The sequence below is a fragment of the Notechis scutatus genome, chromosome 11 (assembly GCF_049901735.1).
Source record: "Notechis scutatus isolate UNSWTSFEM ecotype Mainland chromosome 11, rNotScu1.2, whole genome shotgun sequence".
NCBI lineage: Eukaryota > Metazoa > Chordata > Lepidosauria > Squamata > Elapidae > Notechis > Notechis scutatus.
In genome coordinates, this window is record NC_142019.1 from 8,444,489 (window position 1) to 8,546,189 (window position 101,701).

A 101,701-nucleotide genomic window follows, 5' to 3' on the forward strand; every position below is an offset into this window, starting at 1 on the left:
TTCTGACCCCTTAAACAATAGATTATATACATATAATTTATACACTATAATTTTGAAACTTCTTGAAAACCCAAGTTTTTCGCACCCCTTGGAATATCATCTCGCACTCCTCGGTTGGGAACCCCCCTGGTCTAATGCAACATTTCCAGAGGAACTCGAGAGTAAACCCTTTGTAAGTTTCCCATTTCCCGGTTCAATTGGTCATTATCTAGTTGTTAGTTTTGCACCTGTCTAAAAGAATGCAATTTCCCTTCAATTCGTATTTAGCTGAGGTTTAAATGCCTTGCAGTTATCTAGCAAGTAAAGGGCAGAAAACGGGTTGGGGAAGTGGGCTATGATAAGACCCCCCCTCCTAATCGCCCAAATAGCCTGTAATATGAGCTTTGTGTATTGCACTAAACGGGGCCGCGGGGTTTATTTGGGAATCGAAACTACCTGTAGGCGGGTAACCAGTTCATTCATCCCCAGTGTTTTCATTCAGCAAACCAGGGTTTCATTAAGCCACGACTTGGAAGAAGGACGTACCCCCGCCTCCCGCTTCTTCCAGAAATTCTTGTAAAACAAAGACACAAAAAAACCTTATTTTTTGTATTTTTTTAAATTCGCAAATCGCATTTTTTATATATGTATACACACACACACACACACACATATATATACATATATATGTATGTATATGTAATTTATATATTGGCGATTTATATGCATATATAAATGTGTATGTGTGCGCGCGCGATTTAGGAATTTTAAAAAATATAAAATAAAACAAATGAATATTTATTTATTTAAACAGCGAGTTTGCTGGCTCCTGAGAAAAACCCCGCCATCGCTTCCCAAAGTGAACCTTTGCACGATTCTTTTCTTTAACCCACGGCGGTTTGCAAAAAACGCGGCGATCAGACCTTCCATCCATAAATCTTCCCGACTTTTTCTTTCTTTCCTTTCCTTCTTCCTTTCCTTTCCCTTCCTTTCCTTTCCTTCTTTCTTTCCTTTCCTTCTTTCCTTTCTCTTTCTTGCTTTCCTCTTTTTAAAAGTTTGCTCGGCAAAAATGAACGCCCCGCTTTGCAACCTAGCCATTCTATATAGACCCCGCTGCAACCCGGCGGAGGCTCCCTCCGGCGCTCGGTGGTTCCAATCCCAATCCTGCCCCGGGTGCACGTGCTGCGAAGCCTCCCTCCTTTTCCTCGGGCCTGGGTGCGGGGGTGGGCTGGGGGTGCAAAAGGTGGAGGAGGAGGAGGAAACCGCCCCGGGAAGCGCTTGCAAAGGCCGGCGAGCGCGCAAGGCAGCCAGCCAGCGGGGGTTCCTGGGCGGGTCGCGCGCGGGCGTGGTGGGGCCTTTTGCGCCTGGAGTTGCGCCCGCCCCCAGGGCTATAAGTCTCCCGCGTCCGGCGCTCGTGCGGGATTTCCGCAGCGTTTCAGTCGACATGGCTTTCCCGCCCCCGGTGAGTCGTCGAGGCGAGGGAACCGCCGGCGCCGCGCAGGTGGGAAGGCGGCGCCGGCGGGCATGTGCCTCTCTCTTGCTCGGGGTTTAGGCTTCCTTCCCCTTTCCCGACCGAGGCTGCTTTGCAGGCTGACGGGTGTCTCTCCCCCTCTCGAGGCTCCCTCCTTTGGCGGTGGCTTCTCACGACTCTCAGCAGACACGCGTGTCTTTTCTCCCTTTCCCCCTTTTCTTGCTCTTTGCGCTCTTTCCCGGGAAGAGTCGGCGGCGGTGGAGAAGAAGAAGACGGCGACGGAGGAGGAGAGTTTCTTGCAAAGGTTCCTCCAGGGTTGGCCCTTCACGGGTTTGTGTCCCTTCCCGACACGTGTCAAGGAACTCCGGGGACTCCTTTCGGCTGCCCGTTTGCCTGCCTGCCTGCCTGGCCTCGAAGCCCTGGGGCTCTGGGGGGGGGGTCCTCCTGCTTGAGCAAGGGCTGGACTAGAAGACCTCCAAGGGTCCCTTCCAACTCCTGCTAAGCCGAGATTGACGATTTTTTGTTTTGTTTTAAACAAAACCGTGTTCGCTTCAAGCGCGGCTTGGTTTCCCCCTTTGGGGAATGCTGGGTTTGCGGGCTGCATTTTGGTTACTATGCATTCACAGGGAGTCACACACGCCTAAAATATATATGTGCCTGCATGGTTTTTCCCCCTTCTTATTTTCCCCTATATATCTGGGTTTCCACATGGCTGCCTTTGTTTCCTCCCCTTTTCTTAACAGGTTGATTCATAATATTATTTTTTCCTGCCATTTTCATTCTCTTTTCTAAAGGAGAAATTTGGGGTGGGGTTTCTTTTTTTTTTTTTGGCTTTAGCCTCAGCCAAAAGAGTTTGTTTCCTAGAACTTCCCTTGTTGAGTCCACCATTTGCTGTGGTGAAAGTCTTCCTCCACTTATTTTGGGGGTGCAGAGGCCTTCCAAAGCTGCCCTTGTGGGGGACCCCAAGCCCCCCCCCCAAGCTGGAAATACAGGATAATTACCCTGGGAGTAAATAGGCTCCGTTTTTACAAACTTAGGCTGGACCTTTTAAAGCAGGGCTCCCCAAACTTGGCAGCTTTTAAGACTTGTGGACTTCAACTCCCAGAATTCCCCAATCAGTATGTGGACTTACTGGGGAAGCATGGCTGACTGGGGAATTCTGGGAGTTGGAAGTCCACAAGTCTTAAAAGTTGCCAAGTTTGTTTTAGAGGTTGGTTGTGATGGGTAGCGGAAAGCTTGAAGCGGGTAAGGGGTGTATCTTTGCTTACAGCGAGGGGTTCCCCCAACCTTGGCTGCTTTTAAGACTTGTGGACCTCAACTCCCAGAACCAGGGCTAGTTCATTTGGAACCAATGGTAGATAAAGTTGGGAGCTGACCCGTCGGTTTCTCCTGGTTGCAGAGAGAGAGCAAACTTCCAACTCAATATTAATGGTGCAGGGTTAGCAGTGGTGAGGGATAAATTCATGCCATTTTGGGGGGGGGGGAAATAAGCTGTAAAGCAGGAGTGGCTCAACCTTGGCCACTTTTAAGGCTTGCTGACTTCAACTCCCAGAGTTCCCCATGAAATCCACATTGGGGAATTCTGGGAGTTGAAGTCCACAAGCTTTCAAAGTGGCCAAGGTTGGCCACTCCTGCTTTACAGCTTATTTTCCCCTCAAAATGGCATGAATTTATTCCTCACCACTGCTAACCCTTTACCATTAATATTGAGTTGGAAGTTCTCCCTCTGTCCCCCTCCCCACCTCTCTTTGCAACCAGGAGAAACCCAGAGAATCTTGTTGATTTTTTTACAGCTGAATCTGTTTCTCTCTCCTTCCCCCTTTCTTTCTTTCTTTCTTTCTTTCTTTCTTTCTTTCTTTCTTTCTTTCTTTCTTTCTTTCTTTCTTTCTTTTTCTTTCTTTCTTTCTTTCTTTCTTTCTTTCTCTTTCTTTCTTTCTTTCTTTCTTTCTTTCTTTCTTTCTTTCTTTCTTTCTTTCTTTCTTTCTTTCTTTCCTTCCTTCCTTCCTTCCTTCCTTCCTTCCTTCCTTCCTTCCTTCTCTCTTTTCTTCCTTGTCTATCCTTTCTTCTCTCCTCTCTCCCTTGTCTATCCTTCCTTCCCTCCATCTTTTCTCTCTCTCTCTCTCTCTCTCTCTCTCTCTCTCTCTCTCTCTCTCTCCAGCCCACTTCCCCCCTCTACAACCAGGGAGAACCAACATGTCAGCTCTTATCTACCGTTAACTATCACCTGTTCCAGGCTTGAAGCCAAGGCATACGGCTGATTTTTGCCACCAGTGCAAACAAACAGCTTGCCCCAAATTTTATTCTTCCAACTTAATTCCCTCTCTTAATTTGGGCCTTTTGTAATTTATTTATTTAAAAAAAAAAAAAAAGCGAGTGTGAAAGATAAAAGAATCTGCATTTTACACTCCTTTGCACGCGAAGCCTATGTGAGGTTGAGATAGCCTTAAAAATGGGAGCTGTCCCAGGAACAATCCTTATGCCCAAAATATCCTTGAAGGCCTTTACAAGATTTAGAAGGGGAAGGAGGGAGGGAGCCAGATTTTCTGTTAAGAACAGCTGCTGCCTTTTAAATGTAGATGTCGGGAAAGTAGCAGAATAATCTGGCATCAATTTTTGTGATAGGTTGCAGCTAAGCCATATGGGAAAATGCATATCTGCAAACAATATTACATTTGTTTTCCGTGAAGCCCAAGCCTGTTTCAGAGTTAATTGCAGGCTTCTGCAATCTATTTTACTTTCTCTGTTTGAGCAGGTTTTAGTAGCTGCGTGAGAAATTCCTTGAGCCACTACTACAGCTTTAAAAAGAATGGGAGGAGATAACAATTTTTAAACTAGATCTGTATCTAGGGGACTGTCAGGGAAAGACTAACAGCGTATGTACCTTTGAGATCTATACTAGGGAGTAAGGACTATAAAGTTATTACTGAGTTGGATTTCATGTAGTACAACTGGTTTCATCTGATATAGGGACTTTATCCCAGAAAAGGAGAATAAATGAATATATATATAAGAAAACGAACACACACGTATGTGTATGTATGTATGTATGTATGTATGTATGTAATCCTCACTCACTGACTGCCTCTTTTAGTAACCATTTGCAATTGCAAGGATGAAAAAATAATTTTATCACCTTTGCAGCTCTGCAACGCGAAAGGAAGCTGAAATAAGCTGTGGTTCCACTTAGTGACTGCTTCACTTAACAACCAAGTGGCTTGGATTGAATTGGAGAAGATTTTTAAATTCCAAAATCTTGACTGCCCATTTCGTAGTTGGGAAAATTAAGGTTAAATGGCTTGGCCAGTATTTCTCCCCCCCCCCCCCTCCAATCATTATGTTATTAATGGCACGGACATTAGTGATGATTCAGAAGGTGCATTGAGTATAATTGTGTGTCTTGCTATAAACAGGGAAAGTATTGCTGTAATAATTTCCTGCTCTCCCCTCTTGCTAAGTAATTTAGCCTCCTAAGGACAGAAAATCATGGTGACTCAGTCCTAAGATTTCAAGGCTCAGAAACCTTGCAAAAAACCTTGAAGTGCAGTGTATTAACTTAATAGCTGCACTAATTCGGGTGGTTTTTTTTTTTTTTTCAACCTAACTTCTGTCTTCTTATACTCTTGTTAAAGAGGGGAGGGAAGGAACACAACCTTGCTGGTTTGAGTAGTGGATACCAAGATAATTTGATCATGGATGGGAAAATGCTAAACTGATATTAATAATCAATTCAGTTTCTATTCCAGGTGGTAAAATTTGCAGTCACTCCAGACTCTAGGACAGTATTTCTCAACCTTGGCAACTTTTAAGATGTGTGGACTTCAAAACACAACCAGCATGGCCGGCTGGGGCATTCTGGGAGTTGAAGTCCACACATTTTAAAAGTTGCCAAGGTTGAGATAACACTTCCATAGGATGATTAGAACTCAAGTGTGTAATTCTTGATTGCTGCTATAATAAAGACCTGGCAGTACTAGCTAAGTTATTACTTTGGGTTCTTTTAAATCGGTGCTGACACTGTCTGGATGGGTCCCTGCAGTTTTCTTGGCAAAGTTTGCCATTGCCTTCTTCTGGCCCAAGGTCACCAGTTGGCCTTGTACCTAAGGCAGGACTAGAACTCTGTCTCCTGGTTTCTAACCTAATACTCTAACCCCTACACTAAACTAGCTAAAGAGCATAGTAGATAATTGGTTTGTTGCTTAATGGAACTTGTGCTTGAAGACAGTGTCACTGTGTGCACAAGGAAGGGAGCAACAGGGAATGCACCAAGTAGAGTGGAATTATTGTGCCTGGAACAGAAATGGAAAACTACAATAGACAACAGTGCACAGAATTTGGAAAGGGCAGTGCAAATTCTTGCTCTTGAGCAGGCCATTGAGAAATCAATGAATAGGAAGAAAGTAATTGATTTAGATAATGCAGATGAAAGTATGCAGGGTTTATGGAATAAGTTGCGTGAATATGGAATTGCAAGATTGCCTGCTTAATGAAAGTGTTACATGGTGGCTGTAAAACCGGTGAGATTAAATGGACAGTAAATGGTGAAGTCCCCTCGGTTGCTTAATGCAGTTATTAATAAATGTATAAGGAAGGAGTGCTTGTAATGTTGTTGAAGGCTTGTTGGTTGTGGAGCTAGTTGTAGGTTGCTAATTTATTTATTGCAAATGCTTATATTAGTCATATGACTTGGTTGCTTAAGGCATAACATCCAGTACATATACATTACAATAAACGAACATTTATTATTTGGTGATATGAGTACCATTTAACTTAGTTTCATTGTAATTTTACTAGTACCATAAAACCTTAACTGCGAGCAGCAGATGGTGCTAAAGTGTTAACTGTGGATGTGAGTGATTTGCAGTACATGTTGGGTGGATTATATGATGTAACCATGGATGTGAGCGTAGGAATGACTTTGGAGACCCAGGAAAGCATAATGTTAGCCCTAGAACATTAATTAAATTTTATTCATCTAATTGTAGCCTATATATGTGTGTGTACAGAAACTTTTATTCAAGTTGGATGCAACCCTTTGTATTTCAGGTGCTTTCAGAGTTAAGCTTAAAAAGTTTGTGGCTTAAATCTTATTTTTCTGTCTTTTTCTCCTAGAAGGAAGGTGTTGCAAGGATCAACAGGGATTGCTGGAATAATTCTGATGTTCCAGCTCTCAGTACATGCAGCAATGCTGACATTTTTCGACGAATAAACGCCATGCTCGATAATTCACTTGACTTCAGTGGGGTCTGTACAACACCCGCCACAAAGGAGAGGAGAGAGCTACTACCAGGTGACTTAATGAGTAAATATCATTCTACATTCACATCTTACGTTAGTAGACATGACTTTGTGATTTCCAAAATGGTTCAGATGGCTTTTATCATGTTTCCCGCCCCCCGCCCCCCCATCTCTTTTCATTTCTGTTGAGTTTCACCTCCCATAATCACTAAGTGATATGCCTTGGAGGCTGGGGATTATGGGGTTGAAGTCCAGCAAATCTGGCAGAAGATTCTCAGGGTGGAGAGGCAACCCCCTTGATAAGGTGGGGTTATCTTCAATATCTTCCTCGCAGCTATCTACTATTGGGCAGGAAGGGGGAAGAAGACAAATATTTTTTTTTATCATCTCAAACCCATAACTTTTGATTAAACAGCGTCATTACCCTTCACCAAAACCAGAATTGGGACAGTCTTCAATTCTGATCCAACCACTGCAGTTTTAGCATTAAATGACCTTGAACTTTGCAAGGTAGCCCTGCAGCAGTTGGATCACAGCAGGCTTCTCAAGGAAGTAAAGAAGTAAGTCCTTTCTTAATTGGCAGGTAAGCTGATATTGTAGTAAGAGTAAGCAAAACAACACAGTAGACAGATTGATAATCTTTAAATTGATTCCAGATTTCTCTGTAATCATTTCATATACACACATACACACATACATACATATAATTAAATAATAAATAAATATTTTTTTTAAAAAGGGAACTAAAAAGACTAAATTAGCTTCAAAGGCATACTTGTGCTAGCTTGTTTAAACTAGGATTGTTGCAAAGCAACCCATGTAAAATTCCAGGGATCTTTATTTAGGTTTCTCTTTGACAATAAAGTAGTAGTAGATTTATTGACAGATTTGAGACAGGGAACCCAAATTCTACGCTTTGGGTATAGGTTCCCCCCCCCCCCCATTGCAGTTTTTCTTCACCTACCAAAAGTTCATAACTTCTTAAGACTTCAGAAGCGCCTTGGCTCTTTAAAAGATAAGCCAGCCTGTATTTAAGCAGTTCTGAGAGGACCATTAAGGGTATCTCTGTTCCATTAACCCTCTTCTGGCCAACACCCAATTGTTAAAATACAATCCAATTTTAGAAAAGGGCTAGCGGTGCAGGGAAGGGATTTCCAGCTAATTGCTCAAAGAAGCTGAGGAAGGATGGAGTGTGTTACAGGAGGGCGGCTCCTCTGTCTTGTAGGGCAGTGGACTCTAGAAGACCATCACTGCAATGTTCAAAGCAAGATGGAGCATAATCTTAGGGCAGGTGGGCAACTCTGGCCCCTTTAGGACCTGTGGACTTCAACTCCCACAATTCCTGAGCCAACATGGAGTAGAAGTCCACAGGTCACAAACGGGCTATAGTTGCACACTTCTGTCGTAGGAGAACATTCTCCATTGTGTCGCAGATGCTGCCTTCAACATCGAATGGGCTGGGTGTCCACTCCAGTTGTGGGAACATCGGCAACCCAGAATTAGCCACACAAAGAACCTGAGACCCAATATGTCTAGTGTGTATGTGTGCGAGCAAGTATGAGCATGTTGAGTCCGTGTTGACTCTTCAGGCTTTTGAGTCCGTGTTGACTCCTGGTATAAGCTGGTCTTCAACTTACTGGCCGTAATTGAGACTGGAATTGAAGTTGTAAGTCATTGCAGTCAAGTTGAGGCATCATGAGCAGGTCCTTTGCGTGGGCGTGTGTGTGTTGTGAGCATGTGCTTTTGAGTCAGTGTTGATTCTTGGTAAGTCCCAGCAGATGGCTTGGCAAGGTTTCAGGCCTATGTTGCCATTCTCTCTAGGGCTGAGGGAGTGAATGGCCCAAGGTAGCTTTATGCCTAAGGTGGGAGTAGAACTCCCAATCTCCCAGTCTCTAGCCTTGCCCATTACATCAAACTGGTTGAGACCCCTGCGGTACCAATACAGGTAAGTCCTCAGCTTACGCCCACAGGTGAGCCCCAGATTTCTATTGCTAAGGGAGATGTTCGTTAAGTGAGCCTTGCCTCGTTTTATGACCGACCTTGCCACAGTCGTTGAGTGAATCACCATTGTTGTTAAGTGAATCTGGCTTTGCTTGTCAGGAAGTCTCAAAAGGGGATCCGGGGAATATTGCAACCGTCATAAATATGTCTGAATTGTGCCAAGTGTCTGAATTTTTTTTTTTTAATAAAGATTTTATTGGTTTTTAAAAACAAACATAAACAAACAAAACATAAAAACATCAAGCTGTCTTCCATAGGTGTACATACAGTGTGCCGGTTGGTTTACACATTGTTTTTTGCTTCCATTTCGTAGTCTTCAGTTACAATTACATTACATATAATCTCATATTGTCAATCAAAAACTAAATACCTTAATATCATTATTAACCAATCATTTGACTATACTTTTATTCATTCATGTTTTACAAGATAACCATAATTTACTTAATTTATTGTATAACAGTTCAAATTATCATCCCAAATCTATCCTAAAATCATTTTGTAGTTTAATAGGAAAAAGTACATCTTTATATATTTATTATTTTCTAAAAATCTACATATTTCATTACTGTACTTTGTTATCTAACCATTGATAGAAAAGATCCCAAATTTTATAAAATTGTTTATCCTCTTGTTCTCTAATTTCAAATGTCAATCTACTCATTTCAGCACATTCCAATATTTTCTTAATAATTTCCTCCTGACAAGTGTCTGAATTTTGATGACGGGGATGCCGTAATGGTCTTCAGCGTGGAAAAGTCTACTACAGGTAGTCAGTCCTCAACTTACAACCATTCATTTAGGGTCTGTCCAAAGTTACAGCAGCACTGATAACAAGGACTTACGACATTTTTTCACACTTAACAATCCTGGCGACATCCCCCAGGGTCCATGGTGGGCCTAAGTTGAGGACTTACCTATCTCCCACGAGATACCCTGCAATTTCTTCCCTGGAATTTCTTCCCTAGAGATAACAGTGTTCGAGCCCCACCAGAGTCTCTCTCTTAATTTCCGCAGAGGCTGCCCACACAAACATATCTTAGCAACCGTGAGGTTCCTTAATGAGAAAGCGGATATTAGGAAGCTTGCTCCGTGCTCTCCATTTTCTTGTGATTAAAAACTTGCATGGATTTTGCTTTTGTGTGGAATGGAAGCAGGAAAGAGGCCACGGATGACAGGGAGCCCTGGAGTTAAACAATAGTTCATTTAGTGACCGTTCAAAGTTTAACAATGGCACTGAAAAAAAAAAAAGGAAATTGGGAGCGTTTTTCAAACTTGGCAACCATTGCAAGCATCCCCAGGGTCACCGTGATCAAAATCCAGGCGTTTGGCAAATGACTCGTATTTATGACGGTGGCAGCATCCTGGGGTCACGTGATCGATCCCCTTTTGTGACTACCTGACAAGCAGAGTCAATGGGGGAATATTCTATATTCACTTAACAACCAGATGACTAACTTAATTGCAGTGATTCACTTAACCATGGCAAGGAAGATCATAAAATGGGGCAAAATTCACTTAGCAAATGTCTCGCTTAGCAACATACATTTTTGGCTCAATTGTGGTCGTAAGTCGAGACTTCCCCCTTGAAGTACTGGCCCATCCAGTATTCTTCTCAGTATTCATCCTATTATTAGGACGAGATTTGCTCCTGTCCAGTAAAAAGGAAACATTGCTGGCCACTTTCTGATTGAACCACTGATACATTTTTTAAAAGTCTAAAATGGAAATCTGGTTCAAATGTCACTGTTGGGAATAATTCCTGCCAAGTTATGCTGGAGGGAATTGCATGACTAAACATTTTGCTATATTTTCCTAATCTAATACACCCTTTCTTTCCCTGGAAGCATCGGCTGTTTTCACTAGAAGAAGCCCCCATAAACCATCAGCCACAATAGGAGAATGGCTGGTAAAGATGATAGAACTGGCCGAGATGGCAAAAGTGATTTCTGTAATCCGAGAAAAGATTATGTTGCTGATTGGAAACCCCCGTTAATAAGTCTTCCTTACTCCAGCTAGCAAAATAATGTTATCTTCACATCTAGCTAGTGTTTTATCCTCCCGCTTTAATTCTATCTGGCTCAGACAGAATGGGCTAGATTTATACAACACCATACCAGCAAAGCACATGGTGGCTTCGTATAATGCAGAGGCCCCCAAATTTGCCAACTTTAAGACTTGTGGACTTCAACTCCCAGAATTCTGGGAGTTGAAGTCCACAAGTCTTAAAGTTGCCAAGTTTGGAGACCTCTGGTATAACGCGTGAAGCCAGCTTATATTTTAGTTATTGATTTCAAAGTGATAAACAGCCTAAAATAACATTTTAATTGCAACTTTTAAAAAAAGAGAGTTGAAACTTAAGCTTTGCAACTTTAGCTAACGGATGAGAATATCATTGGGATAATATCAGAAGTTTTCTTTTATTTTCTATTTGCATAATCAGAAGTGCTAATAGAAAAATTTGCAGAAAAAAAAATATTTAGCAAAGTTTGCATAAAGCAAGCCACCTTGCAAGGATAACAAACTATGTTAGTTTAAAGATTTAAGGCCAAAACTTCGCTCGCTTTCTAAAGGCAAGAAGATCTATTTGGCATTAATGGTTGTGACAGCTAAGAACTAAGCCCTGAATCAACCCAGCTTCTCCATTGAGGCATCCTAGGTTTTAAGCAGTATTTACTTACCTAAAATCCGAAAGTTAGATAACTGATAATCATGGACTTGCCCTTATTTGCAATATGCTGACTTTCACATCCTGCTAGTTTTGCATTGGCTGTTCTTCCTAAAAATGTAAACTAATCCTGGAAGGAGATTTTCTTGAGACCAGGCCCAGACCTAGGAAAACAAGTCCGTTTACTTAGCAGGCCCAGAGGATGGCATAAGAAATTGGTCTCGGTGCGATAAGGATGCTGTAGAAAGAAGGAAAATGGAGTTTGCAGTGGAGATAACCTCCCCGTGGCCCAGTTCCCACCCCTATCTCTGCATTATGCTGGACTTGGGAAAAAATAACGCTGCCTTTCCCCCCTTATAAACATGTTTTGGGTGAAGTCACAAGCAGAGAGCGATGAAGCCTCCGTAAGAAACCTGTGACTACGGCCGTTGGAGAAGAAAAGGATGTTTTAGGGTGCTGGATGCTTCCTTTTTATGACCCTCTATATTGGGCATTGCGCTCTTTTCAAGTCTGTAGGCAAATTTCTAGCTGAGTCTCCCCCGCCCCACCCCCCTTTTTAAAGGCTACCCATAGTCATAAACGATGCAGAGAGACAGCGAAACCGATTGCCAAGTTTAAAGCAAAGAGATGATGCTAGCAGAATTGTGAAGCTTTGCATTTTTCCCTGCCTTGGAGGGCTTGTGCCGGCAGCTGGAAGCTTTCCGGGGGTGGGAGATTTTGGGGGTGGGTATGGGCGGGGCCAGAAGGAAGCACCAAGCGGACAGTGTGATCTCTCTTCTCTCTTTTGCGCTCTCTCTCTCTCTCCCTCCCTCCCTCCCTCTCCCCCTCTCTCTCGGTGGCTGCCACTCAGCTACAGTTGTTGCTGGAGGGTTGGCTGACTGTAGCCACCTCCCTGCATTGCTGCTAGCTAAACCCCGGCTCGTCTCGTCTCGTGTCTCTCTCGCTCGCTCGCTCTCTCTCTCTGCTGTAAGAGAGACGTTCCTGGGGCTGGCTGGTGGCGGCTGCACCTCCTGCATGCTGCCTAGACTCCCATGGGCAGGTTTGCTCTCCACCTCTCTCCTCTAAGCGAAGATGTGCCTGTGTTGCATGGCCGAGTGACGTCTATGGCACACGGTAAGTATCAGCAGTTCGGTCACATGCTGGGCCAGTCGGTAGTGCAAGCGGGATAGGAAGGTGGAAGGTAGAGGCAGCTCTGTTTACAGGCCATATGGTACTTTCAGTCCGGCTGGATGTGAGAAGTCGCTGCCTACGGAAGCGTTGTGAGATCGGACCGGTCGGGGAACTCGCCTACACCTGTGCGGGTCCGGTGTGGCTTTTCATTGTGTGTGTCTGTGTGTGTCCCCCCTTTCCTGTTTGAGCAGAGTTTCCAGACTCCGAGGGAGCAGGGACCGCCAGCAGGATGCTCTTCCCCGCTTCTGTCCAGGAGTCTCCGCGTGGTTTGCCCGACACCAGCGACCTGTGCCTTGGATTGCAGTCCCTCAGCCTGCCAGGGTGGGATAGGCCGTGGAGCACCCAGGACACAGATGCTGCAGCCCAGTCAAGCACGCAGTCTGGTAAGGGAATCTGCTGACGCACAGCAACAGTTGCTGGATTGCCTTTTGCAGCTCTCTGTCACTGGTCTTGGTGAAAGATCAGATCCCTGGCCCTTCCCTCCCTCCCTCCCTCCCTCCCTCCTTCCCTCCTTCCTCCCTCCCTCCCTTCCTTCCTTCCTTCCTTCCTTCCTTCCTTCCTTCCTTCCTTCCTTCCTTCCTTCCTTCCTTCCTTCCTTCCTAACCCACCCATATGGAGTCACAACTTTCTAAGTTTGAAGCACTACAGAGAATATGTGGGTTAATATTTGGAAGCAAGTTTTTTTTTCCCAACCACATTTTTGGGGATGGTGCTGCTGCAGGCACATGGATGGTATGCAGACTGTTGTGACGGAGTCGATGGAAATGGGTTGGCGTTTATTTATCCAGCCCTGAACTCCCCAGTGATTCCAGGATGATTTTAGACTGGTTACTCCTGTAGTAAGAGTAGTGTTGTGTGTGTGTTCAGACGGTGGGGGGATATTTTCAGCTGCTTACTGGATGCTCCAGAGCCAAACATTAAAGGGATGAGTGACAATGCTTCTTTAGATCTGGGGTTAGGACTCTTCCTTTTGTGTGCTGTTTGTTTATTATTATTATTTTATGTACTTGTACTTTTAATCTTTGAGAAGATTGTGCTCAATTTTTCCTTAAACCTAAGCTGCCCCTAAAATATGGAACGCTTATACCTGTTCCATACAGGATTAACTTCTCACGTTTGCTAATGCGATGTTTCAAGAAGATGCAACCTTCTTGGTCAAAAGGACTAGGCACCTATTGTGGTGAATGAGTGTGTTGTGCATTAATACCAGATTTTCCAGGATCCGCGATAAAGGTTTGGAACCTATAGTCTTATGGAGGACCTCTCCACATATACATATTGGTAGGATTTTTAATGGCTAGGTCATTACAAGCCCTTATGGCATCCACCTACGAATCCAAATAGGTTTTGAGTGGCTTTGGAGGGGCTAATTAAAACAAACAAACAAACCCCCACTTGTCTGCCTCTTAGATTGCTGAAGCTTCTTGGTATTCATCTGTTGTAACTGGAGTTAAGATTGTCCATCCATTGTAACTGGACTTAAGATCAACTCTTTCATGCTGCCATAGTCTTCCTGCAGCTGTGCAAGGCCATCAAGGATTACATATACGGACAGCTCAAAAGCCAGTAGGGAAGAACCACACCTCATTGTACTTCCTTGTTGCCATTGCTGGCATTAGCCGTCTGGCATTGGCAAATTAAACCGCAGCCTTTCGTCAGATGGCCTCAGGTTGTGGCTGGTGAGGCTCTGAATGACAGTGGCCGGTCTGTAGAAGGCTTTATATAATAGGGCTGCTCTTAGCCGTTCTTGGCATCTCCCGGTTGTTTCAGAAGTATTAGCCTTCCAGTTGTAATCTTTAACTCATTGTCTTGCTGTAGGGTATGCTCATCACACAGGGCTTGGTCCTTCAGACATTTTGAGGTGGGGCAAAACTGGAACTTGCCAACCGTGGGAAGGTATAAAACAATAGGTGATTTTGGAGAGGAGAATAAAAGTTAGTGGTGTTTGGTCAGCAGGATCAAAATGGGATCCTTAACACCATGTCCCATGTGGGTCGAAGAGTTCTTACAGTAGGGAATGGGAAAAACAACAACTCCTAAATAGCATGTAGACAGCACTGAAGGGTTTTTCCAAGAAGAGGAAAAATTCCCAACCCTGTCTGGGGGAAGTTCAGAATAATTTTCTCAGGTTTTCTGTAAGCTTCAGTGCTGGGTGGTGAGCAGGACTTGCGATTTATCCAATTGTCATTTTTGTCTTTGAAGGGGACTTGCTCTGACATCAAATGGACAAATTCCACAGTTGCAGCTGATGGAAAAATAAATTTTATTTTCTGGTTTAAAGGCGTTCATTGTCTGAGACTGTGCTCCAGAGGCATGCTTGCGCTGCAGAAATAGTTGAATGTTCTCTTTCTGTTCCTTTGGCATTTGAATTCTATTATTCCAGCACCATGGCGTGATCTGTATAGTGACCCTGATACTAAATATACTTCCGTGTGAAGAATTATTGGGCACAGGGAATTAATTAACCCTTCACTGCCCCCATTTTTTAGCTCAACCCAACACTTAACATCCTACTCGCTTTAAGAGAAACTAGGCAGACAATTGGGTTAGGAGTAGCACCAGATTTTTCTATTCCATGCTCTTTAAAAACAATACGGAGTCTGGTGGCAAACTCAGAAGCTGAGTTTATATTTGTTCATTCAACTTTATGCTGCATTGTAAGACTGCAGCTTTTGTAGAAACCTCACCCTGATAAGAAAAAAAGTAGGGCTCAGGCATCGAAAGTCCCTGGACAGGATGTGGGAACAAGAGATGTCCAATTCCAACTCTAAATTTTACACTTGGGAATTAGTAGTGGGCTTGTATGGCGTGTGCCAGGTTCTAATTCTGTGTAGATCTGTTTATTTTTCTCCTCCAGCCCCACCCCCATGCAATGACTTTGCAACGGGGTGGGGGTGCAGATGCAATATTTAGGTGGGAACTATCATCCACGGGGAAGAGAGGTTCCTGTGTATTATTGGGCAGAGGGAGAATTCTCTTGGAGAAGGTCGCTCTTCTGGCCAGAAGTCTAGGATGCTGTGTCTGGAGCTAGATTTCAGCAGGCAGCTTCCTTGCTGGGTTTTGATGCAGCAGCTGGCAGAGTGTCTGGCACGAGAACTGCAGCATTGCCTGAGTTTGCTGAGATCCCAGCCCATGGGGGGTAGGGACGACCGCCCTTGCCAAGGAGGGAAAACAGCATCTTCTGACTCTGGGCAATTCGGAAGCTTCTACAATGACTCAGCTGTACCCAGGCCGGAGGGATCTGGCTGGCGAGTGCAAAAAGTTTTGCAGCCGGGTTAAAAATACGATTGCTGATTTGATTGCTGATTTGCACTCTTGGGCTTTTGACTTCGGATGTGCTTGGAATCCAGACAGGCTGTTGTGACTCTTCTAAATCCGAATATGCCTCTCTTGGGTGGGGCTAGCAGGGATTTAAAGATGGAGTTCAAAGGGGGGGGGCTTAAATCTGGGCATATGTAGCCTTGCTGTTTCTCTTGGAGCCCAGTGTTGTGAAAGGGCGCTGGCAGATATCCTGTGGCAGACTGGCAAAGGAGCCCCTTCCCCTGTAAGGCTCTGCAGAAAAGGTGCTCAAAGCGGGCAGCCTGGCACCCACCTGCCAGGGGAGGCTGGTCACCTCAGGAGCAATTTGCATATGCCTCCAACCCTGTCTGGGGGAAGTTCAAAATAATTTTGCCACTGGCTGCAGAAGGTCAAAGGCGGAGACTGATGGAGCAGATTAAAAGCCCCACCCCTCCCCTTTTGGACTAGTAGTGAAGGCACCTGGGTATTGGCAGGGTGATCGTGAGTTCTAGTTCTGCTGTAGGCATGAAATCCAGCTGGGTGACTTTGGGCCAGTCCCTCTCTCTTTCTCTGTCAAACCCACCTTGCATGGTGGTTGTGGGGAAAATAGGAGGGAAGGAGCATTCGATACGTTATCCCTCTTTTGAGTTACTTATAAAAATAATAAATAAATGCAGGATGTAAATAAACAAACATCGTCTCCTGGTTTTACTGTATTGGAAATGATTGCAGGTTGGGCTGTCCACTTCCCACTTCAACGGCTTCTTAAGGATACGGCAAACAATTTGTTCCCAATTTTGTGTTTTCAGTCTGTCTCCTCTACCCCGTGGCAATCTCGTCTCCAGCCAGAAATGTTTAGACAGAAATAATTTCAGATAGAACCACTCTCCTGAGTCAACACATCATAGACGTTTGAAAGCAGACGCTCCTATTTTTGCGGGGAGTATATGTTGTTATATTTTTATACAGATACTCCTTGACTCCTGATTTCACTTTGGATTGGAATTGGGGTCTCTTAAGTGATGAATTTGTTAAACAAGTCATCATATCACTGGACCTGGTTGTGCAGTCATTAGGTGACTCCTGATTCTGCCATTGACCTTAACTTGTTAAAAGCTGGCTGGGATGGCCTCAAATGGTGATCCAGTAATCCCAGGACACTGCAGCCATTATAAATACAGGCCGGTTGCCAAGTGCTCAAATTTTGATCACGTGGCCCTGGGGATAACTGCAACTGTCGGTAAGGATAAGGACCTCAGGTGAAAAAAGCCATACTTTTCAGTGCCATTTTCAAATGGTTGCTAGATTGTAAGTCAAGAACTAAGTGTAGTTAGTATGTGTATGTGTATATCTATCTCTATATCTATCTATCTATATCTATCTATCTATATCTATCTATCTATCATCTATCTATCTATCTATCTATCATATAGATAGATAGATAGATAGATAGATAGATAGATAGATAGATAGATGTCCCCACTTTCTCCTCCTCTTTTCTATTTTATACGTACAAAAATATTAGATGCAGAATTTATCACTAAATAAAATAAGGAGTCCTTTATTTGTAATATATAGTTTGAGCAAGTTGGAAATCCAATCCAGGCTCGTAAATATGCATCGGTGCCAGTCAAAAATTGTGAACCATGCTAATGTGGCATTATTCGCAGAGTTACATTCTTTTCCCAAACTGTCATTTAGTGGAGGGTTGCATCCCTTTTGAAGCTAGGGATGGGATAGATATAGGACAGGCTTTTTTTTAAAACAACAACAACAACTTCTACCTCCTCAATGAGAGACTGAGAGAGACAGTAATTCTCATCTCTGTCAAAACGATTGTTTTTAATTTACTACTTGATTCTGGCATTTCTATGCTGCCACATCTCTCCCAAAGTGACCTCTGGTGAACATTTTGAGTGCTCCTCCGCTTAAAATGATCGTTTGCTTTCTAGTAAGGGGGAAACCCCCCTTTTCTCCCCCCCCCCCTCTTTTTTCTTTTTTGCAATCTGTAGTTCAAAGTACAATGCTCTTGCAAAGGGTGAGGTCCGGGGAGATTAATTGTTATCAGCGGGGATCCCTTCAAGTTCGCTACTGGGTTAACAGACTTAGAAAAACCAATGCAGTTCGTGAATTTCTGCAGTTGGTTACCCTACAGGGAGTTACATTTTCCATTTTCTCCTCCTTTTGACTGCCAGATTTACTCCACGGAGGAGATTTCAGGAGAAGAGCTGAGTCACGAGTGTTAATATATGGGCAATTGGCCTTGGGAGTGGCAGACAGACAAAGCAACAGAAATAAATCAGAAGATAAAAAGACCTGCTTAATTTTATTCCTGGGAGAGGCTGTTCCAGGGTGAACATACTGAAGTGGTAACCCTTGAGACCTCTTCCCGTAATACCGTTTTTGGAAAATCTCCGTTTAAGAGGATTGCTTTGTGTTTCCTTGCAGGTTCATTCTGAAGGATGCCCTGAGTGTTTTCTTAAAAATATTGATTTAAGGGGTCTTCCAAAAACTCTGGCTGTTTAAGGGCTGGACTCCTGGTTGATCTTTGCTTTGTGTGTGGCTGGTCTTCCAGGATATGAAACTGTTTGCTTTTCTGCACCGAGAAATAATTGTTGAATTAATTGCAAGCTGCACTTTGCCCTTGGAGACAAAGAAAACTTTCTTAGGATGCCTTTAAGAGTGGAGATGGAAGGAGTGAAAGGAAGTTAATTTCAAAGCTGTCAGAGAGTTTGCTATGTTGACACAGGGATATACGCCACCTTGCAAGACTTCCCTATCTCTTAGTCCAGTAGAAAGTTCTTTTTTTAACCTGTCTGGGTTTGTTTAGCTCTTCTGTGGCTGGTCATTTGTGCTATAGATGCTTGATATAGGGGCTTCATCACTGGAGGTTTTTAAGAACAGACTATTGAGCAAGGGGATTGGACTAGAAAACCTCCAAGGTCCCTTCCAGTTTTATTCTGATGGAGGTTGCTGATTTCTTCGGGAACCTTTGATTTCAGACTGACTGTAGAGAGTTGTGAATGCAATAAGAAGAATCGGGAAAGACTGTTTCCCTAGGATCAGCATTAAGCAATTCCCTTCTGGAATAAATCAGCTGGCTTATATTAGAGATGCTGTGTTGGGCACTGGCATTCTAGTAATCCTTCCCTGAAGTCGTCTACACAACTCAACTCAGAAAGTCCTGATGCAAAATGTAGTTGGTGCTGCAGAATTCAAAGAATTGGGGATGTGGAATTCTGGGAAAACAAATTTGTATTCTTGGTATCTTTTTTGCAGTAGGATCGCACACACACACCAACACACACCAACCATGGTAACAGGAAAAAAAATAGCCACATTTATATTGGAAAAGATCAGAGTAATTTTAATCTGGAGTGTAAGGTACAGGGTTTGCAAAGAAGGGCAGTTAGAGTGCTATTTCATTTCACCCCCTGCAACGGTTTAGATGCACATTTTAAATTTTCTGATTTAAAAAGCATTAGATTGCTTTTTTATTACCTTGTGGTTTTAAGAGTATAGTTCTTTTTTACAGACTTATCCTTTTTATTATTTTGTTATTGCCAAGTGTCCCAGGAATGTAGTGGAAGAAGGACACTGTAAAATATTACTGTGCAACCAACATGATGGTGAATTTCTGTTCCTAAAACCTAATTTGCCTTTTTTTAAAAAAAAACTTTTTTGATACTTTGGGTGTGTTTTGCCGTTTTTCTTTTGCAACCGGCAAGTACAGTTTTACAATTAATTCAACAACAACAAAAATTAAATCTATGTTTGTTAGATAACAACACACACAAGGGGCGAGGGATCACTGGAAGGATCATATTTCTTTGCAATCATCTGGTCATTAGCACTCTCCCTGAGACCTTGAGGTCACTTGGAGGTTTATTTGTGCCCTCAAGGTCCCTTGAATAGCAGCAAATGGGCGTGGATCCTTCTTGGAACTGCTGAGTCTGTTGTAGACTGGAAATTAGGTGGTATCTTATCCCTTGCTTCTGTGGATCCCTCTTTCATACCAGCTGTCCTCCCTGGCTGCTGCATCCATTCAATGATATAAGGCAGGGGTCTCCAAACTTGGCAACTGTGGACTAAAAAAAAGGGCCCGGATTTAGCTTCTGGATTTATTTTGAAAACATGATTATAAAAGCTACAGGGCCTCTCTTCGTGAAGGCGTTCCACATTTCCATTCTCATAGCAAATCAGAGAGGGATGTCGATAGAAATTCTCCATCATCCAGGTCATGGTTGTCCCAAAGGGGCTTTTTCAAAAGGCAACTGGGCTTTCCTTTGTTTTGTTTTTTTCCTTGAAGACGTTTTGCTTCTCATCCAAGAAGCTTCTTCAGTTCAGTGTCAGAATTCTGGGAGTTGAAGTCCACAGGTCTTAAAAGTCACCAAGATTGGACATCTCTGATCCTAAATTATGACACACAAGTTATGTTGCCCAAGGAAATATTTCAATCGTGGTCAAAAATCTATCCCGGGCAGTTAAAACAAGGGACTTGCAACTTTAAGACACATGGACTTCAACTCCCAGAGTTCTCCAGCCTGCATGGAATTCTGGGAGTTGACATCCATTAAAGTTGCCAAGTTTGGAGACCTCTGATACAAGGTCTCCTTCTATAAGGACTATAAAAGCACCAAGGACTCCTGCTGTGAGCAGGGGGTTGGACTAGAAGACCTCCAAGGTCCCTCCCAGGTCAAGGATTCTACCTTTCCCTAGATGTAGCCTGCAGTTTCTTTAGCTTTAGATCTTAAAGCGCAGCATGTTTCATTAACATCTAAAAATAAACAAACTGCTAATATAGCAGTTGCACAGTAACTTGTCTCCGAAGAATTATTTATCCAAGCCCCTCTCGGGCGCACAGTGTTCCAGCAATCTTTGCACATCTCCTGGGATTCCTGCTGTTTACAGTTGGCTTTCTCTGACCTCAAATACCTGGAAGGGAAATAAATATATATATTGAAAGTTATTCCCTGGGGTCAGTTCAGATTTGTTTGCCACCGTGATCTTAGGCGGCTTCAGAAGTCGGGCAGTTATGAAATAACAGGTCGTCTTCGATCATAATTGAGCACCAGATCTTCGTTGCTAAGCGAAATATTTGTTCAGTGAATTTTGCCTCGTTTTACGACCTTTGGTGCCACCGTTGTAAAGTGAATCGTGGCAGTTGTTAAGCTGGTTAACCCAGTTGTTCAGTGAATCTGGCTTCCCAGTTGACTTGGCTTGTTTGGAAGTCACAAAAGGGGATCGCATGACATCCGGGAACAAGGCAACCGTCATAAATACCAGTCGGTGGCCAATTGTCTGAATGTGGACCCTGGAAATCCTGCAGAGATCATCATTGTGAAAAGCGGTCATAAATCACATTTTTTCCCCAGTGCCGTTGTAACTTTGAACGCTCACGAAATGAACCGCTGTAAGTTGAAGACTTAATCTGGGCCTGAAATCAATTCTCATAGCGATGGCTTAAGAAGAACTCAACCGCTGACATCCTTAATCCATGCTTTGATTCCAGAATAAATAAGAAAAGATGCCCTTGTTTTTTACTGCATGTTGTGTCAAACAGCTTCTGGTCGGCTTGGATCTTTGTCATCTGTTGTCAGCCAAGATCCAAGATCTTCAGCTGGGTGTTTATGAAGACGGTCTCAAATACGAGAAACGCCCGTCGGAAATCTTGAGGGCTAGAAACTTGTCTTTTTTTTTTTTTTTAACAAAACCCTCTGACTCTGTAGAACAGGGTGGCATCTCCTCTCTTCTTTAAGCCCAGCAGGGTGCAAATAATTATGTGTATTATTTGTGTCCTGGAGTATTTTGTGTGTGTGTGTGTCAATGCAACACGCCTGTGTCAACCTTTTTGTTAGAGAAACAGGGATGGGAAATGCCAGCCTCTGTGTGTGTGTGTGTGTGTGTGTGTGTGTTCTCAAGCAAAGCTGCACAAGCGGGCTGTGATACACAGCCTTTAGTGTATGTCTGGTGATTGGTCCATGTGATTGTAGAAAAGGCAGTGGTGTGTAGGAGGGAATGTGTGAGGTGGTTGTTTTTTTTCCCCCAAGAGTGGGAGGGCCGGCTGTAAAAGAGATTTTATGCTTCCAAAGATTTTTTAAGCTGAAGTCGAATAATTCAGGATGGCGGCTTGCGTGTTACAGTGTTACGGGTGACTGCTGAAACCAGTGGTTTGCAATAACTAGGTTTAGACTAACAAGTAAGGAAAATGTAAGATACCAGTGACAGGCCAGACAGGGTGGTGGATGGATATCCTGGGGTTATTAAGACACATACAGATATTCCTTAACTAGAACGCCACTTATCCGAAATAGTATAGATTCTCCAGTTTGAGCAGGAGGCTGGACTAGAAGACCTCAAGGTCCCTTCCAGCTCCTATTCCTATTCTTATTCCTTATTCCTTATTCTCTACTCTATTCTTATTCCTTATTCTATTCTATTCTATTCTGCTCTTATTCCTTATTCTCTACTCTATTCTTCCCTATTCTATTCTACTCTATTCTTATTCCTATTCCTATTCTTATTCCTTATTCTCTACTCTATTCTTATTCCTTATTCTATTCTATTCTATTCTGTTCTGTTCTATATTCTCTTCTCTATTTTCTTCTATTTCTATTTATTTCTACTTCTATTCTATTTTAATTAATTCTATTCTATCTCATCCCCTATTCTCTTCTCTTCTCTTCTCTATTTTCTACTTCTATTCTATTTATTTCTTCTTCTATTCTTTCTCTCTCTTCTCTATTCTCTTCTTTCTATTCTATTCTATTCTGCTCTTATTCCTTATTCTCTACTCTATTCTTCCCTATTCTATTCTACTCTATTCTTATTCCTATTCTTATTCCTTATTCTCTACTCTATTCTTATTCCTTATTCTATTCTATTCTGTTCTATATTCTCTTCTCTATTCTCTTCTATTTCTCTTCTATTTCTATTTATTTCTACTTCTATTCTATTCTAATTAATTCTATTCTATTCTATCCCATCCCCTAATTCTATTCTATTCTATTCTATTCTATTCTATTCTATTCTATTCTATTCTATTCTATTCTATTCTATTCTATTCTATTCTATTCTGCTCTGATTCCTTATTCTCTACTCTATTCTTCCCTATTCTATTCTACGCTATTCTTATTCCTTATTCTATTCTACTGTGCTCTTATTCCTTATTCTCTGTTCTATTCTATATTTCTATATTTTCTATTTCTATTCTATCGACAACCACAGTTGAGCCAAACATATCCATTGCTGAGCAAGGCAGTTGTAAAATCAGTTCTGCCCCATTTTATGACATTTTTTTTGCCACTGTTGCTAAGCAAATCACTGCAGTTTTGCTAAGCGATCCTGGCTTCCCCCATTGATGGAAGTCAGCCAGGAAGGTTGCAGATAGCGATCACGTGATCGCGGAACAGAGCATCCATCATAAATACCTGTCAGGTGCCTGGGTTTTGATCATGTGACCTTGGAGATGCAGCAACCGTCACAAGAATGAAAAACGGCCATAAGTCGCTTTTTCAGTGTCATAACTTGAACGGCCATTAAACAAAGACTTGTAAAGTGAAGGATTTCTTGCATACCCGCGTTTGCATTTTTAGCATTTTGAGAACCGGCTTAGAGGGCTGATGAAATTCAACCAGCCAAAATGGAGGCAAGTTTAAGGCGATGAAAAATGAAGATTTTTTTTTTTTTTAACTTCTCCAAGAATGGTGATGGGCCTGTGAATTTGTTTAGAGGGAAGACACCTGACTGGGGAATTCTGGGAGTTGAAGTCCAGATGTCTGAAAGCTGCCAAGGTTTGAAAATTAAATATTGGCAGTCCCAAAGGTGCTTTTTTTTTTTTTTTTCAAGAGGCAACTGGACTTTCTGGTTTTTCTCTGAAGGCATTTCGCTTCTCATCCAGGAAGCTTCTTCAACTCTGGCTGGATGGTGGGGAATGGAAGGATTTCCTCAGGTTGACACAGATAAAAAAAACCACCTCCGAGTGGCCTCAACGGCTCTCTAAAAGAACGCAAATAACCAGCTGTCTGCAAGGAATATAAATCCTTCCATTCCCCACCATCCAATCAGAACTGAAGAAGCTTCTTGGATGAGAAGCGAAACGTCTTCAAAGAAAAAGAAGAAAACCCAACTACCTATTGGGGGAAAACAGCACCTTTGTGACAACCATGACCTGGAGGACTGAGAATCTCCCTAGATAAAATATTGGAAGCACTTCTGCTTCCTAGCACTGGTGGATGCAGCCCCCATAATGGATTTCTTCCTTTGGATTCTTCTTTCTCCCCCCCCCCCCAAAACACACACACACACACACACACACACACACACAAAAGACGACTGAGTTTGAAGGAAGCTGACATTAGGTGCCGCTCTAGGAACTCTTCGCTCACCACCTTTTCTGTCCTGCTTTGCAGTTCTCAACATGCTCAGCCATCCTTTCGGGAAGCCGTCGCTGGGCTTCCTGCCACTCAATCCCATCGGCTCAGAGCTGAGCGAGAACCTTGCGACTCCCACCTTGAGGGCCTCCCGCTTGGACAGCAGCCGTTCCCTTCTCTATTCTCGTTCCAGCAGCCCCTCCGACTCCGACACCAGTGGATTCAGCTCTGGATCTGACCACCTTTCAGATCTGATCGTAAGAAATCGTGGATGTTCTTTTTTCTCGTGTGGTTTTGGAGATGGGAAGGAAGTTAGAACTTCTCGAGTTGCGCTTAAACCTGCTTTAATTAATTAAGTAAATGTAAAAAACTGTATAGGGCCGCCCAACTCACTCATAGGGACACTGGGCGGCTTGCAGAAGTAAAAAACCCAAATGTAAAACCTGACAAACCCCCATCCCTCTGGTGACCACAATCATACATACCGCTTGATGGGCTCCATATCAAAACCAGGTCTTCAGGCCTTTCCAAAGAGTGTCAAGGTCTTACCTCTGTAGGGATGATGTTCCACAGGTGGGACCATGGAGAAGGCCCGTCTTCTTGCTCCCACTAGATGGACCTCCATTCTGGTGGGTTGGATAGATGTAACCCAGAAGGATAGTCCTTTAAATCCAACCTCCAATCCTCTCCAACCTTGGCCACTTTAAGACTTGTGGACTTCTGGCTGGCTGAGGAACTCTGGGAGTTGAAGTCCACAAGTCTTAAAAGTTGGCAAGGTTGGAGACCCCCTGCTTTAAACAACCTGACCCCAAGCTGTGTTTTAAAGGTGACAACCAGCATTTCGCATTGGACCTGGAAGTAAATCAACAATCCGTGTAGGAGAGGTGTCACACATACACATCCAGACCGCACAAAAACCATGTGAGCCACACGTCACACCTTGGACCCATTGAAGACTGAATGTAGCGGGAGTTTAATTCTTGCATTGGTGTGAGGCTGGGCGTGTGGTTGCCTTTCCAGTATCTTCCCAAATGTGAATTATTAAATTTTTTTCACGGTACGTCTTTTGGCAGTCAAGTCTCCGTATCTCACCTCTGCCGTTCCTGCCTGTCGGCGGCATCACCAGAGATTCCTTGAATGGAGCAGGATCTCACCTGGATCAAGAGCAGGCTGCCTTGGCTGCTCTTACCTCCTCCACCCCAGCCACCTTGTCCAAGCAGTGGCCTAGGGCCACTTCCTGGCCATCCTGGAACATCACCGATTCTCCAGACGACCCCTTCAGCATCGAAAGAGAAGCCAGGCTCCACAAGCAAGCCGCAGGTGAGCCCAACCTGGTCTGTGTGAGGGTAACCAGAGAGGCCAGGTAAGAATTCCACCACTGTCCCATATCCCACCTCATAGGTGAAACTTCTTTGTGGCTTTTGTCTTCAGCTATGAACGAAGCAACCTGCACTTGGAGTGGGCAGCTCCCACCTCGAAACTACAAAAACCCCGTTTACTCCTGCAAGGTGTTTTTAGGAGGTGTTCCCTGGGACATCACAGAAGGTGAGTTCCTGATGACTCTTGCACGCGCCTTTCTTTAAAAAAAAAAAAAAAAACCTATTCGGGTGTGGTGTCAAAGACATGCAATGATATAGTTCTTGACTTTTGGCTTTTCCAAGATGAGGCAGGTGCCCGAATGTTTCTCAGTGGCCAAGAAGTAGCATTCTCAACATTGAGAATGTCTCATGCTGCAGTATTGCAAACCTGGCCATTTTTAAAAAGTGGAGATGCTTTCGTGGTTTTTAAATTTAGCAAACGCACTTGGACTTATATACCGCTTCCCAGGGCTTTTACAGCCTTCTCTAAGCGGTTTACAGAGTCAGCCTGTTGCCCCCAACAGTCTGGGTCCTCATTTTACCCACCTTGGAAGGATGGAAGGCCGAGTCAACCTTGAGCCGGTGAGAATTGAACTCACGGCAGTGGGCAGAGTGAGCCTGCAATATTGCATTCTAACTACTGGGAGAGAGGGAGGGTGAAAGGAAGGGAAGGAAGGAAGGAAGATAGCAATAGCCTTTAGATTGCTATACTGCTTCACAGTGTTTTTACAGCCCTCTCTAACCAGTTTACAGAGTCAGCCTCTTGCCCCCCAACAATCTGGGTCCTCCTTTTACCCACCTCAGTAAAGGATAGAAGGCGGAGTCAACCTTTAGCCTGGTGGGATTGGAAACTGCCAAATTGCAGGCAGCTGGCAGTCAGCAGAAGTCGCCTGCAGTACTGCACTTTAACCACTGCACCACCGTGGCTCTTTTTAATTAAAAGACCAGTGAGGGTCACCGAACCCTCAGGAGTTAAGACCTTGAAGCAGGGGTCTCCAAACCTTTGGCAACTTTAGAGCTGGAAACGACTAGCACGCCTGGGCGAGTGGAAGCTTTACCTTTGCTTTCCTGTATTAGCTACCTGCCGTCGCTGGGGCAAGGGGGTAGAAGCGGCCTTCCCCTAGCCTACCTCACGGGTTAGAGGGGGGCAGACGGAGTTGTGTTGGTGTCCCTCCTCTCTTAACAAAGCCCGTCTCTTCTTTGCAGCGGGTCTGATCAGCAGCTTCCGCGTGTTTGGCTCGCTGAGAGTGGAGTGGCCTGGTAAGGATAGCAAGCATCCCCGCTGCCCTCCGAAAGGTAATATGCCTAAAGGTAATATAGACATGGTAGGAATTCTTTTTATCCATGCTTCGTATAGACCACTGAGGGCTCCTGGGCATGAGTGCATGCTGGTGACGGACAAGGACAACACCCGTAAGTGGGTGGCTGCCTCGTGGTGCACAGGTGCTTCCTTTTCACCCTCTTCTCCACCTTTGCCAGGGGAAAACTGCACACCTGAAGCTATTCAGGGCTGAGGACAGCAGGACTTTGGGGCTGGGAGAGAGGGACCCCAGGTGCCCTCAATAGTTGTCCCCTTTACCTGCATCAGGGCCACGTTATCCTAGAATCCTAGGTTGGAAGGCACCTTGGTGGCTTCCTGGTCCGGCTCCCAAGGACTATAGAAGAACTGAGCTTGGAGAAGGAAGAAGGAGAGGGTAGGGCTTGTAGAAAAAAGAAGCAGGCAGCCCCGAGAAAGAAGTGTGAGGAGGAAACTCAAGTCCCCATGTCTTAATTCTATTCAGTATAGCAACAACAAGAGTAATAGCACTTATACCACTTCGTAGCGCTTCACAGGCCTCTCTCTTAAGCAGTTTACAGAGCACCTTGGAAGGATGGAAGGCTGAGTCAACCTTTGAGCCAGTCAGGATTGAACTCCTGGCAGCGAGCCGAATTGGCCTGCCTTCTTAACCACTGCGCCGCCACAATTCATGGTATAAAATGGGACGGAGAGAAAGAAACTTGGAGAGGCTTTCGGGATTCCATTTTTCTAGTCAAGAATACTCCTGGGAATCCTGTTGCTTGACCTGGCTTGCTTTTGGAAGGGTTCTTCACATCCACTTTGAAAGCCTGTTCAAGTTTCCCTCTGTCCTGTCTTGAGCCCTGAACAAAAAAAAAAACCAAGGTGTGGTGGTCAATTGCTTTCCCACACTTCTCTCCATCACAGGATCTTTTCGGTAACTCCCTTCTTTACCTGTTCATACCTTCCTTCTACACTGCTTTGCAAACCCTCCTGTCCAGAGCAAGAATCCCGAGACCATTCCAGACAGATAGCCAGTCTTGACTTGGAAAACCTCCAGTGATGCATCTGGGACAGTTCCATAAAAAAAATCTTTTCTTTTGTCAAAAGGGTCCGCCCCCCCCCTGCTCCCCTTGGTTTTACTCAAGCTACAAAGAGACACCTTAGTATGGTATAGATCAGTATTTCTCAACCAACCTTGGCAGGACTAAAACTCACGGTCTTCTGGTTTTCTACCCTGGTGCCTTAACCACTCGACTAAGTAGAATATGCTTGTTAATATTGTGCTTCCTCCTATTATTGGATGTGAGAGTTGTTACTGAATATTCCCCAAAGAGTTGAAGTGGTTGGGTCTCTCCGATACAACAAAGCACTTCTTAATATTAATTAATCTTACGATGTGTTGGAAGAGAACACGTGTGTTCTGCAGTCTTTAAGGTCTTAATTCTCTCTCTCTCTCTCTCTCAACCGTAGGTTATGCCTACCTGGTGTTTGAATCTGAGAAGTCTGTACGTGCCTTGCTCCAAAATTGCTCCCGAGATATGCTGAGCCCCAATGGCCTAAGTGAATACTACTTCAAGATGTCCAGCCGTAGAATGAGGTGCAAGGAGGTGAGTGGAACCGCCTGGCCTCTACTCCAAGGTGCACATGAACGTAGCAGGTTAAAAGTCCATTGCAAAGGTTGCACACGAACACATCCGCAACAACGCACATGGCTCGTTCTCATTTAGTGGCTGCCTCATTTAACAACCTTTCACAGTTACAAAAGTGATGAAAAAGTGACTTTACTACCAATCTTCGTACTGGTAGTCCTTGACTTACAACGCTTCATTTCATGACTGTTCAAAGTTACAATGGGACTGAAAAAAGGGACTATGACCTTGTTTTGTTTGCACTTAATGACCGCTTGTAGCATCCCTGTGGTCACCTGATTAAAATTCAGGCAATTGGCAACTGGAATGTCCTTACGACAGTTGCAGTGTCCCAAGGTCATATAATCCCCTTGTGCAACCTTTTTGAATTCGAATTCTTTATTGTCATTGTACGTATATACACAGTATACATACACCGAAATTCACATAACACCCAGAGACCAGACTCAACATGCACGCACACATGATAATCCCCAAACACACACACACACCCGCCAAAATTCCCCGCCTCCTAAAAACACACACACATCCACACTACAGACCAAGTAGTACTGCCCAACAGCTCACTGATGGTGGCCCTTAAGTTCATTGTCAAGTGCAATTATAGCTCTGGGATAAAAACTGTTCAGGAAACGTGTGGTAAAAATTTTAATTGTTCTGCATTTTCTGCCACAAGGCAACAGTTCACAAAGATTGTGAGCAGGATGGGAAGAGTCTCTGAGAATGTGGTGCAACTTCCTCAAACAGTGAGATGTGAAGATGTCGTCCAGGGCTGGTAGCTGGAGCCTGATGATATTCCAGGCAGATTTAAATGATTTTGACAAGCAAAGTCAATGGGGAAACCAGATTTCATTGAACAACTGTGCTACTAACTTAACAACTATTGCAATTTGCTTAACAGCTGCAGGAAGACAAGTCGTAAAATGGGGCAAAACTCATTTAACAGAAATTTTGGGCTCATTTCTGATCGTAAGTTGAGGACTACCTGCAATTATGACATTTGCAAGTCTGCAAAGCAGAGGGGGAAGTTGAAGTGAAATTGTGAAATCCTGAGCTTCGCTTTGTTGCATGCTTTAAACATGGAACTCTGCCTCTTGCGAGTATTCTTTGGTGTTTAAAACCTGGGCAGATACAAGTACTGATGCCAAGCAGTGTCTGCAGACAAAGAGGCATTATTTGTGCCCACAGGGACTGGTCAAGCCTCAGATGGCATTTATAGGGGTCAAGTCTAGCAGACAACAGGATATTCGGGATTAGTTTTTGCAGCTCAAATGAGGACGGAGTTACAGGGGAAAGATGCTGGCTGGGGAATTCTGGGAATTGAAGTCGAGAGCTACCTCGACGCTTGGTGTGTAAAGGACAGGGTGGGATTTGTGCAGATGTCTTGAACGGCACTAACCATTGGGCCTGCAGGTGCAAGTGATCCCCTGGGTCTTGGCCGATAGCAACTTCGTGCGCAGCCCAACTCAGAGGCTGGACCCTGGGAAGACGGTCTTCGTGGGAGCCCTTCACGGGATGATGAATGCAGAGGCCCTGGCGGGAATCCTTAACGATCTGTTTGGCGGGGTTGTCTATGCAGGTATTGACACAGACAAGCACAAGTATCCCATTGGTAAGTAAAAGCCGGTCCTCGGGGCCTTCGGTGGGGGTGGCATCTGGGGCTTTGTGGAACACCAGTGGCATTCCCCACATAGGAAGTCGAGGGAAGAAGAAGTAGAGACTCTGATGGCCTTGATTTCACTGTTGGGCTGTGGTGAGCCACGGGTGGGAGAGAAGGGGCTGCCTAGAGGTCACTTTAATTGAACTGAAGCTGGATGAGTTTGCTAAGAACCGTGGTTGCACAGCCGTCAGAATGTGGTGTCGCAGGTTAATTCTGCAGATTGCCAGCAGTTCAATCCAGAGTGTCTGTCTGTCTGTCTGTCTATCTATCTATATCTATCTATCTATCTATCACTTCCCCCAACGCCCGGCCCCCCCCCCCCCCCCCCCCCCCCCCCCCCCCCCCCCCCCCCCCCCCCCCCCCCCCCCCCCCCCCCCCCCCCCCCCCCCCCCCCCCCCCCCCCCCCCCCCCCCTCTTTTATTTTATCATTTTCTATTTCTGTCTATTCTCTCTCTGTCTCTGTCTCTATTATCTATATCAGCTGTGGTCGCGCAGTGGTTAGAATGTAGCATTGCAGGCTAATTTTGTTGATTACCAGTAGTTCGATCCTGACCGGCTCAAGGTTGGCTCAGCCTTCCATCCTTCCGAGGTCGATAAAATGAGGACCCAGATTGTTGAGGGTGATAGGCTGACTCTGTAAACCGAGTGCTGTAAAGCATTATGTAGCAGTATGTAAGTCTGTGCTATCGCTATTTTCTAGTTGATCTTTGCCAATTCTTGGCAACTGGGAAGAATTAAAAACTGGTTTTCCTCCCCGTCCCCGGTACATGTTGCACTGGACATTTTGAATGTTATTAAAAATGGACAAAATCTGTTTTCAGTTCAGGTTGACTTGGCAATATTTTTACCTATACATCTGTTGTCTTCCTGAATTAATCCTTGGTTATTAAGATCAAAATGTATTTCAACAGGACCAAAAAGAGCCAGCTGAGAAGTGTGAAATTTTATTAATGTTCAAGTTCCAATCTAAATCTTAATCTCAGAGGTGCAATAAGGACATTTCGTACAGAAATAAGCAACGGTTCAGGTTCCTGAAACAAACATTTTTTTTTTTGTATTGTCATTCTGTCCAATCTGGGTTGAGACCGATACTGCTCAGAATAATCCCACTCTTCCTTCTCTCGCCCCAGTAGGGTAGACCTTGTAGTAAGTCACGTGCATGCTTGACTCATAAAGCTTTGTTATTGATCTGGTGCTCAGTCTTATTGTACTGATCAACTGATTTATTTGCAGGGTCTGGACGTGTCACCTTTAACAACCAGCGTAGCTATCTGAAAGCAGTCAGTGCTGCATTTGTGGAGATCAAAACAACAAAGTTTACAAAAAAGGTATTGAGCCTCCAAGTCATATGCTTCGTAGTGCAGAGACGCCCAAATTTGCATCGTGGCAAGTCCCTCTGTAAAGTCAAGAGTAGAGATTCTGGTTGGAATAAAAGATTTATTGGTTTAGTTTCTATAAGCCGCCCACCTCAAACAAGAGACACTCCGGGTGTTGAAACCAAACAATTACAAACAGTTACAAAATTAATGCAAGACACACGGAGACTGTGGGTACTAAAACTTGTCAGACTTTGCATTCCCCAAGTACCAAAAGAAACAATCAGCAACAAGAATGCATGATCTACTCTGAATGTTTCATAGGGAGTTCTGGGCGAAGGGACCATTTGTGGTTTTCCCCTTGGGGCGATTTTGCAGATCATTTCCCAAAGCAGCAGTCGAAGCATCCCTTATTTTGTTGAATTAACCAACCGGGGTGGGGTGGGGAACATGGGCCGGTCCTGGAGGCTGAGGAAGGCTCGGACGAGGACTCTGAGATGGGGCCAGGGCAGGCTGGCAGTTGTCAGCTGCCTTCGGAGTTAGACAGCAGTAAGGTGGGGGAGCAGCTGGAGGTGGTTCCCAGCCTGCGCATAGCTGCCAAAAGAAAAGAACAATTACGAACTAAGGGTCGTCATGCAAGTAAAGCCACAGGTGGACGGTGAATGGCCCCTCCCATAGGGATTAAAAGAGGAGGGGGCTTTTGCAGGAAACAATATTCACTGCAGCAGTGTCTTGTCTGTGCCTCTCAGAGACTCTGCTGAGTCCTTCCTTGTCAGCACTGTGTTTGGAAATACTTACTTGGCAGCTCTCCGAGCTAGAATAAGGTCTGTGGTCCTTATTACACCCTTGAATGACTGTTTGCCAGGCCTTTGGCTGAAAGTGAATGCAAGAAATTCACCTTTGTTTAATAAAAGGGGTTTTTCCAGGGACAAAGAGTCTGCTTAGTGCTTTTTGGAGAAGCCTCGTAGGTCAGAACGCTTACACCCAAAGGGATGAATTTCCTTTTCTCTCTCTACAGGTTCAGATTGATCCGTATCTAGAAGATGCCATGTGTCAGATTTGCGGATCTCAGCCAGGTCCTTTCTTCTGTAGAGATCAGGTATTCGCTCCTATTTTCATCCTTGGTCTTTTTATTGTTGTTCTGCTACAGCAGGGGTAGGGAAACTTGGCTCTTTTATCACTTACGGACTTCAACTCCCAGAATTCCTGAGTGATGAGTCATAAAAGGTTCCCCATCCCTGGCCTAGTGGTTTTTCAGTTGTGGGGAAAATCAATTTTTGACTCGAATGGGACTGTTTAATATTATATATGTCCTACATTTGTATATTAAACAGTCCCATTCGAGTCAAAAATTGATTTCCCCCACAACTGAAAAACCACTAGGCCAGGGATGGGGAAACATATATTGTCAGCGCGTTGTTGTATTAAAGAGTCTGGCATGTTATCTGCTTTCAGCATAAGAGTAGGGCTTTAGTTACAAGGTGGCTTACAGACCTTCTCGTGATCTTCTCGGTCCCACCTAGATGTGCTTCAAATACTTCTGTCGCACTTGCTGGCACTTGAAGCATTCCATGGAAATCCTACACCACCACCGTCCATTGATGCGTAACCAGAAGAACCGTGACGCCAGCTAGAGCAGCGCCAGCGAGCTGCTCCTCCTCTTCCCTTGACTTAAGAGGAGAGAGAGAGAGACCAACCGATCCTAGTTGGTGCCACACCCAGGCTGAGGGAGATGCCCGTCGGAAGGACTTAACGGGGAAACCTTTGCCTTCACATTTGCACTTGCTGGTCTTTCTTTGTTTCTGCACTAATGCACAGTGAAGTTCTCTCTTTTTATTTATTTTTTTGGTCGGGGGTTTGTTTGAGGGTTTTTTTTTTTTTTGAGAGGGGAGGCCCCCTCAAAACAATTCTGCAGTTCCCAGACTTTGGTCCCTTGCTTGCTGAGGGGAAAAGCACCAAGGGACCATAGGTTGAGAAGGTATTGAACGCAGATGCCTTCAGATTTCTTATTTATCAAGGGCCCTTTTTTACATTTCTTGCAATACTGATGGTGGAATGCATAATAATGCAGTTCTCATTGGCTCCAGTTTGTTTGCAGTTGCCATACAGTGCCTTTCCATTCGTTTAACCTTCCCTCCCTCCCTCCCTTCCCTCCCTCCCTCCTTCCCCATCTGAACGGAATAAACTGGATGTTCAGCTGGTGTTTTTTACTGTAACAACAAGGAGACTGTTCTTCTTCACTTGAAACCAAAATCATATTTCATATTTTATGCGCCAGGATTTTTACCAGTTCCTTTTTACACTCTTGAAAATGGTTTTTAAGCCGTTTGAGACGAGATTTTTTTCTTTCCTGGCAGCTTTTAACATCCTTGCAACTTATTTCTGGGAGCTGTTAGTTTAAAAAAAAAAAAAAGAAGAAAAAAATAATAATAATAATAATAATTCCCAGTTGTGAATAGCAGTATTTGCAACCCAAGAAAGGAGGACAGGATAATTTGGATTTTGAAACCGGACCGGATAAATGGATCTTTGATCTGCTGTATATAGTTCGTTGCACTTTTAAGTTGCACTTATAAAAGGGGGCTTGACAAAAGGTTTTTAATCACAAAAGTCACAAAGGCTTCAATTTTCTTTCCTTTTTAATATCTGAGCAGAGGTAAGGGCTGCGCTGGGTCGGGCCAGCAAAGGTTTTACAAGGACCCCTTTTCTGTTTTAGAGGGACGGGAGGCCCCCTCCGGAGCAGCCCCCCTGATTGCGCTGGGAATTGAAGTTTAGATTTTGTTTCATTTTTGGTCCTTTTTCCCCCCGTCTCTTGGAAAGCTGTGTGCCAAAGAACGAATGTTCTAAGTTCTCCCTTTTTCCTGCTGAGCTCATGTTGCATAATTCCAGCTGCTCTTTGTGGGGTTGTTGTGAAGCAGTATGTGAAGTCTACCTCATTGTAGCATATGCGGGCAAGACTGCATTCTCCTACAATTGTGTGGAGTAAGCTGTGATGTAGTTCTTGGCACATAATAAAAACACGTTGCAGCAGAACCTCAGGCTTGTGGTGTGTTTTTTTTTCAGAGCTGGGGGGCTGAAAGACTGGGGAATCTGAAGGTTGCCGTCTGTGTACAGATTATCCTCAATTGACGACTGTAATCGAACCCAAAATCTCTGTTGCTGAGACACAAAAGGCGCCTTTTCAGGAGGCAACTGGATTTTCTCATTTTTCTTTTTCTTTTGAAGACATTTCACTTCTCATCCAAGAAGCTTCTTCAGCTCTGACAGGATGGTGGGGAAGGGAAGGATTCATGTTCCTGGCAGACAACTGGTCATTTGCATCCTTTTAGAGGGTTGTTGAGGCCACTTGGAGATTTATCTGTGTTCTCAGGATTACCAGCAAATGACCAGCTGTATAGACAATATAGAGAGGGAAAGAAACACTGGATTGCTGAAGGCACAGGTCTGCCAAAGATTCCAAATTTGGTTTGTTGAAATACCATAAAATATAGGGAGTTTACTGTCACCGTGGCCTTGCTGGTACAAACAAAACACACAAGTCAAAATGCATACACACACCAGTTGTATCATCCAATTACTTTTTCCTCTATTCGGACACAATTGGGAATGGGTCCTGTTTTCTGTGGGATCATTTCATTTAAAAGCGGATGGGAATGGTGAAAGGAACCAGTTGGGCCTTTGTGGGGATAAATTTAGAGCTAAAAAGCAAAGAACTTTACAAGCAGGCAGCCGAGTTTGCCCACAGCGGAATGCGGATATCTCGGACTGGAATGGAGTTACCTTAAGAGGTGAGTGGCTGGCACGCTCCACTCAAACATCTGCAGAGGAACCTTGTATAATTTTGCTCGTGGTGAAAATCAAATTGCAATAACAGTTCCTGAAGCAGAATTAGGTTAAGAAATATGAAATATAAATTAATTTCCACATCCAGCCCACTTGGCTTCTCTTACTATCTTTGTCCTGTCTGTCTAGCCACAATTAGAATTCCCATTTCTAAGCAAGGAGATTTAAGTGAAGCTCGTCCCATTTTATGACCCCTTTTGCCCTGATTGGTAAGCAAATCACGTCATTAAGCAAATCCAGCTTCCCCTGAATGCTTTTGTCAAACCAATGGGGAAGTTTGCAAATTGCAATCACGTGACTCCAGGGCTCTGCAATTGTCTTAAATGACAGTTGCCAAGCACCCAAATCTTGACATGACTAGGAATTGTAAGTGCAAAGACTGGTTGTAAGTAACTTTTTCTGTGCTGTTGTAACTTTGGTCATTAAACACATGATTGTAAGTTGACTAGCTGTATTAAGGCAGATGTCTGTTTTTCAGATTTTTTTTCAACATGGTCTGAAAAGGAATAGAATAGAACAAGAGAATAGAATAGAAGTTGGAAGGGACCTTGGAGGTCTTCTAGTCCAACCTGCTTAGGCAGCAAACCCTATACCATTTCAGACAAATGATTCTCTTAAAAACTTAGTGTTGGAACATCCACAACTTCTGGAGGCAAGTTATTCCACTGATTGTTCTAACTCAGAAAAAGTCACTGTGAGTTGGGCAGCCAAATAAATTTGTTTAATAAAACCAAATCATCTGGTGGCAAAAAAGTGTCCTCGTTAGTACGCCTAAACCTTTCTCAGAAGGCCATGCAAACTCAAAATGGCAGCTTTTTTAAAAAAATGCAATTATCTACTTTTTTTGAAGAGGTATCGCTACATTTCCATCAGAAGAACAGGTAAGTCATGGATGAAATCACCTAACACCAGAATCCCACAATAAGGAACCTAGAGATAATTCCAATGGAAATAGTATGGAGGTTATGAGTGCTCAAATCCGGGGTCTCCAACCTTGGCGACTTGTGGACTTCAACTCCCAGAATTCCTCAGCCAGCTTTGCTTTGCTGGCTGTGGAATTCTGGGAGTTGAAGTCCACAAATTGCCAAGGTTGGAGACCCCTGGCCTAAACCATAATTCCAAGGATCCAGTGATTTTCCCGGAAGAGTTATTTTCTTTGAGACTTTCCCTGATCCATTTTGTCAAGAGAGCTGTGAAAACCTGGCTCTGGACCAGGGTGTTAGGAAAGCCCTTGTGTTTACTAATTACATATAGCCCTTGGCCTAAGACCACAGTTGAGCCTAAAATATCTTGTTGACATTTGTTAAGTGAATTTTGCCCCATTGTATGACTTCTTGGCTGTTAAGTGAATCACTGCAGTTAATTAATCAGTAATCCAGGTTGGGGATGTTGGAAAGGTCATAACCGAAAAACTATCAAGTCACATTTTTCAGGGCTGTTGTAACTAGTCAGTAAACAAACTGTTTGTAAGTTGATTACTTGCATTAATATTTTTCACGCTTGTAAGCTGCCCAAAGTGGTGCATAAATCTGTGGCCATAAACAAACAAAAAAAATCAAAATTATAAGTAAATAATCGGTTCGCCCATTATTTCAACATTCCAATTAGAGCATTTAATGCACCTTTCAAATTTGAATGAACTAAATATAGTCTATATATATATATATATATAAAATATTTTAAGGTATCTTTGATTTTGGGGTGAATTAAATACAATTTGGCTTTATGGCTAAACAGAACAGCCTATAGCCTGTGCATGAAAATGATCTGGGTGTTTAGACTTCACTTGCGATAATAGTTTGAAAGCGCCCCCAGGGGAATATCCTTTATTTCTGTGGCATCGGTATATATCTTTTTCTCAAACCAAATTGCTGTCCTCTTGATGCAGTTCGATCGATACATTCGCTCAGCCTTTGGTTAAGATCAAATGTCGAGAGCAGAGCAGTGTTTATTGTGTTGACACACAGGCAAGGCTAATGCAATTGGCTGTAATTGTGTTTTTTTTCAGCCTAAGCACGAGTTGCATTGTCACTTCTTGGCTGTGGGAAATCCTGTTCATTTCAAGACTTCCATAACTGCATAACTTTCACAGCTTTGCAGAAATGTCAGTTTAAAAAAAATGAGCTCTTCATAGATTTCACATAATATTAAAGTCTCATTTTCTTCCTGCAAATTTATTTATTAATCAAATTTATATAGTGGCCCATCTCCCCCTCAATGGGGACTCTGGATGGTGGACAACAATAAATAAAACAGTTGATATAAAACAAGCAAAAACCTTTAAAATCACAATAATTCCTTTTCTTTCCTGAGCTCAATGGGAAAAAATGTAGAAGAAATATTTTTATAGATTTAAATTTCTCCTATCTGTATCGTTCTTCCATTAAAGAAAAGGCTGTCACAGGGAAAACATTATAAATTATTTGGGGAAGGAACTCCAATATTGAGGGGAAAATATTAAAAAAAAAATGAGTTGGAGAACTGAACCAGACATAATTTTTAAAAAAGCAGGATACATTTTCTTTAGTAACCCAACACAGTCGTATTTCTGGACTGTTGTCACACTTGGATATTCTATTTTTACTAACAATAATCGTGTTAAGTTTTTCTTGTCTAAAACTTCTTCACCATGAAAATATATCTTACATACAGATGAAAGAAGATTCTATCTGACATACATATAATTGATGATTTGCTAAATGTTTTTGTATAGTTTCTCCACAAATTTCTCTCCAGATCCTATGCATTTCTGGGATGGCACTGGAAATTTGGCATCCCACTTAGTACCTGACTTGTTTGAAGCTTATCAGTAGATTGCTTAGTAAGGCTGTTAATATTAATTCATTTTTAATGATGAATTTTGTAATATGTAGCCCATAAACTCCTGTGTTAAACTGTAGAAAAAGCATTGCACAGCCTCATTATTCCTCCTCTTTCACCCCTCCAAAAAAAGGAAAATGTTACTACATTCCTTATCCTGAGCTCATAAAATATTGTGTTTCTGCACTGAAATTCTTCCATCAAGGGACACTAGGATGAACATGGTTGGGTTTTATGCCCACACTGGTGATATTCCTTGGAAAACAATAAGGTAAGATAACCCTTTTATTTTACTTATTCTTTTATTTGTCTTTCCTTTCAGGAAGCATTCTCTGCCCCTTTCCTGAATTCTAGAAGCCCGTCAGTGCTGCCTTTCTATCCAAAAATCAAAATAACAGCGAAAAGTTTATCTATTACTTTTACTATCCTTCCTTTCACCCATCTCCTCCCACTTATGACTGTATGACCATAACCTTGTTGCTGTACCCTAACAATTTTTATTGACCGTTTCCTAGTATGATTTGATTGCTTATTGTACCCTATGACTATCATTCAGTGTTGTAACTGATGATTCTTGACTCTGGATGAATGTCTCTTTTCTTTTATGTACACTGAGAGCATTTGCACCAAGACAAATTCCTTGTGTGTCCAAGCACACTTGGACACCAATAAAGAATTCTACTCTATTCTATTCCTTATTCTATTCTATTCTGTTCTATTCTATTCTATTCTAATTTCTATTTCTGTTCTATCCCACTCAATCCCATCCCATCCCATTCTATTTAAATTCTATTCCTATATCCTTCTATTCTATTCTATCCTTATTGTACCCTATGGCTATCATTAAGTGTTGTACCTGATGATTCTTGACTCTTGACGAAAGTATCTTTTCTCTTATGTACACTGAGAGCATTTGCACCAAGACAAATTCTTTGTGTGTCCAATCACACTTGGCCAATAAAGAATTCTATTCTATTCCATTCTATTCCATTCTATTCCATTCTATTCTATTCTATTCCATTCCATTCCATTCTATTCCATTCCATTCCATTCCATTCCATTCCATTCCATTCTATTCCATTCCATTCCATTCTACTCTACTCTCTATTCTCTATTCCAGAGGTCTCCAAACTTGGCAACTTTAAGACAAGTCTTAAACTTGCCAAGTTTAGGGCTCGCTGTATTCTGTTCTGTTCTGTTCTGTTCTGTTCTATTCTATTCCATATTCTATTATTAAAACAAAACAAAACTCATCGGACTCGGTGCTTGTGCAGCGATCCTCCAGGCCGCCAGGGGCCGCCACCAGAGGCGCGATTCCGGCCTCGCTCTCTCGCTTTGCTCTCCCAGACCGACCTTTCTAGTTCCTTTCCCAAGATCCTTTGCTCCCTTTTCCGGCCGGGAGCTGCTAAGATGGTGAGCGAGGGGACGGAGCAATCCGGGGCCATCCGTGGCGGTGGCGGCGCTGGGAGGGAAATGCGGGGCGCCCGGGGGAGGCGTCGGTAGGCCTGTCGGTAGAATCGTCCCTAACGGGCGGCCTGGCCTGTTCCATGGGGATGAGGAGGGTGCCCCATGTTTTTTTTCCCCGCCGCAGTAATGGCTGCGGTCGTGCAGGCTGCGGGGAATAGCTAGGCCGGACGGGCTCTGGGGGCTTTAAGGGGGTCCGATCTGGGACTGTGAGGGGCGGGGGTCCTCCCCCCGTTTGGGGGGGGGAGGAAAAGAGGCATGCGCAGTAGCGCGCCTACCGTCCCTATCCTATTCCCATTTATTCGTACTCATCGTTTATTACCTTTTAGTACACATATAAATACCCGTTTATACTCCTATGTTTATATGTTATGTTCCTACTTATACTTGTTTTCTCATACATGCTTGACAAACTAAAATAAATAAATAAAGTAAAATGGTTTGGGGCCCGCCTGCCTTCTCCAAACCCCCCCCCCCCACTTTTGCTACCTGGCAGGCAGAGATCCAACAGGTAGAGAGATTCCTTCCCATCGAACTGATGCGCCCGCCTGGGAGGATGACCAGCTAGCTCTGAATCTTTGCCGTGGGATGAAACGGTAAATTGGAATGAGAGTCGAGCTGGAGGGGGCCTTGGAGGTCTTCTAGTCCAACCCTCCCCCCTCCCTTGTCAAGCAGGAAACCCTGTAACATTTCAAATAGACTGGCTGTCCAGTCTCGTCTTAAAAACCTCCACTGATCAATCAGAATAGAGCTGGAAAGGACCTTGGAGGTCTTCTAGTCCACCCCACCTCCCTGCTCAAGCAAGAGACCCTATACCAGGGGTGGGCAAACTACGGCCCGCGGGCCACATCCGGCCCGTTGGTCTTTTTAATCCGGCCCGCCGAAGATTGGTACAGAATTAAGGTTTGATGTGAATGATTGAATGATTGCATTCATTTGATTTTGACTTGTAATGACAGGCATTTCGACACCAGGTAGCGCATTAGGCGCAGTGACTTGATTTTGAGGAGATTTTGCAGTTTTTTATATGTATCGTATCTTGTGCTGACCCGGCCCGTCTGTCAAATTTTAAAAGTCAATGAGGCCCCCGAGCCAAAAAGTTTGCCCACCCCTGCCCTATACCACTTAAGACAAGTGACTTTCCAGTCTTTTCTTAAAAACCTCTAGTAATGAAGCACATACAGTGTCTGAAGGCAAACTATTTTACTGGTTAATTAATAATCCTTTCATGGTTTTTGGACTTAACACATCTGCCTTTTTCTAGCCTGGCTTGCCACTGTGTGTGAATGGTAATGTGGGGGATAAAAGCAGAATTTTTAACTTGTTTCTTGCTCAACTTTCCCTGCCATACACTTTGGGATCAGGTGTTGTATTCAGCCTTAAAAACTGTAGTTTGTAGCCAAAAGCAATCCAATCCTATCGCGATTTAGTGCAACGTGTGAACTCCGTCATCAGGTACATCAAAACCATAAACACTTAGAAAAAATTAAAACGGTTCGTCCCATTTAATAATTTAAATAATACAGCCAAAAGATGAACAGGTAGATGCAAGCATTTCGTATTGACTCATGAGGACTTTAGATATTTTTTCTTCTAAAAATTAGTTTACTTTCTTGTCATTGCACCTCATACAACGAAATCAAACACCACCTTCAGTGCACATCATGACCATGAAAATAAACACAAACACACATCCTTCACCCTCCACACATTGAACTGAAAACCCCGACACTGCACCAATACTGCATTATATAGTAGAATTCAAAAGAGCTACTGCCCTGGGATAGAAGCTGTTTTTCAGTCTATTTGTCCTTGTTTTTATTATTCTGTACTGTCTGCCAGATGATAATAGTTCAAAAAAAGGGTTCCCAGGATAAGATGGATCTTTGAAAATGTTTTGAACTTTCTTAAGGCAGCAGGAGCTATAAAGCTCTTCCAAAGAGGGGAGAGGGCAACCAATGATCTTCTGGGCAATGACATTCACCCTCTGGAGTGCTTTCCTATCTGCCCCTGTGCAATTGGCAAACCATACAGAGGTGCAGTAAGTTAAGATACTCTCTATGGTGCAGCGAGTAAAAGGTCACCAGCAGTTTTTCATTCAGGTTGTTTTCTGAGAAAGCCTCAGGTAGTCTAATCTCTGCTGGGCCCTTTTGACCAGGACTGCAATATGGGCACTCCAAGCCAGGTCCTCTTTTAGGGTAACACCCAGAAACTTAAAACTGGCCACTTGCTCAACTCGGTCTCCATGGATAAGCAAGGGCTGAAAATTACAGACTTTCTTAGGAAAGAAACTATATTCCAACTTGTCATCCACAAAAGCAGAATTTCTGAGGATTTTTTTACTCCCAAGTACATACTTTTCAAGGAGAGACGCAGCTTAGAGGTCACTGGTTAGGTCGTCTCTGGTTTTCAAATTTCTCAGGGGTTTGCAAAATTCGAAAGTCTTTATTCATTCCTTGAGTGCTGATGTATTGGTCTCTTTGGCTCCCCCCTTAGGGACGCGTCCGTACCAAGACGGTGAAAAAAGCGGCACGGGTGATCATTGAAAAATACTACACTCGCCTTGGAAATGACTTCCACACAAACAAGCGCGTGTGTGAGGAGATCGCCATCATCCCTAGCAAGAAACTGCGGAACAAAATCGCTGGGTAGGAATCGTTGCCCGGTGGGGCTTCGTGCCGAGTTCTCACACGCGGCCATTCGAAATCTGGATTCTGCTCCTTGGCAGAACCTGCACCGAAAGTGATTTTGGTCTTATTTGTGGCCTGGTCATTGATAATGCAGGAAAAACATCCTTGAGAGCATTTCCCGTGTTTGGAGAATTCCTTTATTGCCTACCAAACCCTGAGCTTCTCAGACATTACTGAACACTGTGTAGTTTGAACAGATGTATGATAACTTTGTTCCAGTTTGGCATTTCCCTATACTTTAAACTTTTAAGGCTAAGCTTTGTTGAGTCAGTTCAGTCAGTTACTGAGATTTTTGCTTGAATGCCTGGTTGTTTGTAGGGGGTAGGGAATCACAGTGAAATATACTAACACACACACACCCGGCCGGCCGCCCCCCGTTCTTCTCCACAGGTATGTCACCCATCTGATGAAACGCATTCAAAGAGGGCCAGTCAGAGGTATCTCTATCAAACTACAAGAAGAGGAAAGAGAAAGAAGGGATAACTATGTCCCAGAGGTAAGTTTTATGTTTCGGATGAGTTTCATAGAGGTTTCATGTCTTAAATTTTAAAAAAAGCATTTCGGGCCTAGTCAATTTTGCATGGCAAGAAAAGCCTCTCTGAAATATGTGAAGTCATCTTAGCAAAACGTAGTTCCTGGGTTGTCTGTAATCTTTCCTGATAAAACTTTTTTTTTCTGGTCAATAAATTGGGATTCAAATCATGACTGCGAATGAATAAAACCTATGGTGGATTTAGGAGTAACATGTTCAGTTTAGGATCAGTCTGGGCTCAGAATCACTCAGCTGGCTTGAAGCCATACTTTTCTTGCCATCTGTAATGGGAAGGAGTGAATTTAAATCAGGGGGTCCCCAAACTTGGCCCCTTTTAAGACTTGTGGACCTCAATTCCCTATGCTGGCTGGAGAATTCTGTGAGTTGAAGTCTACAAGTCTTTAAAGTGGCCAAGTTTGGGGACCCCCTGATTTAAAGCGTCAGAAGAACGCTATATGAACCAAGTCAGTTTTAGGAACTTGTTCACGGAGGAGTGTTAACTGTGGTTGCCTGTGTGAATGGGGCCCAGCATTAGGTCAGGGAATACAGGTAGTCCTTGACTTAATGGCAGCTTGTTTAGCGACCATTCAAAGTTAACACCAGCATGCCAAAGGGACTTTTATCACTGTTTTTCCACACTTACGACCGTTACACCATCCCCGTGGTTATGTGATCAAAATTTCAGCCACTTGGCAACTGACTCCTATTTACGACGGTTGCAGCATCCTGGGGTCACTTGATTCCCTTTTGTGACCTTCTGACAAGCAAAGTCAATGGGGAAACCAGATTCATAGGACCACCGTGTCACTAACTTAACTGTGGTGATTCACTTAACTGTGGCAAGAAAGGTTGTAAAATGTGGCAAAATTCACTGAACAGAAATTTGAGGCTCCATCGTGGTTTCAAGTCGAGAATGCAGAGGTTGGGTTTTTGTTTTTGTTTTGTCCTGCCTATCTGTCTCCAGGAGGGAAGATGAACTGAGCCTGCATTGGAAAGGGAGGGAGGCCTTCACCTGTGGCCTTTGTCATTGATAGTGCAGGCAGAGAGGATGCCTGGAAGCATTTCCCATGTTTGTGGAGCCTTTTGCCATGTCCTTCGAACACTGAGCTTTCCGGACAGTTTTCATTTAGCCCGATAGCCCCCGGTACTTCCTTCGTACTTGGTTTTGGAAGTCATAGTTTTGATTGCTGTTTTCCTCATTAACGTTAAGGGCATTCTTGCTGTACTATATTCTGTTGTGTTCCAAAACAATCCACTTGTCTTTCTGCATGGCTTATCTCTTGACAGAAAGACGTGTAAAATATTGTTCTTGATTTCTTTCTGTTCTGATGGTCTACAAAGTAATAGGCTTGATCTGGAAGGACCCTGACTATTTCAAGCTGTAGTTGTTTAGCCCTATAGAAAAATAGCTAAGCTGGGTAAAATTTCTCTGGTTTTGTTAAGATTAAAATTAGGATAATGAACAAAAAAGACAGGAAATAAAAAAAACCCAAAATGTATAATAATTCAGATCAATACATAATTTTATTTTTCAATAAAATAATTTTAAAAGAGTAAAGTTAGGAGGTATTTTCTGGGGCCCGGAAGATATTTTGGATTACTTATCTACTTGAATACAGTGCTGTCCTCATACAATTCCTTGGATATATTTAGGAAATGGTCTAACTCAGTGATCCCCAACCTTTTTTACGCCGCAGCCGGTACCGGCATCAGCTGGGCGCCGCCATCTGGGCATCTTTTTGATGAAAACGTGCTTCCGGTGAGCTTTCTACCCGGAAAAGCTCACCGGAAGCGGAGCTTTTCATCCACAAAAGATGGCGGCGCCAGCAAACCAGCGGCCCGGTAGGACTTGTTCCGCGGACCGGTACCGGTCCGCGGACCGGTGGTTGGGGACCCCTGGTCTAACTGAAATGTCTATTTTTTTATCTGGAAGCTTGTTTTTTTTTCTTTTGTTGTTCCTGAGTGACTAAAAGTTGGAGGTCATTTTCCCCCCCTGTAATAATATTTTAAGTGGGAGAAGAGCCATAATGCTTTCTGTTTGCAACCTAGTTTGGCAAATGTGGGCAGAAAACTTCCTTTTGAGCACGAGGGGAAATGTTTTGCATGATCTCCGAGACCCCAAATTTCAGTCAGTAGTGGAAAGGCTATTCTATTAAGTTTCTACATTTGGGGCTCCAGAATTATTAAAAAGTATTTGCAGTTACTACCTATTTTGTTCTTAAAGCTTTACTGGTTAGAATATCTGAGAGTAAAGGATACACCAAATGAATATGTAATCTTATTGAGGATCTGTTTGTGTTTGATGCCCAGTGCTTCGCTCTGTAACAGTAGTTTTTATGGAGAATATATTTATTCTGATGTGTGTGTGTCAGCCTTCCTCAACAAGTTCCCCTCTTCCAAAAGTTTTAGGATTAGGAGCCTATCATTCCTGTCCATCAGGACTGTTGGCACCAAACTGATGTTCCTGGACATGGTCTCCAGAATATCTGTGGGGGTAATAGGTTAGGGAAGGCTGTAAACATGCCACAATTGTATCTGCATAGAGTTTTGGGTGAGTTTTGCTTTAACTCCTTTTCTCGCTCATATTTCTTGAAGCATCTTGCTGACAAATCTCAGGCTGCCTGCAGGAAGGGGTTTTATGATAAATGTATACACCACACGATTGCTGTGTTTTGACTCATAATTCTTGGGCCTCTGTTACCACCAAGCCAATCGGTTCCTTTTTCTTCTTCTTCAGGTCTCTGCCCTGGATCAGGAGATCATTGAAGTGGATCCAGATACCAAGGAAATGTTGAAGTTGCTGGTGAGTAGGGCATTGGCATGGCTGCCCACAGGATTGCTTTTCTATAACCAAGTGGCTGGATTAAGGGTCTGAAAGTTAAGCTAAAATAAAATAGCCAGGAGAATCAGTGTGGGTTGGTTAGGGACACCAGGGTGTAAGCTGGGAGACTGTGAGTTCTAGTTCTACCTTGGCATGAAGCCAGCTGGGTAACTTCAGGCCAGCTCCTCCCTTGACACTTAGGGAGAAGGAAATGGCAAACCCCTTCCGAAAATGTTACCCATAAAACTGCATGAACTTATCCCAGGCAGTCATGAAGATGCCCTCCGCCCCATCCTTCCAAAAAAATCACCCCACTTGGTAATAGTTCTGAAAGGTTTTGTGGGGTGGGGGGAGCAGGCAATATTATTATATAGTATGGTGTTTAAAAGCCAGGCAGATTATAGGGGATAAAGCTAACATAACTTGGCAAATCACTAGAATACCTGGGGGAATGCATGATGATTGCAACTTATTTTCGCCCACCAAGGAAATTGATCCTCAAAGATCACCCAACTGGTTTCAAGTAGATAATTTAGCCTGAGTGAAAAGATACCTTTTTCAGCTCTTGCCCAGGGATCTACTTAAGTCTTGGATCTCTCTTCTATTCGCAGGACTTTGGCAGCCTGTCCAACCTGCAGGTCACACAGCCAACCGTAGGGATGAACTTCAAAACTCCAAGAGGTGCCATCTAAAGCCATTTCCGCATTGTCACTTTTACAATAAATATATAGAAACAACACCTTGACTTGTATCATTTCAAATACCTGTGTCTTCCATCTAAGTGTTGTACACTAGAATAAGAATTTGGTTGCATTCCTGTATCTGCTAAGCAGTGTTTGTGTTAACTTTGATTTGTTGATTAAGTCAGTATTGGTTAGATATAATGCAGCAGGCCACTACCAAGCGAATCCTATATCCATCGGGTTTTAGAATATGCATCTTGGGGTTCCCCCAAAGCTCTCGGCTGCTTTTTGCATGCTGGCTGAAGAATTCAGGGAATTGAAGTCCACAGATTTTAAATTTGCCACAGGTTGGACACCCCTGCTTTATCAAATGCTTTGCAGAATAAAGACCCCCATTGTCTGTTGCATTCCCATGGCCAAATTTTATAACAAGATTATAAAATTGTAATGATAGAACTCTCAAATTATTCTTGAGAAACACTCCTGCCAAGCAAGATGTTTTAGCATTAAAGGCACTCAAGCGGACTGCTTAATGATTTGTTAAACATTTTGCCCCAGTATCAACATCGACCTGACCACATTCTTTTTTCGGCTCCTTTCTGAAGATAGGAATAACCCTGGATGGTACTCATAATAATCTGGCACTCTGCCTGCGCTCCATGATTTTCAGAGGTCGTGGAGAAGTCCCCAGCCTCTCAGAAACATGTGCCCATATCTCATAATTCCCACAGACAAGCTGTCAAACGTCTACCTAGAGAGAGATTAGTACATACCGTGTTTATCACATAAGGCCGGGCCTTATTTTTTTTTGAGCCCCGAAAACGGCTAGGCCGTCTGTAATTCCCCCCCTTTCATCCTCATCTAGAGCGCCCTGTGGGCAGCCTCACCACCAGCCGCTCCTAACGGGTGATCATGGCGAAGCGCAGAGAGCTCCTTACTCCCACCAAACACCTTTGCTGGAGACCCAAGACCTTTGGCACCTGCCGCTTTCCCTTCTGCCCATTCCGCCGCCATGTTTGGAGCTGCCACTTCCGTGTTTGGAGCTGCCGCCGCCGTTTGGAGCTGCCGCTTCCGTGTTTGGAGCTGCCGCCGTGTTTGGAGTGGTGGCGCTCCAAATGGCGGTGGTGCTCCAAACAGTGGCAGTGCTCCAAACGCGGAAGCGGCAGCTCCAAACACGGCAGCGGCAGCTCCAAACACGGAAGCGGCAGCTCCAAACATGGCGGCGGAATGGGCAGAAGGGAAAGCGGCAGGTGCCAAAGGTCTTGGGTCTGCAGCAAAGGTGTTTGGTGGGAGTAGGGAGCTCTCTGCGCTTCGCCATGATCACCCGTTAGGAGCGGCTGGTGGTGAGGAATTGCTGCCCGCGGGGCACTCCTAACGGCAAGTCCCTCCACCCTTCCCCCCATTTTGCATGTTTTAAACTAGGCCTAAATTTGGGGGGGGGCTTAATTTGATTTTATGCCTAGAAAACATGCTGGGTCTTCCTATTGGTGGAGGCCGTAGTGTTGGAGAAACACGGTAGTTCTTAAGATTAAAGTAACATCTCTCTGGTCCTATACTAGAATTTTCTTACTTGGCTTCCTCCAGATGTGCAGGTTTTATGTTCCGGAATTCTGTGCAGTGGCCCTGCATCCTCGTAAATTGCCCATTAAGGCAATCAGTATCTCATGCGACCCCCCCCCAGCCATTTACTCATCCGAGAGGAAAGCTGTGACATGCGGATAGCAGTTGGATTCTCCAAAGACAGAATTAGTAAGTTTCAGCATCTATGTGAGGAGCAAAGGACAACCAAAGATTTAATTTGTCCCCTTGTATAACAATTCAGCACTAAAGTTATGCAAAGTTTTAATCCAGCTTCAACCTTTACAGAACGAAAGTAAGGGAGACGTAGAAGCCAGCTACTAAAACATCCGGACAAAGGAGATGAAAAGGAAATAGATTTTTTTTCAAAAAAATCCTAGTTCCAGAACAACATTAATGTGCTCCATTTGGTCCACTACAACAGTGATCCCCAACCTTTTTTATGCCGCGGCCCGGTATCCCCAACCTTTTTTATGGCACGGCCCGGTACCGGCATCAGCTGGGCGCCGCCATCTTTTTTTGATGAAAACGTGCTTCCGGTGAGCTTTCTACCCGGAAAAGCTCACCGGAAGCACTTTTTCATCAAAACAAGATGGCGGCGCCCAGCAAACGGTAGGACTTGTTCCCGGCCAGTCCACGGACTGGTGGTTGGGGACCCCTGCACTACAAATTAATCTCGTTCCACACATTCAAGATGAAGGATTCCCACGGTGGGTCCTTCGATGAGCGTTGAGGTGTGTGCTTCTGCTGAAGCTCTTCCCACACCGCGAGCAGGTATACGGCTTCTCCCCCGTGTGCATCCTCTGATGGGAAGTGAGGCTGGAGCTGACCCGGAAGCTCTTTCCACACGCCATGCACTGGTAGGGTTTTTCCCCCGTGTGAATCCTCTGGTGGGTGTTGAGATCCGAGCTCCGTCGGAAGCTCATCTGGCAATCCAGGCACCTGTAAGGCTTCTCCCCCGTGTGGATCCTTTGGTGGTACGTGAGGCTGGTGCTCAAGCAGAAGCTGATCCCGCACTCCAAGCACTTGTAGGGTTTCTCCCCCGTGTGCGTCCTTTGGTGGTACGTGAGGTTCGTGCTCACGCAGAAGCTCTTCCCGCACTCCAGGCACTTGTAGGGTTTCTCCCCGTGTGGATGCGCTGGTGGGAGGTGAGGCTCGTGCTGACCCGGAAACTCTTCCCACACTCCAGGCACTTGTAGGGTTTCTCCCCCGTGTGGATGCGCTGGTGAGAGATGAGGCTTGTGCTCAGGCTGAAGCCGATGCCACATTCCAAGCACTTGTACGGCTTCTCCCCGCGATGCGTCCTTTGATGGTAAGCCATGCTGGTGCTGGAACTGTAGCTCTTCCCGCACTCGGAGCACGTATAGGGTTTCTCCCCCGTGTGGCTCCTCTGGTGACAGGTGAGGCTGGTCATCGCATCGAAGCTCTTGCTACACTGGGAGCATTTATAGGGCTTCTCCTGCGTGTGCATCCGTCGATGGGCGCTGAGGTGTGCGTTCAAACTGAAACTCCTTCCACACTTCTCGCATTTAAATGGCTGCTCCTTGACGTAGCTGGTGCAGTGAGCGATGAGGTTGGAGTCCGAATGGAAACTTTTCTGGCGCTGAAGGAAGATATTCTTTTCATTCGCTTTGTTTTTCCCCACACTGGCAAACTGACCAGGGTGATTTTTGGCCAGAGAGGGAGAAGTTTTCCTTCTGTGAGGCTCCCTTTTTTCATCTCCCTTCTTTTCTGTGTCCAAAACACACGGCTCTTCTTTATTCTCCATCTCTGAACGGCTAGCTTCTGTAACGAAAACAGGAAAATAGTATTTTAAATTTGTCTTAACACCTGAGCTTTCCACTGTTTTGTCTTTTTTATTTCGAAGACGAGGGGTCATTCTGTAATAATCCCACCATCAAGAATAACTTTTAAGATGTCACACAGTCAATCTTTTGAGTTTTTATATTTTGGCAGGCAAATTTTACAGTATCCTCTATTTTTTTTACTCTTAATACAAATAATGGAGCAGCAATTCTTCATTGTAGTATCACGTCAGAGTGTTTACAGCTTGGCTACTATTTGTGAGACAACCCAGGAACAAAACACAGGACACAGAGGCTTTGTTTTTTAACAGTGATTTATATACAAGGCCACTATATACATACATACATACACACGGTAGGTAAATACCAGACAAGCAAGCAATCTTCAACTCTACATGAGAACTACAGTGGAGATAGAAGGAGAGAGAAACCCTCACATGGCCTCCCTTATATAGACAGCTTCTTAAAGCGGCAGCACCCTGACTCATCCTCAGTACAGCAGCTGGTCAGCTATTAAATTTTCATTACCTTAACATATCATTTCTGGCCAATTCAGAAATGTCAGAAAAAGTGCTTCTTAAATCCCAATTTCTAGGATTTCATGATACTTCTTACTGTTTCTTAAGGGTTTCATAATCTAACATTGATAAATCACTGCATTGTGCTTTTAATCTTTGGGGCTGACCTTCAATTACTGTAACCAATGACTGCAGAATTGCATTAATAGGAAAAACAAACATTTTAATTAGCCATGCCACATAATCTTTTGATACACCCAAAGAAAAAAAATACAAAGTCATGAAGCAGATTGTGCAAAGCATTCTGATTCTTAAAACCTCAGAAAACGGGGAAACTTACCAATAGGCCTCATAACCCCACAGTTCTCTTCCATAACTAGACTGTTAGGAACACAAAATCCACATCTCTGCAACGCGTGACTTTTTCAAAAGGCAGGTGACTCTAAAAAAGAAAAAAAGTTGCTCACCGGCTTTACATACAAAATACGCATCCGTATAAACATATGAAACGGCTTTTTTTTTAAAGAAGAGAATACTTTATTGGCCAAGTGTGATTGGACACACAAGGAATTTGTCTTGGTGCAAATGCTCTCGGTGTCCATAAAAGATACATAAAAGAAAAGATCTTCCGGAGAAACACCAGTTTCTCTTCTGTACGATTTAAAGCAGGGGTCTCCAAGTTTGGCAACTTTAAGACTTGTGGAAAGTCTTAAATTTGGCTGAGGAATTCTGGAAGTCCACAAGTCTTAAGAGTTGCCAAGCTTGGAGACCCCTGGTTTAAGCCCTGGAGGAGGGAGCAACCTTGGCCCCTTTGAAGACTTGTGGACTTCAACTCCCAGAATTCCCCAGCCAAGCCATCCAGGCAGGGGAATTCTGGAAGTCCACAGGTCTTAAAAGGAGCCAAGATTGGGCAGGCCTGGTTTAAACCTCCGTGGGCCACATTCTTCAGAATTGCTATGCAAAGTGGAGACTGGGGGTGGGTGGGTTTGCAGGCTTTTCTGGCCATGTTTCAAGGCCAAGCACTCTCCCATGCATCCCCACCCATACCAACCAAGACCATTACTGTTATTTTTAATTATTTTTATTTTATTTAAAATACATTCATCTTCTATTTAACGGAGTGTCGTCTGGATACAAATATCTTGTGCTCTAACGATTATATTTTACAACAACATATTCATTAGTTTAATAATATTCTCTATTCTTATCCTATTGGTATACAAGTTATTTCCTTTTTTATATATATAAATTTTTTATTAATTTTCCAAATTTAAAAAAAAAACATAAAACAAAACTTTATACATTGTTATCAACATCAATACATCTTTTGCATTTCCTCACATTTTTCAGTATATGTATTTACTTATAAAAGGCAGAGAAGATTCAATTTATTATAGGGCCTGGTAGGCGTGGTTTAGAAATAAAAATAAAATAAAATAAAATGGCAATTAGGAAAAGAATGAGGGAATATGTAAATATGTAAATATACCATGGAGAAGATTGAGATGGAAGGATAAAAGATATTGATTTATAGTAAGAGTAAGATGTAATGGTAAAGGAACAAGTTATTTCCATTACTATAACATTCCTCTTCTTCTTAACGTATTCAATTCTATTAACGTATTTTTCTGTATTTCACTGGCCTAATTAATTAGTTCTAGCTTTCCTATTTTTGACTCTAGCCATGGATAAAAGAATCCCCACATCTGATAATGTTCAGTTTGTTCCTGCTCTTTCATTGCAAGCGTTAATCTGTTCATTTACTTGTAAGACCCATTATTTTCCCTTGGAAAGAATTACAGGGCTGAGCTGAAAAGCCCCTTCCCCGCAAGGGCTGCAGCCTGGGGGTCTCCTCTACCTCCTGGGCCGCCTTCCTGGCTCGCCCCTTGCAGCCCCAGGCCACCCCCAAAAAAGCACCGGGGCTCACCAGCTGCACGTCCTACACTGCAGAAGCGGCCGCGCAGGCGCCCTTCCCACCCACCCCCAAGCCATCTTCTGGGAGGAGCCTGCTTCCTAGAGAGGCCCCTCTCTTTCTCCTTCCTGTTTCCTTTTTTTCTTTCCTTTCCTCTCTAGGAACTCAACCGTCGTTGATTTTAACCCATGGGCGGCCCTGCCGCAGCCCAGCCTCGCTCGCGCTTTCGAGGCAAGGCGCCTCCCTGCAGCAGGGATGGCGGGGTGGGGGGCTTTTTATTGCCCCCCCCTCCCGTGAGAAGCAGAAGATGCACCCGAGGGCGGGGAGGGCGTCCCGTTGCAACTTTGCACGTCTTTGCACTTTCCATGCATCGACCACGCCCGCCCAGCGGTGCCCAGATGTTTGTATCCTGGGCCGCTTTGCAAAAAAAAGGGGTGGAGGGTGGGGGGCATCCCTCTTCGTGGCTTTGCAAGGGTCAAATGAAACGAGCCACCTTCCTAGAGAGGAAGCAAATTGGGGCGGGAAGGCGGAGGGACGGTGTGTGTGTGGGGGGGCGGGGGGTCCTTGCCTTGCAAGCGATCCTCCCCGCCCAGGGCTCTTCCTGCTCCGCCTTTTCCAACCGGAGGGGAGGGGGTAGGGGGGGTGGGGAAAAAGGGGGGAGTGGCCTTTTTTTTCGCCCCCTGCTCGGAGCTTTGCATTGCAAGACCCCTTTGGGGGTGGGAGAGAGAATTGGGTGAGTTTCCAGCTTTGCAGAGAGGTGGGGAGGGGGTTTCTCCCAGCGCTGCAGAGACGATGGATGGTGGGGTTCCCCTCCCCCGGGAGGGGGAGATGCCCAGGCTCGAACTTAACCTTCCCCTCCCTCCCCCTTTACAAAGAAGCAAAACAAGAAGGGCAGGGCGGGCTCTGCTGGTGGGGAGGGGGCTTCGTCCTGCTGTCCTGCTTCCTTCCTTCTGCAGAGCCAAAAGAGGGAGGGGTAGGTCAGCATCCAGGTATTGTTCAACCAGAGAGAGAGAGAGAGAACAATGAAGGCAGGTAGGGCAGCCCTTCTCTTTCCCCTGGAGCATAAGGGGGGGCGCCCCCTTGAAAGGGGTGTTGCAAAAACCCCCGTGCCATTCCCCCCATCTCTCTCGTGCATGGGGTGGGTGGGTGGGTGGTCTTGAAGGAGCAAATGTCCCGTGGAAGGAACCCAAGAGGATGCCTGTTTTGTATGGGGTGGTGACGGATGGGCTGCCGTTCGTTTTTTGCAGCTCTTCTCTTGGATCCTGCAGAGAACTACAGGTAGTCCTCGACGTACGGCCGCAATCGAGTCCCAACATTTCTGTCGCTAAGCGAGACAGTTGTTAAGTGAGCTTTGCCCCCATTGGATGGCTATTCTTGTCACCTTTGTTAAGTGAATCATTGCATGGATTTAGTAACAGTCGTTAAGTGAACCTGGCCATTGGAGGTCGCAAAAAGTGACCACAGGACCCCCGGGACACTGCAACCACCATAAATATAAGCCAGTTGCCAAACCTCCAAATTTTGATCAGGTGACCGTGAGAATATTTGTAAGTGTGAAAAAGGGTCATAAAGTCACTTTTCACAGTGCCATTGTACTGGAACGATCGCTGAATCACCATCATCTTTTAATGACCCCGCTAATCCCTTGCCAGGTGGAGTCTGGGCAACTGAATGGAGCTAGTGGAGTGTTTACTGGCCGGATGCCCTCCCTGTTGTCAATGAGGAGTTTTGTTCTGCAGATATATTTTCATTGTGCAAATATCTGCCTCTACCTAGGATCGAACTCCCAGCCTCCTGATTGTGAGGTGAGAGCTCCACCTCTAGGCCACCACACCACTCCAGGAACAGTCACTAAATGAGTGTTTGTCAATGGAATGTAATCTTGTTGTAGAGGAAAAAGGGGATTGCAATCACTCTTCTGTGAAGGCAGATGGGAAGTTGTGTGGTTTTGGACCAAGGCTAGGTCTCGCCGCTAAAACCGGATCACATTTTTGGAGGATGCCGGCTGGGGAATTCTGGGAGTTGAAGTCCGCAAGTCTTAAGAGTTGCCAAGAGTAGAACAATCCCGTTTTTACAGGATAAAACGGTTGAGAGTTTGCCTTGTTGTCTCCCACTGCTGAGGGCCCCTTTACTCCACCCTCCAAAATCCTTGGGAATGAGTATTGTGTGACGTACCTAATAAATAAACGGAAAGATAAAAATTTGATGTCCAAAAGGGAGGGCTCATTCAGCAGGATTCCAGCAATCGCTCTAATTAAATCATGATTCTTGAGCCAAACTTCAAAAAACTTCAAAGGATTCATTAGAGACGACATCCTGGCACTGCCCTGTATGCAGCGAACTCTGGCATACATAATTTACAGTCACCTCTCCTCCCTGGGGGTCTCAGTAAACCAGATTCTCCAATTGAGCACCTTCACGGACTGGGTGTCATCTTTCATGCTCTCCAATTTAATATATTTGAGGGCAAAAACTGGTATTTTAGTTACAATCTTTTAAAGATAAGAGTTGGAATTGCTCTTCCAGATTTCCTTCCTAACCCCCCCCCCCTTTTTTTTTTTTTTAAACTACTAAAACAGGCATAGGAATGTTTTATGAGTTGACACATGGATTTTTCCCTCTGGTTCCTTTGATAGCCACCCAACCTTGGCTGGGAAAATGCTTCCCCTCCTGGAAGAAGAACCAACTTTGCAATGACACTCCACGGTCTTGACTTTACAGAACTTGGTAGCCATCATCAATCAGAGCCATCATTGCCCTGGTGACTGTAATTGGCATCCTAGGAAGGTCATCTGTCCTGTCGGGGGCCAAAAACATCTCAAGGATGGATGAGCAAAACGCAGCTGGTCCAGAAGCTGGAAGGGACCCTGAGACCATCAAGTCGGGGAGCAGTGGAGAAAACTGGGGGCTTCGCCCGGAGGTCCATCGTCAGTGTTTCCGGCAGGTCCACTACCAGGATGCCAAGGGGCCTCGGGAGGTCTGTAAGAAGCTCCACGACCTCTGCCATCTGTGGCTCAGGCCAGAGCAACACACCAAGAACCAGATTTTGGACATGCTCATCCTGGAGCAATTCCTGGCTGTCATTCCCCCGGAGATGCAGAAGTGGGTCCGGGAATGTGGAGCAGAGACCAGTTCCCAAGCTGTAGCCCTGGCTGAAATTTTCCTCTTGACCCAGGCTGAAGACAAGAAACAAGAAGAACAGCAGGTAAAAACCTTTGGTCCTGATCAGGGGTGGGATTCAGTGTTTTTTTTTTACTACTGGTTCTGTGAGCGTGGCGTGGCAGGCGTGGCATGGCAGGGGAAGGATTCTGCAAAATCTCCATTCCCTCCCTGCCCCACTAACCTGCTTTCCAGCTCCGTTCTCATGTGCAGGACAACCAAAGGAGACCCAGCCAATCAGCTGGGACTCGATGGGAGGCAGAGAATAGATGGGGTTGGCGGGGCCAGTCAGAGGTGGGATTGGCCGGTTCTCCAAACTACTCAAAGTTTCCGCTACCTGTTCTCCAGAACTGGTCAGAACCTGCTGAAGACCACCTGTGGCCCTGATCCAAGGGGCCGCCTTCTCAATTGCTGAGAACGTTCTGGTTCTCTTTTCCACGTGGGTACATGTGATGGGTGTCAGCGTTGGAAGCCAGATTGAGATCCGATGCTCCCACGCTGCCACATCTCTAGCCTGGGAAAGTGGGAGGGGGGAATTTATGGGAGTATATCTAGTTTAGACATAATAACATTCTTTTTCTGATTCAAGGTCAGGTGGTGTGGCGCCTAAGTGAGAGGAAGTCTCAACTTGGGATGGATGGTGACTGGGCCATGTGATGTGATTGATAGGTGCAGGGGATGGATTTTGTAGTTTTTACTTATTGTAAGGAAGCCCGGAAATTTCAGATTCGGGATTCCCCAGATGTGCCAGTTTAACTATCCAAATAAAAACAGAACTTTTGAGAAGTTATTGGGCAGAATGGAAGGAAGGTTGCTGGAACGCTGACAGTGGGGTTCCTAACCATGTCACCACCACCACCCTTTGTTCTACGTTTCAGTACACAGAATCGGGCCCCAACTTTCCCGAGCCCTTCAAGACTTCCTCAGATGCCCGACAGAGCGCTCTGCGAAGGTGGATGAAACATGAAGGGGATGCAACCTCCATCCTACAAGGTAAGGACAGACAGGTGGCTCAACGTGAAGGTGGGCAGGTAGTCCTCACATGACAACCGCAACTGAGCCCAACGTTTACGTTGTAGAGTGGAAACGTGCGTTGAGTTTGTCCCCATTTTTACGAGTTTTCTTGCGTGGTTGTTAGGCAAAGCCCCCGTTAAGTGAGTGACACGGTTGTTAAGGGAGTCTGGCTTTGACATTGCTTTGTCAGAAAGTGATCCAGGGACACTACAACCGTCATAAAGACGAGTCCGTTGCCAAGCATCCAAGTTTTGATCACGTGACCCTAGGGATGCTGCATCGGTCATAAGTGTGAATAACGGTCATCAGTCGCTTTGTTTTCAGTGCCGTTCGAATGGTTACTAAATGAACTGCTTTGTAAGTCAAGGACTGCCTGGATCACCTTTGGTTTCTTCCAGGACATGAAATGATGTCAGTGATACGTGCCCAGTCAACCTCTCTTTGTGGCGGAGGAGACATAACAAACGCACAACAGACTCAGGTAGGGGAAAAGTGTGGTTGTTGTTGTGGGATGTGGGGAGAGAGAATTGCAGGTTGATTGCCTCCGTTCTTCGCTCAGCCTTCCCGCCAGTGGATTCAATTTTTTTTTACTACCGGTTGTGTGGACATGGCTTGGTGGGAGTAGCAGGGGAAGGTTACTGCAAAATCCCCGTTCCCTCCCCACCCCACTAGCCTGCTTTCCAGCTCCGTTCTTCTGCGCAGGGCAACCAAAGAAGACCCAGCCGATCAGCTCTGGGCGTGGCGTTCTGTGGGCGTGGCGTTCTGTGGGCGTGGCTTGGTGGGCGTGGCAGGGGAAGGTTACTGCAAAATCCCTATTCCCTCCCCACCCTCCTAACCTGCTTTCCAGCTCCGTTCTCCTGCGCAGGTCCACCAAAGAAGACCCAGCCAATCAGCTGGGACTCAGTGGGAGGCGGAGAATAGATGGGGGCGGGGCCAGTCAGAGGTGGGATTTTTGCCGGTTCTCCGAACTACTCAAAATTTCTGCTATCGGTTCTGCAGAACCGATCAGAACCTGCTGAATATCACCTCTGCTCCCCGCCTTTGAATCTACCTGTGCAAGATTCTGTTAATGCAGCCCTACCGTATAGTAGAATTAATTCATATGGTTGTGTTTCCTTGTCTGGTTTACTTGGGAAGGCTAACATGTATGTCTGAAATCTCCCACAGTCACCTTTAACAGTCTGATATACTAACTGGACACCCAGGCTTCACTACGAAACTATGTGATTGGGCTTAGTTTTTGGGGAGGAAAATAAAGGGGGGGGATTCTGCCTCTGCCTACCAGCATCCATCTGTATTCATCTGGTTAGCATCCTGTCATCATGTGAGATAGCTGAGGGCTGTTTGTAAAGTGAAACAGTATTTGCTGTGTGAGCAAGGAGACAGCAAGGAGCCTGGGCGTGGCTTAGCTCAACTGTTCCGTACTAAAGCTGCTTAGTGCTGTGAAACTAAGACTGAAACTGAAACTCCTCTCTCCTGCTTGTGCTTTGCATTTGGAAGAGATTTCAGGTGGGAGTAGAACTCCTTAGCATCATAGCGTGTTAATAATAATAATGTAGGAAATACTAATAGCTCCGATGGTCATTTCAAAAAATCCTTTCATAGTGAGCACCTAGAAGCCAAGAGGAACATATGTGCCAAAATTTCAAGTTTGTAGGCTTTTTGGTTCTGGAGATTTTGTGATGATGCTTGAGTGGTATTTCGCTTTTACGGGTATAGATTAGAGAAGGTGCTTTTTCAGTTTCTTCCTTTGCCCCTTAAGCAGTTGAGGGCTCCTTCTCCTATTATCTGATCATTCCCTGGGTAGCATCTCTTCCCCTCGTTCCTCCATGTCATTCCCACAAACCAATACAGGATCCTAATCACGATTCCACCTCACTGGTGAACTAGCCATTGAATTTTGCTAGTGACTCAACTTTCTATTAATCTTTTTCAGGGCACAGTGACGACAGAGGATGTAGCTGTTCAGGTCACCGAGAAAGAAGGGATCCTGCCAGACCCTGGCCAGAAAGTTTTCCGCAAGCAAGCCGTGGAGCAAGACCGTGGGCTAATGGCTGCCTTTGGTGAGCTTCTCTCTTCATAGCAAGACAATCCTGAATACAGCGTGCGCTAACTGGATTTGGTTAGTGCCTCTGTTTCCCAAAAGAGCTTTTACTAGGTTCCTGTGTTCACTGCAGAAGCCGATAAGTGGGCGGCCGAGAGAAAAGGAGGCCCATCCTTGGGGCTGCCGGAAGGAGACGGCATTAAAAAGAGGGAGAAGCAGAGGAGAAAATCGGTACCAAATCGGAAAAGGATGATGGAACTGAATGAGTGCTCCGCTGCGCAGAGCAGCAACTTCCATCAAAATGCAGTCCAAGAAAAAATAGAGAAGATGAATAGTAAGTGCCGAATGCTGGGTCGCTGCTTGTTTAGCAATAGCACTTACAGACTCATATACCGCTTCACAATACTTTCCAGCCCTCTCTTAAGTGGTTTACAGAGTCAGCCTCTTTCCCCCAACAATCCGGGTCCTCATTTTACCCACCTCGGAAGGATGGAAGGCTGAGTCAATCTTAAGCCGGTCAGGATCGAACTGCTGGAGTGAGCAGTGAGTTAGCCTGCGGTCCTGCATTCTAACCACTGCACCACCGCAGTTCTGGTGTTCAAATCTGGTGTGAAGAAGATGTTTACAATTCTTTGGGTAGAAAGTATATATATATGTTTAGCGTGTGGAAGGAGTTCCCTTCAATGTTCTGGTTTTGCTGAGCATGGAATGCCATTAATGAGTGATGGGGAAGGGAGGGGTTGAAAGGCAAGATGGCAGCTGTGTCAGGCCCCAAGAACGACACCTGGAGTCCCTTCTGAGTAGTTTCTTTATTGCTGTTTGCCTACAGACAGAATCTTGCCAGACTAAAGCAGATTGTAGCTGCATAACTAGAGATATATCTTGTGAATTGCTAGGGAGGGGCTCTTTTAGCCTTCTTCTTCCTGCTTCCAGGCATTCCAAGCTCTGCTTGATTTCTGGGGGAGAGCCCCTCCCTCCTGGGAATCCAGACTACACTCCATCACACCACCTGCTCAGGGAGTATACTTTAAAAAAACTTTTAAAAATGTCTTTGCTGACGAGCAGATGCTGATTTATTTCTCATCTTCTTTCTAGTTGCAAAAATAAGCGAGCCAGCCAGTAAAAGACAAAGGACGTATCTGTTCCATAAAGAATGGGAGGAACGGTACTGCTTCATGGACGTGAACGGCAAATCGGTGTGCTTAATTTGCTCGTCCACGGTCGCGGTGGCAAAGAAGCACAACGTCCAGCGGCACTTTGAGAGAAACCACGGCACCTTCGCCAAAAACTACCCCCTCGACTCCGAGCTGCGCAAAATGAAAGTGAAAGAGATGAAGTCCAAATTTGCCTCCCAGCTGACCGTTTATACCAAGCCCGTGGTCCACTCCAAGAACACCACCATCGCCTCTTTCAAAATTGCCAGCTTGCTGGTTAAAAGAAACAAACCCTTCGAGGACGGCGAGCTGCTGAAAGAGGTGTTCCTGACGGCCGCCGACTCGATCTTCGAAGGCTTCTCCAATAAGAAAGAGATCCTGACCGCGATACAAAAGCTCCAGTTGTCCGGGAACACCGTTTCTCGCAGAATCCAATCCATCTCTAACGATTTGGAGTACCAGCTGCAAAGTGACCTGCAGAAGTGCCTCTGGTTTTCCCTGCAGCTGGATGAGTCCACCGATATAACCGACACATCCCAGCTGGCCATGATCGTGAGGCTCGTCTTCAGCGATCTGGCAGTAAAGGAAGAGCTGCTCAAAATCCTCTCCTTGAAAGGAAAAACGAGGGGCGAGGATATCTTCCTGACGTTCAGAAACTACGCCACCGAAACCAACCTGCCTCTTCATAAGCTTTCTTCCATCACGACCGACGGGGCACCAGCCATGGTGGGCAGCCTGGACGGGTTCATTGCCCACTGCCAGAAGGACGAGACTTTTCCGAAGTTCATTTCGTATCACTGCATTATCCACCAAGAGGCGCTGTGTGCCAAAGTCCTGCAGTTCAAACACGTCATGGATGTGGTTACAAAAATCATAAACTCCATCCGCGGCGTCTCTTTGCAACATCGGCTCTTTAAAGCCCTCCTGAAGGATGTGGACACGGAGTACGGAGACCTGATCCTGCACACGGAGGTCAGATGGCTCAGCAAAGGCAAGATCCTGGCCAGGTTTTTAACCTTGAGGGATGAAATAAAGGCGTTTTTAAAAACAAAAGATCAGTATGTGGAACAGCTGGATGATCGGTTTTGGCTGGTGGATTTAGCTTTCCTCGCTGACTTGATGCAAGAGCTCAACAGTTTGAATATTGAGCTGCATCGAAATGAGAAGCATCTCTCCGGGATGATCTCTTCGGTCCACTCCTTCAAAGGCAAACTGAGGTTGTGGAAGTCACACCTGCAAGTAAAGTCCCTCCTTCCCTTCCCTTCCATGAAGCTAGTGGTCGGGGACAGCGACTTCAACAACGCACCCTTCGTGAGTTACCTCGAGACTTTAGAGGAACAATTCAATGCCCGCTTCCAGCAATTCACCAGCATCGAGCCGGTGGTGTCCTTCTTTGAAAACCCCTTCAGCCCAATTGATGTCGCGGAGACGGCCGTGGCCATCGGGGAACTGTGCCAGGCCTTGGTGGAAGAGGTCGAGATGGAGATAGTGGGCCTTCAGAACGACATCATTCTGAAGTCCAACGCGAGTCATGCCAACTTTTGGAACCTGGTGGACGCCCAAAAATTCCCTCTGTTAAGGAAGACGGTCGCAAAGATCAAGTCGTACTTTGGGTCCACTTACCAGTGTGAGTCTGTCTTCTCGACGAGGAGATTTATCAAGTCAAAGAACAGAACACGGATGACGAACAAGCACCTGGACGACTGTTTGCGAGTGGCCATCTCTTCCTACACTCCCAATTACAACCGGCTGGCCGACGGCATGCAGTGCCAAGCCTCCCACTAATACGGAGCCGTGCTGTGAGACTTAGGCAACATGTGGCTGTTTTGCGCTAATCAGTAGCTTGTGCAGAGCAGGCTTCACGTTGCCAACTGTTCTATTTTCTATTCTGTGTTCCATCAAATGGTAGAGATACTAGGCTGAAATGTATACCGATTTATTTGTACTGTGAATATAATTATGTACTGGTAGTCTAGGAATAATGTTGAGTTCTACACCTAACTGCCCTTTCTACTATGCAAATAAATACTCTTTTGATATGTGGAATCATCTGTTACCAGCATCGGGTTGTGATGGTCATTTATGTACAGGGATAACATTGGAGGTGTAAAGTAGGGTACGTCACATACAGACACTGCCTTGAGCGTCCCAAGTTCCCATCAGAAAAGTAACAGCTTTATTGCCTATTTGTTCCCCTCTCTTCTTCCCGATTGATGGCAGAACAACGGCAAGGCGCCAAGCCGAAGCTGGTGGATGTGATAGCTGTATTGAACATTTGCCTTTTAAAACTAATATCTCTAAGAGTTTTAATATCTTTTGCCTCTCAGAATCCTGGGGACTTTGCTGTTCTCAACAACTGAGATACCAGATTTTAAGGGCCACAGGTTGTCTGTCATGGCATAAAACATGGAAAATACTCACAGCTTTAATAAGCAACATGAAACCTTTTATGTAAGAGTCGTGTGTGAAAACGTAGCATAGGAACGAATCACTTGCTGCATAATGCATATCTCAGTTGTTTATTCAAATATTTGAAGGAGTGAAACTTACCGATATTTCTCAGGCAACTGTGTTAAATTGTGGTTAGAAAAATCCAGAGGAGGCTAAAGGTCTGTGAAGGTTTTCAAGCATCCAGATCACAATTGTCCCCAAAAATTGTCCCTTGTTTTTAATTTTGAAGACATTTAACTTCTCATCGAAGAAGCTTCTTCCGTTCAGCTTCTTGGATGAGAAGCGAAACATCTTTAAGGAAAAACAAAATCCAATTGCCTTTTGGAAAAGGCACCTTTGGAACAAGAGGAGTCCAGAGGCACTTTTTTCTGACTGATTTTTGTTTAAAGAAACTTAATCAAAAATCCTATAAAAGGCCAGATCATAAGCATTTTATATCTGCGGTGAATGTCCATAAAAGGTATGTATATAAACGCCGTGCAGCACAACTAGTATGATTTAAGTGCTGAGATATTAAGTGTGATATGAGATTTATATAGAGGCTGCACCAATGTTTTCCCAGGCTAGTGCCAGCCAACCAGTTCTCCGAAGATGATGATCATTGTTTCACATGAAGACCAGGAGATAAGGAGTCATTTGACAAAAATAACCATATTCAGAATCTCTCATAAAGTGCAATACAAATCTATGTTAGATGGATAATTTCTTATGACCCCTCCATAGTGAAAACTCTTGATTTGTGTGTCTCGTCTTCCAAATAAAAGCAAGGCACCTGATGACAACAGTGATAAAAGATGTTTGGTAAATTGCACCAAACTGATATGTGTCTTGGCAAAGCCAACAAAAAACATAAAACTTTGAACATCTCAACAAAGGTGAGGGCTTGTGTTTATTTTCTATGGACAATAATTAGTATTAAACGTTTCCAGAAGAGAATTGAGATGTTTGGAGAATAGGTTTATTCCTAAGAGTTGTAGCAGCTTCCTACCAAGATGAGCACAAAATGTTGAGGTGGGCTCAAAACACAAGACCACCACTCTGCCATGAAAACACCCAAAGCCGTCATGTGATCCCAAACCAAATACAAATTGTCCCTTTATGAATGAAGCTTGTTCCCCCTTTTACACCTGTTGCACAAAGGCAGGACTTGGTTTCTGGTGAGGAAAATGGCAGACTTAGATGTCTCCAAAGGAGCTGGCTGGGGAATTCTGGGAGTTGAAGTCCACCCATCTTCGTGTTGCAAAGAGAGGAAGGAGCTCAAGATGTCCTTCTTTGCAACAGCTTCATTCATGCCATGCACCTGATATTCTTCATTGAAAAATGGGCCCATTTAATGCCAGGTCTCATCCGCTTCCCAAAGAAAGGAAATATACACCTCTAGATGGCACCACAGCCAAGCTTAGAATTTTGTTCCAAAAACCAGTTTATAGAGAGAGAGAAGCACAAAAAGATGGCTCAGCCTCCTGAAGTTTACTTGTCCAAATCTATGTGGGGCATCTTGGACTTGTGCGTGAATCCTTAAGAGCTTCTGCCAGTAATCTGTGTTGAAAGATTGATGATTTTGCTTGTGAGACAAAGCAAATGATTGTGAGGACTGGATGAACACAGCAGGCCATGGTTTTCTGAGGCTGGAAACGAGAGTTAGCTTCTCTTAAGCAATTGTAGCCTAGGGTCACATAGGCCTGGTTTGTGTGAACATACAAAAAAAAAAAAAAACATTTTAAGTATTTGGTTTGATTTTGGTTCAGTGTTGTGCTACTCCAACCAGCCGTGGTCTAGTTGAACAAACCATGGCTTGGTGAAATTAAAGAGAAATGTCCTAGCTTTCATTGATGCTACCTGTTCTTTCTAGACATAACCAGAGCTAAAATATAACATAGGAATGAGGAAACCGTACCTTTCTGGTGCCAAATTGCAATTTCAGCTGGATAATGCCAGGGAACATGTCAGAAAATGACTGGGGTGACATGACATTGTATTTCAGTATTTGAGGGGTTGCCACAAAGAAGAGGGGGTCAACTTATTGTCCAAAGCTCCAGAAGGCAAGACAAAAAGCAATGGATGGAAACTGATCAAAGAGAGAAGCAACCAGGAATTAAGAGGAAACTTCCTAACAGTGAGGACAATTAACTGGGTGGAACAGAAGTTGCCTTCAGACATTGTGGGTGTTTCATCACTGGAGGTTTTTAAGAAGAGACTGGGCAGTCACCTGTCTGAAATAGTATAGGGTTTCCTACTTGAGCAGGGGGTTGGACTAGAAGACCTCCAAGGTCCCTTCCCACTCTTCTGATTGAGTTGCAAGACCCCACCTGGAAAATAGCAGGTTCCGGATGATAGTATAGATTTCAGTATAACCCATTGCCCAATCTAGTTATTCTTGTCTTGTACGACGCTGGTTATAATATCCAAATTCAGGATAGGATTTGTTCATTTTTTGGCCTGCTGTATGTGCACCTGGCGATAAATTCAGAAGGAAAAGTGCATCTTTTCTAGGACAGCTACTGCTGCTATGACCTACTTTGAGAAAGTGGGATACGTATGCAGCACACATATGCAAGAACTCAATGCAAGCACAGGGGCGCTGAATTATTTATGGTCGGTCCGTGTTAATGCAGGATTAAAAGAATCTCCTCTATAATTCAAACAGCATAGTGGTCCCACACTTGACTCTAGTGCCCCTTGGGGGCCATTTATGCCTAGGTGAGCAGAACTGCAGAACATGGCTGGTTTGACAAGACAGCGAGGTGGGAATGGCTCAGCCCAAATCAATGTGGTGCCTAAACAGGCACCAAGGAAGAAGCAGATCCACAGGCATTGAAAAGTGGTGGATTGGGAGCAGGAAGGAGATGTTCTAAAGCAGAGGTGGCCAACCTTGGCAACTTTAAGATTTGTGGCCAATAATGGCGCCTTCAGGATCTCTGGACTTCAATTCCCAGAATTCCCCAGGCTGGGGAATTCTGGGAATGGAAGTCCACAGGTCTTACAGTTGCCAAGGTTGGACACCCCGGTTCTAAAGAGAAGAAACAAGAGCTTAATGACAAAACTTGAGCTTTACATACAAAAAGGACTTCCAGTTAAGACGGATTAGATAGCAAGTGATAACTACTCATGCAAGGTGGGTCAATGGTTGCCTCTTATTTGGGAAAGGATTGAAAATTACAAGGCGATCGTCAGAATGCTCAGATAGTAAAGGGCTGGAAAAATATTCTTCTCAAGAAGAAACATGCTTATTAATTAGTGTAGATGTCAATATGCAAAACAGACCAGTAACACAGTTAAGAAAATGTGTGTGAAAATGTTCCTCAAGAAAAGCAACTCAAAGTTGAATTGACTTCTTTAGAATCTTTTCTTCACCGTCATGGTGGAACCATAATCTTTGTGTTGTCATTCTTTTTATGGTTGTTCCTACTTCTACACATCCCTTGGCTCAACATACTAAACTGCCATGGAGTTTGGGTTGGATTTTGTGAGCCATAGTGTGCGCATGACTCAGTCACTCTGACCATAAATGCAGTGGATAAACGTTAAAAGCTGTTATGCCTTGAGGATTTCTTCTGATTCCAACATCTCTTCAAGGTCATGAAACCCTAGATCAGGGGTAGTCAACCTTTTTATACCTACTGCCCACTTTTGTATCACTGTTAATAGTAAAATTTTCTCTAAACCGCCCACCGGTTCCACAGTAATGGTGATTTATAAAGTAGGGGACAAAACTCCTACCGCCCACCATGAAAGCTGGAATGCCCACTAGTGGGCAGTAGGGACCAGGTTGACTACCACTGCCCTAGATGATGAGACATTCTTTTCTGTTGATATATAGACTTTGGATCTCTTCTTCCCATTAAAGAGTTTTGAAAAATAGCTCAAGCTTTTGCTTCCAACGGCTGCTTTAGAACAATGTTTTGCTCTGTTTTCTCTCTTGTTCTTGCAGTCAACACCCAAAAGTTTGGCTCTGCAACCAAACAGGACCGACACAGACTTCGACGGATAATTAGAACTGCAGAAAAAACAATTACTATTAACCTGCCTTCTATTGAGGACCTGTATACTGCACAAGTCAAAAAAAGGGCTGTGAAAATATTTACAGACCCCCACACATCCTGGACATAAATTGTTTCAACTTCTACCCTTAAAACAATGCTATAGAGCAGGGTCCCCAACCACGGTCCGCGGACTGCACCGTCCGTGGAACAAGTCCTACCGGGCGCTGGCTTGCTGGCGCTGCCATCTTTTTGATGAAAAGTGCTTCCGGTGAGCTTTTCGGGTAGAAAGCTCACCGGAAGCACTTTTCATCAAAAGATGGCGCAGCGCTCGGTGAGCTTTTCCGGGTGAAAGCCATTTCTACCCGGAAAAGCTCACGAGCGCTTAGCGCCGCCATCTTTTGATGAAAAAGTGCTTCCGGTGAGGTCACCGGAAGCACTTTTTCATCAAAAAAAGATGGTGGCGCCCAGCTAATGCCGGTACCGGGCCGCGCCATAAAAAAGGTTGGGGATACCGGGCCGCGGCGTAAAAAAGGTTGGGGATCACTGCTATAGAGCACTGCACACCAGAACAACTAGACACAAGGAGTTTTTTCCTAAACGCCATCACTCTGCTAAACAACTAATTCCCATAACACTGTCAAACTACTTAGTAAGACTGTATTACTATTATTCTTCTCATCCTTCCTATTACCTATCTCTTCCCACTTATGACTATAACTGTGTTGCTTGTATCTTTACAATTTATGTTGTTTTGTTTCCTAGTATGATTTGATTCCTTATTTAGTATTCTATGACTATCACTAAGTGCTGTATCTTATGATTCTTGATGAATGTATTTTATTTTTCCTTTATGTACACTGAGAGCATATGCACCGGAGACAAATTCCTTGTGTGTCCAATCACACTTGGCCAATAAAGAATTATTCTACTCTACTCTACTCTACAAGGAGAGCAGTTGGAGGCCCCCACTTCAAAGACTAAATTTAGTGCCTCAGGAATTCCCTTCTAAAGCAAGCTTATGGTCCCTTCTTCCACACAAAGTTAAGTTACAGAAACAAGTTAGTGAGAGTAGCTTTGTGCCCTGCATGGCTCCGACAAGTACAGAAGGACACCCATCCAAGACTTAGCATGTCCTCTGGAATGGGTGCCACTTTAAATTTGGGGAAACCACCTTCATTTAGAACTTGGGGAAGCCATTCCATGTTCCACGGACAGCCTCCAGGCTAGCCTCTAGCTCTTGATAAGTTCACACACTTGGGGCCCGATGACATGAAAACCCAAATTAACCGTTGTGGTTTACCATGTGGAAATGCAGCTACGACAGATAAGGAGAGCACAAATTATAAAAACATAACAGAATCTAAATCAAGCTGAAAAGGAGAGCAGCATTTGAAAACTCAACACAAGATCCGTGGCCTTTGAACCGTCCTATATGTTTGTGAAGAGATAACTCTTTGGTAGGAGTTTTTTGACACTAAATTGTGGCTACTATTGAGGATGGCATCAGAGTTCTGTTGGGCTTGTTTCCTCATTATTTTGATTGAGTTAATTTTACAGTTAAGTCCTCAGGTTACGATGTCGTTTAGCGACCAAAGTTACAACCAATCTCCCTCGAGCTACCCATGACCTGGTTATGAAGTTACGGTGGCTGAATACCATCCCGTAGTCATGTGTGATCACATTTTGGGTGCCTGGCAACCTGGCTCACCTTCACGGGTGTTTGTTTCCTGTGGTCATGTGACTTCAATTTTCTATTTTGTTTTTGGTCAGTTTCCAGCTTGTACTTCCCGTTTCCAGGGGAAAAAAAATGTCCATTGAGGAAAATGGATCTATTTAACTATCACCAAAAAAAAACACAACCTGTTGCAACTTGAAATCCAGTCACGTGAGGCCGTAATTCCAGGCTCAATTCCTGTTGTAAGTTGAAGATGACCCAAATTGCTTTTTTTTTTTTTAATCGGAGTGCAGATAGACAAGAATTAAAATGATTATGCAAGTCTATAAATATAATTTTTTGTTACATTCATTTCCTTCGCTGTTTACTGCAAATTTCCCTATGGCAGCACACACAACCTCTGTTCAAATCTAGGAAGGTCCTTGAATGCAGCAATAAAGCAACTTCCTTTGCAGCCATGAAAATGCCGGTTGGCTAAGCAATTGTTTCAACTTGACTAAAAGTTATCATTTATTCATCAAGCATTGCTTGCTTGGGATGACTACAGTCCAAGTTGCCTGCTTAATGGAGCAGCTGCCTCCATACAATCCAACTCCCAGCAGACACAGAGGGAAGACAATTTACTGTATATCAGGGCAAAATATTCTGGAAACTAGGAAAGAAACAACAGGCCAACTTTTAAAAAAAAAAAGTCACACTAAACAGGGGAAAAATAGAAGGGGCCAAATCATTACAACCCAAGGCAAAAAAATAGAAAAAAAGATCACCCGTTATATTAAGCCATATTTTACGGAGTCCTACATTTTGTTTAAATCTTAGGTAATGCTGGTGTTGGTTTGTAGAACGGAAGTCTCGCGAGAGCCCTTAATGAGAGTTTGTGAATTTTTTTCAACGCTTTTTTCAGGTATACAGGTAATCCTTGATCCCAGTAGTTTGTTTAGCGGCCATTCAAAGTTACAACAGTCCTGAAAAAAGTGACTTGTGACCCTTTCTCACAGTTTACGGACCTTTGTGGAATCTCATGTGATCAAAATTCAGACACTTGACAACTGACTCGTATTTATGACAGTGGCAGTGTTCCTCAATGAGGAAGCCAGTTTCACTTAACGACCGAGTTACTAACTTATCAACTGCAGGGATTTTCCCTTAAGAGAAATTTTGAGCTCCGTTGTGATGGCTGATTAGCTCATCCCCACTGAAATGTTTAGCCTTCAGAGAACTGCAAAGTGCTGAAGATAGAACTTACCTTTGCCCAATGGAGATAGTTTTTTTTAATGTTTGATACCTGATTTTTTTTTTTAATTTGGTAGGAACAGATGTGGCTTATCTGACATGAAGAGTACCATGGGATGTGGCACCTCCACTGATGATTTTGTGGACACTAACAACTTGAAATTTGATTATATGCTTTTACTTTACTTTATTGTCATTGCACCTCGTACTACGAACTTAAATGCCATCTTCAATGTAAAGGTAAAGGTTCCCCTTGCACATAGGTGCTTGTTGTTTCTGGCTCTAGGGGGCGGTGCTCATCTCTGTTACAAAACCGAAGAGCCAGCGCTGTCCGAAGACGTCTCCATGGTCATGTGGCTGGCATGACTAAACGCCGAAGGCGCACGGAACGCTGTTATCTTCCCACCAAAATGGTCTCTATTTTTCTACTTGCATTTTTTACCTGCTTTCGAACTGCTGGGTTGGCAGAAGCTGGGACAAGTAAGGGGAGCTCACTCCGTTACACGCCGAACTGCTGACCTTTCTGATTGACAAGCTCAGCATCTTAGCCACTGAGCCACCACATCCCTTTAATCTTCAGTGTACATTATAACTATAAAAATAAAACACAAGCACACATCCTTCACATTCTTTTTGAGGGACAATGGCTATTCTCGAAATCTCTTTCCTAATTTTACTAGTAAATGTCTTTCGTTGGAGAACTACTTTCCATGAGACTTTTGGTAGGTCTTTAAAACCGGTGCGGTGTAGTGGTTAAGGCTAGGAGTAAGGAAACCCACGTTGAGATCCACCTTTAGATGAGTGATTTGGGGCTATCCATTGTGTCTCAGCTTAATCTATTTCTCAGGCAAGTCAAGACTTAGAAAGAGGGAATCTAAAATCAATAAATAAACAACATTCTATTTCTAACATCAATATTTATCCAAATGTTCTGAGACTTTGCATTCTACACTTTGGTGGTATTGGATCACATACAGATTTATCATCTCCAAGAGGGCACATTTTAAAGATGGGTTGAAGATGTACGTTCAACCGTAGACCAATGCAGCCCTCTTCCCTCAACCTCATTTTCCCAGGTAAGTGCAAAGAATGAAAAAAAACCCTTCCACGCATCAAAGAATCTACCAACACGCCACTGAGTACAATTCATATATTATCCAGTTTCACATTCTCAAAGGATATAGCAACTTATTCAACAATCTTGATACAAGCGAGACAGCCATGGTTTCAAGGTAATACTTAAAGGACTTTCAAATACCAAGCAATAAAATATCAACAACAAAAAATATGTGCAATTTCTCGTTACTATGCCTGACTGAATCAGTTACAGAAAAAAAAGTCTTTCTCTTCAAGCTTTTAACTAAACATTAAACTCATTTTACAGATTACAGTTATTTTTTTTTTACTCTTTAATAATTAATTGCACAAAAACCACACAAAATCTTTGCATGATGCATAAATATTTCCTTATTACACATGGTACAAAAATACTCCTACATCTTTGTTCGGTATTCCCATAAGGATTGCTGATTTGGCAAGACTGGATTCTTTCCAATCCAAAGGATGTGGAAGGAAAAGGTGAAATATTTTACAGCTGTTCTACAGATAGAGGTTTGACAGAAAAACACCAACACACACAAAAAAAAACCCAATAACCCTGACTTAAATTGGGAAAGGGCAAAATGAACCGGAAACCCAGTGCACTGTACTTTGGAGAAGAAAATTTTTAATTTCAAATTCTAGTCAAGGCTGAACAGAGAAAGATACCCTGGAGGAGGAGGAGGAGGAGGAGGAGGAGGAGGAGGAGGAGGAGGAGGAAGAGAAGAGGAAAAGAGAAAAGACAGAGAGGGTTTAGTTTTTTTCCAAAAGACAAATCTTGACAGAAGCAAGATGAAAAAAAAAGTTTAGTGATCGATAGTTAGTCCAAGATCTACAGCTATGGTTACACAAATGCTAGACCCAAAAACGAATTCTGCACACTCAACACACCCACCAAGTTAAAGTGTTTTAAAGTCATGCCAGAAAACATGCAAAACTGAATTGTCTTTTTGCTTTCCTTCAGCAAAACTGCATACACAAGGTTCTGGATAAGAAAAGTTTGGATATTGCACTGTACGCAGCTAGGCCGCACGGCGTGCCAGCATCCCAGCTGGGAACATACGTACACGCACCGCCCACACCAAAGCGGATGTATCAACAAGGTTGAGTTTCTCCTGAAAGGACTCAAAAGGTAAGCAGGAGGAGGAACTCAGCAACAGGAGGGGGTGGGTGGGAGTTGGGAGAAGGGGAAGAGACGGAGGAGTTTGACGTTCACAGTTTTGGAGGGGGAAATCCATAGCTTCATTCATAAGACGGCCAAGTGAAGTTCGGCACTTTTGATGGTGTCCGGGAGGAGAAAAGGCCGGGACAAGAGGTTCCCAAAGACTCCTTCGTCCTTCATGCATCAGTCCATGGAGAGACAAGAGGGGGAAATGTGGGCCAAAAGCAGCTCTTGGAAAAAGCAAGAGAACATATTATGAAGGCTAACTCCAGACGTCTTTCATCATAGCCCCACCGGCATGCATGGAGGACAGGTGCATCGACCACCCATTTCCCAGGCCGTTTTCTAGCCAGAGGGCACTCACCTTCCACTGGCTGAAAAGAACCCCACTAGAGAAGCTCATGTCTTCTCCACCCACACGCAGGACTCCTAGAGTAACCTGATACTCACTAAAACTAACAGAATTGCCGGGACTTCCATCCTTGTTGGGTAGCGTCAGAAGGAGGGTACCAGCGCATCTAGAAGAGAATGATAAGAGTGTGTGATGTGGGAGGAGTAAGATGGTCAACCAAGAGTAGGCAGAAACCCTCTGCCTAGGATGCGTTTGTCCCCCAGGCTTAATGGTGCTCAAGATTCTCCAAAAAAAGAACTATCGACTCGTGGCTTATGTTGCTTTCGTAGTAGCAAGAATTCTTTCAGACCTCATAATGAATTTCTTCACATCTCAAAGGGTAGACTAGCTATATATAAGGAGAATATTTCTGAGGCCTTGAAATCACCTTTGAGGCAATTCCAAAGTCGAAAACAGGGCAGCTGTATCATACCAGGTCATCCACAGCCACTCAAGGTTGTCTAGTCCAGGGGTCTCCAACCTTGGCCACTTTAAGACTTGTGGACTTCAACTCCCAGCAAAGCTGGCTGAGGAACTCTGGGCGTTGAGGTCCACAAGTCTTAAAGTGGCCAAGGTTGGAGACCCCTGGCCTAATCTTCTACTCCCCTTATTACATCCAATTCATACTCTTTATCACCCCATCATTCCACATGTAGGCTGTTCAAGTACATAGCTTACCAACGCTTTTTCTGCACCTTCTCCTAGTTTTAAGCACGCTAGGCCTAAATCCCACCCATTCTTCATAAACCCATCTGCAGGAAAATACACCTGGTGAAAGAAAGCCAGGTAATAAAAAAAACAAATGCAGCAGGCTCACCAGTGTAGCAAGCAAGAATTTCGTTGTTTTTTTTTAAGTGGTCCTTAAGAAGGAACCAGCGAATCTGATTTGGCTGGCCACTTCCATGTCACTTGGGCTTAAGTAAGAGCCCTCTCTCAGGTAAATCCAGCTTTTCAGGAATCACAACCAAATGAGATTCATTGTAAGGCTACAATAAAAGAATCTCGCAGGTCTGAAAGTACAAATCTCCCATTGTCTCCTTTACAAACTGAGAAACTAGGGAGAGGGTCTCCTCCGTGTCTTTCTCTACCTGTTTTCCAGTTGAGGGCTAAGCTGTCTCTTCTCAGAATGTTCCTTAGGCAGCATTTCACCTGTCTCTCAAAGTGTTCTTAAATTCTCTTCCAGACACAAAGAAAAGGTAATTAAAAAAGAAAAATTCCTTATGATCATATCCTTGAATCTCCTTTTCTCCCAATTCTTTGCCCTACTTTGCTATGATTTGTTTTCAGAGTTATTTTTTCTTGGGGTGAACATCGTTCAAACATCTGTATCAGTGCTTCTCTGCTAGTCAATGCTCCCTTGTTCACAGCTGTTCTTTATTTTTCCTCTAGCTTATCAGTTCGTAATCATGTGGTTGCTGGCCTTTGCATTTTTTTCTGACATTTATGGGCCTCTGGGGAGTAAAAATTAACAGGTATCATAGAATGGCTACAATGACAACACTTTGTCTTCTTCTGCTCTCTTGCTTAAGCCCAGCTAACGTGGTTTGCTCAACAACACAATATTAGTCTCACAGCTGCGAGGTCTTTGCAGGCTGCCTATTTGAATGCATTGCTTCCTACAGGAAGATCAAAGCATCCCCCCACTGGCTGTCTGGACAATGTTCAAAGAGCTCCAAGCCCATCAGTTTCCAAGCAACTGGTCCCATCCTTAACTTGTTCCACTGTGTAAAAAAACTTCTTCCTAAAGTTCAACCAAAGTCTATCTTGCTGGAACAAAAATATTTTTGATCTAATGGCTCTTTATGGAAAGACCTTCAGAGTTTTGGAATTTGTGCTCCTTTTCCTTATTCTACATTTGGGTGAAAAGTGCCAATTAGAAGCTTTAACAGATTAACAGAGTTGGAAGGGACCTTGGAGGTCATCTAGTCCAACCCCCCCCCCAAGCAGGAGACCCTACATCATTTCTGACAAATGGCAGCCAGTCTCTTCTTGAAAGCCTCCAGGGATGAAGCTCCCACAACTTTGATTTCCTTCCCCAACTGGGATTCCTTTCCCCAATGCCTTTCTCTGACCAGGATTATCCAGAACCAGAGATTAGAAGAGGAACTGGATTCTTCCAACCAATCCACTCTAAGAAAATAACTCTGCGCTCATATCATTCATTAGGACAGAGGTCTCCAAACTTGGTAACTTTAAGATTTGTGCAACTTTAAGACTTGTGGAGTTTGGGGACCACTGCATTAGGACAAAAGCACTATTCCAACATCCCAAGTCTGTTTTGCAGAATTTGGGGGCCCTAGCCCTTGTGAATTACATTACATTTACTTCCATTTTTAATCCAGTTCTTACTGAATTAGAAGGGAGCACTGTAGTCAGCGAGGACTGGAGTTTAGGGAAATGGCATATTCTCAACTTGTTTTTTAAATAGCTCTTCGTAGTTGTTAAAACACAACCCTAAATGAACTTTAGTTTGAGCAAATAACACATATAGGAACTTTTATCATTTCTATTGCAAACTGCCAGGAAGATCGTAGCCACCCACGCTCTAGTTCTTCTAAAAAAAAAAGGAGACTGTCATTAATCAGTTTGTGATCGATACTTGGTACTTTTCAAGGGCTCCTTTTTGGATCCTGAGAAGCACCTTCTGGTTCAAAGGTCCAGGAACTTTCATGATAATCTGCTGGTCTCATTTTTCACCCATTTGCCAATCTCTTTTTTTCCGATCATCCAACAATCCTGCAAAGCTGAGGAGTGATCCATTCGATAGCCATCAACATGTTACGGTTTCATATCAGCTCCTCCCAGCTGTAGCTTAAAAGCACTTCCCAGATTCCTAAATCCATCTCCCCCGCACATCTGGAATCAGTTGTGGCTCCGGCAGCTGCATGAGAGAAGGGTCTGTCCTGGCCAATCGGTGCGCTGCTCTTGAGTGCTCTGGTGGCATTCAAACAAAGCACCTGAGAACACAACTGTCTCTGTAGATTCTCATTCATCCAAGTCATGGTTGTCCCATAGTTGCTTTGTTTTTCCTTGAAGAAGTTTCGCTTCTTGTCCAAGAAGCTTCTTCAGTTCTGACTGAATGTAAGGATTTAGTCATTCAGTCAGAACTGAAGAAGCTTCTTGGACGAGAAGTGAAACATCTTCAAGGAAAAACAAAGGAAGTCCAGTTGCCTCTTGAAAAAAGCACCTTTGGGAGCGGAAATGCCTTCAAAGCAGCTGCCCTGATGCCAGCCCACTTCCTGCAATGAAGCTTCTCCCCAACAACTTTTAAATACACACGATAATTCAATAATTCAACCCACCGTGCAATGCTTTTTCAGTTCATTTCTTACCTCTGCACACCCGTAATCAGTTCCAAAACAGAAAGCACCTTTTTTTAGACACCTATCTCTGGCCCTGCCTTAAGAAGAGGCATTCCCCTCCAAGGTGAGAGGCCGCCTCACCTTAAGGCCGACCGTTTGCCAATTTCACTACAGAAGTAAAATTCTGCTGCTTAGTCAGGCCACTCTCGGATTTAAATATTGTCACCGCCGGCCCCTTCCAATCATGACTTCTTCCGCGGTCTCTTAATAGACACATTGACGCAGATTGTTTACATTTCCTTTTTCCAGGATCATCATGTCAACGTCAGAATTTTACTCATTTTGGGAGGAGGAGGGGGAGAAAGAAAGAGAGGGAGGGGAAGAGTGTGAAAGGATATTTTGTTTTTTCCAGATTCCAGCCAAGGGAGGGGTTTTTCCCTTCCCTGGCGGAGTCCATAGCGTGACTGATATGTGCCAGTTGACTGTGTGGGGGGAAAAAAAATTAAATTCGTTCTGTGCTGTTGTTGCTGTTGCTACTACTGCTACTACTACAACATCACCCCTCCCCCCCCCAGCAGGTGAATGTGGTGAGTGAAACAAGGTGGTCGGGAGGCACTCCCACCCACCCCTCTTAATACCACCAGGTGACAGGAAACCTCCTCAGGTGGTTCCTCTCCTCCCCCAGGTGGGATAAACCCATCGGTGCTCCAAGGGGAGCCCAAGAAGTGCCATGCTGTGGTGCCCGTATCATATGCGCCAAGTTGGCCAGAGGTGGGTTAGAGAAATGCCTGGGGTTTTTTTTTCATGTCGCTTGGGCTTTTTTGGGTGGGTGAATAGCGTGGAGGCCCATGCATTGGGTTGCTAAGGAACAGATGGGGGCAAAAACAAAATAAAAGCTTGCAGAAAGTTGGAAGGAAAAAAAAAAGAGAGAAAGAAAAGAACAAAACAACCCACTGTGCCCCAAATGGCAGAGAGATGTTTTTCGTCTTACCAGCCTGTTCCTGACGGGCCCATCTGGAAAGGCCTCTGGGAATGAACTAGTCCACTCTAGCAAGGGTTAGTCAGGACTATTGAGGTCCCAGGGCTAGCCTGCGTAGGCATCCTGGCTGCAGGTCACTGAAGACATCAAAGGAGGGGTCATTTCAACCAATAACTGGCCATTGTGGAGGGGGCAAGAGGCTTGTTTGATGGGTAGTAGAGGCCAGGGGGTAGAGGACATTTCTTGGGTGAGGTCAGGGGTGGAGGAACCGGCCCTGAGAGGCAACAGAGGTTATGAGTTTTGGGTGTCCATTAGTTCATTAGAACAAGGTTCAAGGAATTTCTCCATCCTCGAAGCTTCTCTCCCTTAGGAACCTGTGGACCTTCCTTGCTCAAGACACTTCTCAGATCATTGAAACTGGGATGTTTATTTTCAATAAGAGGAAAAGCATCAGTACTGTAGATGGTCTAACTAGCTGAACCTCCTTTGAAGATGCTTGTTCTTCACCAACCTGCTGTCCTTCAGATGCATCGCCCTTCAATTCCCATCATCCTTAGCCAGTCTCTTCCCATACTAAACATCTGGAGGCTACCAGAGACTAGGAAAGATTATACCCCATTGTGTGTACAACCCATCCACGGGGCGACTCATACATTATACCGAGTCATAGCATGGCCTGTTCTGGGCTGGTAGTATTTGTGAACATAATCACCAAGCTTTTTCAGGTGAGTTAAAATAAATCATGGCTTAGTGAGTTCAGCCACGGGTTGGTTAAGTTTACTATGGAGCAATTAAAAAATACACAATAATTGAAAGATCGGGATGTCAACACGTCTATAGATATGACAGCTGGGTCAAATCATAGGAGTGTGATCTCAATAAAGGTTCACTTAGGATCTTCAAGGAAATGGATGACCAAGGGTTTGTACCCAATAATTATCCATTTCATTTCCTTGGACTATGACCCATAAATAACCTTCCCATTGACTATGCCAAGCAACAATGAAATCGAAGACCTCAATTGATTAAAAAGTAGGCCAAGGGGTTAACCCAACATCCCCGTTATGCTCCTGTCAAAAAATCGAGAAAACAATTCTTCCATTATTTCATGAAGACACCAGAATTTCGGCCCGCGTGGTGGGCGGAGCTCTGAGTTGCCCGTTGCTTAGTAAGGAGAGTGAAGTAATGTTTAACTCAAAAGGCTTTTATGAGTAACACATTCGTTTGCTTTAAAGGACAAACCTGCAGACTTCAGCCTGGAGAAACCTTCTTTCTAAGGGGGGAGAAGAAATAATCGCAGCCCTGTGTTCCAAATTGTCCAAATTACGAGAAACACGGGACCTGATGGTCTTTCATCGGCACGGCACTTTTCCGAGGCCAAATCTTTAAATTTTGCAGTGCAAAGCTCATCCTTTGCAACTCGTATGTTTAGCCCAAGAGTTACTATGAACTCTGCATCACTTCTGTAGGAGTGTTCTGCCTTCTCTAAACAGTGGGCCAGGGAGATGTACACATATAAAAGCGAGCATGGAGATACTTGTCAGAAATGACGTATGTCCAGTGTTCCTTTGTTAAGGGAATGGAAGCAAGATCGTTCTCCAAACTCTTTTGAAAAAGTGGAACTTTTTTTTTTTTTTAAAAAAAAAGCTCCTTTCCCATCTTTTATCTGTGTGTGTGTGTGTTTTTAAGACTCTAATCCTAAAACAAGGTTTGCTTGTTATGGCATCCATGTACTTTTACATACACCCACACGTAGCTCAGGGAGTCTTTTTGAAGTGAAGCTTCTAATAAAATTTTTTTGCAATCAGGAAATGAATGTGGATTTACTAAAATTCCCCTTAAGGGATAACTCTGACTCCATGGAATGAGAGAGAGAGAGAGAGAGAAAATCATCTGTAAACACTGTTATTTATTCCCTCCTTTGGACCTGGTGCATTTTATCTATTTTACCCTTGTTTGTATACATTCTTATGGCGTAGCCACCATGCTAAACTAGGTTCTTCCTTCCTTAAACCGTCTGCAGAGCAATCTATCCTCAATTCCTCCGACAGAGGAGAAAGGGGTCAGGCCCTACAAGAACAGATGTTCTTGTACTGGCAGCAGAACCCAAATTAACAGTAGTTTAACGGCTTTTGGAGGGAAGGAGTTCAAGCTGACTTCATAGCCTTCTTTGCCAGATTGAAAGAGGCCTTGTTCTCAACAGGGAGCGCCTCGGATCGGACAGTATCCAGAAATGGAACATGACCACCTCCTTCTTATCCACCTCTCCAACTGTGGGTCACCTTCTTGACTTCTCTTCCTTTGAACTGGAGGCGGTCAATTCTTTTCATTGTCCTCCCCTCCACACCCCCACACCCGCCAAGAGGTAAAATAGGCATTTCCCATCAAGGGCTATTTGGAATGGGATCAAAACACTCGATCTGAGAAATTGAAAGACTTTTGCATTTGCTTTTCGAGAGGCCGATTCAAGCCCTCCGTCCTGCTGCAATGGGACAGTCCGTTTTGAGCTCGTGTCCTTTTAGTGCAGGGCTCTTCAAACTTGGCAGCTTTAAGACTTGTGGACTTCAACTCCCAGAATTCCTCCTCCGGCTCAGGAATACCGGGCGTTTAAGTCCACAGGTCTTAAAACTTGCCAAGTTTGGAGAGTGTTGTTTTCGTGCTTGGATCCCTTGGAGCAGGGATGTCCAACCTTGGCAACCCTTAAGACCTGTGGACTTCCAACTTCCAGAATTCCCTAGCCAGGATAGCATAAGCTGGGTGGGGAATTCTGGGAGTTGAAGTCTGCAAGTCTTAAAAAGTTGCCAGGGTTGGACATCCCTGCCTTGGAGGTCTGCTTAATTAATCTCCTCAAAGAAATCTGCTTGAGAAGCAGAGGGGGAATGGCAGCCCACGGTTTTTCCTCAAATTTAAGGCAGGTTTGGAGGACAGAAGCTTCCTCCCTGAGGATGCAGACAGGGAAGTATCTCTCGGCTATCAACTCTCCACCCACTCACTGAGATTCTCCATCCTGGGAAGAACCCTATGCCCAAAATAAAAGTTTTGAAGCAGAGATGTTCTGCCCCTGGCAAGAGGAGGCTCCACACCCAAAAGGGGGAGGGAAATGTTCCATTGTGAACTCACCTGAGCGTGAAGAGCAGCGGCAGCAGCGGCAGCAGCCGGATAGGTGAAAGCTGCATGTGGAATGGCCGGGGTGAGCTCCGTGGTGTACAGGGGGTAGGGAGCCCACGCCTCTGGAGATGCTGGAATCAGGGCAGCTCCAGTCAGATCATCTAGAAGAGGAGAAGGAGCAGCAGGTCAGCAAATCCACCCACCGGGGAGGACGAAAGCACGGAGCCTCTTACGGCACACAGGGGAAGGCGGATGGGTAGAGGAAAGGCAACCTCAAGAGTTGGGCGAGGAAGTTTTTGAGCCTAGCGCCACATTTTCGAGGCGCTATCTTGGTCTTTTGAGAGCTACAGGAAGCTTAGCTTGTGATGTCACGAGAGGGATGATGAACCCAAAAGCATTAACTCTCTTTGGGCAGAACGAAAGCGTTTGGCAAAATTTGGAAATGTGGTAGAGTACTTACAGATTGTCCGATTGATGGAAAGAAACGAAAGATTAATTGATTCATGCAAACATCTTCAAAAGCCCATCCCAGACACAAATGTCCTCACCCCAATTCTGCAGGAAGGGTCTCCCATCAAACTCTGCTTAGCACCACCCTGTAAGACTAGCTCAGGGGTCAAGAAGATGCTGTCCAGAGGGCTCATCCAAGAGCTATCCTAACCAGGTTCATAAACCTCCCACAATGTAGACTTTTGAGATCTCACCGCATCAGGAAATGGCCCATTTCTTTGTTGCCTGGGGGCTATGCTTAATGTTTCTGTAAGAGTCTGTCCTCCTGAACAGCATGAGGACACCAAGAGTCAGGATTCCAGGGCTTAGTTTGTTTTTTGAATTAACACTACTCTGTCACTGATTTCCAGCAATTGTGTTCCAAGAAAGCTTTGGTAGCCAGTAGTCACAGTCAAAAGATTGGAGAATACCCAGCAGCCACATCCTAGGGGTTGAGGAAGAGCACGCCACCCAGGGGCTCAAGATTTTTCCCACTTGCGCTAACCATAGAAACTGAATTTAGGGGTGTCTTGTGCATGCAAAAAAAAAAAAAGCAAAAATATCACAGTGGGATGCAAAGGTGCTTTTTCAAAAGGCCACTGGACTTTCTTTTTTTTCCCCTTGAAAATGTTTCACTTAGTTCACTTTACTTTATTGTCATTGCACCTCGTACAATGAAATCAACCACCATCTTCAGGGCACATCATGACCATGAAAATAAACACAAATACACATCCTTCACCCTCCACACATTGAACCGAAAACCCGCAACATCGCACCAATACTACACTATACAGTAAGAATTCAAAAGAGCTACTACCCTGGGATAGAAGCTGTTTTTCACCCTATTTGTCACTTCTCATCTAAGAAGCTTCTTCAGTTCTTACTGAACGGTCAGAACGCAGTCAGAACTGTAGAAGCTTGTTGAAGGAGAAGCAAAATGTTTTCAGGTGGAAAAAACCCCCCAAGAAAGTCTAGTTGCCTTTTGAAAAAGCATCTTTGGGACAATCATGACCGGGATGACTTGAGAATCTCCATAGTGGGACACACTAGGAATGTGCACACCTTCCCAGAGACCCCCCAACCCCAACCCCTCCCCCCTTCTTGCTTATTGATTCCCCCACCCGCTCCTCACAAGGATCTCGTGCAATGAAGTGTGCGCCTAGGGCAGGGTGAAGGTTGGTGGGGTTTGGTGTGGCCATCAGCTTGCTTTTTGCCATCTTGGTGTTTGCCTTAGCAAACTCTAACCGCAGCGTCTGGGGATTCTCTGGGTCGAAGCGGATCCCCTGCAGGAGAAGGACAGAAGGAAAAGGGTTACGAGAGCAGGAAGAAACTGCATTTGCTCATCCAGAAACCAACTGACTGAAGACCAAGACGCATATAAATGTGCACATGCCCTACCTACGGAAGACCCAAACTTCAGTTAAGCTACTTCCTAAAGTTGCATTTCCCTGAAACAAATTCCACCTAATATAACTCTTTAAAAATGTATATGTATATATACTGGTGAATGATTAAAGGAATAACAGTATAAGCAATTAAAATAAACAGCAACAGAATCATTGCTCGCAAAGCCTGGATGAAATTGGTTCTTTCTTAGAATGGCTCAGAATTCATTTTTATTCTCCCTTTTTTGTCTTAAAAAAATTGTTAAGGCTCTGGACACCTATTCTGTACCCTTCCACTCCCAAAAAGCAAAAACCCAGACCCAACCACTTGAATGCATCTGCTGTGGTTAAAATATTTAAATTATATGGGGCTCACCCTCCACCTTCCACACTGTCTGCCAATTTCAACTTAGGGACACAAATATGCTTATGGAGAAGCAACCTTGCCTTCCAGGTACAGGGCAATTAAGATGTATTTATTATTTATTAAATTTGTTTGCCACCCATCTTGTTACACCCCTCCCCTTGTACCATCTGTTTAATTAATAATATTCACGTGAAAAGCTGCAGTGTGTTTACAATCTCTGGGGTGATTTATTATCACTGCTGCAACAAATTCCATCTTACGTTAAGCTCAATCTTAATTTTCCTGTAATGCAGTGTTCCTCAACCTTGGTAGCTTTTAGGTGTATGGACTTCATCTCCCAGAATTCCCCCTGGTTGTCTGGAGCACGGCATGACATGGCTGGTTAGAGAATCATGGGAGTTGGTCCATATATCTCACCAAGGACTTATATTACACTTCTGTAACAGATGCTAATTTATTGAAATCATCTAGCACACTGCCTTGCCATCTTTTTAGATTAGGAGTAAATGGAAATAGTATAACCTTCCTATTTACTCCTATCTGACTTTGGTAGTCAATATGGGTAGTTCTGGCCAGTCCTTATCAGTTCTTATCGTCCTGTGTTTATGACACACATCCATTAAGTAGCAGGAAAGAGATATTTTCCCTATCACTCAGGGTTACTAAGACGTGAGCAGAAAACATACGGCAGCTTTGCCTTCTGTGTTGAACTGGGGCCAAGCGATTAACCAAGTTCTGAATTACAGTTTGTGAGCACCAATACAACAAGAGTGTTAATACTTACATTCAAGGCATTCTTTGCAGCTTCTGCACCAGAGCGGCTGTCGAAAGTAACAAACCCTACTGGCTGGAAAGACAAATACTTTGAGCTACATGCATGTACATAATCCCGACCAGATTGCAGAAACAAAACAAAGGATAGTGAAGCTTTATCTCCTATAAAGCCCACCAAGAGTACCTCTGTAGAATACTTATAGCCATTCATCTCTGGAGGAGCCTCCTAAATGTTCTGGAGCACCAGATATATTTGTTCATTTCCATCTTGTGTCCATTTCAGCCAAGTGATGTTCCTTACAGCAGCCACCTCATGCTATTTTCCCCCAGGAAGGAGAAACAGACCTTTAACCTGTGGCCCATCTGGCTAAATGATGAAGTATCATCATTTGTATAGGTAGCCTTTCCCAGAACAGGTGAGCATTATTGAAATGGAACTACACATCTGGGCAGCACTAATAGCAATAGCGTTGAGACTTATATACAGCTTCACAGTGCTTTCCAGCCCTCTCTAAGCGGTTTACAGGGTCAGCCTCTTGCCCCCAACAATCTGGGTTCCTCGTTTTACTGAAGGCTGAGTCAACCTTGAACCATTCAGGATCGAACTCCTGGCAATGGGCAGAGTTAGCCTGCAATGCTGCGCTCTAACCACTGGGCCACCACCAAGTTGGTCAGGCTTGTTCTAGAACAACATGAAGTAACCTTCACCAGAGCTGGTGCCTAAAACAGAAGCCCAGGTAGATGGGCTGTTTTGCTAGCAAATAGAACATTTCTTCTAGGACCCAAACACAGCTGGCTCCCTCACTGCTGAGGACATAACCTAGGACCGTTTCCCAAGCTTGGCGATTTCCAGAGGCGTAGACTTCAACTCCCAAAACTCCACAGCCGGCACAGCCATTGAGGAGAATTCTGGGAGTTGAAGTCTGGAGGTTGCCAAGGTGTTTGGACAGGTGCTTTGCATTGCTTAATTGAAGCATCAGCTACAATCCTGCCAGGTTCCTTTCCCTTAGGAATTAGGGGGTGAACTGGTCCTTGATTTAAACTGCACTGAGTGGCTGGACAGGACAGGAGTGAAGGAGAGGCATTACCTGTTTGGATGTTAGTTTGATGAGCGATCCTTCATAACCCTAGAGAGAGGAATCAGTACATTTGTTATATCAGTTCCCTTAGAAAGGAAGCAGAATAGCAATGAGATCTGAGCAACACAAATCTCTGGTGGACCTGAGGAACAAGTTAAACTAAGATGCAGTTACTCTACTGACAGTATTCCCCCCCGCCACACACACACACACACATTTGTCAACTATTGTGTTTTGCTAGTTGTAATACAATTGTGGGGTGCTCTCTGAGCTTGTGATCTTCTTGCAGACATTTCATTACCCAACTAGGTAACATCATCAAATATCTGCAAGGCAAGAACCAAGGATCAAGGATTCCACAGTTCAGCCTGAGCTACGTGTATTTCCTGGTATTGTAATGCAATTTTCAGGCAAAATTCCCTTCGGTAAAAAGACAAAAAACACTGCTTAATCAATACACTAAAGAAAATAGAGTCACAGGAAATGGCTGCTTTCTACTGAATCAGACCGGTGGGTGGATTTGATTCTGTGTCCATTATGCCAGAGATGGAAAGCAAGGAACTCCAGATATTGGAAACTAGAACGTCCAACAGGTTTCATTGTTCCTCTGTGATGCTCTCTGGGATTGATGTGAGTTGTACTTCAAGGTGGTCATAATCTGGATTCTAGCAGATTATGGGACCAGGATAGGCTGGGGGACTTTCTCTTGTCTTACAGAAGCTTAATGTATATTTGGGGCTTTAGTAAGCAAAGACAACAGCATAGAAGTAGCCCCAAGGCCAGAATACTGAACTTTGTGGAAACCTGGGACAATTTTTTTATCAGCCTTCTTGGTGATGTCTAACGAGACAACTCAGAACCTTCGACTTAACAACTATTCGTTTAGTGGCTGAAGTTACAAAGCAATGAAAAAAAAATGACTTGTGACGATTTTTCACACAACCATTGCAGCATTCCCAGGGTCACGTGATCGAAATTCAGATGTTTGGCAACCAACTCGCAGTTATGATGGTTGCAGTGCCTTGGGGTTGTATGGTCTCCTTTTGTGACCTCCTGACAAGCAAACTCAACGGGGAAGCTGGATTCACTTAAGGACTGGGTTACTAATTTAAGAACTGCAGTGGTTCACTTAACCACTGTGGCAAGAAAGGTCGTAAAATGGGACAAAGCTCACTTAACAACTCTCTTGCTTAGCAGCAGAAAATTTGGGCTCAATTATGGTCATAAGTCATGGACTTTCTGCATGTTGGGAAGGTGCCCTACCATTGAACAAGGGGGCTCCCCCCAGTTAGACTCAGACATTTGTTTTTTAATTCCTTCTCACCTTAAATGGTCGGAAAAGGAGGTATAGTTCTCGGGGCTTGATGTCCACCGGAAGGCCACTCACAAAAAGTGTCCGTACCTAGGAGAGACAAGAAAACGATATATCTCAACAGAGTTCGAGATCATTGGACCTCATAGTTACCGTATGGTATTTATGAGAGTTGAGGTTCTTCACAGAGGTGGTCTTCAGCCGGTTCTGACAGGTTCTGGAGAACCAGTAGTGGAAATTTTGAGTAGTTTGGAGAACCGGCAAATACACCCTCTGATTGGCCCTGCCCCCATCTCTTCTCTGCCTCCATTGAGTCCCAGCTGATTGGCTGGGTCTTCTTTGGTTGCCCTGGACAGGAGAATGGAGCTGGAAAGCAGGTTAGTGGGGTGGGGGTGGGGAATGGGGATTTTGCAGTATCCTTCCCCTGCCACGCGCACCGAGCCACGCCACCCCCACTGAGCCACGCCCACAGAACTGGTAATAAAAATGTTTGAATGCCACCACTGGTCTTTCAGGTATGAGACCACATGATCTGACGAATGCAGGAACAGGACAAATTCGGGGAAGGGTCTTCTCCATCCACGTGGAAACAAATATTTTTATTTGAGTCACATGAAATTGAATCCCATCTGACTCAGGGTCAAGCTACACAATGTTAGATAGGTAACAACTGGTTTTTTTTTTTAAATTACGCACTAAAATGACTCATTTTCCTTGAGACAGAAGCAGAGAAGGCAATCTTCACCTCAGCCCACCCCCAGTAGCAAAAAATGATCTCCCAACTCCCACAGGTAGCTTTAAGAGGTATAAAATCTCCCACTGGTACCAATAAAAGCTTTTCTACTTGCAATATGGATGGCTATTTAAGGCAAACCACACCTGGAGAAAGAATCAAATTGCAATCTTGACAAAAAGTTTTTCTTCTGTACATAGATAGGGATTTTAAAAACCAACTCCCCATATTTAAAATAATCTGACATTGGGGCGCCTTGCAAAATCAAGGAGTCTACCGAACGGATGCACAGAGATTTGATCTCCTCGCCTACCGGGAGTTTAAAGGTTGCAAGGAGTAGATGGACTCAATCATTACTCCTTGGGGAATTCTGGGAGCTGAAGTTGCCATGGTTGAGAAACACGGTGACAGTCTTACACCAATTATTGGACAGAGGGATTCTGAAATTTTAGCTCGGAAAGCAATAGCAGGCACTCAGCATTTGATGTAGAATCTAGACCAGGGGTCTCCAACCTTGGCAACTTTAAGGCTTGTGGACTTCAACTCCCAGAATTCTGCGAGTCTAGACAGTGCCTTTGCTTCTGTAAGAAGAGGTTTTCTGGTACCACATTTCCAGTTTTAAGAATGAACAATTCAGCACAAAGGGACACTTCTTACTGCTACATCCTGTTTTCCAGATGAAATGCCCTCTTTATCAGGTTCTTCGCAATAAGGATGTTTGGCCAGAGATATTCTTAATGGGCAACCTTGGCTATTTGGCTTCTGCTAACCGATTCTCAGCTGAGCGCAACCAACAGTATCTTGAAATTAAACATGAGCCCTTTTTTAAAAAAAACAACAACAATCATACACTGCTAATGTTATTCTTTTTTGAAGACTGTTAATTCTACCACAGGAACTATTTCTTGATGAAGATTATATTATACGTCAAACTTGTTTGGAAATTGCAAAGACTTCTTGTTTAGATTTTATGCAAGATTTTGCAAATGTTGACACTTTTTGAAATGCTTCCGAGAATCTGTAATTCTCAGTTTAAGTTTTGGGCATGCGTCTTCGTGCAGCAGCTTTTTAATTGCTGCACAATTAAAAATGACTGTTCTTCGGAACATTATTTGATGTCCAACTGCAATTTCTGACGAAGCTGGGTGTAATTCTCATAGCAATATTCACTCTTCCACAGGCTGAGATTTTTGACGCTGTCCCCTTGTGGTGCGTTGTTCTAAGAACTAGCTTTGTTTCTACCTAGCCCTTGAAATCTAAATAGCAACACTTGGACCACACATTGTTCACATGGCTTTACTCAGAGGAGATGACAATCTCTTGGCCTGCTGGACAATCTGACGAAATCTTTGCTTCTCGGAATGCAGTCAGTTGATCGGTTTTGCTGCATTGAGAAAAGAGGCACATCTAAACAATTTGCAAATTCAGCTCTCCTCTCCTATAGACTAGCTTGTTTTCTGAACCAAGTAAGTCCATGCACATGTGCACAAATATGGGATCCAAAAGAACATGGAAGCAGAATATTGGAGAGGCAAAAACAAATAGCAGAAATATCTTAAGGACGTGCTCTTGGTAGGGTGACAATTTTGACTGAAATGTGATGGCTATATGTCCACCTAACAAACAAGCCAGAGTTCTCTAAAATGTGGCTTGCTCGATGTATTCCTAGCTTCAATTCACATAACAGGATGTCTCAACTTATGGATAGTTTAGGATTGCAGCTGCTTAACAAGAGCCCCCGGCGGCCTCAGAATCTGGAAAGCAGTAAATTCAGCCCTCCGTCTGGGGCTTGATTGGGGTAGAACATGAGTGTTCCTCAAACATGCCTGCTCTGGATGCAGCTAGGAGCCTGCTGTTGATGCTCTCCCAAGCTTTGTCTCATGTCCTGAGACACAATGCAGCTGGAACCACTTGACGAGAGGCAGATGGAATGCTGGACTGCACCCGTCAACTTTAAATATCTAGACTTATAAGGCCCTGCGCGGTATCAAAACATAGCCAGAGCTTGCAAAACAAAGTTGTGGGAAGGAAAACACTTGGGACCTTAAAAAAGAGGTTAGCTGTTAATGCCATGTTTTAAAATGATTGTCCCTAGAGATCAACAGCTGAAGGAAGTCCCATCTTTATGGAGCGTTCATCTAAGCTGTGGGGGGGAATCAGAATAAGTTCTCTTATAATTTGAGAAAGGTTGAAAGATTTGGAATGTGTTGATTAGATAACTTCTAAACATTTAGGAAGGGCTGGATAGCCAACTGTCAAAGATAATTTAACTGGTTTTCCTGCATGCTGAAGAGTTTGGCTCGATGTTCCTTGAAGCCCTTTACAGCTTCATAACTTTCTGATTATATTAGAGATAGCTGCTGACAAACTAAACCATTTTTATATCATTTAACAGCGTTAGTGGCTGCTGTGTGTCTCCAAAAAGTCTGTGAATCAGTGTAAAAGGGCCACAGCTTAATAATAAAGCACCTCTTTCACATACTAATTTCAGAACTGGTTGATGGTCTGTGGAATGAGTTGCCTCCAACCCCGAAGGTTTTAAAGAAGAGATTGGACAACCATTTGTCTAAAGTGGTATAGGGATCCCTGCCCGAGCAAGGGGTTGGACTAGAAGACCTCCAAGGTCCCTTCCAACTCTGTTACTCTGTTAAGCACAAAGGGTTTGCAATGGTTTTCTAGTGTAATCTAAGCAAGGTTTAAATGTAGTCCATCAAATATGACATGAGAGGTATTATTACACGTGATGAACCCCAATTGCCTTCTCTGAAAGTTGAAGAACAGAAACAAGGGAGATGCTTGAACCTGAACAAACAAGTTGAATTATTGCTAAGGAATCCCGATCTGTTTTGTGCAGGTTTCAATCCAGAAGAAAGTTGGGTTTATCCCGGTAGGTTTCAGTACTGGGACTTGCTTTCTCTCGAAACCGAGCATTTAAATTCCCAGTCACTGATAATATCTATTAATAATATTGATCAAGGCATACGCAGTTCAGTGCTTTTGTGCTGGGTTATATCCTTTCCTGTTTTCAGGGTGAGGACCATATCAGTTTCCCTTTCCAAGATGCAAGCCGTTAATGCAGCAGGGAAAACAAGCAAGCCCTGCTTCCTGGCTTACAACACCCCAAACTTTTTTGAGCAGTTAAGCACAAGTTATACCTTAACACATTTCAGCAAAGCAAGAGAGGCTGAATAGAGCCACACCTCCAGCAGGGTGGAGAATCCTTCACTAAACAGGGGTATTTTCCAGCTTAGAACCCCAAGCCTGGGAGGACTGCAGTTGTGAGAGTAGAACCATCACTCACCATACCTGACTAGACAATAGCTAAAGACAAGAGTAACGGCTTCAAATTTTTCAACCTGCTAAACCTTCCTTCTCCTGCAAGAAACAGGACAATTTTAACATCGGCATCTAGCACATCATATATACAGATTAACAGAGTTGGAAAGGACTTTCTAGGTCATCTAGTCCAACCCCTCACCCAAGCAGGAGATCCAACCAAGGGTCTTCAAACTTGGCAAGTTTAAGACTTGTGGACTTCAACTCCCAGAATTCCTGAGCTAACATGACTGGAGGAGGAATTCTAGGAGTTGAAGTCCACCAGTCTTAAAGCTGTCAAGTTTGAAAACCCCTGGAATAGATAAAGAGAGGTAGAATAGATAAAGAGAGAGAGAATAGAGAGAGAGAGGATAGACAGCTAGAATAGATAGATAAAGAGGGGTAGAATAGATAGAAAGAGATATAGAATAGAATAGAATAGAATAGAATAGAATAGAAAGAAAGAAAGAAAGAAAGAAAGAAAGAAAGAAAGAAAGAAAGAAAGAAAGAAAGAAAGAAAGAAAGAAAGAAAGAAAGAAAGAAAGAAAGAAAGAAAGAAAGAAAGAAAGAAAGAAAGAAAGAAAGAAAGAAAGAAAGAAAGAAAGAAAGAAATTAACTCTGGATTCATGTCATATTATAAATCATAAAGCAAAGTTGACACTGACTTGGTCACAATCATCTACTTGTTCTATACGGTGCTTTCCTTGAAGACTGCATGGAACCTTCTGCTTAATAAGAAAAGATCAGCATCCATGCCAGCATCCATCAGCATCCATGCCATACCAGATTTATGAGCTCAATTCAAGAGGCTGGCTGCTCCCTCTACAGCTATATGTGGCTCTGGGTATCTTAGGGACCACTGATCCTTGAGAATTTCTGCCTGCCCGACCTGGACAAGCAGAAGGTATGTCAGGAGCCCACCCAACATTAGGGAATTGTCTTAAAGTAACTCCCTTCCTCTGGAACAGTTGGTAACTAGGCTGTGAGTTCAATTTAAAAGATATTTTAATATAGCATACCTACAGCATCAGACGTGGTCTTCAGCCAGTTCTGACCAGTTCTGGAGAACCAGTAGGGGAAATTTTGAGTAGTTCAGAGAACCAGCAAATACCACCTCTGACTGGTCCCGCCCCCATGTATTCTCCGCCTCCCATTGAGTCCCAGCTGATTGGCTGGGTCTTCTTTGGTTGCCCTGCAAAGGAGAACGGAGCTGGAAAGCAGGTTAGTGGGGTGGGGAGGGAATGAGGATATTGCAGTAACCACCCCCTGCCACACCCACCAAGCCATGCCCACAGAACCGGTAGAAAAAAAATTGAATCCCACCACTGCACAGCATTATTGAAATACTCCAAAATCACAGGATGGAACAAGTTGCAGGTTAACATCAAGTTTCTCTGCATCTTTTAATTTCTTCATATGATGATACATTTCAGTCACTGCTTTGTTAAACAACCCTGTATCAGTTGAAAATTCCCATATGTCCAAACCTATATTCATTCATGTTGTCCTTTATAACACTGATAAAAACCTGGCCATACTAGTGTAAATATTTCCTACTGTTGTTTCTTTTTAAAACCATGTGGGTTTTATCAGAGACCCTGTCAAGCAGGGTAAACAAATCTCACCCTATCAGCTTTCAGGAAAAAAATATGATCCAGATGTTTCCATTAGTGAGTCGTGATTGACTTGGCTGTTTAAGAGCAGATCACCAATAAGCTTCTTGCTTTATAACCATGTATCCTTTCAACAGAACATAGGCAATAAATGAGCCAAAGTTGGGAAGAATTCACTCTTTTGATTATGTTTGTTGAAGACCTCCCTCAAACTTCTGAGGTTTTATGACCCCCCCCCCCAATGATAAAAATAATCCCTTTTATTACTTCTCCAGCATCTTGTAGAAGAGTTATACACTGCAGGGGATATCCCTACAGTTCTTTAATGCCTATAAGATCTTCCGCTATAATTCTTGCATTGAAGTGGAGAAGAACTTACAAGGGTTGCCAAAATGCATCGTCCAATTGCATATCTAAATTTGGTTTCCCCCAAATATTTCATGCTTAGGATCCAATCTGGGTCGGTCACTGGTCCCAGTGGTTTTGTCTTCCAAGCTTTCAGATTTGTGCTGGAGCCCACACACACAACAGCACACACACACACTGCTAGAGGATGGGGACTTCTGCACAAGTCTGAAAGCTCGGAATTACAAACCCTTTGGTCCCAGTGATTGACCCAGATTGACTCCTGCAACCAGTGGTGGGACTTAAATTTGTTTACTACCGATTCTGTGGGTGTGGCAAGGGAAGGTGACTGCAAAATCTCCATTCCCTCCTCACCCCACTAACCTGCTTTCCAGCTCCGCTGTCCTGTGCAGGGCAACCAAAGAGACCCAGCCAGTCAGCTGAGACTCGAGAGGCAGAGAAGAGATGGGGGTAGGGCCAGTCGGAGGTTGTATTTGCCGGTTCTCCAAACTACTCAAAATTTCCGCTAGCGGTTCTCCAGAACTGGTCAGAACCGGCTGAATACCACCTCTGACTGCAACATTATCCTGGGACACGTATATTCGCCTTCATTTGCATTTCATGCTTAATGCAGGGAAACCTGGACTGATTTCAGACAAATAGGAGTAAAATTTCTATATATCATCTTTGGGTTGTGCAAAAATAATAATTAACTCCTAAATATTGGGCCACAAGTAGTTGACAAGTTACATTACCCTCTTTGTAAAAACGACTTTGTGTTTTGTACTTTTAAGTCAGTGTGGACTCCTGGGAACAGCCTGGACAAGTTTTTGCAGTTTTCTGGTCAATATTTTTGGAATTCTTGCTAGAGTGTAGAGAAAGGGACTGGTCCAAGGTCTCACCAGCTGGTTTTGCACCTAAGGTGGGACTAGAACTCACAGTCTACAATTTCTAGTGTAATGCCTTGAAGTATTGCAGCAAACCAACCCTCAAAAATTAGTTTACTGCAGACCAAAACGGTCACATTATTTCACAGTCCAATTGTCACTTTATCTCCTCTTTTGCTATGCTACTGTATCTCTGTTAAGAAGTCCCTTACTCTGCATAGAACCTTCTTTTTCACAATTTCAGGTGTGGTCTCCAATCCTGATTACATGTAAGTTTGTTCCTAGAAAGGGTAGGTAAAAATGGCCAGTATAGGTATCTAATACTTCTAATCAGGATCCTCTAGTAAATGTTCTAAAGGTCTTCTTTGCTGATTCTTTTTTTTGGGGGCAAGCGCTAAAGGATGCATCTGGGGAAACACAGACCTTCATGGGCACCACGCTGGCAAACACACAGCAGTAAAGATGCTAATGACACAATGGAGTCTTCTAGAAAAAAAGCAGATTGGGATCCCCTCCTTTCTAGCAGCCGCTTTCAGAAGGTTCGCTGCCTATTAGCATAGGATGCCCTTAATGTACCAAGTAAGTTAGAAGGACCGCTTCAGAAATGCTGGAATTGCACCAGACACTTTGCCAACTGAAGGCAGTGGGGAGAGCACGGTGCCCATTTTAGCTGCTGCCTTCTCCATACATGGTCATCCTCGGTAGATCAGCCGAGAAGGAACCCAAGAGAAGATTAAATATCTGCTTGTTTTTGCCTCGCTCCAAATCGCACTCTAGCTGGGCAAGATATTCAAGTTCTCTGGGATATCTAGCTGCCACTCCTACTGTCAGATGTCATTTTTAGCACAGATTAAACTTACACGTCTGTTCAGAACGGCATCTCAGCCTAGCAAATGGGACTTTTTATTGCTGCGTTGTCACCCAGAGCAGGGGTCTCCAACCTTGGCCACTTTAAGACTTGTGGACTTCAACTCCCAGAATTCCTCAGCCAGTTTTGACCCTGAGCATTTACCTTCACCAGGCTAAACCCTACAGAGAAGGCCCCAAAACTTTGTAGTTTGGAGCCACCTAATTTGGGGGAAAATATTATCAATGAACTTTACTTATATAAGCAAGCTTACATTAGAAGCTAGACAATAACTTATATTTCTAGCTCCCTTTAATTTATGCATCAGCAATAAGATACTAACAGGCAGGTCTATAATACTGCAGCCTAGCAAAATGCTAGCTTCTGTGATCCTGTGGCCGTATTCTCTGGGTGTGAAATACAGAGTGAACACATCTGGAGCCAAGAATATCCATTAAATCAGATCACTAAAACCATTCTCTCCAACCTGGGCACCATTCAAATATTGGTTGATTTAATTTATTTACTTGTTGGACTTGATTTGCAAATTGTCACAAACAAGACAAGGGTATACCTACTTGTATACCTGAAGGGTATATAGCCAAATAAAGATTAGAGAAAGATTAGATAGGACTAGGCACGTGGGCTACACCTGCTGAGACCTCTTGAAGTTAAGGCCAGGTCGTCTAACCTTAATCTTTAACCCTCCAGTCTTCTCAACCATTTTAACCAAGATGGGCTTGAGTTCTCCAAAATGACCATGTTGGGACCTGAAGTGCAAGCATCTGCACAAACAAGACCAGGGTTCCGACTTTTATCCTAGTATTAGCCACATTTAGCTTCAAAGTTCAGATAAGACTAGCCAAAGGGCACACCTGCTGAGACTTTCAATTTAAGACCCGTTCTCCTCCTCCTATCTTTCCCTCCAGTCTTCTCAACCATTCTTAACCAAGATGGTCCTATTATAAAGCTGAATTTAAACCTTTGGAGGGATGTTCCTCTTGTTGCAAAGTTTGACCTTCCAAGTTGACAATTCCAAGTAGGTCCAAGGGCACCTCTGTTATACTTCCTTCACCAACTTGAAGGAGCAACGGTTAATCCGGTTAATGTTTTACCCTCCAGTTTCGCCCACTATCACTAAGACAAAGCAACAATAGGAGTGAACCCTGTCTCGCAAAGATTACCACCCTCATTTTTCATGACAAGAGAGCCGTTAACAGATGCAGTTTACCATCGAAATAAGAGCGGAACAATGCAAGATTTTAAACAAGCTGGCTTGATCAATACAAATGCCTCTATTCTTTTCAATATCTGCATTTAAATCAAAGCTAAATCTCAACTCTTCCTATGCTGGCTGTGAAAGGCCTCCTTTGACCCAAGGAATCTCATACACTAGAAAAGTATATAACTGTGCCAAGCCATAATGCAGTTTGCTGGGTTTTCATTTAGCATACTACAGGGTTATGAGGATCCAAAAAAGCACGGTCTGAGGCCCACCAACTTTCTCTTTGCAGATCCAGAGATCTTCAATAGCCAGGAACAAGTACTCAGACCCCATTTTGGACATGGGGGAGGTTCAGGAGCAAATTGGATGCCATGCCTTGCAGATGGGATCCCTGCTTGATCCCTTAAGATGCCTGAAGATCTTTCCCATCAAATGTGGTACTCCTGACCACGTGGTACTCCTGACCACGTCAAAAGATGACTGCTTCAAGCTGAAGGAAATTGCAACCCACTGGTTTATGATGTAGCATGATTCAATTAACTAGTTAAGTAGCTAACTAGCATGGCACATCTTAGCAGCAGCCATTTGATGCCGATTCAATAAATCATGGTTTAGTGTGAACATAGGTTTGGAATCAGGCAAATGTATGTACAGCACATCTTTGAAAATAAAGTTTTTTTCTTTACTCTGTACTCTAGGTTTTTAGCAGCCTGACCAAACATATTAGCTGAATTAAAGTGCACACTTTTTGTATTACACTATCAAGGCTTCCTTGCTTTTTATGCAGAAATAAATTTTGGCTTCAATGAGTTCTCCTCATCTCTTCAAAAGGCTACGAAAACCTTTTATCTCCAAAAAAAAGCTAAGAGCAAAAAAAAAAGTTACTGATTTTTTAAGGAAGACCCAAGTATACCTGTTGCCACCCCCTCAAAAGGGGTGAATCCACTCACAAGGGCTACTACTAATACACGAATCACATCCTTCAGGCCAACAATCCATCTGAACTGCTGTAGCAACAAGAATAGTTTTCAGGGTGGCTTGGGGGGAATGTCTGAAATAGAAACTTTTACTGAGTTAACCCATCATAAAGTGCTTAAAAAGCTGGTTTGCTGGAGCTCCAACAGACCACTGCCATTGCTACCTAAGTCACCCAAAAGAATTTTGAATTGCCCAATTTGCTCAACAGCTATAAAGGAAAGGACTATATTAACTGTTGTTGATGTGCACTAAGGCTGCAGATATTGACTATGTATCTTCACACTGCTGACCTAAAAGCTAGCCAGTCTGTGGTTTTCCAGATGTTGGGACTACAACCCTCCCCTTACCATGACTACACTGTCTGGGACTCACATCCCACATAATCCAATTAGGCCCAGGAAGCCTCAGGTTCCCCAATGTTGCATTTTTGAACTGAATGTTGAATGAATGGCCTCTGTTACCACCCAATATTGGTTGCAGTTCATGAGCTTGGTCTGATGTGATGTTTCCCAACCTCAGCAACTTTAAGAAGTGTGGACTTCAACTCCCAGAATTTTCCAGCCAGTGTGCAGTTGAAGTCCACATATCTTAAAATTGCTGAGGTTGGGAAACAGTGGTCTAATGTCCCAAAGGTGCTATTTTTTCAGGAGGCAATGGGACTTTCTTGTTTTTTCTTTGAAGAAGTTTCATTTAGCTTCTCATCCAAGAAGCTTCTTCAACTCTGATTGGATGGTGGGGAATGGAAGGATTTACACTCCTTGCAGACTCCTTGGTCATTTGCATTCTTTTAGAGTCCTTGAGGCCACTTGGAGGCCATCTGTGTCCTCAGGGTCACCTGAGTAGTGCCTGCATCTCAAACTGAAGCGCAAATGGTTCCTGTAGTCTGCAATCTTTCTGGAAATCCATTCATACTCCCGCACCATTCGAAGGAAGAGAAGCCAAACATCTTCAAAGAAAATCAAGAAAGCCCAGTTGCCTTTTGAAAAAGCATCTTTGGGACAAGCATGACTTGGATGACTGAGAATCTCCATAGACATTGGTCTAATGCAATTTGTTTGTGCAAAAGCACGCAACGAAAAAGGCATCCATCAGTAGCACCTAAGATAAGCAATGGGGAGATATTTATTGCATTGCTCTTAAACAGTTGCAAACCAATCTTTCTACTGGGAAAATTTGCTGGTGGTGAAACAAACCAAGTTTACATATACTCAGAGACAAGATTTCTATAAGTAACTTGATCGTGGTTCATTGAACAAAAACCCAACTGGTTGGGTTCATACAATGCACCAAGCTAAAACCCAATAAAATATATGTTATTAGAATCTTGAACTTAACTATAATATTTACTCTCCAGCAGAATATAAGAGAATCATCCCAGCCAAGCAGATTGTATTTTTGCAGCTGTTAATGATTTAAATATTGAACAAGGGGTGCCACTTGTTAACTCAAAGGCTATATCAGGCTGAAAACAACATATCTAGGGGCTGAATTCCAAAAGGGGATATAGTGCCCAATTTTAAGTTTCAAGGTTTTCAAAGGATGTACCTTAAAGGATCCATTTGATGAGTCATGCAAAATCAGTCAAATGTTTTGATCCTATCTACTCTGGTAGGTCTGAAGGCTGCAGCATCTAGTGCTAGTGAGGTCCCAGGCAGTCTTCAATTTTTATCCCCAGGACAGAATTGGGATGCTCAATTAAACCTGTCCCTAGATAAATAAGCATCTTAAGAATGCAGCCTGGCCTACACTTCACCTGTTCCAAACTAGCCACGTAGAAGCTGATGCCACGAATCTCATTCTGCAGCATGGGTCTCCAAGCTTGGCACCTTTAAGACTTGTGAATTTCAACTCCCAGAATTCCCTAAATTCTGGGAATTGAAGTCCACAAGTCTTAAAGGTGCCAAGCTTGTGGAGACCCCTGTTTTACAGCCAGCTAAATAGATACAACCCAATATCCATGTGAGAATATACTTTCTTACAGTGAAGTTACCTCCTTTCCAACCCTCCCAGGACTGTTCTGCTGTCAATTTCTATAACTTCCTGGGATAATGGAAAAAAACATTTAATCGGCCAAGTTACTTGGAAAGATATAAATAACACACGGGGCAACTGCAGGACACCAAGAATGTGCTCTTTGGTCAATAAACTTTTAATGGCCAAGTTTGGTACTCTGCACCCCTTGGAAAAGGTGCTGGTTAGATATTGGGAGAGGAGAGGGGCTGTGCCAAACCAGATAAGCCCAAATTGTCCTTGATTTGAAGTTAATCACACAGGCCGAGCGCTGGAAGGCTACAGAGCGTGTCTTTATTCCCCCTTGTAACTAAGGGCTCTGCTTTTTGTCTCTGCGAGATGTAAACACATTTGCTGCAGCCATATATAGAGAGAAGCCGAGCTTGTCTATTTAGACAAGAAACTTCCTACCTTGGCTGGATTCAGAGATTTTGCTAAGCCACAAAGTGGTTGGGTGTCATACATAGTGCTAAAGCATTGTACGTGTTTATTTTGGGCACAGTGTCCCTTTTTTAAAAATCTGCTATTATGATTTGTCACTCAATGTTTGGTTTAGGGTGTTAAGCAGTGACTAAACAAGCTATGGTTTATAAGGATGTTCAACACTTACCCTTGAGAATTGCCAACCCACAAATAAGGGTATTTTATTTGGGTACTCCAATAAGCCAAGATTAAACAGATAGCAACTGGGTACATGACATCAAAAGGACCCATTTAACCAATCTTTAGTATAGCCATTCTAAATAGGTTGGACTCCCGTTCCCATAACCCTCAGCCAATACGATATAATACAAGTGGCAACTCAAATGGACATACATGGAAAGGATCACTTGGAGGTATCTTAGCAGAATTTTGAACTCCTCCTTCCTGGAATCATGTAACTGAAGATGAAGGCAAACATAGACCATGAAGAAGATTGGTGGGGGTTGTGGCCCAACCACACTGGGAGGGACAGTCACTATCTCCTTGTGTCCGGTCTTATCTGATGCTTGCATTTAGTACAAAGATAAACATTCTTCCTCATCGAGATTTGGAGAAAGCCTGAGTGACGTTGTGATTAGCGTGTTGGATCTGGAACAAGGAGTCCCTGATTCAGGTATATCCTCAACTCAGAATTGCTATGGAGGCAGGAAGGAGGACTATATAAGGCCAAGGGTCCCCAACCTTGGCAACTTTACAATTGGTGGACTTCAACTCCCAGAATTTCTCAGCCAGCATGGATAGGCTAAAGCATGGAGCTGCAGCATGGCTGGCTAAGGAATTCTGGGAGTTGAAATCATAAAATTGCCAAGGGTGGAAACCCCCGATGTAGACCAACTTGAGCTCCTAGAAGCTAGCAAGAATCTCCCAGATGACCTTCAACCCTGTTAGCCTTTTTGTAATCTGGGTGTCCCTCCCAGTCTTTTGGGTTAGCTAGACGGTTAGGTGAGCCCTGCTGATGACAAAGCTTTTTATTCTATTATTTTATTTTAACCAGAGTGTCATGGATTACGTACTTCTAGTGTGGCTTTAATCTTGCAGGTTCAATCCTAGTGATCTTCAAATAGGACTAAAAAAAATCTAGCTTGAAATTCTGAAGAACTGTTGCCATCCCTAGACACAAATGTGGTATCACTTGTGTTCCTTTTTCATTTGTCTTCTTTCAGTATTTAAGGGAAATGTCTTAACTATTCACAGCAGCTATCAAAACGATTAGAACTGCCCACCGAAGAGATTATCCTTATCTTGCAGCCAAAGGGAAAACCGCCTGCTTTTATTATTGCAAATGGAAACATATTGTTGTTAAACATTTTAGTAACAATTTGTGAATGTGCCTCTTGTAGGGGAATTTATTTGAGAACAGTTTTTTTCCCCTCCCCAAGAAAGCTTGTTTTATCTTTACTCTCTCCTTCAAAAAAGCATGCAAGGCAGCCTCTCTTGGAAACAGTCTCTCTTAACATGTCAGGATTATTTACCAAAATGCTATTAATTTTCCACTTGCAGATTGTGGAAATGGAATCTCATGGAAATGATATAAGTCCCCAGAATCTCCCCGAAATTAAAGCATAGCTAAATGAGCTGAATGCACTTCCGGATAGTCTATGCGGAATGAGTTCTTTTCTCTGACTGCCAGGACAAAGAAATACGGCCAGCAAACTGGCACTTATGCCAGTGCTGCCCTTACGTGCAAATGAATTGTCTAAATTAAATGCAGCATTGACATTACATGGACCACAAGCCAAAGTTCAGGTAGCATTCTACCAGCATTAAAAAAACAAAAAACAAAGCCTTCAAGCGGAAACTGAAAGTTATTTAGAACATCTGTACATCCAAACGGGAAGATTCATGGAGTGATTGCAGGATATTTAATGTGGGTTTAAATAAGTAGCTTGCAGACAGATTGTTTTTGGCCTGTTGACTGACCGACAGACAGACAAGAGGAACTGCTTCTTCCTCCTGGCATAAACCCACAAAAGAAAGGCATCAGAAATAGTCTGAACAAAAGACACACAGTAGCCAAGCCTCGGAACTTTCTCTTCATAAACTAGCGCAAATATCACCTTCTAGTATATCCAGTTGTCACTGCAGTTAAAAGCAAGTTTCAGGTGTGATATTACGTACTACGACCCCTACACATCCCACCTATACGGCTACATCAGAAAATGGTACTTTAAGAGCATTTTTCATACATCGTAAGAGTGCAAGGTCCCCGCCAAGCATTCCCAGAAGTTAATTCCATTACGGCAATACGCCTGGTAGGAATTCACTATCCGTTAAGGAATTGGATCAAAATCGTTGCCATTTTGCACCAGCAAAGCCCCGTGCCTGTTTTTCAGAGGGTTGGGAATGAACCGAAGGATGCGGTTTTTCCAAAACAGAGGTCAGCTCAGTCTTAAGAACAGGCGCTATTTTTCATTTAAGAACCAATTGGTAATGATAAGCTATGTTTTGACCAGGTTTAGCAACATCCCAGCATCTATGGAGCGAAAGCAAACAACTCCAGCCTTCTTTGTACAAGGAGGTGGCCAATACAATTTAAATTACATATTTCATACAGGAGAGATGCTGGAGGGGAGGGGGGGAAACCAGCAATCCACCATCACTCCGAAGCTGGTCTAAGCAGCCACAAGGGTTAGTCAACTTCTCTAGTTAAGTTGCTTCCATCACTGACCAGATTCTGATATTTTCCAGGGCTGCCTTTCGATTGTGGTTTTATATATAAGAAAAACACACCCAGCTTTCCAAAAAGTAGGAACCGTCAACCGTTATCGTTTTCCCCAATTACCACCTCCAACAACCCCAGAAACAAGAGCCCAGAAATATCCCTCCACCGAAATGTAGCTTTTTGGGGAAGGGCAATGCTGGTTTAGAGAGGGCAGAAGAAGGGGACAAAAGCTGCGAAGAAAGAAACCTCCCCTTTGGGGAGCCCAAAGCCATCCTCAGAGGGTGCCAGGCAGAGGTTGAGTGGGGGGAGAAGAAACATCTGGAGGGCAAAGCCCAGCCTCCATATTGGCCGCTTCCACCTACCTCCCCAAGCCCCCCTTCTCCAGGGGAAGGGAGGAAAACAGCCCCAAAGGGGCACTTGGGGGGGCAGGCAGGGTGGGGGTGGGGGAGAAGGAATCCAAAGCAGCCCAAAAGGGGCAGGAGGGGGGCAGACATGGCTGGGAGGGGGGAATCCTGAGGAAAACAGCCCCAAAGGGGCTCCTGGGAGGGGGCAGGCAGGGTGGGGGTGGGGAGAAGGAATCCAAAGGAAAACAGCCCAAAAGGGGAGGCGGGGGCGGGGGGAGAAGGGCAGGTAGGGGGCACCCAGAGGTCTCTATCCGAGTCCAGCCTCTCCCTCTCGGACTATATGGAGACGGCAGCGGGGGGCTTCCCGGAGTCCTGGCCCAGGCAGGACAAGCGCCCAGACCGGCCGTCGGGGCCCCTGCAAGTCCCTTCCACCCGGGCCCCTTTTCCCCCGAGGGGCCGCCCCGCCGGCGCTTTTACCTCCTCCTCGAGGCTGCTGCTGCTGTGCTCGCTCTCCTTGGCCAGGTTGCTCATGGTGGGTGCGGAGGGCAGCCGGGCGGCGGGAAAGGGGGGCGGGGGGAGGGAGGTGAGGCTCGCGGGCGTCGCTCCGAGGGGGCCGCTTCGCCTGGCCGTCAGCGGCGGCTTCTCCTTCTCCTTCCCTTCCCTCCGGGCTGGCGGGCTTCCTGAGGCGAGCGGCGGGGCTTGTGCCGGACGGGGGCTGCTGCTGCTGCTGCTGCTGCTCGGCGCCGCGGGGCGAGGCGAGGCGAGGTGAGGCAGGTGGCGGGGCTGCGGGGGAGCGGGGTGAGGGGTGGTGGTGGCCGAGCTGCGGGGGCCCCGAGGTGCGCGCGAGTGCGGTGCAGGTGGGGCGGGGCCCGAGCGCGCCTTATTGGACGCGCCCCGGGCTCGCGGCCAGCTGGACGCCGCGGCCGGCCAATGAGCGGCCGAGGGGCCAACGAGCTACAGCTGCCGCCGGGGCCCCGCCAGCACACACACTCCCTCACACACACACACACACAGAGAACCGCGCAGATGTGCGCGCGCCCAGGCTGGGCTCTGGGGTGGGGCCGAGGCGGCAGCGGGGGGCGGGGCCCCTCTCGCCCGTCTCCAGGGGAACCCGACAGCCAATCCCGGCCTCCTCCTGGCCAAAAACTCTCCCCCTCGACGGTCCCTCGCACGCGCGCGCATCTCCCCCCCACCGCCCTCCGCGGAAACTTTTAAAACTTTCATGAACTTCCCTTAAAGGGCTCGCGCGCTTTTCTGGCCCGCCTCGCGCTCGGCCCACGGCCACGCCGTCCCGGGGGGTGGGGGGAGAGGGAGGAAGGGAACCGGGCCGGGGAAAGAGAGGTTGATTCACACATACACACACACACACACACACGTGGTTCTGTGTGTGTGTTCTCGTTTGGCAAGGTAGCCAAGGGACCACTTTGTGGGAGGAGGGGGGGGAGGGAAAGGAGACAGGAAAGTCCTGGTTTGGGCACTGGGGGTGGGGTGCGTGGAGGGCGAGGGTCTTTTCTCCCCCCATCCCCAGGTAGAAAGGATGAAATCGTGTATTCTCACGACACGCCCAAACCGCGACCCCGTTTTGAGCCGGGTTGGCCGCGTGGGAATGCGACCCCCTGGCTGGGTTGGGTCAAGGAATGGGGCAAACCCAGAGGAAACTGGGGAAACGCAACCGGGAGGGGGTGGGAGGAAGGCATCGTGGGAACGCGGCCATCGGAGAGATGGAAGATGCCCCCCCTCCACCCCCGTTACTCCGTTCCTGCATTCCTAATAATTGTTTGGGGGCTTTTGATTGTAGGTGGATTAAAAAAAAATAGGTGTATTATTACGCGTTATACGTGGATTTTAAAAAAATAAAGAAACGAGCCTCGGAAAAAAAAAAAAACAAGCTTGCGATCGGGAGAGGAAATGCAATATATTTCGTTAGGAATTCGCTTTGTTTAAGCCGACATTCCTCCCTCCCTGCCTTGAAATGCGCCGAATCTCTTTAAAGG

At 44.3% G+C, this 101,701-nt stretch overlaps 5 protein-coding genes and 2 non-coding genes across 11 annotated transcripts; 5 read left to right on the forward strand and 2 right to left on the reverse strand.

Annotated features, from left to right (window-relative positions):
• Positions 1-12,211: 12,211 nt before the first annotated feature.
• Positions 12,212-34,470, forward strand: CPEB1 (cytoplasmic polyadenylation element binding protein 1). Of its 4 annotated transcripts, XM_087972719.1 has the most exons (12): positions 12,212-12,285; positions 12,330-12,467; positions 12,716-12,907; positions 24,215-24,432; positions 25,249-25,495; positions 25,577-25,720; positions 26,740-26,844; positions 28,283-28,419; positions 29,875-30,073; positions 31,355-31,449; positions 32,456-32,536; positions 32,961-34,470. In XM_087972719.1, exons 2-12 carry the CDS (start codon positions 12,386-12,388, stop codon positions 33,069-33,071), a joined length of 1,611 nt encoding a protein of 536 aa, XP_087828845.1. In that variant the 5' UTR covers positions 12,212-12,285; positions 12,330-12,385; the 3' UTR covers positions 33,072-34,470. The 4 variants fall into 4 exon arrangements, with proteins under 4 accessions (XP_087828845.1, XP_087828846.1, XP_026539859.2 ...); XM_087972720.1 differs by lacking the exon at positions 12,212-12,285 and having other exon boundaries at positions 26,740-26,829; XM_026684074.2 differs by lacking the exon at positions 12,212-12,285 and having other exon boundaries at positions 25,607-25,720.
• A 4,955-nt stretch (positions 34,471-39,425) lies between these two features.
• On the forward strand, positions 39,426-46,346 carry RPS17 (ribosomal protein S17). The gene is made up of 5 exons (XM_026684077.2): positions 39,426-39,513; positions 42,061-42,212; positions 42,645-42,750; positions 45,524-45,589; positions 46,219-46,346. Exons 1-5 carry the CDS (start codon positions 39,511-39,513, stop codon positions 46,297-46,299), a joined length of 408 nt encoding a protein of 135 aa, XP_026539862.1. The 5' UTR covers positions 39,426-39,510; the 3' UTR covers positions 46,300-46,346.
• LOC113422935 (small nucleolar RNA SNORA71) lies at positions 42,294-42,424 on the forward strand. Its single transcript, XR_003372313.1, has one exon. It is a non-coding gene; the product is annotated as a small nucleolar RNA SNORA71 (small nucleolar RNA).
• Positions 43,768-43,904, forward strand: LOC113422937 (small nucleolar RNA SNORA71). The gene has a single exon (XR_003372314.2). It is a non-coding gene; the product is annotated as a small nucleolar RNA SNORA71 (small nucleolar RNA).
• A 2,205-nt stretch (positions 46,347-48,551) lies between the features above and the next one.
• Positions 48,552-52,187, reverse strand: LOC113422906 (uncharacterized). Its single transcript, XM_087972721.1, is given in 4 exon segments — positions 48,552-48,992; positions 48,995-49,653; positions 50,532-50,633; positions 52,119-52,187. Coding segments are annotated over 3 exon segments (1,128 nt in total). The 5' UTR covers positions 50,566-50,633; positions 52,119-52,187; the 3' UTR covers positions 48,552-48,557.
• A 110-nt stretch (positions 52,188-52,297) lies between these two features.
• LOC113422895 (protein FAM200C-like) lies at positions 52,298-61,512 on the forward strand. 2 transcript variants are annotated; one of them, XM_087972722.1, is made up of 7 exons: positions 52,298-52,503; positions 54,740-55,308; positions 56,141-56,255; positions 56,675-56,757; positions 58,213-58,339; positions 58,454-58,654; positions 59,416-61,512. In XM_087972722.1, the coding sequence occupies exons 2-7, from the start codon at positions 54,928-54,930 to the stop codon at positions 61,257-61,259; spliced, it is 2,751 nt and encodes a 916-aa protein (XP_087828848.1). In that variant the 5' UTR covers positions 52,298-52,503; positions 54,740-54,927; the 3' UTR covers positions 61,260-61,512. The 2 variants fall into 2 exon arrangements, with proteins under 2 accessions (XP_087828848.1, XP_026539843.2); XM_026684058.2 differs by lacking the exon at positions 52,298-52,503 and adding an exon at positions 52,609-52,836.
• Positions 61,513-69,949: 8,437 nt separating this feature from the next.
• On the reverse strand, positions 69,950-100,720 carry RBPMS2 (RNA binding protein, mRNA processing factor 2). Its single transcript, XM_026684073.2, has 8 exons — positions 100,185-100,720; positions 84,278-84,355; positions 82,963-83,001; positions 81,885-81,947; positions 80,481-80,631; positions 78,869-79,017; positions 71,527-71,594; positions 69,950-71,306 (listed from the first exon to the last, which is right to left on the reverse strand). Exons 1-7 carry the CDS (start codon positions 100,236-100,238, stop codon positions 71,532-71,534), a joined length of 597 nt encoding a protein of 198 aa, XP_026539858.2. The 5' UTR covers positions 100,239-100,720; the 3' UTR covers positions 69,950-71,306; positions 71,527-71,531.
• Positions 100,721-101,701: the final 981 nt, after the last annotated feature.

What these genes read in the sequence shown, in the direction of transcription:
- RPS17 (XM_026684077.2), top strand. An exon ending in CTGCGGAACAAAATCGCTGG is followed by an intron (nt 42,213 to 42,644) that starts GTAGGAATCGTT and finishes TCTTCTCCACAG; the next exon opens with GTATGTCACCCATCTGATGA. An exon ending in GGGATAACTATGTCCCAGAG is followed by an intron (nt 42,751 to 45,523) that starts GTAAGTTTTATG and finishes CTTCTTCTTCAG; the next exon opens with GTCTCTGCCCTGGATCAGGA.
- CPEB1 (XM_087972719.1), top strand. Translation starts at nt 12,386, where the DNA reads ATGGGCAGGTTTGCTCTCCACCTCTCTCCTCTAAGCGAAGATGTGCCT. An exon ending in CCAGTCAAGCACGCAGTCTG is followed by an intron (nt 12,908 to 24,214) that starts GTAAGGGAATCT and finishes CCTGCTTTGCAG; the next exon opens with TTCTCAACATGCTCAGCCAT. An exon ending in CAAGCACAAGTATCCCATTG is followed by an intron (nt 30,074 to 31,354) that starts GTAAGTAAAAGC and finishes ATTTATTTGCAG; the next exon opens with GGTCTGGACGTGTCACCTTT.
- RBPMS2 (XM_026684073.2), bottom strand. Translation starts at nt 100,238, where the DNA reads ATGAGCAACCTGGCCAAGGAGAGCGAGCACAGCAGCAGCAGCCTCGAG. An exon ending in GCAGCAGCCTCGAGGAGGAG is followed by an intron (nt 84,356 to 100,184) that starts GTAAAAGCGCCG and finishes TGTCTCTCCTAG; the next exon opens with GTACGGACACTTTTTGTGAG. An exon ending in CCGCTGCTCTTCACGCTCAG is followed by an intron (nt 71,595 to 78,868) that starts GTGAGTTCACAA and finishes ATTCTCTTCTAG; the next exon opens with ATGCGCTGGTACCCTCCTTC.
- LOC113422895 (XM_087972722.1), top strand. Translation starts at nt 54,928, where the DNA reads ATGGATGAGCAAAACGCAGCTGGTCCAGAAGCTGGAAGGGACCCTGAG. An exon ending in TGCAACCTCCATCCTACAAG is followed by an intron (nt 56,256 to 56,674) that starts GTAAGGACAGAC and finishes GGTTTCTTCCAG; the next exon opens with GACATGAAATGATGTCAGTG. An exon ending in TGGGCTAATGGCTGCCTTTG is followed by an intron (nt 58,340 to 58,453) that starts GTGAGCTTCTCT and finishes TGTTCACTGCAG; the next exon opens with AAGCCGATAAGTGGGCGGCC.